The sequence below is a fragment of the Phalangium opilio genome, unplaced genomic scaffold (genome assembly GCF_054372755.1).
Source record: "Phalangium opilio isolate 3A_F unplaced genomic scaffold, DU_Popi_V2 ptg000087l_1, whole genome shotgun sequence".
NCBI lineage: Eukaryota > Metazoa > Arthropoda > Arachnida > Opiliones > Phalangiidae > Phalangium > Phalangium opilio.
The window spans coordinates 4561165-4704975 of NW_028324192.1; the positions used below are offsets into that span (position 1 = coordinate 4561165).

General features: G+C 41.9%; 9 non-coding genes and 38 pseudogenes across 9 annotated transcripts; 1 reads left to right on the forward strand and 46 right to left on the reverse strand.

The window, feature by feature from the left end:
* Positions 1–18586: 18586 nt before the first annotated feature.
* TRNAT-GGU (transfer RNA threonine (anticodon GGU)) lies at positions 18587–18659 on the forward strand. Its single transcript has one exon. It is a non-coding gene; the product is annotated as a tRNA-Thr (tRNA).
* A 35029-nt stretch (positions 18660–53688) lies between these two features.
* Positions 53689–53807, reverse strand: LOC149650407 (5S ribosomal RNA; annotated as a pseudogene).
* Positions 53808–54168: 361 nt separating this feature from the next.
* On the reverse strand, positions 54169–54287 carry LOC149650408 (5S ribosomal RNA; annotated as a pseudogene).
* A 601-nt stretch (positions 54288–54888) lies between these two features.
* LOC149650409 (5S ribosomal RNA) lies at positions 54889–55007 on the reverse strand (annotated as a pseudogene).
* Positions 55008–55370: 363 nt separating this feature from the next.
* LOC149650410 (5S ribosomal RNA) lies at positions 55371–55489 on the reverse strand (annotated as a pseudogene).
* A 361-nt stretch (positions 55490–55850) lies between these two features.
* LOC149650411 (5S ribosomal RNA) lies at positions 55851–55969 on the reverse strand (annotated as a pseudogene).
* Positions 55970–56331: 362 nt separating this feature from the next.
* Positions 56332–56450, reverse strand: LOC149650412 (5S ribosomal RNA; annotated as a pseudogene).
* Positions 56451–56812: 362 nt separating this feature from the next.
* On the reverse strand, positions 56813–56931 carry LOC149650413 (5S ribosomal RNA; annotated as a pseudogene).
* A 123-nt stretch (positions 56932–57054) lies between these two features.
* LOC149650414 (5S ribosomal RNA) lies at positions 57055–57157 on the reverse strand (annotated as a pseudogene).
* Positions 57158–57294: 137 nt separating this feature from the next.
* Positions 57295–57413, reverse strand: LOC149650415 (5S ribosomal RNA; annotated as a pseudogene).
* Positions 57414–57536: 123 nt separating this feature from the next.
* LOC149650416 (5S ribosomal RNA) lies at positions 57537–57639 on the reverse strand (annotated as a pseudogene).
* A 2562-nt stretch (positions 57640–60201) lies between these two features.
* Positions 60202–60320, reverse strand: LOC149650417 (5S ribosomal RNA; annotated as a pseudogene).
* A 360-nt stretch (positions 60321–60680) lies between these two features.
* On the reverse strand, positions 60681–60799 carry LOC149650418 (5S ribosomal RNA; annotated as a pseudogene).
* Positions 60800–61147: 348 nt separating this feature from the next.
* On the reverse strand, positions 61148–61266 carry LOC149650419 (5S ribosomal RNA; annotated as a pseudogene).
* Positions 61267–61389: 123 nt separating this feature from the next.
* LOC149650420 (5S ribosomal RNA) lies at positions 61390–61492 on the reverse strand (annotated as a pseudogene).
* A 136-nt stretch (positions 61493–61628) lies between these two features.
* On the reverse strand, positions 61629–61747 carry LOC149650421 (5S ribosomal RNA; annotated as a pseudogene).
* A 360-nt stretch (positions 61748–62107) lies between these two features.
* Positions 62108–62226, reverse strand: LOC149650422 (5S ribosomal RNA; annotated as a pseudogene).
* Positions 62227–62574: 348 nt separating this feature from the next.
* On the reverse strand, positions 62575–62693 carry LOC149650423 (5S ribosomal RNA; annotated as a pseudogene).
* Positions 62694–62816: 123 nt separating this feature from the next.
* Positions 62817–62919, reverse strand: LOC149650424 (5S ribosomal RNA; annotated as a pseudogene).
* A 136-nt stretch (positions 62920–63055) lies between these two features.
* LOC149650425 (5S ribosomal RNA) lies at positions 63056–63174 on the reverse strand (annotated as a pseudogene).
* Positions 63175–63534: 360 nt separating this feature from the next.
* On the reverse strand, positions 63535–63653 carry LOC149650426 (5S ribosomal RNA; annotated as a pseudogene).
* A 362-nt stretch (positions 63654–64015) lies between these two features.
* Positions 64016–64134, reverse strand: LOC149650427 (5S ribosomal RNA; annotated as a pseudogene).
* A 123-nt stretch (positions 64135–64257) lies between these two features.
* On the reverse strand, positions 64258–64360 carry LOC149650428 (5S ribosomal RNA; annotated as a pseudogene).
* A 137-nt stretch (positions 64361–64497) lies between these two features.
* On the reverse strand, positions 64498–64616 carry LOC149650429 (5S ribosomal RNA; annotated as a pseudogene).
* Positions 64617–64739: 123 nt separating this feature from the next.
* LOC149650430 (5S ribosomal RNA) lies at positions 64740–64842 on the reverse strand (annotated as a pseudogene).
* Positions 64843–64977: 135 nt separating this feature from the next.
* On the reverse strand, positions 64978–65096 carry LOC149650431 (5S ribosomal RNA; annotated as a pseudogene).
* Positions 65097–65456: 360 nt separating this feature from the next.
* Positions 65457–65575, reverse strand: LOC149650432 (5S ribosomal RNA; annotated as a pseudogene).
* A 366-nt stretch (positions 65576–65941) lies between these two features.
* LOC149650433 (5S ribosomal RNA) lies at positions 65942–66060 on the reverse strand (annotated as a pseudogene).
* Positions 66061–66183: 123 nt separating this feature from the next.
* Positions 66184–66286, reverse strand: LOC149650434 (5S ribosomal RNA; annotated as a pseudogene).
* Positions 66287–66423: 137 nt separating this feature from the next.
* LOC149650435 (5S ribosomal RNA) lies at positions 66424–66542 on the reverse strand (annotated as a pseudogene).
* A 123-nt stretch (positions 66543–66665) lies between these two features.
* LOC149650436 (5S ribosomal RNA) lies at positions 66666–66768 on the reverse strand (annotated as a pseudogene).
* A 136-nt stretch (positions 66769–66904) lies between these two features.
* On the reverse strand, positions 66905–67023 carry LOC149650437 (5S ribosomal RNA; annotated as a pseudogene).
* Positions 67024–67383: 360 nt separating this feature from the next.
* LOC149650438 (5S ribosomal RNA) lies at positions 67384–67502 on the reverse strand (annotated as a pseudogene).
* A 362-nt stretch (positions 67503–67864) lies between these two features.
* Positions 67865–67983, reverse strand: LOC149650439 (5S ribosomal RNA; annotated as a pseudogene).
* A 123-nt stretch (positions 67984–68106) lies between these two features.
* LOC149650440 (5S ribosomal RNA) lies at positions 68107–68209 on the reverse strand (annotated as a pseudogene).
* A 137-nt stretch (positions 68210–68346) lies between these two features.
* LOC149650441 (5S ribosomal RNA) lies at positions 68347–68465 on the reverse strand (annotated as a pseudogene).
* A 361-nt stretch (positions 68466–68826) lies between these two features.
* On the reverse strand, positions 68827–68945 carry LOC149650442 (5S ribosomal RNA; annotated as a pseudogene).
* Positions 68946–69306: 361 nt separating this feature from the next.
* LOC149650443 (5S ribosomal RNA) lies at positions 69307–69425 on the reverse strand (annotated as a pseudogene).
* A 361-nt stretch (positions 69426–69786) lies between these two features.
* Positions 69787–69905, reverse strand: LOC149650444 (5S ribosomal RNA; annotated as a pseudogene).
* A 24161-nt stretch (positions 69906–94066) lies between these two features.
* On the reverse strand, positions 94067–94139 carry TRNAT-GGU (transfer RNA threonine (anticodon GGU)). Its single transcript has one exon. It is a non-coding gene; the product is annotated as a tRNA-Thr (tRNA).
* A 1227-nt stretch (positions 94140–95366) lies between these two features.
* TRNAT-GGU (transfer RNA threonine (anticodon GGU)) lies at positions 95367–95439 on the reverse strand. Its single transcript has one exon. It is a non-coding gene; the product is annotated as a tRNA-Thr (tRNA).
* A 5330-nt stretch (positions 95440–100769) lies between these two features.
* On the reverse strand, positions 100770–100842 carry TRNAS-GCU (transfer RNA serine (anticodon GCU)). Its single transcript has one exon. It is a non-coding gene; the product is annotated as a tRNA-Ser (tRNA).
* A 17889-nt stretch (positions 100843–118731) lies between these two features.
* Positions 118732–118804, reverse strand: TRNAT-GGU (transfer RNA threonine (anticodon GGU)). The gene has a single exon. It is a non-coding gene; the product is annotated as a tRNA-Thr (tRNA).
* A 1227-nt stretch (positions 118805–120031) lies between these two features.
* On the reverse strand, positions 120032–120104 carry TRNAT-GGU (transfer RNA threonine (anticodon GGU)). The gene has a single exon. It is a non-coding gene; the product is annotated as a tRNA-Thr (tRNA).
* A 933-nt stretch (positions 120105–121037) lies between these two features.
* On the reverse strand, positions 121038–121110 carry TRNAS-GCU (transfer RNA serine (anticodon GCU)). The gene has a single exon. It is a non-coding gene; the product is annotated as a tRNA-Ser (tRNA).
* An 11083-nt stretch (positions 121111–132193) lies between these two features.
* On the reverse strand, positions 132194–132266 carry TRNAN-GUU (transfer RNA asparagine (anticodon GUU)). Its single transcript has one exon. It is a non-coding gene; the product is annotated as a tRNA-Asn (tRNA).
* A 2279-nt stretch (positions 132267–134545) lies between these two features.
* TRNAN-GUU (transfer RNA asparagine (anticodon GUU)) lies at positions 134546–134618 on the reverse strand. Its single transcript has one exon. It is a non-coding gene; the product is annotated as a tRNA-Asn (tRNA).
* Between the last annotated feature and the right edge of the window lie 9193 nt (positions 134619–143811).

Sequence of the window (143811 nt, forward strand, 5' to 3'; positions counted from 1 at the left end):
GCTTCCGTGGCTCAATGGCTAGCGCTTTCGGCTTTTAACCGAAATTTTGGTTTTTCGAGCCCATCCGGGAGCGTTTTGTGAGGTCTCAGATGTAACGTAAAAAGTCAGAGTTTTTCCACAATACATGACGACCATTTAATATTTAGGCTTCCGTGGCGCAATAATTAGCGCGTTCAGCTGTGAATCGAAAGGTTGGTGGTTCGAGCCCACCCGGGAGAGGTTTTGTGGGGTCTCAGATGTAGCGTAAAATGTCAAAACTTTTCCACAATACGTAACAACCATTTAATTTCTGAGCTTCCGTGGCTCAATGGTTAGCGCGTTCGGCTGTTAGCCAATAGGTTGGTGGTTCGAGCCCACCCGGGAGCGGTGTTGTGGGATCTCAAATGTAACGTAGAAAGCCAAAGTTTTTCCACAATACCTGACGACCATTTATTTTTTGGGATTCCTTGGCGCAATGGTTAGCGCGTTCGGCTGTTAACCGAAAGGTTGGTGGTTCGAGCCCAACCGAGAGAGGTGTTGTAGGGTCTCAGATGTAACGTAATAAGTCATAACTTATCCACAATACGTGACAACCATTTAATTTCTGAGCTTCCGTGGCTCAATGGTTAGCGCGTTCGGTTGTTAACCAATAGGTTGGTGGTTCGAGCCCACCCGGGAGCGGTGGTGTGGGATCTCAAATGTAACGTAGAAAGCCAAAGTTTTGCCACAATACCTGACGACCATTAAATTTTTGGGCTTCCTTGGCGCAATGGTTAGCGCGTTCGGCTGTTAACCGAAAGGTTGGTGGTTCGAGCCCAACCGGAATAGGTGTTGTGACGTCTCAGATGTGACGTAAAAAGCCAAGGTTTTTTCCACAATACCTGACGACCATTTAATTTTTGGGCTTCCGTGGCGCAATGGTTAGCGCGTTCGGCTTTTAACCAATAGGTTGGTGGTTCGAGCCCATCCGGGAGCGGTGTAGTGAGGTCTCAGATGTAACGTAAAATGTCAGAGTTTTTCCACAATACCTGACGAACATTTAATTTTTGGGCTTCCGTGCCGCAATGACTAGCGCGTTCAGCTGTTAATCGAAAGGTTGAAGGTTCGAGCCCACCCGGGAGAGGTGTTGTGGGGTCTCAGATGTAGCGTAAAAAGTCAAAACTTTTCCACAATACGTGACAACCATTTAATTTCTGAGCTTCCGTGGCTCAATGGTTAGCGCGTTCGGCTGTTAACCAATAGGTTGGTGGTTCGAGCCCATCCGGGAGCGGTGTTGTGACGTCTCAGATGTGACGTAAAAAGTCAAGGTTTTTCCACAATACCGGACGACCATTTAAATTTTGGGCTTCCGTGGCGCAATCGTTAGCGCGTTCGGCTGTTAACAGAAAGGTTGGTGGTTCGAGCACACCCGGGAGCGGTGCTATGAGGTCTCAGATGTTACGTAAAAAGTCAAAGTTTTTCCACAATACCGGACGACCATTTAATTTTTGGGCTTCCATGTTGCAATGGTTAGCGCGTTCAGCTGCTATTCAAAAGACTGGTGGTTTGAGCCCTCCCGGGAGCGGTGTTGTGACGTCTCAGATGTAACATAAAATGTCAGATTTTTTCCACAATACCTGACGAACATTGAAATTTTGGGCTTCCGTGGCGCAATGGTTAGCGCGTTCAGCTGTTAATCGAAAGGTTGGTGGTTCGAGCCCACCCGGGAGAGGTGTTGTGGGGTCTCAGATGTAGCGTAAAAAGTCAAAACTTTTCCACAATACGTGACAACCATTTAATTTCTGAGCTTCCGTGGCTCAATGGTTAGCGCGTTCGGCTGTTAACTAATAGGTTAGTGGTTCGAGCCCACCCGGGAGCGGCGTTGTGGGATCTCAAATGTAACGTAGAAAGCCAAAGTTTTTCCACAATACCTGACGATCATTTAATTTTTGGGCTTCCGTGTCGCAATGGTTAGGGCGTTCGGCTGTTAACCAATAGGTTGGTGGTTCGAGCACACCCGGGCGCGGTGTTGTGGGATCTCAAACGTAACGTGGAAAGCCAAAGTTTTTCCACAATACCTGACGACCATTTATTTTTTCGGATTCCTTGGCGCAATGGTTAGCGCGTTCGGCTGTTAACCGAAAGGTTGGTGGTTCGAGCCCAACCGAGAGAGGTGTTGTAGGGTCTCACATGTAACGTAATAAGTCATAACTTATCCACAATACGTGACAACCATTTAATTTCTGAGCTTCCGTGGCTCAATGGTTAGCGCGTTCGGTTGTTAACCAATAGGTTGGTGGTTCGAGCCCACCCGGGAGCGGTGGTGTGGGATCTCAAATGTAACGTAGAAAGCCAAAGTTTTGCCACAATACCTGACGACCATTAAATTTTTGGGCTTCCTTGGCGCAATGATTAGCGCGTTCGGCTGTTAACCGAAAGGTTGGTGGTTCGAGCCCAACCGGAATAGGTGTTGTGACGTCTCAGATGTGACGTAAAAAGCCAAGGTTTTTTCCACAACACCTGACGACCATTTAATTTTTGGGCTTCCGTGGCGCAATGGTTAGCGCGTTCGGCTTTTAACCAATAGGTTGGTGGTTCGAGCCCATCCGGGAGCGGTGTAGTGAGGTCTCAGATGTAACGTAAAATGTCAGAGTTTTTCCACAATACCTGACGAACATTTAATTTTTGGGCTTCCGTGCCGCAATGACTAGCGCGTTCAGCTGTTAATCGAAAGGTTGAAGGTTCGAGCCCACCCGGGAGAGGTGTTGTGGGGTCTCAGATGTAGCGTAAAAAGTCAAAACTTTTCCACAATACGTGACAACCATTTAATTTCTGAGCTTCCGTGGCTCAATGGTTAGCGCGTTCGGCTGTTAACCAATAGGTTGGTGGTTCGAGCCCATCCGGGAGCGGTGTTGTGACGTCTCAGATGTGACGTAAAAAGTCAAGGTTTTTCCACTATACCGGACGACCATTTAAATTTTGGGCTTCCGTGGCGCAATCGTTAGCGCGTTCGGCTGTTAACAGAAAGGTTGGTGGTTCGAGCACACCCGGGAGCGGTGCTATGAGGTCTCAGATGTTACGTAAAAAGTCAAAGTTTTTCCACAATACCGGACGACCATTTAATTTTTGGGCTTCCGTGGCGCAATGGTTAGCGCGTTCAGCTGCTATTCAAAAGACTGGTGGTTTGAGCCCTCCCGGGAGCGGTGTTGTGACGTCTCAGATGTAACATAAAATGTCAGAGTTTTTCCACAATACCTGACGAACATTGAAATTTTGGGCTTCCGTGGCGCAATGGTTAGCGCGTTCAGCTGTTAATCGAAAGGTTGGTGGTTCGAGCCCACCCGGGAGAGGTGTTGTGGGGTCTCAGATGTAGCGTAAAAAGTCAAAACTTTTCCACAATACGTGACAACCATTTAATTTCTGAGCTTCCGTGGCTCAATGGTTAGCGCGTTCGGCTGTTAACTAATAGGTTAGTGGTTCGAGCCCACCCGGGAGCGGCGTTGTGGGATCTCAAATGTAACGTAGAAAGCCAAAGTTTTTCCACAATACCTGACGATCATTTAATTTTTGGGCTTCCGTGTCGCAATGGTTAGGGCGTTCGGCTGTTAACCAATAGGTTGGTGGTTCGAGCCCACCCGGGCGCGGTGTTGTGGGATCTCAAACGTAACGTGGAAAGCCAAAGTTTTTCCACAATACCTGACGACCATTTAATTTTTGGGCTTCCGTGGCGCAATGATTAGCGCGTTCAGCTGTTAATCGAAAGGTTGTAGGTTCGAGCCCACCCGGGAGAGGTGTTGTGGGGTCTCAGATGTAGCGTAAAAAGTCAAAACTTTTCCACAATACGTGACAACCATTTAATTTCTGAGCTTCCGTGGCGCAATGGTTAGCGCGTTCAGCAGTTAACAAATAATTTAGTGGTTCGAGCCCACCCGGGAGCGGCGTTGTGGGATCTCAAACGTAACGTAAAATGTCAGAGTTTTTCCACAATACCTGACGAACATTGAATTTTTGGGCTTCCGTGGCGCAATTATTAGCGCGTTCAACTGTTAATCGAAAGGCTGGTGGTTCAGGCCCACCCGGAAGAGGTGTTGTGGGGTCTCAGATGTAGCGTAAAAAGTCAAAACTTATCCACAATACGTGACAACCATTTAATTTCTGAGCTTCCGTGGCTCAATGGTTAGCGCGTTCGGCTGTTAACCAATAGGTTGGTGGTTAGAGCCCATCCGGGAGCGGTGTTGTGAGGTCTCAGATGGAACGTAAAATGTCAGAGTTTTTCCACAATACCTGACGAACATTTAATTTTTGGGCTTCCGTGGCGCAATTATTAGCGCGTTCAACTGTTAATCGAAAGGCTGGTGGTTCAGGCCCACCCGGAAGAGGTGTTGTGGGGTCTCAGATGTAGCGTAAAAAGTCAAAACTTATCCACAATACGTGACAACCATTTAATTTCTGAGCTTCCGTGGCTCAATGGTTAGCGCGTTCGGCTGTTAACCAATAGGTTGGTGGTTAGAGCCCATCCGGGAGCGGTGTTGTGAGGTCTCAGATGGAACGTAAAATGTCAGAGTTTTTCCACAATACCTGACGAACATTTAATTTTTGGGCTTCCGTGGCGCAATTATTAGCGCGTTCAACTGTTAATCGAAAGGCTGGTGGTTCAGGCCCACCCGGAAGAGGTGTTGTGGGGTCTCAGATGTAGCGTAAAAAGTCAAAACTTTTCCACAAAAATGACAACCATTTAATTTCTGAGCTTCCGTGGCGCAATGGTTAGCGCGTTCAGCAGTTAACAAATAATTTAGTGGTTCGAGCCCACCCGGGAGCGGCGTTGTGGGATCTCAAACGTAACGTAGAAAGCCAAAGTTTTTCCACAATACCTGACGACCATTTAATTTTTGGGCTTCCGTGGCGCAATGGTTAGCGCGTTCGGCTGTTAACCAATAGGCTGGTGGTTAGAGCCCATCCGGGAGCGGTGTTGTGAGGTCTCAGATGTAACGTAAAATGTCAGAGTTTTTCCACAATACCTGACGAACATTGAATTTTTGGGCTTCCGTGGCGCAATTATTAGCGCGTTCAACTGTTAATCGAAAGGCTGGTGGTTCAGGCCCACCCGGAAGAGGTGTTGTGGGGTCTCAGATGTAGCGTAAAAAGTCAAAACTTATCCACAATACGTGACAACCATTTAATTTCTGAGCTTCCGTGGCTCAATGGTTAGCGCGTTCGGCTGTTAACCAATAGGTTGGTGGTTAGAGCCCATCCGGGAGCGGTGTTGTGAGGTCTCAGATGGAACGTAAAATGTCAGAGTTTTTCCACAATACCTGACGAACATTTAATTTTTGGGCTTCCGTGGCGCAATTATTAGCGCGTTCAACTGTTAATCGAAAGGCTGGTGGTTCAGGCCCACCCGGAAGAGGTGTTGTGGGGTCTCAGATGTAGCGTAAAAAGTCAAAACTTTTCCACAATACGTGACAACCATTTAATTTCTGAGCTTCCGTGGCGCAATGGTTAGCGCGTTCAGCAGTTAACAAATAATTTAGTGGTTCGAGCCCACCCGGGAGCGGCGTTGTGGGAGCTCAAACGTAACGTAGAAAGCCAAAGTTTTTCCACAATACCTGACGACCATTTAATTTTTGGGCTTCCGTGGCGCAATGGTTAGCGCGTTCGGCTGTTAACCAATAGGCTGGTGGTTAGAGCCCATCCGGGAGCGGTGTTGTGAGGTCTCAGATGTAACGTAAAATGTCAGAGTTTTTCCACAATACCTGACGAACATTGAATTTTTGGGCTTCCGTGGCGCAATTATTAGCGCGTTCAACTGTTAATCGAAAGGCTGGTGGTTCAGGCCCACCCGGAAGAGGTGTTGTGGGGTCTCAGATGTAGCGTAAAAAGTCAAAACTTATCCACAATACGTGACAACCATTTAATTTCTGAGCTTCCGTGGCTCAATGGTTAGCGCGTTCGGCTGTTAACCAATAGGTTGGTGGTTAGAGCCCATCCGGGAGCGGTGTTGTGAGGTCTCAGATGGAACGTAAAATGTCAGAGTTTTTCCACAATACCTGACGAACATTGAATTTTTGGGCTTCCGTGGCGCAATTATTAGCGCGTTCAACTGTTAATCGAAAGGCTGGTGGTTCAGGCCCACCCGGAAGAGGTGTTGTGGGGTCTCAGATGTAGCGTAAAAAGTCAAAACTTATCCACAATACGTGACAACCATTTAATTTCTGAGCTTCCGTGGCTCAATGGTTAGCGCGTTCGGCTGTTAACCAATAGGTTGGTGGTTAGAGCCCATCCGGGAGCGGTGTTGTGAGGTCTCAGATGGAACGTAAAATGTCAGAGTTTTTCCACAATACCTGACGAACATTTAATTTTTGGGCTTCCGTGGCGCAATTATTAGCGCGTTCAACTGTTAATCGAAAGGCTGGTGGTTCAGGCCCACCCGGAAGAGGTGTTGTGGGGTCTCAGATGTAGCGTAAAAAGTCAAAACTTATCCACAATACGTGACAACCATTTAATTTCTGAGCTTCCGTGGCTCAATGGTTAGCGCGTTCGGCTGTTAACCAATAGGTTGGTGGTTAGAGCCCATCCGGGAGCGGTGTTGTGAGGTCTCAGATGGAACGTAAAATGTCAGAGTTTTTCCACAATACCTGACGAACATTTAATTTTTGGGCTTCCGTGGCGCAATTATTAGCGCGTTCAACTGTTAATCGAAAGGCTGGTGGTTCAGGCCCACCCGGAAGAGGTGTTGTGGGGTCTCAGATGTAGCGTAAAAAGTCAAAACTTTTCCACAAAAATGACAACCATTTAATTTCTGAGCTTCCGTGGCGCAATGGTTAGCGCGTTCAGCAGTTAACAAATAATTTAGTGGTTCGAGCCCACCCGGGAGCGGCGTTGTGGGATCTCAAACGTAACGTAGAAAGCCAAAGTTTTTCCACAATACCTGACGACCATTTAATTTTTGGGCTTCCGTGGCGCAATGGTTAGCGCGTTCGGCTGTTAACCAATAGGCTGGTGGTTAGAGCCCATCCGGGAGCGGTGTTGTGAGGTCTCAGATGTAACGTAAAATGTCAGAGTTTTTCCACAATACCTGACGAACATTGAATTTTTGGGCTTCCGTGGCGCAATTATTAGCGCGTTCAACTGTTAATCGAAAGGCTGGTGGTTCAGGCCCACCCGGAAGAGGTGTTGTGGGGTCTCAGATGTAGCGTAAAAAGTCAAAACTTATCCACAATACGTGACAACCATTTAATTTCTGAGCTTCCGTGGCTCAATGGTTAGCGCGTTCGGCTGTTAACCAATAGGTTGGTGGTTAGAGCCCATCCGGGAGCGGTGTTGTGAGGTCTCAGATGGAACGTAAAATGTCAGAGTTTTTCCACAATACCTGACGAACATTTAATTTTTGGGCTTCCGTGGCGCAATTATTAGCGCGTTCAACTGTTAATCGAAAGGCTGGTGGTTCAGGCCCACCCGGAAGAGGTGTTGTGGGGTCTCAGATGTAGCGTAAAAAGTCAAAACTTTTCCACAATACGTGACAACCATTTAATTTCTGAGCTTCCGTGGCGCAATGGTTAGCGCGTTCAGCAGTTAACAAATAATTTAGTGGTTCGAGCCCACCCGGGAGCGGCGTTGTGGGAGCTCAAACGTAACGTAGAAAGCCAAAGTTTTTCCACAATACCTGACGACCATTTAATTTTTGGGCTTCCGTGGCGCAATGGTTAGCGCGTTCGGCTGTTAACCAATAGGCTGGTGGTTAGAGCCCATCCGGGAGCGGTGTTGTGAGGTCTCAGATGTAACGTAAAATGTCAGAGTTTTTCCACAATACCTGACGAACATTGAATTTTTGGGCTTCCGTGGCGCAATTATTAGCGCGTTCAACTGTTAATCGAAAGGCTGGTGGTTCAGGCCCACCCGGAAGAGGTGTTGTGGGGTCTCAGATGTAGCGTAAAAAGTCAAAACTTATCCACAATACGTGACAACCATTTAATTTCTGAGCTTCCGTGGCTCAATGGTTAGCGCGTTCGGCTGTTAACCAATAGGTTGGTGGTTAGAGCCCATCCGGGAGCGGTGTTGTGAGGTCTCAGATGGAACGTAAAATGTCAGAGTTTTTCCACAATACCTGACGAACATTTAATTTTTGGGCTTCCGTGGCGCAATTATTAGCGCGTTCAACTGTTAATCGAAAGGCTGGTGGTTCAGGCCCACCCGGAAGAGGTGTTGTGGGGTCTCAGATGTAGCGTAAAAAGTCAAAACTTATCCACAATACGTGACAACCATTTAATTTCTGAGCTTCCGTGGCTCAATGGTTAGCGCGTTCGGCTGTTAACCAATAGGTTGGTGGTTAGAGCCCATCCGGGAGCGGTGTTGTGAGGTCTCAGATGGAACGTAAAATGTCAGAGTTTTTCCACAATACCTGAAGAACATTTAATTTTTGGGCTTCCGTGGCGCAATTATTAGCGCGTTCAACTGTTAATCGAAAGGCTGGTGGTTCAGGCCCACCCGGAAGAGGTGTTGTGGGGTCTCAGATGTAGCGTAAAAAGTCAAAACTTATCCACAATACGTGACAACCATTTAATTTCTGAGCTTCCGTGGCACAATGGTTAGCGCGTTCGGCTGTTAACCAATAGGTTGGTGGTTCGAGCCCACCCGGGAGCGGTGGTGTGGGATCTCAAATGTAACGTAGAAAGCCAAAGTTTTGCCACAATACCTGACGACCATTAAATTTTTGGGCTTCCTTGGCGCAATGGTTAGCGCGTTCGGCTGTTAACCGAAAGGTTGGTGGTTCGAGCCCAACCGGAAGAGGTGTTGTAGGGTCACACATGTAACGTAAAAAGTCATAACTTATCCACAATACCTGACAACCATTTAATTTCTGAGCTTCCGTGGCTCAAAGGTTAGCGCGTTCGGCTGTTAACCAATAGGTGTGTGGTTCGAGCCCATCCGGGAGCGGTTTTGTGGCGTCTCAGATGTGACGTAAAAAGTCAAGGTTTTTTCCACAACACCTGACGACCATTTAATTTTTGGTCTTCCGTGGCGCAATGGTTAGCGCGTTCGGCTGTTAACCAATAGGTTGGTGGTTCGAGCCCATCCGGGAGCGGTGTTGTGAGGTCTCAGATGTAACGTAAAATGTCAGAGTTTTTCCACAATACCTGACGAACATTTAATTTTTGGGCTTCCGTGGCGCAATGATTAGCGCGTTCAGCTGTTAATCGAAAGGTTGAAGGTTCGAGCCCACCCGGGAGAGGTGTTGTAGGGTCTTAGATGTAACGTAAAAAGTCTTAACTTATCTACAATACCTGACAACCATTTAATTTCTGAGCTTCCGTGGCTCAAAGGTTAGCGCGTTCGGCTGTTAACCAATAGGTGTGTGGTTCGAGCCCATCCGGGAGCGGTGTTGTGACGTCTCAGATGTGACGTAAAAAGTCAAGGTTTTTTCCACAACACCTGACGACCATTTAAATTCTGAGCTTCCGTGGCTCAATGGTTAGCGAATTCGGCTGTTAACAAATAGGTTGGTGGTTCGAGCCCACCCGGGAGCGGTGTTTTGGGATCTCAAATGTTACGTTGAAAGCCAAAATTTTTCCACAATACCTGACGACCATTTAATTTTTGGTCTTCCGTGGCGCAATGGTTAGCGCGTTCGGCTGTTAACCAATAGGTTGGTGGTTCGAGCCCATCCGGGAGCGGTGTTGTGAGGTCTCAGATGTAACGTAAAATGTCAGAGTTTTTCCACAATACCTGACGAACATTTAATTTTTGGGCTTCCGTGGCGCAATGATTAGCGCGTTCAGCTGTTAATCGAAAGGTTGAAGGTTCGAGCCCACCCAGGAGAGGTGTTGTAGGGTCTTAGATGTAACGTAAAAAGTCTTAACTTATCTACAATACCTGACAACCATTTAATTTCTGAGCTTCCGTGGCTCAAAGGTTAGCGCGTTCGGCTGTTAACCAATAGGTGTGTGGTTCGAGCCCATCCGGGAGCGGTGTTGTGACGTCTCAGATGTGACGTAAAAAGTCAAGGTTTTTTCCACAACACCTGACGACCATTTAAAATCTGAGCTTCCGTGGCTCAATGGTTAGCGAATTCGGCTGTTAACAAATAGGTTGGTGGTTCGAGCCCACCCGGGAGCGGTGTTTTGGGATCTCAAATGTTACGTTGAAAGCCAAAATTTTTCCACAATACCTGACGACCATTTAATTTTCGGGCTTCCGTGGCGCAATGGTCAGCGCGTTCAGCTGTTAACCGAAAGGTTGGTGGTTCGAGCCCATCCGGGAGCGGTGTTGTGACGTCTCAGATGTAACGTAAAATGTCAGAGTTTTTCCACAATACCTGACGAACATTTAATTTTTGGGCTTCCGTGGCGCAATTATTAGCGCGTTCAACTGTTAATCGAAAGGCTGGTGGTTCAAGCGCACCCGGAAGAGGTGTTGTGGGGTCTCAGATGTAGCGTATAAAAGTCAAAACTTATCCACAATACGTGACAACCATTTAATTTCTGAGCTTCCGTGGCTCAATGGTTAGCGCGTTCGGCTGTTAACCAATAGGTTGGTGGTTTGAGCCCACCCGGGAGCGGTGGTGTGGGATCTCAAATGTAACGTAGAAAGCCAAAGTTCTGCCACAATACCTGACGACCATTAAATTTTTGGGCTTCCTTGGCGCAATGGTTAGCGCGTTCGGCTGTTAACCGAAAGGTTGTTGGTTCGAGCCCAACCGGAAGAGGTGTTGTAGGGTCTCAGATGTAACGTAAAAATTCATAACTTATCTACAATACCTGACAACCATTTGATTTCGGAGCTTCCGTGGCTCAAAGGTTAGCGCGTTCGGCTGATAACAAATAGGTTGGTGGTTCGAGCCCATCCGGGAGCGGTGTTGTGACGTCTCAGATGTGACGTAAAAAGTCAAGGTTTTTTCCACAACACCTGACGACCATTTAAATTCTGAGCTTCCGTGGCTCAATGGTTAGCGAATTCGGCTGTTAACAAATAGGTTGGTGGTTCGAGCCCACCCGGGAGCGGTGTTTTGGGATCTCAAATGTTACGTTGAAAGCCAAAATTTTTCCACAATACCTGACGACCATTTAATTTTCGGGCTTCCGTGGCGCAATGGTCAGCGCGTTCAGCTGTTAACCGAAAGGTTGGTGGTTCGAGCCCATCCGGGAGCGGTGTTGTGACGTCTCAGATGTAACGTAAAATGTCAGAGTTTTTCCACAATACCTGACGAACATTTAATTTTTGGGCTTCCGTGGCGCAATTATTAGCGCGTTCAACTGTTAATCGAAAGGCTGGTGGTTCAAGCGCACCCGGAAGAGGTGTTGTGGGGTCTCAGATGTAGCGTATAAAAGTCAAAACTTATCCACAATACGTGACAACCATTTAATTTCTGAGCTTCCGTGGCTCAATGGTTAGCGCGTTCGGCTGTTAACCAATAGGTTGGTGGTTCGAGCCCATCCGGGTGCGGTGTTGTGAGGTCTCAGATGTAACGTAAAATGTCAGAGTTTTTCCACAATACCTGACGAACATTTAATTTTTGGGCTTCCGTGGCGCAATGATTAGCGCGTTCAGCTGTTAATCGAAATTTTGAAGGTTCGAGCCCACCCGGGAGAGGTGTTGTGGGGTCTCATATGTAGCGTAAAAAGACAAAACTTTTCCACAATACGTGACAACCATTTATTTTCTGAGCTTTCGTGGCTCAATGGTTAGCGCGTTCAGCTGTTAACCAATAGGTTGGTGGTTCGAGCCCACCCGGGAGCGGTGTTTTTGGATCTCAAATGTAACATAAATAGCCAAAGTTTTTCCACAATACCTGACGACCATTATTTTTTTGGGCGTCCGTGGCGCAATGGTTAGCGCGTTCGGCTGTTAACCGAAAGGTTGGTGGTTCGAGCCCATCCGGGAGCGGTGTTGTGACGTCTCAGATGTTACGTAAAATGTCAGAGTTTTTCCACAATACCTGACGAACATTTAATTTTCGGGCTTCCGTGGCGCAATAATTAGCGCGTCCAGCTGTTAATCGAAAGGTTGGTGGCTCGAGCCCACCCGGGAGCGGTGTTGTGGGATCTCAAATGTAACGTAGAAAACCAAAGTTTTTCCACAATACCTGACTAACATTTAATTTTTGGGCTTCCTTGGCGCAATGGTTAGCGCGTTCGGCTGTTAACCGAAAGGATGGTGGTTCGAGCCCACCTGGGAGAAGTGTTGTAGGGTCTCAGATGTAACGTAAAAAGTCATAACTTATCCACAAAACCTAACAACCATTTAATTTCTGAGCTTCTGTGGCTCAATGGTTAGCGCGTTCGGCTGTTAACCAATTGGTTGGTGGTTCGAGCCTATCCGGGAGAAGTGTTGTGACGTCTCAGATGTAACGTAAAATGTCAGAGTTTTTCCACAATACCTGACGAACATTTAATTTTTGGGCTTGCGTGGCGCAATGGTTAGCGCGGTCAGCTGTTAATCGAAAGGTTGGTGGTTCGAGCCCACCCGGGAGAGGTGTTGTTGGGTCTCATATGTAGCGTAAAAAGACAAAACTTTTCCACAATACGTGACAACCATTTATTTTCTGAGCTTTCGTGGCTCAATGGTTAGCGCGTTCAGCTGTTAACCAATAGGTTGGTGGTTCGAGCCCACCCGGGAGCGGTGTTTTTGGATCTCAAATGTTACATAAATAGCCAAAGTTTTTCCACAATACCTGACGACCATTTAATTTTTGGGCTTCAGTGGCGCAATGGTCAGCGCGTTCAGCTGTTAACCGAAAGGTTGGTGGTTCGAGCCCTCCCGGGAGCGGTGTTGTGGCGTCTCAGATATAACGTAAAATGTCAGAGTTTTTCCACAATACCTGACGAACATTTAATTTTTGGGCGTCCGTGGCGAATGGTTAGCGCGTTCGGCTGTTAACCGAAAGGTTGGTGGTTCGAGCCCTCCCGGGAGCGGTGTTGTGACGTCTCAGATGTAACGTAAAATGTCAGAGTTTTTCCACAATACCTGACGAGCATTTAATATTTGGGCTTCCGTGGCGCAATGGTTAGCGCGTTCAGCTGTTAATCGAAAGGTTGGTGGTTTGAGCCCACCCGGGAGAGGTGTTGTGAGGTCTCAGATGTAGCGTGAAAAGTCAAACTTTTTCCATAAAACGTGATAACCATTTATTTTCTGATCTTTCGTGGCTCAATGGTTAGCGCGTTCGGCTGTTAACCAATAGCTTGGTGTTTCGAGCCCACCCGGGAGCGGTGTTTTTGGATCTCAAATGTAACGTAAATAGCCAAAGTTTTTCCACAATACCTGACGACCATTTTTTTTGGGCGTCCGTGGCGCAATGGTTAGCGCGTTCGGCTGTTAACCGAAAGGTTGGTGGTTCGAGCCCATCCGGGAGCGGTGTTGTGAGGCCTCAGATGTGAAGTAAAAAGTCAAAGTTTTACCTCAATAGCTGACGAAAATTTAATTTTTGGGCTTCAGTGGCGCAATGGTCAGCGCGTTCAGCTGTTAACCGAAAGGTTGGTGGTTCGAGCCCTCCCGGGAGCGGTGTTGTGACGTCTCAGATGTAACGTAAAATGTCAGAGTTTTTCCAAAATACCTGACGAGCATTTAATTTTTGGGCTTCCGTGGCGCAATGGTTAGCGCGTTCAGCTTTTAATCGAAAGGTTGGTGGTTCGAGCCCACCCGGAAGAGGTGTTGTGGGGTCTCAGATGTAGCGTAAAAAGTCAAAACTTTTCCACAATACGTGACAACCATTTAATTTCTGAGCTTATTTATTTATTTATTTATTTATTTATCAAACAAACACTGTTCGTGAAGCCAGCAGAGTGGCTTATGTACGAACATCGGATACAAAGTGAGATGTAAGAACAAGTTAATTAATGAATATAGGGCTAAGAAACAGTGTAGTATAATGAATGAGATTAAGTAGACTAACAGTATAAAAATAATAGGAACATAAGGGAATGGAATAAACGTTAGTATGAGGGAATAATCAGAACAAAAAAAAAAAATTAAAAAAGTAAAAATTGAACTAGTCGAGGAAAGAGCGAAAATGGTCCGAGAGTTTGCGCCGGAAAGTGGCTTTATTGGTTAGGGTAACAATGTCCTCTGGCAAAGAATTCCAATCGTTTATGACTGTGCACGTGAAATGGGATTGGCGGAAGGAAGTACGGGCTCTAGGCTTAACTAACTTTTTGGAGTGGCCCCGGGTACGCGAATCGGAATGGCGGGTGAAAAAGACAGAGAAATCCAAATCAAGTTTAAGGTGGAAGAAATCGTGAACTAAACAGAGATTATTAATACGGTGTCGCGTGGAGACAGGGTCAATGGCGAGAAGGGACAGGCGGGTAGGGGCTGGCTTTTTACAAACGTTACTAGTGAGTTTGGTGAAGGCGTTTTGAGCTTTCTGTAAGACCTGTAGGTCAGTGGAGGTTTGAAGCATCCAAATAGGGGAACAATAGTCAATTATGGGGAGCGCGAGGGAGTTATATAGGGTTGCGACCAATTTGGGAGACCGAAAGTGTAAATTGCGGCGAATTAGACCAGTCAGGCTACGGAGTCGCTTTGCAACCTTGTTAGAGTGTGCAGTAGATTTGAGGAGGGGATCAATTAGGACCCCGAGGTCTCGCTCACAATTAGTGGTGGGGATGCAGTGTCCGTTGATGGTGTAATTGAAGAGCGGGTTACGCCGGCCGAGATGCAAAACGGCACACTTCCGTGGCTCAATGGTTAGCGCGTTCGGCTGTTAATCGAAAGGTTGGTGGTTCGAGCCCATCCAGGAGCGGTGTTGTGTCGTCTCAGATGTAACGTAAAATGTCAGATTTTTTCCACAATACCTGACGAGCATTTAGTTTTTGGGCTTCCGTGGCGCAATGGTTAGCGCGTTCAGCTGTTAATCGAAAGGTTGGTGGTTCGAGCCCACCCGGGAGAGGTGTTGTGAGGTCTCAGATGTAGCGTGAAAAGTCAAACTTTTTCCATAATACGTGATAACCATTTATTTTCTAATCTTTCGTGGCTCAATGGTTAGCGCGTTCGGCTGTTAACCAATAGCTTGGTGGTTCGAGCCCACCCGGGAGCGGTGCTTTTGGATCTCAAATAAAACGTAAATAGCCAAAGTTTTTCTACAATACCTGACGACCATTTAATTTTTGGGCTTCCGTGGCGCAATGGTTAGTGCAATCAGCTGTTAACCGAAAGGTTGGTGGTTCGAGCCCAAACGAGAGAGGATTTGTGGGGTCTCAGATGTAGCGAGAAAAGTCGTAACTTTTCCACAATACCTGACGAACATTTAATTTTTGGGCTTCCGTGGCGCAGTAATTAGCGCGTCCAGCTCTTAATCGAAAGGTTGGTGGTTCGAGCCCACCCGGAAGAGGTGTTGTGGAGTCTCAGATGTTGCGTTAAAAGTCAAAACTTTTCCACAATATGTGACAACCATTTAATTTCTGATCTTCCTTGGCTCAATGGTTAGCGCGTTCGGCTGTTAACCAATAGGTTGGTGGTTCGTGCCCACCCGGGAGCGGTGTTTTTGGATCTCAAATGTAACGTAAATAGCCAAAGTTTTTCCACAATACCTGACGACCATTTAATTTTTGGGCGTCCGTGGCGAATGGTTAGCGCGTTAGGCTGTTAACCGAAAGGTTGGTGGTTCGAGCCCATCCGGGAGCGGTGTTGTGAGGTCTCAGATGTGAAGTAAAAAGTCAAGGTTTTACCTCAATACCTGACGAAAATTTAATTTTTGGGCTTCAGTGGCTCAATGGTCAGCGCGTTCAGCTGTTAACCAAAAGGTTGGTGGTTCGAGCCCTCCCGGGAGCGGTGTTGTGACGTCTCAGATGTAACGTAAAATGTCAGAGTTTTTCCACAACACCTGACGAACATTTAACTTTTGGGCTTCCGTGGCGCAATGGTTAGCGCGTTCAGCTGTTAATCGAAAGGTTGGTGGTTCGAGCCCGCCCGGAAGAGGTATTGTGTGGTCTCAGATGTAGCGTAAAAAGTCAAAACTTTTCCACAATACGTGACAACCATTTAATTTCTGAGCTTCCGTGGCTCAATGGTTAGCGCGTTCGGCTGTTAATCGAAAGGTTGGTGGTTCGAGCCCATCCGGGAGCGGTGTTGTGAGGTCTCAGATGTAGCGTGAAAAGTCAAACTTTTTCCATAATACGTGATAACCATTTATTTTCTGAGCTTCCGTGGCTCAATGGTTAGCGCGTTCGGCTGTTATCCAATAGGGTGGTGGTTCGAGCCCACCCGGGAGCGGTGTTTTGGGATCTCAAATGTAACGTAAATAGCCAAAGTTTTTCCACAATACCTGACGACCATTTAATTTTTGGGCCTCAGTGGCGCAATGGTTAGCGCGTTCAGCTGTTAACCGAAAGGTTGGTGGTTCGAGCCCAAACGAGAGAGGATTTGTGGGGTCTCAGAAGTAGCGTGAAAAGTCGTAACTTTTCAACAATACCTGACAACCATTTAATTTTTGGGCGTCCGTGGCGCAATGGTTAGCGCGTTCGGCTGTTAACCGAAAGGTTGGTGGTTCGAGCCCATCCAGGAGCGGTGTTGTGACGTCTCAGATGTGACGTAAAAAGTCAAGGTTTTTACACGATACCTGACGAGCATTTAACTTTTGGGCTTCCGTGGCGCAATGGTTAGCGCGTTCGGCTGTTAACCAATAGGTTGGTGGTTCGATCCCATCCGGGAGCGGTGTTGTGAGGTCTCAGATGTGACGTAAAAAGTCAAGGTTTTTACACAATATCTGACGAGCATCTAATTTTTGGGCTTCCGTGGCGCAATGGTTAGCGCGTTCAGCTGTTAATCGAAAGGTTGGTGGTTCGAGCCCGCCCGGGAGAGGTGTTGTGGGGTCTCAAATGTAACGTAGAAAGCCAAAGTTTTTCCACAATACCTGACAACAATTTAATTTCTGAGCTTCCGTGGCTCAATGGTTAGCGCGTTCGGCTGTTAACCAATAGGTTGGTGGTTCGAGCCCATTCGGGAGCGGTGTCGTGAGGTCTCAGATGTGACGTAAAAAGTCAAGGTTTTTACACAATACCTGACGAGCATTTAACTTTTGGGCTTCCGTGGCGCAATGGTTAGCGCGTTCGGCTGTTAACCAATAGGTTGGTGGTTCGAGCCCATCCGGGAGCGGTGTTGTGAGGTCTCAGATGTGACGTAAAAAGTCAAGGTTTTCCACAATACCTGACAACCATTTAATTTCTGAGCTTCTGTGGCTCAATGGTTAGCGCGTTCGGCTGTTAACCAATAGGTTGGTGGTTCGAGCCCACCCGGGAGCGGTGTTGTGGGATCTGAAATGTAACGTAGAAAGCCAAAGTTTTTGCACAATAAATGACGACCATTTAATTTTTGGGCTTCCGTGGCGCAATGGTTAGCGCGTTCGGCTGTTAACCAATAGGTTGGTGGTTCGACCCCATCCGGGAGCGGTGTTGTGAGGTCTCAGATGTGACGTAAAAAGTCAAGGTTTTTACATAATACCTGACGAGCATTTAACTTTTGGGCTTCCGTGTCGCAATGGTTAGCGCGTTCGGCTGTTAACCAATAGGTTGGTGGTTCGAGCCCATCCGGGAGCGGTGTTGTGAGGTCTCAGATGTGACGTAAAAAGTCAAGGTTTTTACACAATACCTAACGAGCATTTAACTTTTGGGCTTCCGTGGCACAATGGTTAGCGCGTTCAGCTGTTAATCGAAAGGTTGGTGGTTCGAGCCCACCCGGGAGAGGTGTTGTGTTGTCTCAAATGTAACGTAGAAAGCCAAAGTTTTTCCACAATACCTGACAACAATTTAATTTCTGAGCTTCCGTGGCTCAATGGTTAGCGCGTTCGGCTGTTAACCAATAGGTTGGTGGTTCGACCCCATCCGGGAGCGGTGATGTGAGGTCTCAGATGTGACGTAAAAAGTCAAGGTTTTTTCCACAACACCTGACGACCATTTAATTTTTGTGCTTCCGTGGCGCAATGGTTAGCGCGTTCGGCTGTTAACCAATGGGTTGGTGGTTCGAGCCCATCCGGGAGCGGTGTTGACAGGTCTCAGATGTAACGTAAAATGTCAGAGTTTTTCCACAATACCTGACGAACATTTAATTTTTGGGCTTCCGTGGCGCAATGGTTAGCGCGTTCGGCTGTTAACCAATAGGTTGGTGGTTCGAGCCCATCCGGGAGCGGTGTTGTGAGGTCTCAGATGTGACGTAAAAAGTCAAGGTTTTCCACAATACCTGACAACCATTTAATTTCTGAGCTTCTGTGGCTCAATGGTTAGCGCGTTCGGCTGTTAACCAATAGGTTGGTGGTTCGAGCCCACCCGGGAGCGGTGTTGTGGGATCTGAAATGTAACGTAGAAAGCCAAAGTTTTTGCACAATAAATGACGACCATTTAATTTTTGGGCTTCCGTGGCGCAATGGTTAGCGCGTTCGGCTGTTAACCAATAGGTTGGTGGTTCGACCCCATCCGGGAGCGGTGTTGTGAGGTCTCAGATGTGACGTAAAAAGTCAAGGTTTTTACATAATACCTGACGAGCATTTAACTTTTGGGCTTCCGTGGCGCAATGGTTAGCGCGTTCGGCTGTTAACCAATAGGTTGGTGGTTCGAGCCCATCCGGGAGCGGTGTTGTGAGGTCTCGGATGTGACGTAAAAAGTCAAGGTTTTTACACAATACCTAACAAGCATTTAGCTTTTGGGCTTCCGTGGTGCAATGGTTAGCGCGTTCGGCTGGTAACCAATAGGTTGGTGGTTCGAGCCCATCCGGGAGCGGTGTTGTGAGGTCTCAGATGTGACGTAAAAAGTCAAGGTTTTTACACAATACCTGACGAGCATTTAACTTTTGGGCTTCCGTGGCGCAATGGTTTGCGCGTTCGGCTGTTAACCAATAGGTTGGTGGTTCGAGCCCATCCGGGAGCGGTGTTGTGAGGTCTCAGATGTGACGTAAAAAGTCAAGGTTTTTACACAATATCTGACGAGCATCTAATTTTTGGGCTTCCGTGGCGCAATGGTTAGCGCGTTCAGCTGTTAATCGAAAGGTTGGTGGTTCGAGCCAACCCGGGAGAGGTGTTGTGGGGTCTCAAATGTAACGTAGAAAGCCAAAGTTTTTCCACAATACCTGACAACCGTTTAATTTCTGAGCTTCCGTGGCTCAATGGTTAGCGCGTTCAGCTGTTAACCAATAGGTTGGTGGTTCGAGCCCATCCGGGAGCGGTGTTGTGTGATCTCAAATGTAACGTAGAAAGCCAAAGTTTTTCCACAATACCTGACGACCATTTAATTTTTGGGCTTCCGTGGCGCAATGGTTAGCGCGTTCGGCTGTTAACCAATAGGTTGGTGGTTCGAGCCCATCCGGGAGCGGTGTTGTGAGGTCTCAGATGTGACGTAAAAAGTCAAGGTTTTTACACAATACCTGACGAGCATTTAATTTTTGGGCTTCCGTGGCACAATGGTTAGCGCGTTCAGCTGTTAATCGAAAGGTTGGTGGTTCGAGCCCACCCGGGAGAGGTGTTGTGGGGTCTCAAATGTAACGTAGAAAGCCAAAGTTTTTCCACAATACCTGACAACAATTTAATTTCTGAGCTTCTGTGGCTCAATGGTTAGCGCGTTCGGCTGTTAACCAATAGGTTGGTGGTTCGACCCCATCCGGGAGCGGTGTTGTGAGGTCTCAGATGTGACGTAAAAAGTCAAGGTTTTTACATAATACCTGACGAGCATTTAACTTTTGGGCTTCCGTGTCGCAATGGTTAGCGCGTTCGGCTGTTAACCAATAGGTTGGTGGTTCGAGCCCATCCGGGAGCGGTGTTGTGAGGTCTCAGATGTGACGTAAAAAGTCAAGGTTTTTACACAATACCTAACGAGCATTTAACTTTTGGGCTCCCGTGGCACAATGGTTAGCGCGTTCAGCTGTTAATCGAAAGGTTGGTGGTTCGAGCCCACCCGGGAGAGGTGTTGTGTTGTCTCAAATGTAACGTAGAAAGCCAAAGTTTTTCCACAATACCTGACAACAATTTAATTTCTGAGCTTCCGTGGCTCAATGGTTAGCGCGTTCGGCTGTTAACCAATAGGTTGGTGGTTCGACCCCATCCGGGAGCGGTGTTGTGAGGTCTCAGATGTGACGTAAAAAGTCAAGGTTTTTTCCACAACACCTGACGACCATTTAATTTTTGGGCTTCCGTGGCGCAATGGTTAGCGCGTTCGGCTGTTAACCAATGGGTTGGTGGTTCGAGCCCATCCGGGAGCGGTGTTGACAGGTCTCAGATGTGACGTAAAAAGTCAAGGTTTTTACACAATACCTGACGACCATTTAATTTTTGGGCTTCCGTGGCGCAATGGTTAGCGCGTTCGGCTGTTAACCAATAGGTTGGTGGTTCGAGCCCATCCGGGAGCGGTGTTGTGAGGTCTCAGATGTGACGTAAAAAGTCAAGGTTTTTACACAATACCTGACGAGCATTTAATTTTTGGGCTTCCGTGGCACAATGGTTAGCGCGTTCAGCTGTTAATCGAAAGGTTGGTGGTTCGAGCCCACCCGGGAGAGGTGTTGTGGGGTCTCATATGTAACGTAGAAAGCCAAAGTTTTTCCACAATACCTGACAACAATTTAATTTCTGAGCTTCTGTGGCTCAATGGTTAGCGCGTTCGGCTGTTAACCAATAGGTTGGTGGTTCGACCCCATCCGGGAGCGGTGTTGTGAGGTCTCAGATGTGACGTAAAAAGTCAAGGTTTTTACATAATACCTGACGAGCATTTAACTTTTGGGCTTCCGTGTCGCAATGGTTAGCGCGTTCGGCTGTTAACCAATAGGTTGGTGGTTCGAGCCCATCCGGGAGCGGTGTTGTGAGGTCTCAGATGTGACGTAAAAAGTCAAGGTTTTTACACAATACCTAACGAGCATTTAACTTTTGGGCTTCCGTGGCACAATGGTTAGCGCGTTCAGCTGTTAATCGAAAGGTTGGTGGTTCGAGCCCACCCGGGAGAGGTGTTGTGTTGTCTCAAATGTAACGTAGAAAGCCAAAGTTTTTCCACAATACCTGACAACAATTTAATTTCTGAGCTTCCGTGGCTCAATGGTTAGCGCGTTCGGCTGTTAACCAATAGGTTGGTGGTTCGACCCCATCCGGGAGCGGTGTTGTGAGGTCTCAGATGTGACGTAAAAAGTCAAGGTTTTTTCCACAACACCTGACGACCATTTAATTTTTGGGCTTCCGTGGCGCAATGGTTAGCGCGTTCGGCTGTTAACCAATGGGTTGGTGGTTCGAGCCCATCCGGGAGCGGTGTTGACAGGTCTCAGATGTAACGTAAAATGTCAGAGTTTTTCCACAATACCTGACGAACATTTAATTTTTGGGCTTCCGTGGTGCAATGATAAGCGCGTTCAGCTGTTAATCGAAAGGTTGAAGGTTCGAGCCCACCCGGGAGAGGTGTTGTGGGGTCTCAGATGTAGCGTAAAAAGTCAAAACTTTTCCACAATACGTGACAACCATTTAATTTCTGAGCTTCCGTGGCTCAATGGTTAGCGCGTTCGGCTGTTAACCAATAGGTTGGTGGTTCGATCCCATCCGGGAGCGGTGTTGTGAGGTCTCAGATGTGACGTAAAAAGTCAAGGTTTTTACACAATACCTGACGAGCATTTAACTTTGGGCTTCCGTGGCTCAATGGTTAGCGCGTTCGGCTGTTAACCAATAGGTTGGTGGTTCGAGCCCATCCGGGAGCGGTGTTGTGAGGTCTCAGATGTAACGTAAAATGTCAGAGTTTTTCCACAATACCTGACGAACATTTAATTTTTGGGTTTCCGTGACGCAATGATTAGCGCGTTCAGCTGTTAATCGAAAGGTTGAAGGTTCGAGCCCACCCGGGAGAGGTGTTGTGGGGTCTCAGATGTAGCGTAAAAAGTCAAAACTTTTCCACAATACGTGACAACCATTTAATTTCTGAGCTTCCGTGGCTCAATGGTTAGCGCGTTCGGCTGTTAACCTATAGGTTGGTGGTTCGAGCCCATCCGGGAGCGGTATTGTGACGTCTCAGATGTGACGTTAAAAGTCAAGGTTTTTCCAAAATACCTGACGACCATTTAATTTTTGGGCTTCCGTGGCGCAATGGTTAGCGCGTTCAGCTGCTATTCAAAAGACTGGTGGTTTGAGCCCTCCCGGGAGCGGTGTTGTGACGTCTCAAATGTAACATAAAATGTCAGAGTTTTTCCACAATACCTGTCGAACATTGAATTTTTGGGCTTCCGTGGCGCAATGGTTAGCGCGATCAGCTGTTAATCGAAAGGTTGGTGGTACGAGCCCACCCGGGAGAGGTGTTGTGGGGTCTCAGATGTAGCGTAAAAGGTCATAACTTTTCCATAATACGTGACAACCATTTAATTTCTGAGCTGTCGTGGCTCAATGGTTAGCGCGTTCGGCTGTTAACCAATAGGTTAGTGGTTCGAGCCCATCCGGGAACGGTGTTGTGAGGTCTCAGATGTGACGTAAAAAGTCAAGGTTTTTACACAATACCTGACGAGCATTTAATTTTTGGGCTTCCGTGGCGCAATGGTTAGCGCGTTCGGCTGTTAACCAATAGGTTGGTGGTTCGGCCCCTGTTTGTCGTAGAGCCGAGATATTAAGCAAAATGTTCGTCAACTTTGGTATCGTCTCACTTATTTTTATTATGTTACTTATGATTTTTGCACTAAACTTTGGAGGCTCATAACTCTTGTTCTACAAGAGATACTGGGATCTCCTTATCGTCGTCAACTTACTTTTTGTCTCACTTATTGTTAGAAGGTTACTTTTGATTTTTGAAAATATACTTTGCAGGCTCGTAACTCTGTTTCTACTGGAGATACGGGGATGTCCTTTGAGTATGTTATAGACCAATTTGTCCCCCATCTAGCCATACTAAGAATTAGGGCTACGACAAACAGTAGTCGAGTAATTAAGCTAATCGTATACAAACAAACCCCTCCATAGGAAATACATTAGACTAAATTCTGGAGGCTCGTAACTCTGGTTCTACCAGAGATACGGGGATGTAAATAATGTGACCTTGACACAAATGTTCGGATAATTATAAAGGTCTTTGCATGTTCCAAACAAAAAAAAAACTTCGTGGTTTCGAACTTGTGGCCTTCCGAGAGTGAGGCGGATGCGATAACCGCTACACTAAAGATATGTTATCATTTTTAATCGAAAGAACAGGGTCAAGTAATTAAGCAATACGTGAACAAACAAACCCCTCCATAGAAAATGCATTAGACTATACTTTGCAGGCTCGTAACTCTGTTTCTACTGGAGATACGGGGATGTCCTTTGAGTATGTCATAGTCCAATTTGTCCCCCATCTAACCATACTAAAAACATTGAGCTACGACAAACAGTAGTCGAGTAATTAAGCTATTCGTAAACAAACAAACCCCTCCATAGGAAATGCATTAGACTATACTTTGCAGGCCCATAACTCTGTGTCTACTAAAGATAAGGGGATGTCCTTAGGATATGCTATAGTCCAAATTGTCCCCCATCTAACCATACTAAAAATTTTGAGCTACGACAAACAAGGGCCGAGATATTAAGCAAAATGTTCGTCAACTTTGGTATCGTCTCACTTATTTTTATTATGTTACTTATGATTTTTGCACTAAACTTTGGAGGCTCATAACTCTTGTTCTACAAGAGATACTGGGATCTCCTTTGGATATGTTATAGTACTCTTTGCTCCCCATACAAGGATACTTTAAACATGAGGCTACCTCAATATCGTCGTCAACTTATTTTTTGTCTCACTTATTGTTAGAAGGTTACTTTTGATTTTTGAAAATAAACTTTGCAGGCTCGTAACTCTGGTTCTACGAGAGATACGGGGATGTAAATAATGTGACCTTGACACAAATGTTCGGATAATTATAAAGGTCTTTGCATGTTCCAAGCAAAAAAAAAACTTCGCGGTTTCGAACCTGTGGCCTACCGAGAGTGAGGCGGATGCGATAACCGCTACACTAAAGATATGTTATTATTTTTAATCGAAAGAACAGGGTCAAGTAATTAAGCAATACGTGAACAAACAAACCCCTCCATAGAAAATGCATTAGACTATACTTTGCAGGCTCGTAACTCTGTTTCTACTGGAGATACGGAGATGTCCTTTGAGTATGTTATAGTCCAATTTGTCCCCCATCTAACCATACTAAAAACATTGAGCTACGACAAACAGCAGTCGAGTAATTAAGCTAATCGTAAACAAACAAACCCCTCCATAGGAAATGCATTAGACTATACTTTGCAGGCTCGTAAATCTGTTTCTACTGGAGATACGGGGATGACCCTGTTCTTTCGATTAAAAATAATAACATATATTTAGCGTAGCGGTTATCGCATCCGCCTCACTCCCGGAAGGCCACAGGTTCGAAACCGCGAAGTTTTTTTATAATTATCCGAACATTTGTGTCAAGGTCACATTATTTACATCCCCGTATCTCTGGTAGAACCAGAGTTACGAGCCTCCAGAATTTAGTCTAATGGATTTCCTACGGAGGGGTTTGTTTGTTTACGATTAGCTTAATTACTCGACTACTGTTTGTCGTAGCTCAATGTTTTTAGTATGGTTAGATGGGGGACAAATTGGACTATAACATACTCAAAGGACATCCCCGTATCTACAGTAGAAACAGATTTACGAGCCTGCAAAATATAGTCTAATGCATTTTCTATGGAGGGGTTTGTTTGTTCACGTATTGCTTAATTACTTGACCCTGTTCTTTCGATTAAAAATAATAACATATCTTTTGTGTAGCGGTTATCGCATCCGCCTCACTCCCGGAAGGCCACAGGTTCGAAACCGCGAAGTTTTTTTTTTTTTTGCTTGGAACATGCAAAGACCTTTATAATTATCCGAACATTTGTGTCAAGGTCACATTATTTACATCCCCGTATCTCTGGTAGAACCAGAGTTACGAGCCTCCAGAATTTAGTCTAATGTATTTCCTATGGAGGGGTTTGTTTGTTTACGATTAGCTTAATTACTCGACTACTGTTTGTCGTAGCCCTAATTCTTAGTATGGCTAGATGGGGGACAAATTGGTCTATAACATACTCAAAGGACATCCCCGTATCTCCAGTAGAAACAGAGTTACGAGCCTGCAAAGTTTATTTTCAAAAATCAAAAGTAACCTTCTAACAATAAGTGAGACAAAAAGTAAGTTGACGACGATATTGAGGTAGCCTCAAGTTTAAAGTATCCTTGTATGGGGAGCAAAGAGTACTATAACATATGCAAAGGAGATCCCAGTATCTCTTGTAGAACAAGAGTTATGAGCCGCCAAAGTTTAGTGCAAAAATCATAAGTAACATAATAAAAATAAGTGAGACGATACCAAAGTTGACAAACATTTTGCTTAATATCTCGGCCCCTGTTTGTTGTAGCTCAATGTTTTTAGTATGGTTAGATGAAGGACAAATTGGACTATAACATATCCTAAGGACATCTTGGTATCTTTAGTAGACACAGAGTTATGGGCCTGCAAAGCATAGTCTAATGCATTTCCTATGGAGGGGTTTGTTTGCTCACGTATTGCTTATTTACTTGACCCTGTTCTTTCGATTAAAAATAATAACATATCTTTAGTGTAGCGGTTATCGCATCCGCCTCACTCCCGGAAGGCCACAGGTTCGAAACCGCGAAGTTTTTTTTTTTTTTGCTTGGAACATGCAAAGACCTTTATAATTATCCGAACATTTGTGTCAAGGTCACATTATTTACATCCCCGTATCTCTGGTAGAACCAGAGTTACGAGCCTCCAGAATTTAGTCTAATGTATTTCCTATGGAGGGGTTTGTTTGCTTACGATTAGCTTAATTACTCGACTACTGTTTGTCGTAGCCCTAATTCTTAGTATGGCTAGATGGGGGACAAATTGGTCTATAACATTCTCAAAGGACATCCCCGTATCTCCAGTAGAAACAGAGTTACGAGCCTGCAAAGTTTATTTTCAAAAATCAAAAGTAACCTTCTAACAATAAGTGAGACAAAAAGTAAGTTGACGACGATATTGAGGTAGCCTCAAGTTTAAAGTATCCTTGTATGGGGAGCAAAGAGTACTATAACATATCCAAAGGAGATCCCAGTATCTCTTGTAGAACAAGAGTTATGAGCCTCCAAAGTTTAGTGCAAAAATTATAAGTAACATAATAAAAATAAGTGAGACGATACCAAAATTGACGAACATTTTGCTTAATATCTTGGCCCCTGTTTGTCGTAGCTTAATGTTTTTAGTATGGTTAGATGGAAGACAATTTGGACTATAACATATCCTAGGGACATCCCCGTATCTCTAGTAGACACAGAGTTATGGGCCTGCAAAGTATAGTCTAATGCATTTCCTAAGGACGGCATGTTTGTTTACGTTTAGCTTAATTACTCGGCCCCTGTTTGTCGTAGCTCAATGTTTTTAGTATGGTTAGATGGGGGACAATTTCGACTATATCATATCCTAAGGACATCCCCGTATCTGTAGTAGACACAGAGTTATGGGCCTGCAAAGTATAAACTAATGCATTTCCTATGGACGGGTTGTTTGTTTACGTTTAGCTTAATTACTCGGCCCCTGTTTGTCGTAGCTCAATGTTTTTAGTATGGTTAGATGGGGGACAAATTGGACTATAAAATACTCAAAGGACATCCCCGTATCTCCAGTAGAAACAGAGTTACGAGCCTGCAAAGTATAGTCTAATGCATTTTCTATGGAGGGGTTTTTTTGTTCACGTATTGCTTAATTACTTGACCCTGTTCATTCGATTAATAATAATAACATATCTTTAGTGTAGCGGTTATCGCATACGCCTCACTCCCGGAAGGCCACAGGTTCGAAACCGCGAAGTTTTTTTTTTATAATTATCCGAACATTTGTGTCAAGGTCACATTATTTACATCCCCGTATCTCTGGTAGAACCAGAGTTACGAGCCTCCAGAATTTAGTCTAATGTATTTCCTATGGAGGGGTTTGTTTGTTTACGATTAGCTTTATTACTCGACTACTGTTTGTCGTAGCTCCATGTTTTTAGTATGGTTAGATGGGGGACAAATTGGACTATAACATACTCAAAGGACATCCCCGTATCTCCAGTAGAAACAGAGTTACGAGCCTGCAAAGTATAGTCTAATGCATTTTCTATGGAGGGGTTTGTTTGTTCACGTATTGCTGTTTCTACTGGAGATACGGGGATGTCCTTTGAGTATGTTATAGACCAATTTGTCCCCCATCTAGCCATACTAAGAATTAGGGCTACGAAAAACAGTAGTCGAGTAATTAAGCTAATCGTAAACAAACAAACCCCCTCCATAGGAAATACATTAGACTAAATTCTGGAGGCTCGTTACTCTGGTTCTACCAGAGATACGGGGATGTAAATAATGTGACCTTGACACAAATGTTCGGATAATTATAAAGGTCTTTGCATGTTCCAAGCAAAAATAAAAACTTCGCGGTTTCGAACCTGTGGCCTTCCGGGAGTGAGGCGTATGTGATAACCGCTACACTAAATATATGTTATTAGTTTTAATCGAAAGAACAGGGTCAAGTAATTAAGCAATACGTGAACAAACAAACCCCTCCATAGAAAATGCATTAGACTATACTTTGCAGTATCGTAATTCTGTTTCTACTGGAGATACGGGGATGTCCTTTGAGTATATTATAGTCCAATTTGTCCCCCATCTAACCATACTAAAAACATTGAGCTACGACAAACAGTAGTCGTGTAATTAAGCTAATCGTAAACAAACAAACCCCTCCATAGGAAATACATTAGACTGAATTCTGGAGGCTCGAAACTCTGGTTCTACCAGAGATACGGGGATGTAAATAATGTGACCTTGACACAAATGTTCGGATAATTATAAAAAAAAACTTCGCGGTTTCGAACCTGTGGCCTTCCGGGAGTGAGGCGGATGCGATAACCGCTACACTAAAGATATGTTATTATTTTTAATCGAAAGAACAGGGTCAAGTAATTAAGCAATACGTGAACAAACAAACCCCTCCATAGAAAATGCATTAGACTATACTTTGCAGGCCCATAACTCTGTGTCTACTAGAGATACCGGGATGTCCTTAGGATATGTTATAGTAAAAATTTGTCCTTCATCTAACCATACTAAAAACTTTGGGCTACGACAAACAGGGGCCGAGTACTTAAGCAAAACGTAAAGAAACAAACCCCCTCCATAGGAAATGAGTTAGACTATACTTTGCAGGCTCGTAACTCTGTTTCTACTGGAGATACGGGGATGTCCTTTGAGTATTTTATAGTCCAATTTGTCCCCCATCTAACCATACTAAAAACATTGAGCTATGACAAACAGGGGCCGAGTAATTAAGCTAAACGTAAACAAACAACCCGTCCATAGGAAATGCATTAGACTATAATTTGCAGGCCCATAACTCTGTGTCTACAAGAGATACGGGGATGTCCTTAGGATATGATATAGTTAAAATTGTCCCCCATCTAACCATACTGCAAACATTGAGCTACGACAAACAGGAGCCGAGATATTAAGCAAAAGGTTCGTCAACTTTGGTATCGTCTCACTTATTTTTATTATGTTACTTATGATTTTTGCACTAAACTTGGGAGGCTCATAACTCTTGTTCTACAAGAGATACTGGGATCTCCTTTGGATATGTTATAGTACTCTTTGCTCCCCATACAAGGATACTTTAAACTTTAGGCTACCTCAATATCGTCGTCAACTTACTTTTCGTCTCACTTATTGTTATAAGGTTACTTTTGATTTTTGGAAATATACTTTGCTGGCTCGTAACTCTGTTTCTACTGGAGATACGGGGATGTCCTTTGAGTATGTTATAGACCAATTTGTCCCTCATCTAGCCATACTAAGAATTAGGGCTACGACAAACAGTAGTCGAGTAATTAAGCTAATCGTATACAAACAAACCCCTCCATAGGAAATACATTAGACTAAATTCTGGAGGCTCGTAACTCTGGTTCTACCAGAGATACGGGGATGTAAATAATGTGACCTTGACACAAATGTTCGGATAATTATAAAGGTCTTTGCATGTTCCAAACAAAAAAAAAACTTCGCGGTTTCGAACCTGTGGCCTTCCGAGAGTGAGGCGGATGCGATAACCGCTACACTAAAGATATGTTATTATTTTTAATCGAAAGAACAGGGTCAAGTAATTAAGCAATACGTGAACAAACAAACCCCTCCATAGAAAATGCATTAGACTATACTTTGCAGGCTCGTAACTCTGTTTCTACTGGAGATACGGGGATGTCCTTTGAGTATGTTATAGTCCAATTTGTCCCCCATCTAACCATACTAAAAACATTGAGCTACGACAAACAGCAGTCGAGTAATTAAGCTAATCGTAAACAAACAAACCCCTCCATAGGAAATGCATTAGACTATACTTTGCAGGCCCATAACTCTGTGTCTACTAGAGATACGGAGATGTCCTTAGGATATGTTATAGTCCAAAATGTCCCCCATCTAACCATACTAAAAACTTTGGGCTACGACAAACAGGGGCCGAGATATTAAGCAAAATGTTCGTCAACTTTGGTATCGTCTCACTTATTTTTATTATGTTACTTATGATTTTTGCACTAAACTTTGGAGGCTCATAACTCTTGTTCTACAAGAGATACTGGGATCTCCTTTGGATATGTTATAGTACTCTTTGCTCCCCATACAAGGATACTTTAAACTTTAGGCTACCTCAATATCGTCGTCAACTTACTTTTCGTCTCACTTATTGTTATAAGGTTACTTTTGATTTTTGGAAATATACTTTGCTGGCTCGTAACTCTGTTTCTACTGGAGATACGGGGATGTCCTTTGAGTATGTTATAGACCAATTTGTCCCCCATCTAGCCATACTAAGAATTAGGGCTACGACAAACAGTAGTCGAGTAATTAAGCTAATCGTATACAAACAAACCCCTCCATAGGAAATACATTAGACTAAATTCTGGAGGCTCGTAACTCTGGTTCTACCAGAGATACGGGGATGTAAATAATGTGACCTTGACACAAATGTTCGGATAATTATAAAGGTCTTTGCATGTTCCAAACAAAAAAAAAACTTCGCGGTTTCGAACCTGTGGCCTTCCGAGAGTGAGGCGGATGCGATAACCGCTACACTAAAGATATGTTATTATTTTTAATCGAAAGAACAGGGTCAAGTAATTAAGCAATACGTGAACAAACAAACCCCTCCATAGAAAATGCATTAGACTATACTTTGCAGGCTCGTAACTCTGTTTCTACTGGAGATACGGGGATGTCCTTTGAGTATGTTATAGTCCAATTTGTCCCCCATCTAACCATACTAAAAACATTGAGCTACGACAAACAGCAGTCGAGTAATTAAGCTAATCGTAAACAAACAAACCCCTCCATAGGAAATGCATTAGACTATACTTTGCAGGCCCATAACTCTGTGTCTACTAGAGATACGGAGATGTCCTTAGGATATGTTATAGTCCAAATTGTCCCCCATCTAACCATACTAAAAACTTTGGGCTACGACAAACAGGGGCCGAGATATTAAGCAAAATGTTCGTCAACTTTGGTATCGTCTCACTAATTTTTATTATGTTACTTATGATTTTTGCACTAAACTTTGGAGGCTCATAACTCTTGTTCTACAAGAGATACTGGGATCTCCTTTGGATATGTTATAGTACTCTTTGCTCCCCATACAAGGATACTTTAAACTTGAGGCTACCTCAATATCGTCGTCAACTTATTTTTTGTCTCACTTATTGTTAGAAGGTTACTTTTGATTTTTGAAAATAAACTTTGCAGGCTCGTAACTCTGGTTCTCCCAGAGATACGGGGATGTAAATAATGTGACCTTGACACAAATGTTCGGATAATTATAAAGGTCTTTGCATGTTCCAAGCAAAAAAAAAACTTCGCGGTTTCGAACCTGTGGCCTTCCGGGAGTGAGGCGGATGCGATAACCGCTACACTAAAGATATGTTATTATTTTTAATCGAAAGAAAAGGGTCAAGTAATTATGCAATACGTGAATAAACAAACCCCTCCATAGAAAATGCATTAGACTATACATTGCAAGGCCCATAACTCTGTGTCTACTAGAGATACCGGGATGTCCTTAGGATATGTTATGGTCCAATTTGTCCTTCATCTAACCATACTAAAAACTTTGGGCTACGACAAACAGGGGCCGAGTACTTAAGCAAAACGTAAAGAAACAAACCCCCTCCATAGGAAATGAGTTAGACTATACTTTGCAGGCTCGTAACTCTGTTTCCACTGGAGATACGGGGATGTCCTTTGAGTATGTTATAGTCCAATTTGTCCCCCATCTAACCATACTAAAAACATTGAGCTACGACAAACTGGGGCCGAGTAATTAAGCCAAACGTAAACAAACAACCCGTCCTTAGGAAATGCATAAGACTATACTTTGCAGGCCCATAACTCTGTGTCTACTAGAGATACGGGGATGTACTTAGGATATGTTATAGTCCAAATTGTCCCCCATCTAACCATACTAAAAACATTGAACTACGACAAACAAGGGCCGAGATATTAAGCAAAATGTTCGTCATTTTTGGTATCGTCTCACTTATTTTTATTATGTTACTTATGATTTTTGCACTAAACTTTGGAGGCTCATAACTCTTGTTCTACAAGAGATACTGGGATCTCCTTTGGATATGTTATAGTACTCTTTGCTCCCCATACAAGGATACTTTAAACTTGAGGCTACCTCAATATCGTCGTCAACTTATTTTTTGTCTCACTTATTGTTAGAAGGTTACTTTTGATTTTTGAAAATAAACTTTGCAGGCTCGTAACTCTGTTTCTACTGGAGATACGGGGATGTCCTTTGAGTATGTTATAGACCAATTTGTCCCCCATCTAGCCATACTAAGAATTAGGGCTTCGACAAACAGTAGTCGAGTAATTAAGCTAATCGTAAACAAACAAACCCCTCCATAGGAAATACATTAGACTAAATTCTGGAGGCTGGTAACTCTGGTTCTACCAGAGATACGGGGATGTAAATAATGTGACCTTGACACAAATGTTCGGATAATTATAAAAAAAACTTCGCGGTTTCGAACCTGTGGCCTTCCGGGAGTGAGGCGGATGCGATAACCGCTACACTAAAGATATGTTATTATTTTTAATCGAAAGAACAGGGTCAAGTAATTAAGCAATACGTGAAAAAACAAACCCCTCCATAGAAAATGCATTAGACTATACTTTGCAGGCTCGTAACTCTGTTTCTACTGTAGATACGAGGATGTCCATTGAGTATGTTACAGTCCAATTTGTCCCCCATCTAACCATACTAAAAACATTGAGCTACGACAAACAGGGGCCGAGTAATTAAGCTAAACGTAAACAAACAACCCGTCCATAGGAAATGCATTAGACTATACTTTGCAGGCCCATAACTCTGTGTCTACTAGAGATACGTGGATGTCCTTAGGATATGATATAGTCCAAATTCTCCCCCATCTAACCATACTTAAACCTTTGGGCTACGACAAACAGGGGCCGAGTAATTATGCTAAACGTAAACAAACAACCCCTCCATAGGAAATGCATTAGACTATACTTTGCAGGCTTGTAACTCTGTTTCTACTGGAGATACGGGTATGTCCTTTGAGTATGTTTTAGTCCAATTTGTCCCCCATCTAACCATACAAAAACATTGAGCTACGACAAACAGGGGCCGAGATATTAAGCAAAATGTTCGTCAACTTTGGTATCGTCTCACTTATTTTTATTATGTTACTTATGATTTTTGCACTAAATTTTGGCGGCTCATAACTCTTGTCGTAGCTCAATGTTTTTAGTATGGTTAGATGGGGGACAAATTGGACTAAAACATATTCAAAGGACATCCCCGTATCTCCAGTAGAAACAGAGTTACGAGCCTGCAAAGTATAGTCTAATGCATTTCCTATGGAGGGGTTGTTTGTTTACGTTTAGCTTAATTACTCGGCCCCTGTTTGTCGTAGCCCAAAGTTTTTAGTATGGTTAGATGGGGGACAAATTGGTCTATAACATACTCAAAGGACATCCCCTTATCTCCAGTAGAAACAGAGTTACGAGCCTGCAAAGTTTATTTTCAAAAATCAAAAGTAACCTTCTAACAATAAGTGAGACAAAAAATAAGTTGACGACGATATTGAGGTAGCCTCAAGTTTAAAGTATCCTTGTATGGGGAGCAAAGAGTACTATAACATATCCAAAGGAGATCCCAGTATCTCTTGTAGAACAAGAGTTATGAGCCTCCAAAGTTTAGTGCAAAAATCATAAGTAACATAATAAAAATAAGTGAGACGATACCAAAGTTGACGAACATTTTGCTTAATATCTCGGCCCTTGTTTGTCGTAGCTCAATGTTTTTAGTTTGGTTAGATGGGGGACAAATTGGACTATAACATACTCAAAGGACATCCCCGTAACTCCAATAGAAACAGAGTTACGAGCCTGCAAAGTATAGTCTAATGCATTTTCTATGGAGGGGTTTGTTTGTTCACGTATTGCTTAATTACTTGACCCTGTTCTTTCGATTATAAATAATAACATATCTTTGGTGTAGCGGTTATCGCATCCGCCTCACTCCCGGAAGGCCACAGGTTCGAAACCGCGAAGTTTTTTTTTTTATTGGAACATGCAAAGATCTTTATAATTATCCGAACATTTGTGTCAAGGCCACATTATTTACATCCCCGTATCTCTGGTAGAACCAGAGTTACGAGCCTCCAGAATTTAGTCTAATGTATTTCCTATGAAGGGGTTTGTTTGTTTACGATTAGCTTAATTACTCGACTACTGTTTGTCGTAGCCCTAATTCTTAGTATGGCTAGATGTTGGACAAATTGGTCTATAACATACTCAAAGGACATCCTCGTATCTCCAGTAGAAACAGAGTTACGAACCTGCAAATTATAGTCTAACTCATTTCCTATGGAGGGGGTTTGTTTCTTTACGTTTTGCTTAAGTACTCGGCCCCTGTTTATCGTAGCCCAAAGTTTTTAGTATGGTTAGATGAAGGACAAATTGGACTATAACATACTCAAAGGACATCCCCGTATCTCCAGTAGAAACAGAGTTACGAGCCTGCAAATTATAGTCTAATGCATTTTCTGTGGAGGGGTTTGTTTGTTCACGTATTGCTTAATTACTTGAACCTGTTCTTTCGATTAAAAATAATAACATATCTTTAGTGTAGCGGTTATCGCATCCGCCTCACTCCCGGAAGGCCACAGGTTCGAAACCGCGAAGTTTTTTTTTTGCTTGGAACATGCAAAGACCTTTATAATTAATCGAACATTTGTGTCAAGGTCACATTATTTACATCCCCGTATCTCTGGTAGAACCAGAGTTACGAGCCTCCAGAATTTAGTCTAATGTATTTCCTATGGAGGGGTTTGTTTGTTTACGATTAGCTTAATTACTCGACTACTGTTTGTCGTAGCCCTAATTCTTAGTATGGCTAGATGTTGGACAAATTGGTCTATAACATACTCAAAGGACATCCCCGTATCTCCAGTAGAAACAGAGTTACGAGCCTGCAAAGTAGAGTCTAATGCATTTTCTATGGAGGGGTTTGTTTGTTCACGTATTGCTTAACTACTTGACCCTGTTCTTTCGATTAAAAATAATAACATATCTTTAGTGTAGAGGTTATCGCATCCGCCTCACTCCCGGAAGGCCACAGGTTCGAAACCGCGAAGTTTTTTTTTTGCTTGGAACATGCAAAGACCTTTATAATTATCCGAACATTTGTGTCAAGGTCACATTATTTACATCCCCGTATCTCTGGTAGAACCAGAGTTACAAGCCTCCAGAATTTAGTCTAATGTATTTCCTATGGAGGGGTTTGTTTGTTTACGATTAGCTTAATTACTCGACTACTGTTTGTCGTAGCCCTAATTCTTAGTATGGCTAGATGGGGGACAAATTGGTCTATAACATACTCAAAGGACATCCCCGTATCTCCAGTAGAAACAGAGTTACGAGCCTGCAAAGTTTATTTTCAAAAATCAAAAGTAACCTTCTAACAATAAGTGAGACAAAAAGTAAGTTGACGACGATATTGCTTTAGCCTCAAGTTTAAAGTATCCTTGTATGGGGAGCAAAGAGAACTATAACATATCCAAAGGAGATCCCAGTATCTCTTGTAGAACAAGAGTTATGAGCCTCCAAAGTTTAGTGCAAAAATCATAAGTAACATAATAAAAATAAGTGAGACGATACCAAAGTTGACGAACATTTTGCTTAATATCTCGGCCCCTGTTTGTCGTAGCTCAATGTTTTTAGTATGGTTAGATGGGGGACAAATTGGAATAAAACATACTCAAAGGACATCCCCGTATCTCCAGTAGAAACAGAGTTACGAGCCTGCAAAGTATAGTCTAATGCATTTCCTATGGAGGGGTTGTTTGTTTACGTTTAGCTTAATTACTCGACTACTGTTTGTCGTAGCTCAATGTTTTTAGTATGGTTAGATGGGGGACAAATTGGACTATAACATACTCAAAGGACATCCCCGTATCTCTAGTAGAAACAGAGTTACGAGCCTGCAAAGTATAGTCTAATGCATTTTCTATGGAGGGGTTGTTTGTTCACGTATTGCTTAATTACTTGACCCTGTTCTTTCGATTAAAAATAATAACATATCTTTAGTGTAGCGGTTATCGCATCCGCCTCACTCTCGGAAGGCCACAGATTCGAAACCACGAAGTTTTTTTTTTGCTTGGAACATGCAAAGACCTTTATAATTATCCGAACATTTGTGTCAAGGTCACATTATTTACATCCCCGTATCTCTGGTAGAACCAGAGTTACGAGCCTCCAGAATTTAGTCTAATGTATTTCCTATGGAGGGGTTTGTTTGTATACGATTAGCTTAATTACTCGACTACTGTTTGTCGTAGCCCTAATTCTTAGTATGGCTAGATGGGGGACAAATTGGTCTATAACATACTCAAAGGACATCCCCTTATCTCCAGTAGAAACAGAGTTACGAGCCTGCAAAGTTTATTTTCAAAAATCAAAAGTAACCTTCTAACAATAAGTGAGACAAAAAATAAGTTGACGACGATATTGAGGTAGCCTCAAGTTTAAAGTATCCTTGTATGGGGAGCAAAGAGTACTATAACATATCCAAAGGAGATCCCAGTATCTCTTGTAGAACAAGAGTTATGAGCCTCCAAAGTTTAGTGCAAAAATCATAAGTAACATAATAAAAATAAGTGAGACGATACCAAAGTTGACGAACATTTTGCTTAATATCTCGGCCCTTGTTTGTCGTAGCTCAATGTTTTTAGTTTGGTTAGATGGGGGACAAATTGGACTATAACATACTCAAAGGACATCCCCGTATCTCCAATAGAAACAGAGTTACGAGCCTGCAAAGTATAGTCTAATGCATTTTCTATGGAGGGGTTTGTTTGTTCACGTATTGCTTAATTACTTGACCCTGTTCTTTCGATTATAAATAATAACATATCTTTGGTGTAGCGGTTATCGCATCCGCCTCACTCCCGGAAGGCCACAGGTTCGAAACCGCGAAGTTTTTTTTTTTTATTGGAACATGCAAAGATCTTTATAATTATCCGAACATTTGTGTCAAGGCCACATTATTTACATCCCCGTATCTCTGGTAGAACCAGAGTTACGAGCCTCCAGAATTTAGTCTAATGTATTTCCTATGGAGGGGTTTGTTTGTATACGATTAGCTTAATTACTCGACTACTGTTTGTCGTAGCCCTAATTCTTAGTATGGCTAGATGGGGGACAAATTGGTCTATAACATACTCAAAGGACATCCCCTTATCTCCAGTAGAAACAGAGTTACGAGCCTGCAAAGTTTATTTTCAAAAATCAAAAGTAGCCTTCTAACAATAAGTGAGACAAAAAATAAGTTGACGACGATATTGAGGTAGCCTCAAGTTTAAAGTATCCTTGTATGGGGAGCAAAGAGTACTATAACATATCCAAAGGAGATCCCAGTATCTCTTGTAGAACAAGAGTTATGAGCCTCCAAAGTTTAGTGCAAAAATCATAAGTAACATAATAAAAATAAGTGAGACGATACCAAAGTTGACGAACATTTTGCTTAATATCTCGGCCCTTGTTTGTCGTAGCTCAATGTTTTTAGTTTGGTTAGATGGGGGACAAATTGGACTATAACATACTCAAAGGACATCCCCGTATCTCCAATAGAAACAGAGTTACGAGCCTGCAAAGTATAGTCTAATGCATTTTCTATGGAGGGGTTTGTTTGTTCACGTATTGCTTAATTACTTGACCCTGTTCTTTCGATTATAAATAATAACATATCTTTGGTGTAGCGGTTATCGCATCCGCCTCACTCCCGGAAGGCCACAGGTTCGAAACCGCGAAGTTTTTTTTATAATTATCCGAACATTTGTGTCAAGGTCACATTATTTACATCCCCGTATCTCTGGTAGAACCAGAGTTACGAGCCTCCAGAATTTAGTCTAATGTATTTCCTATGAAGGGGTTTGTTTGTTTACGATTAGCTTAATTACTCGACTACTGTTTGTCGTAGCCCTAATTCTTAGTATGGCTAGATGTTGGACAAATTGGTCTATAACATACTCAAAGGACATCCTCGTATCTCCAGTAGAAACAGAGTTACGAACCTGCAAATTATAGTCTAACTCATTTCCTATGGAGGGGGTTTGTTTCTTTACGTTTTGCTTAAGTACTCGGCCCCTGTTTATCGTAGCCCAAAGTTTTTAGTATGGTTAGATGAAGGACAAATTGGACTATAACATACTCAAAGGACATCCCCGTATCTCCAGTAGAAACAGAGTTACGAGCCTGCAAATTATAGTCTAATGCATTTTCTGTGGAGGGGTTTGTTTGTTCACGTATTGCTTAATTACTTGAACCTGTTCTTTCGATTAAAAATAATAACATATCTTTAGTGTAGCGGTTATCGCATCCGCCTCACTCCCGGAAGGCCACAGGTTCGAAACCGCGAAGTTTTTTTTTTGCTTGGAACATGCAAAGACCTTTATAATTAATCGAACATTTGTGTCAAGGTCACATTATTTACATCCCCGTATCTCTGGTAGAACCAGAGTTACGAGCCTCCAGAATTTAGTCTAATGTATTTCCTATGGAGGGGTTTGTTTGTTTACGATTAGCTTAATTACTCGACTACTGTTTGTCGTAGCCCTAATTCTTAGTATGGCTAGATGTTGGACAAATTGGTCTATAACATACTCAAAGGACATCCCCGTATCTCCAGTAGAAACAGAGTTACGAGCCTGCAAAGTAGAGTCTAATGCATTTTCTATGGAGGGGTTTGTTTGTTCACGTATTGCTTAACTACTTGACCCTGTTCTTTCGATTAAAAATAATAACATATCTTTAGTGTAGAGGTTATCGCATCCGCCTCACTCCCGGAAGGCCACAGGTTCGAAACCGCGAAGTTTTTTTTTTTGCTTGGAACATGCAAAGACCTTTATAATTATCCGAACATTTGTGTCAAGGTCACATTATTTACATCCCCGTATCTCTGGTAGAACCAGAGTTACAAGCCTCCAGAATTTAGTCTAATGTATTTCCTATGGAGGGGTTTGTTTGTTTACGATTAGCTTAATTACTCGACTACTGTTTGTCGTAGCCCTAATTCTTAGTATGGCTAGATGGGGGACAAATTGGTCTATAACATACTCAAAGGACATCCCCGTATCTCCAGTAGAAACAGAGTTACGAGCCTGCAAAGTTTATTTTCAAAAATCAAAAGTAACCTTCTAACAATAAGTGAGACAAAAAGTAAGTTGACGACGATATTGCTTTAGCCTCAAGTTTAAAGTATCCTTGTATGGGGAGCAAAGAGAACTATAACATATCCAAAGGAGATCCCAGTATCTCTTGTAGAACAAGAGTTATGAGCCTCCAAAGTTTAGTGCAAAAATCATAAGTAACATAATAAAAATAAGTGAGACGATACCAAAGTTGACGAACATTTTGCTTAATATCTCGGCCCCTGTTTGTCGTAGCTCAATGTTTTTAGTATGGTTAGATGGGGGACAAATTGGAATAAAACATACTCAAAGGACATCCCCGTATCTCCAGTAGAAACAGAGTTACGAGCCTGCAAAGTATAGTCTAATGCATTTCCTATGGAGGGGTTGTTTGTTTACGTTTAGCTTAATTACTCGGCCCCTATTTGTCGTAGCCCAAAGTTTTTAGTATGGTTAGATGGGAAACAAATTGGACTATAACATATCCTAAGGACATCCCCGTATCTCAAGTAGACACAGAGTAAAGGGCCTGCAAAGTAAAGTCTAATGCATTTCCTATGGAGGGGTTGTTTGTTTACGTTTAGCTTAATTACTCGGCCCCTGTTTGTCGTAGCTCAATGTTTTTAGTATGGTTAGATGGGGGACAAATTGGACTATAACATACTCAAAGGACATCCCCAAATCTCCTGTAGAAACAGAGTTACGAGCCTGCAAAGTATAGTCTAATGCATTTTCTATGGAGGGGTTTGTTTGTTCACGTATTGCTTAATTACTTGAACCTGTTCTTTCGATTAAAAATAATAACATATCTTTAGTGTAGCGGTTATCGCATCCGCCTCACTCCCGGAAGGCCACAGGTTCGAAACCGCGAAGTTTTTTTTTTGCTTGGAACATGCAAAGACCTTTAAAATTAATCGAACATTTGTGTCAAGGTCACATTATTTACATCCCCGTATCTCTGGTAGAACCAGAGTTACGAGCCTCCAGAATTTAGTCTAATGTATTTCCTATGGAGGGGTTTGTTTGTTTACGATTAGCTTAATTACTCGACTACTGTTTGTCGTAGCCCTAATTCTTAGTATGGCTAGATGTTGGACAAATTGGTCTATAACATACTCAAAGGACATCCCCGTATCTCCAGTAGAAACAGAGTTACGAGCCTGCAAAGTAGAGTCTAATGCATTTTCTATGGAGGGGTTTGTTTGTTCACGTATTGCTTAACTACTTGACCCTGTTCTTTCGATTAAAAATAATAACATATCTTTAGTGTAGAGGTTATCGCATCCGCCTCACTCCCGGAAGGCCACAGGTTCGAAACCGCGAAGTTTTTTTTTTGCTTGGAACATGCAAAGACCTTTATAATTATCCGAACATTTGTGTCAAGGTCACATTATTTACATCCCCGTATCTCTGGTAGAACCAGAGTTACAAGCCTCCAGAATTTAGTCTAATGTATTTCCTATGGAGGGGTTTGTTTGTTTACGATTAGCTTAATTACTCGACTACTGTTTGTCGTAGCCCTAATTCTTAGTATGGCTAGATGGGGGACAAATTGGTCTATAACATACTCAAAGGACATCCCCGTATCTCCAGTAGAAACAGAGTTACGAGCCTGCAAAGTTTATTTTCAAAAATCAAAAGTAGCCTTCTAACAATAAGTGAGACAAAAAATAAGTTGACGACGATATTGAGGTAGCCTCAAGTTTAAAGTATCCTTGTATGGGGAGCAAAGAGTACTATAACATATCCAAAGGAGATCCCAGTATCTCTTGTAGAACAAGAGTTATGAGCCTCCAAAGTTTAGTGCAAAAATCATAAGTAACATAATAAAAATAAGTGAGACGATACCAAAGTTGACGAACATTTTGCTTAATATCTCGGCCCTTGTTTGTCGTAGCTCAATGTTTTTAGTTTGGTTAGATGGGGGACAAATTGGACTATAACATACTCAAAGGACATCCCCGTATCTCCAATAGAAACAGAGTTACGAGCCTGCAAAGTATAGTCTAATGCATTTTCTATGGAGGGGTTTGTTTGTTCACGTATTGCTTAATTACTTGACCCTGTTCTTTCGATTATAAATAATAACATATCTTTGGTGTAGCGGTTATCGCATCCGCCTCACTCCCGGAAGGCCACAGGTTCGAAACCGCGAAGTTTTTTTTATAATTATCCGAACATTTGTGTCAAGGTCACATTATTTACATCCCCGTATCTCTGGTAGAACCAGAGTTACGAGCCTCCAGAATTTAGTCTAATGTATTTCCTATGAAGGGGTTTGTTTGTTTACGATTAGCTTAATTACTCGACTACTGTTTGTCGTAGCCCTAATTCTTAGTATGGCTAGATGTTGGACAAATTGGTCTATAACATACTCAAAGGACATCCTCGTATCTCCAGTAGAAACAGAGTTACGAACCTGCAAATTATAGTCTAACTCATTTCCTATGGAGGGGGTTTGTTTCTTTACGTTTTGCTTAAGTACTCGGCCCCTGTTTATCGTAGCCCAAAGTTTTTAGTATGGTTAGATGAAGGACAAATTGGACTATAACATACTCAAAGGACATCCCCGTATCTCCAGTAGAAACAGAGTTACGAGCCTGCAAATTATAGTCTAATGCATTTTCTGTGGAGGGGTTTGTTTGTTCACGTATTGCTTAATTACTTGAACCTGTTCTTTCGATTAAAAATAATAACATATCTTTAGTGTAGCGGTTATCGCATCCGCCTCACTCCCGGAAGGCCACAGGTTCGAAACCGCGAAGTTTTTTTTTTGCTTGGAACATGCAAAGACCTTTATAATTAATCGAACATTTGTGTCAAGGTCACATTATTTACATCCCCGTATCTCTGGTAGAACCAGAGTTACGAGCCTCCAGAATTTAGTCTAATGTATTTCCTATGGAGGGGTTTGTTTGTTTACGATTAGCTTAATTACTCGACTACTGTTTGTCGTAGCCCTAATTCTTAGTATGGCTAGATGTTGGACAAATTGGTCTATAACATACTCAAAGGACATCCCCGTATCTCCAGTAGAAACAGAGTTACGAGCCTGCAAAGTAGAGTCTAATGCATTTTCTATGGAGGGGTTTGTTTGTTCACGTATTGCTTAACTACTTGACCCTGTTCTTTCGATTAAAAATAATAACATATCTTTAGTGTAGAGGTTATCGCATCCGCCTCACTCCCGGAAGGCCACAGGTTCGAAACCGCGAAGTTTTTTTTTTTGCTTGGAACATGCAAAGACCTTTATAATTATCCGAACATTTGTGTCAAGGTCACATTATTTACATCCCCGTATCTCTGGTAGAACCAGAGTTACAAGCCTCCAGAATTTAGTCTAATGTATTTCCTATGGAGGGGTTTGTTTGTTTACGATTAGCTTAATTACTCGACTACTGTTTGTCGTAGCCCTAATTCTTAGTATGGCTAGATGGGGGACAAATTGGTCTATAACATACTCAAAGGACATCCCCGTATCTCCAGTAGAAACAGAGTTACGAGCCTGCAAAGTTTATTTTCAAAAATCAAAAGTAACCTTCTAACAATAAGTGAGACAAAAAGTAAGTTGACGACGATATTGCTTTAGCCTCAAGTTTAAAGTATCCTTGTATGGGGAGCAAAGAGAACTATAACATATCCAAAGGAGATCCCAGTATCTCTTGTAGAACAAGAGTTATGAGCCTCCAAAGTTTAGTGCAAAAATCATAAGTAACATAATAAAAATAAGTGAGACGATACCAAAGTTGACGAACATTTTGCTTAATATCTCGGCCCCTGTTTGTCGTAGCTCAATGTTTTTAGTATGGTTAGATGGGGGACAAATTGGAATAAAACATACTCAAAGGACATCCCCGTATCTCCAGTAGAAACAGAGTTACGAGCCTGCAAAGTATAGTCTAATGCATTTCCTATGGAGGGGTTGTTTGTTTACGTTTAGCTTAATTACTCGGCCCCTATTTGTCGTAGCCCAAAGTTTTTAGTATGGTTAGATGGGAAACAAATTGGACTATAACATATCCTAAGGACATCCCCGTATCTCAAGTAGACACAGAGTAAAGGGCCTGCAAAGTAAAGTCTAATGCATTTCCTATGGAGGGGTTGTTTGTTTACGTTTAGCTTAATTACTCGGCCCCTGTTTGTCGTAGCTCAATGTTTTTAGTATGGTTAGATGGGGGACAAATTGGACTATAACATACTCAAAGGACATCCCCAAATCTCCTGTAGAAACAGAGTTACGAGCCTGCAAAGTATAGTCTAATGCATTTTCTATGGAGGGGTTTGTTTGTTCACGTATTGCTTAATTACTTGAACCTGTTCTTTCGATTAAAAATAATAACATATCTTTAGTGTAGCGGTTATCGCATCCGCCTCACTCCCGGAAGGCCACAGGTTCGAAACCGCGAAGTTTTTTTTTTGCTTGGAACATGCAAAGACCTTTAAAATTAATCGAACATTTGTGTCAAGGTCACATTATTTACATCCCCGTATCTCTGGTAGAACCAGAGTTACGAGCCTCCAGAATTTAGTCTAATGTATTTCCTATGGAGGGGTTTGTTTGTTTACGATTAGCTTAATTACTCGACTACTGTTTGTCGTAGCCCTAATTCTTAGTATGGCTAGATGTTGGACAAATTGGTCTATAACATACTCAAAGGACATCCCCGTATCTCCAGTAGAAACAGAGTTACGAGCCTGCAAAGTAGAGTCTAATGCATTTTCTATGGAGGGGTTTGTTTGTTCACGTATTGCTTAACTACTTGACCCTGTTCTTTCGATTAAAAATAATAACATATCTTTAGTGTAGAGGTTATCGCATCCGCCTCACTCCCGGAAGGCCACAGGTTCGAAACCGCGAAGTTTTTTTTTTGCTTGGAACATGCAAAGACCTTTATAATTATCCGAACATTTGTGTCAAGGTCACATTATTTACATCCCCGTATCTCTGGTAGAACCAGAGTTACAAGCCTCCAGAATTTAGTCTAATGTATTTCCTATGGAGGGGTTTGTTTGTTTACGATTAGCTTAATTACTCGACTACTGTTTGTCGTAGCCCTAATTCTTAGTATGGCTAGATGGGGGACAAATTGGTCTATAACATACTCAAAGGACATCCCCGTATCTCCAGTAGAAACAGAGTTACGAGCCTGAAAAGTTTATTTTCAAAAATCAAAAGTAACCTTCTAACAATAAGTGAGACAAAAAGTAAGTTGACGACGATATTGCTTTAGCCTCAAGTTTAAAGTATCCTTGTATGGGGAGCAAAGAGTACTATAACATATCCAAAGGAGATCCCAGTATCTTTTGTAGAACAAGAGTTATGAGCCTCCAAAGTTTAGTGCAAAAATCATAAGTAACATAATAAAAATAAGTGAGACGATACCAAAGTTGACGAACATTTTGCTTAATATCTCGGCCCCTGTTTGTCGTAGCTCAATGTTTTTAGTATGGTTAGATGGGGGACAAATTGGAATAAAACATACTCAAAGGACATCCCCGTATCTCCAGTAGAAACAGAGTTACGAGCCTGCAAAGTATAGTCTAATGCATTTCCTATGGAGGGGTTGTTTGTTTACGTTTAGCTTAATTACTCGGCCCCTGTTTGTCGTAGCCCAAAGTTTTTAGTATGGTTAGATGGGAAACAAATTGGACTATAACATATCCTAAGGACATCCCCGTATCTCAAGTAGACACAGAGTAATGGGCCTGCAAAGTAAAGTCTAATGCATTTCCTATGGAGGGGTTGTTTGTTTACGTTTAGCTTAATTACTCGGCCCCTGTTTGTCGTAGCTCAATGTTTTTAGTATGGTTAGATGGGGGACAAATTGGACTATAACATATCCTAAGGACATCCCCGTATCTCAAGTAGACACAGAGTAATGGGCCTGCAAAGTAAAGTCTAATGCATTTCCTATGGAGGGGTTGTTTGTTTACGTTTAGCTTAATTACTCGGCCCCTGTTTGTCGTAGCTCAATGTTTTTAGTATGGTTAGATGGGGGACAAATTGGACTATAACATACTCAAAGGACATCCCCAAATCTCCTGTAGAAACAGAGTTACGAGCCTGCAAAGTATAGTCTAATGCATTTTCTATGGAGGGGTTTGTTTGTTCACGTATTGCTTAATTACTTGACCCTGTTCCTTCGATTAAAAATAATAACATATCTTTAGTGTAGCGGTTATCGCATCCGCCTCACTCCCGGAAGGCCACAGGTTCGAAACCGCGAGGTTTTTTTTTTTGCTTGGAACATGCAAAGACCTTTATAATTATCCGAACATTTGTGTCAAGGTCACATTATTTACATCCCCGTATCTCTGGTAGAACCAGAGTTACGAGCCTCCAGAATTTAGTCTAAAGTATTTCCTATGGAGGGGTTTGTTTGTTTACGATTAGCTTAATTACTCGACTACTGTTTGTCGTAGCCCTAATTCTTAGTATGGCTAGATGGGGGACAAATTGGTCTATAACATACTCAAAGGACATCCCCGTATCTCCAGTAGAAACAGAGTTACGAGCCTGCAAAGTTTATTTTCAAAAATCAAAAGTAACCTTCTAACAATAAGTGAGACAAAAAGTAAGTTGACGACGATATTGCTTTAGCCTCAAGTTTAAAGTATCCTTGTATGGGGAGCAAAGAGTACTATAACATATCCAAAGGAGATCCCAGTATCTCTTGTAGAACAAGAGTTATGAGCCTCCAAAGTTTAGTGCAAAAATCATAAGTAACATAATAAAAATAAGTGAGACGATACCAAAGTTGACGAACATTTTGCTTAATATCTCGGCCCCTGTTTGTCGTAGCTCAATGTTTTTAGTATGGTTAGATGGGGGACAAATTGGAATAAAACATACTCAAAGGACATCCCCGTATCTCCAGTAGAAACAGAGTTACGAGCCTGCAAAGTATAGTCTAATGCATTTCCTATGGAGGGGTTGTTTGTTTACGTTTAGCTTAATTACTCGGCCCCTGTTTGTCGTAGCCCAAAGTTTTTAGTATGGTTAGATGGGAAACAAATTGGACTATAACATATCCTAAGGACATCCCCGTATCTCAAGTAGACACAGAGTAATGGGCCTGCAAAGTAAAGTCTAATGCATTTCCTATGGAGGGGTTGTTTGTTTACGTTTAGCTTAATTACTCGGCCCCTGTTTGTCGTAGCTCAATGTTTTTAGTATGGTTAGATGGGGGACAAATTGGACTATAACATACTCAAAGGACATCCCCAAATCTCCTGTAGAAACAGAGTTACGAGCCTGCAAAGTATAGTCTAATGCTTTTTCTATGGAGGGGTTTGTTTGTTCACGTATTGCTTAATTACTTGACCCTGTTCCTTCGATTAAAAATAATAACATATCTTTAGTGTAGCGGTTATCGCATCCGCCTCACTCCCGGAAGGCCACAGGTTCGAAACCGCGAGGTTTTTTTTTTTGCTTGGAACATGCAAAGACCTTTATAATTATCCGAACATTTGTGTCAAGGTCACATTATTTACATCCCCGTATCTCTGGTAGAACCAGAGTTACGAGCCTCCAGAATTTAGTCTAAAGTATTTCCTATGGAGGGGTTTGTTTGTTTACGATTAGCTTAATTACTCGACTACTGTTTGTCGTAGCCCTAATTCTTAGTATGGCTAGATGGGGGACAAATTGGTCTATAACATACTCAAAGGACATCCCCGTATCTCCAGTAGAAACAGAGTTACGAGCCTGCAAAGTTTATTTTCAAAAATCAAAAGTAACCTTCTAACAATAAGTGAGACAAAAAGTAAGTTGACGACGATATTGCTTTAGCCTCAAGTTTAAAGTATCCTTGTATGGGAAGCAAAGAGTACTATAACATATCCAAAGGAGATCCCAGTATCTCTTGTAGAACAAGAGTTATGAGCCTCCAAAGTTTAGTGCAAAAATCATAAGTAACATAATAAAAATAAGTGAGACGATACCAAAGTTGACGAACATTTTGCTTAATATCTCGGCCCCTGTTTGTCGTAGCTCAATGTTTTTAGTATGGTTAGATGGGGGACAAATTGGAATAAAACATACTCAAAGGACATCCCCGTATCTCCAGTAGAAACAGAGTTACGAGCCTGCAAAGTATAGTCTAATGCATTTCCTATGGAGGGGTTGTTTGTTTACGTTTAGCTTAATTACTCGGCCCCTGTTTGTCGTAGCCCAAAGTTTTTAGTATGGTTAGATGGGAAACAAATTGGACTATAACATATCCTAAGGACATCCCCGTATCTCAAGTAGACACAGAGTAATGGGCCTGCAAAGTAAAGTCTAATGCATTTCCTATGGAGGGGTTGTTTGTTTACGTTTAGCTTAATTACTCGGCCCCTGTTTGTCGTAGCTCAATGTTTTTAGTATGGTTAGATGGGGGACAAATTGGACTATAACATATCCTAAGGACATCCCCGTATCTCAAGTAGACACAGAGTAATGGGCCTGCAAAGTAAAGTCTAATGCATTTCCTATGGAGGGGTTGTTTGTTTACGTTTAGCTTAATTACTCGGCCCCTGTTTGTCGTAGCTCAATGTTTTTAGTATGGTTAGATGGGGGACAAATTGGACTATAACATACTCAAAGGACATCCCCAAATCTCCTGTAGAAACAGAGTTACGAGCCTGCAAAGTATAGTCTAATGCATTTTCTATGGAGGGGTTTGTTTGTTCACGTATTGCTTAATTACTTGACCCTGTTCCTTCGATTAAAAATAATAACATATCTTTAGTGTAGCGGTTATCGCATCCGCCTCACTCCCGGAAGGCCACAGGTTCGAAACCGCGAGGTTTTTTTTTTTGCTTGGAACATGCAAAGACCTTTATAATTATCCGAACATTTGTGTCAAGGTCACATTATTTACATCCCCGTATCTCTGGTAGAACCAGAGTTACGAGCCTCCAGAATTTAGTCTAAAGTATTTCCTATGGAGGGGTTTGTTTGTTTACGATTAGCTTAATTACTCGACTACTGTTTGTCGTAGCCCTAATTCTTAGTATGGCTAGATGGGGGACAAATTGGTCTATAACATACTCAAAGGACATCCCCGTATCTCCAGTAGAAACAGAGTTACGAGCCTGCAAAGTTTATTTTCAAAAATCAAAAGTAACCTTCTAACAATAAGTGAGACAAAAAGTAAGTTGACGACGATATTGCTTTAGCCTCAAGTTTAAAGTATCCTTGTATGGGGAGCAAAGAGTACTATAACATATCCAAAGGAGATCCCAGTATCTCTTGTAGAACAAGAGTTATGAGCCTCCAAAGTTTAGTGCAAAAATCATAAGTAACATAATAAAAATAAGTGAGACGATACCAAAGTTGACGAACATTTTGCTTAATATCTCGGCCCCTGTTTGTCGTAGCTCAATGTTTTTAGTATGGTTAGATGGGGGACAAATTGGAATAAAACACACTCAAAGGACATCCCCGTATCTCCAGTAGAAACAGAGTTACGAGCCTGCAAAGTATAGTCTAATGCATTTCCTATGGAGGGGTTGTTTGTTTACGTTTAGCTTAATTACTCGGCCCCTGTTTGTCGTAGCCCAAAGTTTTTAGTATGGTTAGATGGGAAACAAATTGGACTATAACATATCCTAAGGACATCCCCGTATCTCAAGTAGACACAGAGTAATGGGCCTGCAAAGTAAAGTCTAATGCATTTCCTATGGAGGGGTTGTTTGTTTACGTTTAGCTTAATTACTCGGCCCCTGTTTGTCGTAGCTCAATGTTTTTAGTATGGTTAGATGGGGGACAAATTGGACTATAACATATCCTAAGGACATCCCCGTATCTCAAGTAGACACAGAGTAATGGGCCTGCAAAGTAAAGTCTAATGCATTTCCTATGGAGGGGTTGTTTGTTTACGTTTAGCTTAATTACTCGGCCCCTGTTTGTCGTAGCTCAATGTTTTTAGTATGGTTAGATGGGGGACAAATTGGACTATAACATACTCAAAGGACATCCCCAAATCTCCTGTAGAAACAGAGTTACGAGCCTGCAAAGTATAGTCTAATGCATTTTCTATGGAGGGGTTTGTTTGTTCACGTATTGCTTAATTACTTGACCCTGTTCCTTCGATTAAAAATAATAACATATCTTTAGTGTAGCGGTTATCGCATCCGCCTCACTCCCGGAAGGCCACAGGTTCGAAACCGCGAGGTTTTTTTTTTTGCTTGGAACATGCAAAGACCTTTATAATTATCCGAACATTTGTGTCAAGGTCACATTATTTACATCCCCGTATCTCTGGTAGAACCAGAGTTACGAGCCTCCAGAATTTAGTCTAAAGTATTTCCTATGGAGGGGTTTGTTTGTTTACGATTAGCTTAATTACTCGACTACTGTTTGTCGTAGCCCTAATTCTTAGTATGGCTAGATGGGGGACAAATTGGTCTATAACATACTCAAAGGACATCCCCGTATCTCCAGTAGAAACAGAGTTACGAGCCTGCAAAGTTTATTTTCAAAAATCAAAAGTAACCTTCTAACAATAAGTGAGACAAAAAGTAAGTTGACGACGATATTGCTTTAGCCTCAAGTTTAAAGTATCCTTGTATGGGGAGCAAAGAGTACTATAACATATCCAAAGGAGATCCCAGTATCTCTTGTAGAACAAGAGTTATGAGCCTCCAAAGTTTAGTGCAAAAATCATAAGTAACATAATAAAAATAAGTGAGACGATACCAAAGTTGACGAACATTTTGCTTAATATCTCGGCCCCTGTTTGTCGTAGCTCAATGTTTTTAGTATGGTTAGATGGGGGACAAATTGGAATAAAACATACTCAAAGGACATCCCCGTATCTCCAGTAGAAACAGAGTTACGAGCCTGCAAAGTATAGTCTAATGCATTTCCTATGGAGGGGTTGTTTGTTTACGTTTAGCTTAATTACTCGGCCCCTGTTTGTCGTAGCCCAAAGTTTTTAGTATGGTTAGATGGGAAACAAATTGGACTATAACATATCCTAAGGACATCCCCGTATCTCAAGTAGACACAGAGTAATGGGCCTGCAAAGTAAAGTCTAATGCATTTCCTATGGAGGGGTTGTTTGTTTACGTTTAGCTTAATTACTCGGCCCCTGTTTGTCGTAGCTCAATGTTTTTAGTATGGTTAGATGGGGGACAAATTGGACTATAACATATCCTAAGGACATCCCCGTATCTCAAGTAGACACAGAGTAATGGGCCTGCAAAGTAAAGTCTAATGCATTTCCTATGGAGGGGTTGTTTGTTTACGTTTAGCTTAATTACTCGGCCCCTGTTTGTCGTAGCTCAATGTTTTTAGTATGGTTAGATGGGGGACAAATTGGACTATAACATACTCAAAGGACATCCCCAAATCTCCTGTAGAAACAGAGTTACGAGCCTGCAAAGTATAGTCTAATGCATTTTCTATGGAGGGGTTTGTTTGTTCACGTATTGCTTAATTACTTGACCCTGTTCCTTCGATTAAAAATAATAACATATCTTTAGTGTAGCGGTTATCGCATCCGCCTCACTCCCGGAAGGCCACAGGTTCGAAACCGCGAGGTTTTTTTTTTTGCTTGGAACATGCAAAGACCTTTATAATTATCCGAACATTTGTGTCAAGGTCACATTATTTACATCCCCGTATCTCTGGTAGAACCAGAGTTACGAGCCTCCAGAATTTAGTCTAAAGTATTTCCTATGGAGGGGTTTGTTTGTTTTCGATTAGCTTAATTACTCGACTACTGTTTGTCGTAGCCCTAATTCTTAGTATGGCTAGATGGGGGACAAATTGGTCTATAACATACTCAAAGGACATCCCCGTATCTCCAGTAGAAACAGAGTTACGAGCCTGCAAAGTTTATTTTCAAAAATCAAAAGTAACCTTCTAACAATAAGTGAGACAAAAAGTAAGTTGACGACGATATTGCTTTAGCCTCAAGTTTAAAGTATCCTTGTATGGGGAGCAAAGAGTACTATAACATATCCAAAGGAGATCCCAGTATCTCTTGTAGAACAAGAGTTATGAGCCTCCAAAGTTTAGTGCAAAAATCATAAGTAACATAATAAAAATAAGTGAGACGATACCAAAGTTGACGAACATTTTGCTTAATATCTCGGCCCCTGTTTGTCGTAGCTCAATGTTTTTAGTATGGTTAGATGGGGGACAAATTGGAATAAAACATACTCAAAGGACATCCCCGTATCTCCAGTAGAAACAGAGTTACGAGCCTGCAAAGTATAGTCTAATGCATTTCCTATGGAGGGGTTGTTTGTTTACGTTTAGCTTAATTACTCGGCCCCTATTTGTCGTAGCCCAAAGTTTTTAGTATGGTTAGATGGGAAACAAATTGGACTATAACATATCCTAAGGACATCCCCGTATCTCAAGTAGACACAGAGTAAAGGGCCTGCAAAGTAAAGTCTAATGCATTTCCTATGGAGGGGTTGTTTGTTTACGTTTAGCTTAATTACTCGGCCCCTGTTTGTCGTAGCTCAATGTTTTTAGTATGGTTAGAGTGGGGACAAATTGGACTATAACATACTCAAAGGACATCCCCAAATCTCCTGTAGAAACAGAGTTACGAGCCTGCAAAGTATAGTCTAATGCATTTTCTATGGAGGGGTTTGTTTGTTCACGTATTGCTTAATTACTTGACCCTGTTCTTTCGATTAAAAATAATAACATATCTTTAGTGTAGCGGTTATCGCATCCGCCTCACTCCCGGAAGGCCACAGGTTCGAAACCGCGAAGTTTTTTTTTTGCTTGGAACATGCAAAGACCTTTAAAATTAATCGAACATTTGTGTCAAGGTCACATTATTTACATCCCCGTATCTCTGGTAGAACCAGAGTTACGAGCCTCCAGAATTTAGTCTAAAGTATTTCCTATGGAGGGGTTTGTTTGTTTACGATTAGCTTAATTACTCGACTACTGTTTGTCGTAGCCCTAATTCTTAGTATGGCTAGATGGGGGACAAATTGGTCTATAACATACTCAAAGGACATCCCCGTATCTCCAGTAGAAACAGAGTTACGAGCCTGCAAAGTTTATTTTCAAAAATCAAAAGTAACCTTCTAACAATAAGTGAGACAAAAAGTAAGTTGACGACGATATTGCTTTAGCCTCAAGTTTAAAGTATCCTTGTATGGGGAGCAAAGAGTACTATAACATATCCAAAGGAGATCCCAGTATCTCTTGTAGAACAAAAGTTATGAGCCTCCAAAGTTTAGTGCAAAAATCATAAGTAACATAATAAAAATAAGTGAGACGATACCAAAGTTGAAGAACATTTTGCTTAATATCTCGGCCCCTGTTTGTCGTAGCTCAATGTTTTTAGTATGGTTAGATGGGGGACAAATTGGAATAAAACATACTCAAAGGACATCCCCGTATCTCCAGTAGAAACAGAGTTACGAGCCTGCAAAGTATAGTCTAATGCATTTCCTATGGAGGGGCTGTTTGTTTACGTTTAGCTTAATTACTCGGCCCCTGTTTGTCGTAGCCCAAAGTTTTTAGTATGGTTAGATGGGAAACAAATTGGACTATAACATATCCTAAGGACATCCCCGTATCTCAAGTAAACACAGAGTAATGGGCCTGCAAAGTAAAGTCTAATGCATTTCCTATGGAGGGGTTGTTTGTTTACGTTTAGCTTAATTACTCGGCCCCTGTTTGTCGTAGCTCAATGTTTTTAGTATGGTTAGATGGGGGACAAATTGGACTATAACATACTCAAAGGACATCCCCAAATCTCCTGTAGAAACAGAGTTACGAGCCTGCAAAATATAGTTTAATGCATTTTCTATGTAGGGGTTTGTTTGTTCACGTATTGCTTAATTACTTGACCCTGTTCCTTCGATTAAAAATAATAACATATCTTTAGTGTAGCGGTTATCGCATCCGCCTCACTCCCGGAAGGCCACAGGTTTGAAACCGCGAAGTTTTTTTTTTTTTGCTTGGAACATGCAAAGACCTTTATAATTATCCGAACATTTGTGTCAAGGTCACATTATTTACATCCCGTATCTCTGGTAGAACCAGAGTTACGAGCCTCCAGAATTTAGTCTAATGTATTTCCTATGGAGGGGTTTGTTTGTTTACGATTAGCTTAATTACTCGACTACTGTTTGTCGTAGCCCTAATTCTTAGTATGGCTAGATGGGGGACAAATTGGTCTATAACATACTCGAAGGACATCGCCGTATCTCCAGTAGAAACAGAGTTACGAGCCTGCAAAGTTTATTTTTAAAAATCAAAAGTAACCTTCTAACAATAAGTGAGACAAAAAATAAGTTGACGACGATATTGAGGTAGCCTCAAGTTTAAAGTATCCTTGTATGGGGAGCGAAAAGTACTATAACATATCCAAAGGAGATCCCAGTATCTCTTGTAGAACAAGAGTTATGAGCCTCCAAAGTTTAGTGCAAAAATCATAAGTAACATAATAAAAATAAGTGAGACGATACCAAAGTTGACGAACATTTTGCTTAATATCTCGGCCCCTGTTTGTCGTAGCTCAATGTTTTTAGTATGGTTAGATGAGGGACAATTTGGACTATAACATATCCTAAGGACATCCCCGTATCTCTAGTAGACACAGAGTTATGGGCCTACAAAGTATAGTCTAATGCATTTCCTATGGACGGGTTGTTTGTTTACGTTTAGCTTAATTACTCGGCCCCTGTTTGTCGTAGCTCATTGTTTTTAGTATGATTAGATGGGGGACAAATTGGACTATAACATACTCAAAGGACATCGCCGTATCTCCAGTAAAAACAGAGTTACGAGCCTGCAAAGTATAGTCTAAGGCATTTTCTATGGAGGGGTTTGTTTGTTCACGTATTGCTTAACTTCGGTGATCGGACGTGAACCGGTGTATTCAGCGTGATATGGCCGTTGCCGAGAGTGCTAGTTAATAATTCGAATTTAAATTAAGTGAGACAAATTAACCTTCATCATTTTAAAACAATAACAAAAAGAAAACATGTTTGCTTTTTTCATATCTATTAAAATTTAAAAGAGGAAAAAAAAGTGAAAAAGCCAACGGCACGCAGTGTTCCTAAGTGGTCTCTCTCCCAAGTAGTGACTGCGCTCGACGCTGCTTAACTTCGGTTATCGGACGGGAATCGGTGTATTCAGCGTGATATGGCCGTTGCCGAGAGTGCTAGTTAATAATTTGAATTTAATTAACTTTCATCTTTATAAAGCAATAACAAAAAGAAGATATGTTTGCTTTTTTCATATCTGGTGGAATTTGAAAGAGGAAACAAAAGTGAAAAAGCAAACGGCACGGAGTATTCCCAAGTACTGACTGCGCTCGACGCTGCTAACGTCGGCGATCGGACGAGAACCGGTGTTCTCAGCGTGATATGGCCGTTGCCGAGAGTGCTAGATAATAATTCGAATTTAAATTAAGTGAGACAAATTAACCTTCATATTTTTCAAACAATAACAAAAAGAAAATATGTTTGCTTTTTTCATATCTATTGGAATTTAAAAGAGGAAAAAAAAGTGAAAAAGCCAACGGCACGCAGTGTTCCTAAGTGGTCGCCCTCCCAAGTACTGACTGCGCTCGACGCTGCTTAACTTCGGTTATCTGACGAGAACCGGTGTATTCAGCGTGATATGGCCGTTGCCGAGAGTGCTAGTTAATAATTTGAATTTAATTAACTTTCATCTTTATAAAACAATAACTAAAAGAAGATTTGTTTGCTTTTTTCATATCTGGTGGAATTTGAAAGAGGAAACAAGAGTGAAAAAAGCAAACGGCACGCAGTATTCCCAAGTACTGACTGCGCTCGACGCTGCTAACGTCGGCGATCGGACGAGAACCGGTGTTCTCAGCGTGATATGGCCGTTGCCGAGAGTGCTAGATAATAATTCGAATTTAAATTAAGTGAGACAAATTAACCTTCATCTTTATAAAACAATAACAAAAAGAAGATATGTTTGCTTTTTTCATATCTGGTGGAATTTAAATGAGGAAACAAAAGTGAAAAAGCAAACGGCACGCAGTATTCCCAAGTACTGTAGCGCTCGACGCTGCTTTACTTCGGTGATCGGACGTGAACCGGTGTTTTCAGCGTGATATGGCCGTTGCCGAGAGTGCTAGTTAATAATTCGAATTTAAATTAAGTGAGACAAATTAACCTTCATCATTTTAAAACAATAACAAAAAGAAAACGTGTTTGCTTTTTTCATATCTATTAAAATTTAAAAGAGGAAAAAAAAGTGAAAAAGCCAACGGCACGCAGTGTTCCTAAGTGGTCTCCCTCCCAAGTAGTAACTGCGCTCGACGCTGCTTAAGTTCGGTTATCGGACGAGAACCGGTGTATTCAGCTTGATATGGCCGTTGCCGAGAGTGCTAGTTAATAATTTAAATTTAATTAACTTTCATCTTTATAAAACAATAACAAAAAAGAAGATATGTTTGCTTTTTTCATATCTGGTGGAATTTGAAAGAGGAAACAAAAGTGAAAAAGCCAACGGCACGCAGTATTCCCAAGTACTCTATGCGCTCGACGCTGCTTAACTTCGGTGATCGGACAAGAACCGGTCTTTTCAGCGTGATATGGCCGTTGCCGAGAGTGCTAGTTAATAATTCGAATTTAAATTAAGTGAGACAAATTAACCTTCATCATTTTAAAACAATAACAAAAAGAAAACAGGTTTGCTTTTTTGTTATCTATTAAAATTTAAAAGAGGAAAAAAAAGTGAAAAAGCCAACTGCACGCAGTGTTCCTAAGTGGTCTCCCTCCCAAGTAGTGACTGCGCTCGACGCTGCTTAACTTCGTTTATCGGACGAGAACCGGTGTATTCAGCGTAATATGGCCGTTGCCGAGAGTGCTAGTTAATAATTTTAATTTAATTAACTTTCATCTTTATAAAACAATAACAAAAAGAAGATATGTTTGCTTTTTTCATATCGGGTGGAATTTAAAAGAGGAAACAAAAGTGAAAAAGCCAACGGCACGCAGTATTCCCAAGTACTGACTGCGCTCGACGCTGCTAACGTCGGCGATCGGACGAGAACCTGTGTTCTCAGCGTGATATGGCCGTTGTCGAGAGTGCTAGTTAATAATTCGAATTTAAATTAAGTGAGACAAATTAACCTTCATCATTTTAAAACAATAACAAAAAGAAAACATGTTTGCTTTTTTCATATCTATTAAAATTTAAAAGAGGAAAAAAAAGTGAAAAAGCCAACGGCACGCAGTGTTCCTAAGTGGTCTCCCTCCCAAGTAGTGACTGCGCTCGACGCTGCTTAACTTCGGTTATCGGACGAGAACCGGTGTATTCAGCGTGATATGGCCGTTGCCGAGAGTGCTAGTTAATAATTTGAATTTAATTAACTTTCATCTTTATAAAACAATAACAAAAAAGAAGATATGTTTGCTTTTTTCATATCTGGTGGAATTTGAAAGAGGAAACAAAAGTGAAAAAGCCAACGGCACGCAGTATTCCCAAGTACTGTATGCGCTCGACGCTGCTTAACTTCGTTGATCGGACGTGAACCGGTGTTTTCAGCGTGATATGGCCGTTGCCGAGAGTGCTAGTTAATAATTCGAATTTAAATTAAGTGAGACAAATTAACCTTCATCATTTTAAAACAATAACAAAAAGAAAACGTGTTTGCTTTTTTCATATCTATTGGAATTTAAAAGAGGAAAAAAAGTGAAAAAGCTTACGGCACGCAATGTTCCTAAGTGGTCGCCCTCCCAAGTACTGACTGCGCTCGACGCTGCTTAACTTCGGTTATCGGACGAGAACCGGTGAATTCAGCGTGATATGGCCGTTGCCGAGAGTGCTAGTTAATAATTTGAATTTTATTAACCTTCATCTTTATAAAACAATAACAAAAAGAAGATATGTTTGCTTTTTTCATATCTGGTGGAATTTAAAAGAGGAAACAAAAGTGAAAAAACAAACGGCACGCAGTATTCCCAAGTACTGTATGCGCTCGACGCTGCTTAACTTCGGTGATCGGACGTGAACCGGTGTTTTCAGCGTGATATGGCCGTTGCCGAGAGTGCTAGTTAATAATTCGAATTTAAATTAAGTGAGACAAATTAACCTTCATCATTTTAAAACAATAACAAAAAGAAAACATGTTTGCTTTTTTCATATCTATTAAAATTTAAATGGGGAAGAAAAATTGAAAAAGCCAACGGCACGCAGTGTTCCTAAGTGGTCTCCCTCCCAAGTAGTGACTGCGCTCGACGCTGCTTAACTTCGGTTATCGGACGAGAACCGGTGTATTCAGCGTGATATGGCCGTTGCCGAGAGTGCTAGTTAATAATTTGAATTTAATTAACTTTCATCTTTATAAAACAATAACAAAAAAGAAGATATGTTTGCTTTTTTCATATCTGGTGGAATTTGAAAGAGGAAACAAAAGTGAAAAAGCCAACGGCACGCAGTATTCCCAAGTACTGTATGCGCTCGACGCTGCTTAACTTCGGTGATCGGACGTGAACCGGTGTTTTCAGCGTGATATGGCCGTTGCCGAGAGTGCTAGTTAATAATTCGAATTTAAATTAAGTGAGACAAATTAACCTTCATCATTTTAAAACAATAACAAAAAGAAAACATGTTTGCTTTTTTCATATCTATTAAAATTTAAATGGGGAAGAAAAATTGAAAAAGCCAACGGCACGCAGTGTTCCTAAGTGGTCTCCCTCCCAAGTAGTGACTGCGCTCGACGTTGCTTAACTTCGGTTATCGGACGAGAACCGGTGTATTCAGCGTGATATGGCCGTTGCCGAGAGTGCTAGTTAATAATTTGAATTTAATTAACTTTCATCTTTATAAAACAATAACAAAAAAGAAGATATGTTTGCTTTTTTCATATCTGGTGGAATTTGAAAGAGGAAACAAAAGTGAAAAAGCCAACGGCACGCAGTATTCCCAAGTACTGTATGCGCTCGACGCTGCTTAACTTCGGTGATCGGACGTGAACCGGTGTTTTCAGCGTGATATGGCCGTTGCCGAGAGTGCTAGTTAATAATTCGAATTTAAATTAAGTCAGACAAATTAACCTTCATCATTTTAAAACAATAACAACAAGTTGGGAAAACCAAAATATTACCTCTCCGAGTCAAGACGACTACTTACAAACTTATTTACCCAGATATGGAAATGTTTCTTAAGTTAAAATTTATGAAATATTAAAGCAGTATACAAAGCATAGCAAATACACTGTAAATCAGACGACATTTTACATCCAATAATGATATACTTGTACACATTAAAATCATCCAATGGGGGAGAAACGGGAAATGAAGAGAGGGATACTACCTTTACGTGTTTGTAAAGGCCCGATTTTCTACTCCTCAACTGTATGCCCTCTATGTTCAAAGCCATATTCACAACAGGGTTGCCATATAAACACTATCCTCTCGTTTCACCTCAACGATTTTCTTAGTTTGTCAACATGACTGTTAACGTTACATAACACCAAAGCTTATTTGTGGCTACACACACTGAAAGTAAATGCGTACCATAAAAAGCATGAAAACACGAAGCTATTATCCGATTACGATCAGACCTTTCACTGGTCTGGGCTGCGTTCAGCAGAGCTCACCAAAAAAGACAGCGGATTTTGGAAATGTTTACCGGTGAGCTCTGTCGTCATAGCTCACCAAAAAAGACAGCGGATTTTGGAAATGTTTACCGGTGAGCTCTGTCGTCATAGCTTTTCTCCGGTCATCGGCGTTTTATAATTGACGCTAGCGCAATAAAGCGTGCAAGGTACCAAGGCTTAACAAAAATTGTATGATAACATATTTATAGAGATAGATAACAACTTTTATAATTAAAATTAGAAACTAGCATATCTCTCAAAATTCTCGCGTGATCAACTGGTTTCACGCCAATTAAATAGCTATAGTCCCATAGAGCTATTTGTATTAATCATCCATGGTTTTTTCGCCAAGCTGAGAACTACACGTTTTACGTCACGTTATCCAAAAAGCCGACTATTTTCTTTGAACACCGCGCTAGCTCAGCGCTAAGAACCGTGACGTCAAAATTCAAAAACAAAATCCCGTTATGTAGGACACTGCTAACAGCGCTGGGCTCTGCTGAACGCGGCCCAGATTTCCAACATGATTATAATATCTAAGCCTAGAGTGTACTTAACTTTCGGCTCACTCTGAACCGTTAATGTCTCTGCATTACAGAAACGAAATCCAAACCCAAGCGTTTACTTTTTGTTTCACTAGGCCTATTGACAAATAAATGTTCATTTGACCAACATAGTAGCGTTGTGCTTGTATTCACTTTAGAAAGGATTATGCTATAAACAGATGTAGTATAGCTTAGGTAATATATAAACATCCATTTTAAATAATAATATTAAAAAAACGTTTTGGAATATCAAAATGAAATAGAGCTTTAAAGCTACAAAAGTACTAAATGCATCATAATTACGAAAAATATTTCCACATATTCACTTTATATTAAGGATAAAGGGAATATTATGGTTCTGTAGGATTCCTGTACACATCAAAACAAAACGAACTTCTAACGCAGCACACTACTGTAACAACGGACGGACACACACAGACAAAAACATAGACTGCTTTTTAACTCTTTCCGTATTAGTTTTGAATTGAGAAACAAGATTATCTTAAATATTAAAATGAATATAATTAATATTTAATATTTTCTTCGTTAGTTATTCGCCTTATTGAACGTTACATCGTTTTAAAAAAGAACAATTAAACATTCTTGAGAGACTTGACTAATATTGGCGTTTGAAATGAAGCATACGCCGGTTGCTTCGCCTTATTCAAATAGGTAGTATATAAGGGTGTCGAACTACAGTTAAAAGCAAGAACAACCGCAATTGCGAAAACCTTTGGTGGACAACCCACCCTAGGGAGGCTAGACGTTTCTCGTAACCCTAGCTGATCGCCGCGAATGTCTTAAACCAAACGATGACGATGGAGTAGAAGCCAGGTGTGCAGACTGGTGTCCATGTGGGATGGACACAAACAAAGACCAGAAGATGGTGGTGTAGAAGCCAGGTGTACAGACTGGTGTCCATGTGGTATGGACAAAAACCAAGACCAGAAGATAGTGGTGTTAGAAGCCAGTGTGTACAGACTGGTGTCCATGTGGGATGGACAATGACCAGAAGATGGTGGTATTAGAAGCCAGTAAGTACAGACTGGTGTCCATGTGGGATGGACGAAGGCCATAAGATGGTGGTGATTAGAAGCCAGTAAGTACAGACTGGTGTCCGTGTGGGATGGATCCAAGACCAGAATATGGTGGTGTGAGAACTCAAATAGAGTAGCCATTTCCGTGACTGTGAAAGCAGTTCGGAAATGGCGAACACGTTTGCTCCGATTTGGAAACTGCGAACGCGGTCACGTGGGTGTAACAACAGACACACACACAGACACACAGACACACAGACAGACACACAGACACACACGATCGTTACAGAACCTCTCCGTGACATACGTCACTCGGAGAGGTAAAAAGAAAACGTGTTTGCTTTTTTCATATCTATTAAAATTTAAAAGAGGAAAAAAAGTGAAAAAGCCAACGGCACGCAGTGTTCCTAAGAGGTCTCCCTCCCAAGTAATGACTGCGCTCGACGCTGCTTAACTTCGGTATTCGGACGAGAATCGGTGTATACAGCGTGATATGGCCGTTGCCGAGAGTGCTAGTTAATAATTTGAATCTAATTAACTTTCATCTTTATAAAACAATTACAAAAAGAAGATATGTTTGCTCTTTTCATATCTGGTGGAATTTGAAAGAGGAAACAAAAGTGAAGAAGCAATCGGCACGCAGTATTCCCAAGTACTGACTGCGCTCGACGCTGCTAACGTCGGCGATCGGACGAGAACCGGTGTTCTCAACGTGATATGGCCGTTGCCGAGAGTGCTAGATAATAATTCGAATTTAAATTAAGTGAGACAAATTAACCTTCATCTTTTTCAAACAATAACAAAAAGAAAATATGTTTGCTTTTTTCATATCTATTGGAATTTAAAAGAGGAAAAAAAGTGAAAAAGCTTACGGCACGCAGTGTTCCTAAGTGGTCGCCCTCCCAAGTACTGACTGCGCTCGACGCTGCTTAACTGCGGTTATCGGACGAGAAACGGTGTATTCAGCGTGATACGGCCGTTGCCGAGAGTGCTAGTTAATAATTTGAATTTAATTAACGTTCATCTTTATAAAACAATAACAAAAAGAAGATATGTTTGCTTTTTTCATATCTGGGGGAACAAAAGTGAAAAAACAAACGGCACGCAGTATTTCCAAGTATTGTATGCGCTCGACGCTGCTTATTTTCGGTGATCGGACGTGAACCGGTGTTTTCAGCGTGATATGGCCGTTGCCGAGAGTGCTAGTTAATAATTCGAATTTAAATTAAGTGAGACAAATTAACCTTCATCATTTTAAAACAATAACAAAAAGAAAACATGTTTGCTTTTTTCTTATCTATTAAAATTTAAAAGAGGAAAAAAAAGTGAAAAAGCCAACGGCACGCAGTGTTCCTAAGTGGTCTCCCTCCCAAGTAGTGACTGCGCTCGACGCTGCTTAACTTCGGTTATCGGACGAGCACCGGTGTATTCAGCGTAATATGGCCGTTGCCGAGAATGCTAGTTAATAATTTGAATTTAATTAACTTTCATCTTTATAAAACAATAACAAAAAAGAAGATATGTTTGCTTTTTTCATATCTGGTGGAATTTGAAAGAGGAAACAAAAGTGAAAAAGCCAACGGCACGCAGTATTCCCAAGTACTGTATGCGCTCGACGCTGCTTAACTTCGGTGATCGGACGTGAACCGGTGTTTTCAGCGTGATATGGCCGTTGCCGAGAGTGCTAGTTAATAATTCGAATTTAAATTAAGTGAGACAAATTAACCTTCATCATTTTAAAACAATAACAAAAAGAAAACGTGTTTGCTTTTTTCATATCTATTAAAATTTAAAAGAGGAAAAAAAGTGAAAAAGCCAACGGCACGCAGTGTTCCTAAATGGTCTCCCTCCCAAGTAATGACTCCGCTCGACGCTGCTTAACTTCGGTATTCGGACGAGAATCGGTGTATACAGCGTGATATGGCCGTTGCCGAGAGTACTAGTTAATAATTTGAATTTAATTAACTTTCATCTTTATAAAACAATTACAAAAAGAAGATATGTTTGCTCTTTTCATATCTGGTGGAATTTGAAAGAGGAAACAAAAGTGAAGAAGCAATCGGCACGCAGTATTCCCAAGTACTGACTGCGCTCGACGCTGCTAACGTCGGCGATCGGACGAGAACCGGTGTTCTCAGCGTGATATGGCCGTTGCCGAGAGTGCTAGATAATAATTCGAATTTAAATTAAGTGAGACAAATTAATCTTCATCTTTTTCAAACAATAACAAAAAGAAAATATGTAGGCTTTTTTCATATCTATTGGAATTTAAAAGAGGAAAAAAAGTGAAAAAGCTTACGGCACGCAGTGTTCCTAAGTGGTCGCCCTCCCAAGTACTGACTGCGCTCGACGCTGCTTAACTTCGGTTATCGGACGAGAACCGGTGAATTCAGCGTGATATGGCCGTTGCCGAGAGTGCTAGTTAATAATTTGAATTTTATTAACCTTCATCTTTATAAAACAATAACAAAAAGAAGATATGTTTGCTTTTTTCATATCTGGTGGAACAAAAGTGAAAAAACAAACGGCACGCAGTATTTCCAAGTATTGTATGCGCTCGACGCTGCTTATTTTCGGTGATCGGACGTGAACCGGTGTTTTCAGCGTGATATGGCCGTTGCCGAGAGTGCTAGTTAATAATTCGAATTTAAATTAAGTGAGACAAATTAACCTTCATCATTTTAAAACAATAACAAAAAGAAAACATGTTTGCTTTTTTCTTATCTATTAAAATTTAAAAGAGGAAAAAAAAGTGAAAAAGCCAACGGCACGCAGTGTTCCTAAGTGGTCTCCCTCCCAAGTAGTGACTGCGCTCGACGCTGCTTAACTTCGGTTATCGGACGAGAACCGGTGTATTCAGCGTAATATGGCCGTTGCCGAGAATGCTAGTTAATAATTTGAATTTAATTAACTTTCATCTTTATAAAACAATAACAAAAAAGAAGATATGTTTGCTTTTTTCATATCTGGTGGAATTTGAAAGAGGAAACAAAAGTGAAAAAGCCAACGGCACGCAGTATTCCCAAGTACTGTATGCGCTCGACGCTGCTTAACTTCGGTGATCGGACGTGAACCGGTGTTTTCAGCGTGATATGGCCGTTGCCGAGAGTGCTAGTTAATAATTCGAATTTAAATTAAGTGAGACAAATTAACCTTCATCATTTTAAAACAATAACAAAAAGAAAACGTGTTTGCTTTTTTCATATCTATTAAAATTTAAAAGAGGAAAAAAAGTGAAAAAGCCAACGGCACGCAGTGTTCCTAAGTGGTCTCCCTCCCAAGTAATGACTGCGCTCGACGCTGCTTAACTTCGGTATTCGGACGAGAATCGGTGTATACAGCGTGATATGGCCGTTGCCGAGAGTACTAGTTAATAATTTGAATTTAATTAACTTTCATCTTTATAAAACAATTACAAAAAGAAGATATGTTTGCTCTTTTCATATCTGGTGGAATTTGAAAGAGGAAACAAAAGTGAAGAAGCAATCGGCACGCAGTATTCCCAAGTACTGACTGCGCTCGACGCTGCTAACGTCGGCGATCGGACGAGAACCGGTGTTCTCAGCGTGATATGGCCGTTGCCGAGAGTGCTAGATAATAATTCGAATTTAAATTAAGTGAGACAAATTAATCTTCATCTTTTTCAAACAATAACAAAAAGAAAATATGTTTGCTTTTTTCATATCTATTGGAATTTAAAAGAGGAAAAAAAGTGAAAAAGCTTACGGCACGCAGTGTTCCTAAGTGGTCGCCCTCCCAAGTACTGACTGCGCTCGACGCTGCTTAACTTCGGTTATCGGACGAGAACCGGTGAATTCAGCGTGATATGGCCGTTGCCGAGAGTGCTAGTTAATAATTTGAATTTTATTAACCTTCATCTTTATAAAACAATAACAAAAAGAAGATATGTTTGCTTTTTTCATATCTGGTGGAATTTAAAAGAGGAAACAAAAGTGAAAAAACAAACGGCACGCAGTATTCCCAAGTACTGTATGCGCTCGACGCTGCTTAACTTCGGTGATCGGACGTGAACCGGTGTTTTCAGCGTGATATGGCCGTTGCCGAGAGTGCTAGTTAATAATTCGAATTTAAATTAAGTGAGACAAATTAACCTTCATCATTTTAAAACAATTACAAAAAGAAAACATGTTTGCTTTTTTCATATCTATTAAAATTTAAATGGGGAAGAAAAATTGAAAAAGCCAACGGCACGCAGTGTTCCTAAGTGGTCTCCCTCCCAAGTAGTGACTGCGCTCGACGCTGCTTAACTTCGGTTATCGGACGAGAACCGGTGTATTCAGCGTGATATGGCCGTTGCCGAGAGTGCTAGTTAATAATTTGAATTTAATTAACTTTCATCTTTATAAAACAATAACAAAAAAGAAGATATGTTTGCTTTTTTCATATCTGGTGGAATTTGAAAGAGGAAACAAAAGTGAAAAAGCCAACGGCACGCAGTATTCCCAAGTACTGTATGCGCTCGACGCTGCTTAACTTCGGTGATCGGACGTGAACCGGTGTTTTCAGCGTGATATGGCCGTTGCCGAGAGTGCTAGTTAATAATTCGAATTTAAATTAAGTGAGACAAATTAACCTTCATCATTTTAAAACAATAACAAAAAGAAAACATGTTTGCTTTTTTCATATCTATTAAAATTTAAATGGGGAAGAAAAATTGAAAAAGCCAACGGCACGCAGTGTTCCTAAGTGGTCTCCCTCCCAAGTAGTGACTGCGCTCGACGTTGCTTAACTTCGGTTATCGGACGAGAACCGGTGTATTCAGCATGATATGGCCGTTGCCGAGAGTGCTAGTTAATAATTTGAATTTAATTAACTTTCATCTTTATAAAACAATAACAAAAAAGAAGATATGTTTGCTTTTTTCATATCTGGTGGAATTTGAAAGAGGAAACAAAAGTGAAAAAGCCAACGGCACGCAGAATTCCCAAGTACTGTATGCGCTCGACGCTGCTTAACTTCGGTGATCGGACGTGAACCGGTGTTTTCAGCGTGATATGGCCGTTGCCGAGAGTGCTAGTTAATTATTCGAATTTAAATTAAGTGAGACAAATTAACCTTCATCATTTAAAACAATATCAAAAAGAAAACGTGTTTGCTTTTTTCATATCTATTAAAATTTAAAAGAGGAAAAAAAGTGAAAAAGCCAACGGCACGCAGTGTTCCTAAGTGGTGTCCCTCCCAAGTAATGACTGCGCTCGACGCTGCTTAACTTCGGTATTCGGACGATAATCGGTGTATACAGCGTGATATGGCCGTTGCCGAGAGTGCTAGTTAATAATTTGAATTTAATTAACTTTCATCTTTATAAAACAATTACAAAAAGAAGATATGTTTGCTCTTTTCATATCTGGTGGAATTTGAAAGAGGAAACAAAAGTGAAGAAGCAATCGGCACGCAGTATTCCCAAGTACTGACTGCGCTCGACGCTGCTAACGTCGGCGATCGGACGAGAACCGGTGTTCTCAGCGTGATATGGCCGTTGCCGAGAGTGCTAGATAATAATTCGAATTTAAATTAAGTGAGACAAATTAACCTTCATCTTTTTCAAACAATAACAAAAAGAAAATATGTTTGCTTTTTTCATATCTATTGGAATTTAAAAGAGGAAAAAAAGTGAAAAAGCTTACGGCACGCAGTGTTCCTAAGTGGTCGCCCTCCCAAGTACTGACTGCGCTCGACGCTGCTTAACTTCGGTTATCGGACGAGAAACGGTGTATTCAGCGTGATACGGCCGTTGCCGAGAGTGCTAGTTAATAATTTGAATTTAATTAACGTTCATCTTTATAAAACAATAACAAAAAGAAGATATGTTTGCTTTTTTCATATCTGGTGGAATTTAAAAGAAGAAACAAAAGTGAAAAAACAAACGGCACGCAGTATTTCCAAGTACTGTATGCGCTCGACGCTGCTTATTTTCGGTGATCGGACGTGAACCGGTGTTTTCAGCGTGATATGGCCGTTGCCGAGAGTGCTAGTTAATAATTCGAATTTAAATTAAGTGAGACAAATTAACCTTCATCATTTTAAAACAATAAATAACAAAAAGAAAACATGTTTGCTTTTTTCTTATCTATTAAAATTTAAAAGAGGAAAAAAAAGTGAAAAAGCCAACGGCACGCAGTGTTCCTAAGTGGTCTCCCTCCCAAGTAGTGACTGCGCTCGACGCTGCTTAACTTCGGTTATCGGACGAGAACCGGTGTATTCAGCGTGATATGGCCGTTGCCGAGAGTGCTAGTTAATAATTTGAATTTAATTAACTTTCATCTTTATAAAACAATAACAAAAAAGAAGATATGTTTGCTTTTTTCATATCTGGTGGAATTTGAAAGAGGAAACAAAAGTGAAAAAGCCAACGGCACGCAGTATTCCCAAGTACTGTATGCGCTCGACGCTGCTTAACTTCGGTGATCGGACGTGAACCGGTGTTTTCAGCGTGATATGGCCGTTGCCGAGAGTGCTAGTTAATAATTCGAATTTAAATTAAGTGAGACAAATTAACCTTCATCATTTTAAAACAATAACAAAAAGAAAACATGTTTGCTTTTTTCATATCTATTAAAATTTAAATGGGGAAGAAAAATTGAAAAAGCCAACGGCACGCAGTGTTCCTAAGTGGTCTCCCTCCCAAGTAGTGACTGCGCTCGACGTTGCTTAACTTCGGTTATCGGACGAGAACCGGTGTATTCAGCGTGATATGGCCGTTGCCGAGAGTGCTAGTTAATAATTTGAATTTAATTAACTTTCATCTTTATAAAACAATAACAAAAAAGAAGATATGTTTGCTTTTTTCATATCTGGTGGAATTTGAAAGAGGAAACAAAACTGAAAAAGCCAACGGCACGCAGAATTCCCAAGTACTGTATGCGCTCGACGCTGCTTAACTTCGGTGATCGGACGTGAACCGGTGTTTTCAGCGTGATATGGCCGTTGCCGAGAGTGCTAGTTAATTATTCGAATTTAAATTAAGTGAGACAAATTAACCTTCATCATTTTAAAACAATATCAAAAAGAAAACGTGTTTGCTTTTTTCATATCTATTAAAATTTAAAAGAGGAAAAAAAGTGAAAAAGCCAACGGCACGCAGTGTTCCTAAGTGGTGTCCCTCCCAAGTAATGACTGCGCTCGACGCTGCTTAACTTCGGTATTCGGACGAGAATCGGTGTATACAGCGTGATATGGCCGTTGCCGAGAGTGCTAGTTAATAATTTGAATTTAATTAACTTTCATCTTTATAAAACAATTACAAAAAGAAGATATGTTTGCTCTTTTCATATCTGGTGGAATTTGAAAGAGGAAACAAAAGTGAAGAAGCAATCGGCACGCAGTATTCCCAAGTACTGACTGCGCTCGACGCTGCTAACGTCGGCGATCGGACGAGAACCGGTGTTCTCAGCGTGATATGGCCGTTGCCGAGAGTGCTAGATAATAATTCGAATTTAAATTAAGTGAGACAAATTAACCTTCATCTTTTTCAAACAATAACAAAAAGAAAATATGTTTGCTTTTTTCATATCTATTGGAATTTAAAAGAGGAAAAAAAGTGAAAAAGCTTACGGCACGCAGTGTTCCTAAGTGGTCGCCCTCCCAAGTACTGACTGCGCTCGACGCTGCTTAACTTCGGTTATCGGACGAGAAACGGTGTATTCAGCGTGATACGGCCGTTGCCGAGAGTGCTAGTTAATAATTTGAATTTAATTAACGTTCATCTTTATAAAACAATAACAAAAAGAAGATATGTTTGCTTTTTTCATATCTGGTGGAATTTAAAAGAAGAAACAAAAGTGAAAAAACAAACGGCACGCAGTATTTCCAAGTACTGTATGCGCTCGACGCTGCTTATTTTCGGTGATCGGACGTGAACCGGTGTTTTCAGCGTGATATGGCCGTTGCCGAGAGTGCTAGTTAATAATTCGAATTTAAATTAAGTGAGACAAATTAACCTTCATCATTTTAAAACAATAACAAAAAGAAAACATGTTTGCTTTTTTCTTATCTATTAAAATTTAAAAGAGGAAAAAAAAGTGAAAAAGCCAACGGCACGCAGTGTTCCTAAGTGGTCTCCCTCCCAAGTAGTGACTGCGCTCGACGCTGCTTAACTTCGGTTATCGGACGAGAACCGGTGTATTCAGCGTAATATGGCCGTTGCCGAGAGTGCTAGTTAATAATTTGAATTTAATTAACTTTCATCATTATAAAACAATAACAAAAAAGAAGATATGTTTGCTTTTTTCATATCTGGTGGAATTTGAAAGAGGAAACAAAAGTGAAAAAGCCAACGGCACGCAGTATTCCCAAGTACTGTATGCGCTCGACGCTGCTTAACTTCGGTGATCGGACGTGAACCGGTGTTTTCAGCGTGATATGGCCGTTGCCGAGAGTGCTAGTTAATAATTCGAATTTAAATTAAGTGAGACAAATTAACCTTCATCATTTTAAAACAATAACAAAAAGAAAACATGTTTGCTTTTTTCATATCTATTAAAATTTAAATGGGGAAGAAAAATTGAAAAAGCCAACGGCACGCAGTGTTCCTAAGTGGTCTCCCTCCCAAGTAGTGACTGCGCTCGACGCTGCTTAACTTCGGTTATCGGACGAGAACCGGTGTATTCAGCGTGATATGGCCGTTCCCGAGAGTGCTAGTTAATAATTTGAATTTAATTAACTTTCATCATTATAAAACAATAACAAAAAGAAGATATGTTTGCTTTTTTCATATCTGGTAGAATTTGAAAGAGGAAACAAAAGTGAAAAAGCAAACGGCACGCAGTATTCCCAAGTACTGACTGCGCTCGACGCTGCTTACGTCGGCGATCGGACGAGAACCGGTGTTTTCAGCGTGATATGGCCGTTGCCGAGAGTGCTAGATAATAATTCGAATTTAAATTAAGTGAGACAAATTAACCTTCATCTTTTTCAAACAATAACAAAAAGAAAATATGTTTGCTTTTTTCATATCTATTGGAATTTAAAAGAGGAAAAAATAGTGAAAAAGCTAACGGCACGCAGTGTTCCTAAGTGGTCGCCCTCCCAAGTACTGACTGCGCTCGACGCTGCTTAACTTTGGTTATCGGACGAGAACTGGTGTATTCAGCGTGATATGGCCGTTGCCGAGAGTGCTAGTTAATAATTTGAATTTAATTAACCTTCATCTTTATAAAACAATAACAAAAAGAAGATATGTTTGCTTTTTTCATATCTGGTGGAATTTAAAAGAGGAAACAAAAGTGAAAAAACAAACGGCACGCAGTATTCCCAAGTACTGTTTGCACTCGACGCTGCTTATCTTCGGTGATCGGACGTGAACCGGTCTTTTCAGCGTGATATGGCCGTTGCCGAGAGTGCTAGTTAATAATTCGAATTTAAATTAAGTGAGACAAATTAACCTTCATCATTTTAAAACAATAATAAAAAGAAAACATGTTTGCTTTTTTCATATCTATTAAAATTTAAATGGGGAAAAAAAGTGAAAAAGCCAACGGCACGCAGTGTTCCTAAGTGGTCTCCCTCCCAAGTAGTGACTGCGCTCGACGCTGCTTAACTTCGGTTATCGGACGAGAACCGCTGTATTCAGCGTGATATGGCCGTTGCCGAGAGTGCTAGTTAATAATTTGAATTTAATTAACTTTCATCATTATAAAACAATAACAAAAAGAAGATATGTTTGCTTTTTTCATATCTGGTGGAATTTGAAAGAGGAAACAAAAGTGAAAAAGCAAACGGCACGCAGTATTCCCAAGTACTGACTGCGCTCGACGCTGCTAACGTCGGCGATCGGACGAGAACCGGTGTTCTCAGCGTGATATGGCCGTTGCCGAGAGTGCTAGATAATAATTCGAATTTAAATTAAGTGAGACAAATTAACCTTCATCTTTTTCAAACAATAACAAAAAGAAAATATGTTTGCTTTTTTCATATCTATTGGAATTTAAAAGAGGAAAAAAAAGTGAAAAAGCTAACGGCACGCAGTGTTCCTAAGTGGTCGCCCTCCCAAGTACTGACTGCGCTCGACGCTGCTTAACTTTGGTTATCGGACGAGAACCGGTGAATTCAGCGTGATATGGCCGTTGCCGAGAGCTACGACATTGAGCTACGACAAACAAGGGCCGAGATATTAAGCAAAATGTTCGTCAACTTTGGTATCGTCTCACTTATTTTTATTATGTTACTTATGATTTTTGCACTAAACTTTGGAGGCTCATAACTCTTGTTCTACAAGAGATACTGGGATCTCCTTTGGAAATGTTATAGTACTCTTTGCTCCCCATACTAGGATACTTTAAACTTGAGGCTACCTCAATATCGTCGTAACTTATTTTTTGTCTCACTTATTGTTAGAAGGTTACTTTTGATTTTTTAAAATAAATTTTGCAGGCTCGTAACTCTGGTTCTACCAGAGATACGGGGATGTCCTTAGGATATGTTATAGTCCAATTTGTCATTCATCTAACCATACTAAAAACTTTGGGCTACGACAAACAGGGGCTGAGTACTTAAGCGAAACGTAAAGAAACAAACCCCCTCCATAGGAAATGAGTTAGACTATACTTTGCAGGCTCGTAGCTCTGTTTCCACTGGAGATACGGGGATGTCCTTTGAGTATGTTATAGTCCAATTTGTCCCCCATCTAACCATACTAAAAACATTGAGCTACGACAAACAGGGGCCGAGTAATTAAGCTAAACGTAAACAAACAACCCGTCCTTAGGAAATGCATTAGACTATACTTTGCAGGCCCATAACTCTGTGTCTACTAGAGATACGGGGATGTCCTTAGGATATGTTATAGGCCAAATTGTCCCCCATCTAACCATACTAAAAACATTGAGCTACGACAAACAAGGGCCGAGATATTAAGCAAAATGTTCGTCAACTTTGGTATCGTCTCACTTATTTTTATTATGTTACTTATGATTTTTGCACTAAACTTTGGAGGCTCATAACTCTTGTTCTACAAGAGATACTGGGATCTCCTTTGGAAATGTTATAGTACTCTTTGCTCCCCATACAAGGATACTTTAAACTTGAGGCTACCTCAATATCGTCGTCATCTTACTTTTTGTCTCACTTATTGTTAGAAGGTTACTTTTGATTTTTGAAAATATACTTTGCAGGCTCGTAACTCTGTTTCTACTGGAGATACGGGGATGTCCTTTGAGTATGTTATAGACCAATTTGTCCCCCATCTAGCCATACTAAGAATTAGGGCTACGACAAACACTAGTCGAGTAATTAAGCTAATCGTAAACAAACAAACCCCTCCATAGGAAATACATTAGACTAAATTCTGGAGGCTCGTAACTCTGGTTCTACCAGAGATACGGGGATGTAAATAATGTGACCTTGACACAAATGTTCGGATAATTATAAAGGTCTTTGCATGTTCCAAGCAAAAAGAAAACCTCGCGGTTTCGAACCTGTGGCCTTCCGGGAGTGAGGCGGATGCGATAACCGCTACACTAAAGATATGTTATTATTTTTAATCGAAAGAACAGGGTCAAGTAATTAAGCAATACGTGAACAAACAAACCCCTCCATAGAAAATGCATTAGACTATACTTTGCAGGCTCGTAACTCTGTTTCTACTGGAGATACGGGGATGTCCTTTGAGTATGTTATAGTCCAATTTGTCCCCCATCTAACCATACTAAAAACATTGAGCTACGACAAACAAGGGACGAGATATTAAGCAAAATGTTCGTCAACTTTGGTATCGTCTCACTTATTTTTATTATGTTACTTATGATTTTTGCACTAAACTTTGGAGGCTCATAACTCTTGTTCTACAAGAGATACTGGGATCTCCTGTGGATATGTTATAGTACTCTTTGCTCCCCATACAAGGATACTTTAAACTTGAGGCTACCTCAATATCGTCGTCAACTTATTTTTTGTCTCACTTATTGTTAGAAGGTTACTTTTGATTTTTGAAAATAAACTTTGCAGGCTCGTAACTCTGTTTCTACTGGAGATGCGGGGATGTCCTTTGAGTAAGTTATAGACCAATTTGTCCCCCATCTAGCCATACTAAGAATTAGGGCTACGACAAACACTAGTCGAGTAATTAAGCTAATCGTAAACAAACAAACCCCTCCATAGGAAATACATTAGACTAAATTCTGGAGGCTCGTAACTCTGGTTCTACCAGAGATACGGGGATGTAAATAATGTGACCTTGACACAAATGTTCGGATAATTATAAAGGTCTTTGCATGTTCCAAGCAAAAAAAAAAACCTCGCGGTTTCGAACCTGTGGCCTTCCGGGAGTGAGGCGGATGCGATAACCGCTACACCAAAGATATGTTATTATTTTTAATCGAAAGAACAGGGTAAAGTAATTAAGCAATACGTGAACAAACAAACCCCTCCATAGAAAATGCATTAGACTATACTTTGCAGGCTCGTAACTCTGTTTCTACTGGAGATACGGGGATGTCCTTTGAGTATGTTATAGTCCAATTTGTCCCCCATCTAACCATACTAAAAACATTGAGCTACTACAAACAAGGGCCGAGATATTAAGCAAAATGTTCGTCAACTTTGGTATCGTCTCACTTATTTTTATTATGTTACTTATGATTTTTGCACTAAACTTTGGAGGCTCATAACTCTTGTTCTACAAGAGATACTGGGATCTCCTGTGGATATGTTATAGTACTCTTTGCTCCCCATACAAGGATACTTTAAACTTGAGGCTACCTCAATATCGTCGTCAACTTATTTTTTGTCTCACTTATTGTTAGAAGGTTACTTTTGATTTTTGAAAATAAACTTTGCAGGCTCGTAACTCTGTTTCTACTGTAGATACCGGGATGTCCTTAGGATATGTTATAGTCCTATTTGTCCTTCATCTAACCATACTAAAAACTTTGGGCTACGACAAACAGGGGCCGAGTACTTAAGCAAAACGTAAAGAAACAAACCCCCTCCATAGGAAATGAGTTAGACTATACTTTGCAGGCTCGTAACTCTGTTTCTACTGGAGATACGGGGATGTCCTTTCAGTATTTTATAGTCCAATTTGTCCCCCATCTAACCATACTAAAAACATTGAGCTACGACAAACAGGGGCCGAGTAATTAAGCTAAACGTAAACAAACAACCCGTCCATAGGAAATGCATTAGACTATACTTTGCAGGCCCATAACTCTGTGTCTACAAGAGATACGGGGATGTCCTTAGGATATGATATAGTCCAAATTGTCCCCCATCTAACCATACTAAAAACATTGAGCTACGACAAACAGGGGCCGAGATATTAAGCAAAATGCTCGTCAACTTTGGTATCGTCTCACTTATTTTTATTATGTTACTTATGATTTTTGCACTAAACTTTGGAGGCTCATAACTCTTGTTCTACAAGAGATACTGGGATCTCCTTTGGATATGATATAGTACTCTTTGCTCCCCATACAAGGATACTTTAAACTTGAGGCTACCTCAATATCGTCGTCAACTTACTTTTTGTCTCACTTATTGTTAGAAGGTTACTTTTGATTTTTGAAAATATACTTTGCAGGCTCGTAACTCTGTTTCTACTGGAGATACGGGGATGTCCCTTGAGTATGTTATAGACCAATTTGTCCCCCATCTAGCCATACTAAGAATTAGGGCTACGACAAACAGTAGTCGAGTAATTAAGCTTATCGTATACAAACAAACCCCTCCATAGGAAATACATTAGACTAAATTCTGGAGGCTCGTAACTCTGGTTCTACCAGAGATACGAGGATGTAAATAATGTGACCTTGACACAAATGCTCGGATAATTATAAAGGTCTTTGCATGTTCCAAGCAAAAAAAAAAAACTTCGTGGTTTCGAACCTGTGGCCTTCCGAGAGTGAGGCGGATGCGATAACCGCTACACTAAAGATATGTTATTATTTTTAATAGAAAGAACAGGGTCAAGTAATTAAGCAATACGTGAACAAACAAACCCCTCCATAGAAAATGCATTAGACTATACTTTGCAGGCTCGTAACTCTGTTTCTACTGGAGATACGGGGATGTCCTTTGAGTATGTTATAGTCCAATTTGTCCCCCATCTAACCATACTAAAAACATTGAGCTACGACAAACAGGGGCCGAGTAATTAAGCTAATCGTAAACAAACAAACCCCTCCATAGGAAATGCATTAGACTATACTTTGCAGGCCCATAACTCTGTGTCTACTAGAGATACGGGGATGTCCTTAGGATGTGTTATAGTCCAAATTGTCCCCCATCTAACCATACTAAAAACTTTGGGCTACGACGAACAGGGGCCGAGTACTTAAGCAAAACGTAACGAAACAAACCCCCTCCATAGGAAATGCATTAGACTATACTTTGGAGGCTCTTAACTCTGTTTCTACTGGAGATACGGGGAAGTCCTTTGAGTATGTTATAGTCCAATTTGTCCCCCATCTAACCATACTAAAAATTTTGAGCTACGACAAACAGTGGCCGAGTAATTAAGCTAAACGTAAACAAACAACCCGTCCATAGGAAATGCATTAGACTATATTTTGCAGGCCCATAACTCTGTGTCTACTAAAGATACGGGGATGTCCTTAGGATATGCTATAGTCCAAATTGTCCCCCATCTAACCATACTAAAAACATTGAGCTACGACAAACAAGGGCCGAGATATTAAGCAAAATGTTCGTCAACTTTGGTATCGTCTCACTTATTTTTATTATGTTACTTATGATTTTTGCACTAAATTTTGGAGGCTCATAACTCTTGTTCTACAAGAGATACTGGGATCTCCTTTGGATATGTTATAGTACTCTTTGCTCCCCATACAAGGATACTTTAAACTTGAGGCTACCTCAATATCGTCGTCAACTTATTTTTTGTTTCACTTATTGTTAGAAGGTTACTTTTGATTTTTGAAAATAAACTTTGCAGGCTCGTAACTCTGGTTCTACCAGAGATACGGGGATGTAAATAATGTGACCTTGACACAAATGTTCGGATAATTATAAAGGTCTTTGCATGTTCCAAACAAAAAAAAAACTTCGCGGTTTCGAACCTGTGGCCTTCCGGGAGTGAGGCGGATGCGATAACCGCTACACTAATGATATGTTATTATTTTTAATCGAAAGAACAGGGTCAAGTAATTAAGCAATACGTGAACAAACAAACACCTCCATAGGAAATGCATTAGACTAGGCTTTGCAGGCCCATAACTCTGTGTCTACTAGAGATACCGGGATGTCCTTAGGATATGTTATAGTCCAATTTGTCCTTCATCTAACCATACTAAAAACATTGAGCTAGGACAAACAGGGGCCGAGATATTAGGCAAAATGTTCGTCAACTTTGGTATCGTCTCACTTATTTTTATTATGTTACTTATGATTTTTGCACTAAACTTTGGAGGCTCATAACTCTTGTTCTACAAGAGATACTGGGATCTCCTTTGCATATGTTATAGTACTCTTTGCTCCCCATACAAGGATACTTTAAACTTGAGGCTACCTCAATATCGTCGTCAACTTACTTTTTGTCTCACTTATTGTTAGAAGGTTACTTTTGATTTTTGAAAATATATTTTGCAGGCTCGTAACTCTGTTTCTACTGGAGATACGGGGATGTCCTTTGAGTATGTTATAGACCAATTTGTCCCCCATCTAGCCATACTAAGAATTAGGGCTACGACAAACAGTAGTCCAGTAATTAAGCTAATCGTATACAAACAAACCCCTCCATAGGAAATACATTAGACTAAATTCTGGAGGCTCGTAACTCTGGTTCTACCAGAGATACGGGGATGTAAATAATGTGACCTTGACACAAATGTTCGGATAATTATAAAGGTCTTTGCATGTTCCAAGCAAAAAAAAAAACTTCGTGGTTTCGAACCTGTGGCCTTCCGAGAGTGAGGCGGATGCGATAACCGCTACACTAAAGATATGTTATTATTTTTAATAGAAAGAACAGGGTCAAGTAATTAAGCAATACGTGAACAAACAAACCCCTCCATAGAAAATGCATTAGACTATACTTTGCAGGCTCGTAACTCTGTTTCTACTGGAGATACGGGGATGTCCTTTGAGTATGTTATAGTCCAATTTGTCCCCCATCTAACCATACTAAAAACATTGAGCTACGACAAACAGGGGCCGAGTAATTAAGCTAATCGTAAACAAACAAACCCCTCCATAGGAAATGCATTAGACTATACTTTGCAGGCCCATAACTCTGTGTCTACTAGAGATACGGGGATGTCCTTAGGATATGTTATAGTCCAAATTGTCCCCCATCTAACCATACTAAAAACTTTGGGCTACGACGAACAGGGGCCGAGTACTTAAGCAAAACGTAACGAAACAAACCCCCTCCATAGGAAATGCATTAGACTATACTTTGGAGGCTCTTAACTCTGTTTCTACTGGAGATACGGGGAAGTCCTTTGAGTATGTTATAGTCCAATTTGTCCCCCATCTAACCATACTAAAAATTTTGAGCTACGACAAACAGTGGCCGAGTAATTAAGCTAAACGTAAACAAACAACCCGTCCATAGGAAATGCATTAGACTATATTTTGCAGGCCCATAACTCTGTGTCTACTAAAGATACGGGGATGTCCTTAGGATATGCTATAGTCCAAATTGTCCCCCATCTAACCATACTAAAAACATTGAGCTACGACAAACAAGGGCCGAGATATTAAGCAAAATGTTCGTCAACTTTGGTATCGTCTCACTTATTTTTATTATGTTACTTATGATTTTTGCACTAAATTTTGGAGGCTCATAACTCTTGTTCTACAAGAGATACTGGGATCTCCTTTGGATATGTTATAGTACTCTTTGCTCCCCATACAAGGATACTTTAAACTTGAGGCTACCTCAATATCGTCGTCAACTTATTTTTTGTTTCACTTATTGTTAGAAGGTTACTTTTGATTTTTGAAAATAAACTTTGCAGGCTCGTAACTCTGGTTCTACCAGAGATACGGGGATGTAAATAATGTGACCTTGACACAAATGTTCGGATAATTATAAAGGTCTTTGCATGTTCCAAACAAAAAAAAAACTTCGCGGTTTCGAACCTGTGGCCTTCCGGGAGTGAGGCGGATGCGATAACCGCTACACTAATGATATGTTATTATTTTTAATCGAAAGAACAGGGTCAAGTAATTAAGCAATACGTGAACAAACAAACACCTCCATAGGAAATGCATTAGACTAGGCTTTGCAGGCCCATAACTCTGTGTCTACTAGAGATACCGGGATGTCCTTAGGATATGTTATAGTCCAATTTGTCCTTCATCTAACCATACTAAAAACATTGAGCTAGGACAAACAGGGGCCGAGATATTAAGCAAAATGTTCGTCAACTTTGGTATCGTCTCACTTATTTTTATTATGTTACTTATGATTTTTGCACTAAACTTTGGAGGCTCATAACTCTTGTTCTACAAGAGATACTGGGATCTCCTTTGCATATGTTATAGTACTCTTTGCTCCCCATACAAGGATACTTTAAACTTGAGGCTACCTCAATATCGTCGTCAACTTACTTTTTGTCTCACTTATTGTTAGAAGGTTACTTTTGATTTTTGAAAATATATTTTGCAGGCTCGTAACTCTGTTTCTACTGGAGATACGGGGATGTCCTTTGAGTATGTTATAGACCAATTTGTCCCCCATCTAGCCATACTAAGAATTAGGGCTACGACAAACAGTAGTCGAGTAATTAAGCTAATCGTATACAAACAAACCCCTCCATAGGAAATACATTAGACTAAATTCTGGAGGCTCGTAACTCTGGTTCTACCAGAGATACGGGGATGTAAATAATGTGACCTTGACACAAATGTTCGGATAATTATAAAGGTCTTTGCATGTTCCAAGCAAAAAAAAAAACTTCGTGGTTTCGAACCTGTGGCCTTCCGAGAGTGAGGCGGATGCGATAACCGCTACACTAAAGATATGTTATTATTTTTAATAGAAAGAACAGGGTCAAGTAATTAAGCAATACGTGAACAAACAAACCCCTCCATAGAAAATGCATTAGACTATACTTTGCAGGCTCGTAACTCTGTTTCTACTGGAGATACGGGGATGTCCTTTGAGTATGTTATAGTCCAATTTGTCCCCCATCTAACCATACTAAAAACATTGAGCTACGACAAACAGGGGCCGAGTAATTAAGCTAATCGTAAACAAACAAACCCCTCCATAGGAAATGCATTAGACTATACTTTGCAGGCCCATAACTCTGTGTCTACTAGAGATACGGGGATGTCTTTAGGATATGTTATAGTCCAAATTGTCCCCCATCTAACCATACTAAAAACTTTGGGCTACGACGAACAGGGGCCGAGTACTTAAGCAAAACGTAACGAAACAAACCCCCTCCATAGGAAATGCATTAGACTATACTTTGGAGGCTCTTAACTCTGTTTCTACTGGAGATACGGGGAAGTCCTTTGAGTATGTTATAGTCCAATTTGTCCCCCATCTAACCATACTAAAAATTTTGAGCTACGACAAACAGTGGCCGAGTAATTAAGCTAAACGTAAACAAACAACCCGTCCATAGGAAATGCATTAGACTATATTTTGCAGGCCCATAACTCTGTGTCTACTAAAGATACGGGGATGTCCTTAGGATATGCTATAGTCCAAATTGTCCCCCATCTAACCATACTAAAAACATTGAGCTACGACAAACAAGGGCCGAGATATTAAGCAAAATGTTCGTCAACTTTGGTATCGTCTCACTTATTTTTATTATGTTACTTATGATTTTTGCACTAAATTTTGGAGGCTCATAACTCTTGTTCTACAAGAGATACTGGGATCTCCTTTGGATATGTTATAGTACTCTTTGCTCCCCATACAAGGATACTTTAAACTTGAGGCTACCTCAATATCGTCGTCAACTTATTTTTTGTTTCACTTATTGTTAGAAGGTTACTTTTGATTTTTGAAAATAAACTTTGCAGGCTCGTAACTCTGGTTCTACCAGAGATACGGGGATGTAAATAATGTGACCTTGACACAAATGTTCGGATAATTATAAAGGTCTTTGCATGTTCCAAACAAAAAAAAAACTTCGCGGTTTCGAACCTGTGGCCTTCCGGGAGTGAGGCGGATGCGATAACCGCTACACTAATGATATGTTATTATTTTTAATCGAAAGAACAGGGTCAAGTAATTAAGCAATACGTGAACAAACAAACACCTCCATAGGAAATGCATTAGACTAGGCTTTGCAGGCCCATAACTCTGTGTCTACTAGAGATACCGGGATGTCCTTAGGATATGTTATAGTCCAATTTGTCCTTCATCTAACCATACTAAAAACATTGAGCTAGGACAAACAGGGGCCGAGATATTAAGCAAAATGTTCGTCAACTTTGGTATCGTCTCACTTATTTTTATTATGTTACTTATGATTTTTGCACTAAACTTTGGAGGCTCATAACTCTTGTTCTACAAGAGATACTGGGATCTCCTTTGCATATGTTATAGTACTCTTTGCTCCCCATACAAGGATACTTTAAACTTGAGGCTACCTCAATATCGTCGTCAACTTACTTTTTGTCTCACTTATTGTTAGAAGGTTACTTTTGATTTTTGAAAATATATTTTGCAGGCTCGTAACTCTGTTTCTACTGGAGATACGGGGATGTCCTTTGAGTATGTTATAGACCAATTTGTCCCCCATCTAGCCATACTAAGAATTAGGGCTACGACAAACAGTAGTCGAGTAATTAAGCTAATCGTATACAAACAAACCCCTCCATAGGAAATACATTAGACTAAATTCTGGAGGCTCGTAACTCTGGTTCTACCAGAGATACGGGGATGTAAATAATGTGACCTTGACACAAATGTTCGGATAATTATAAAGGTCTTTGCATGTTCCAAGCAAAAAAAAAAACTTCGTGGTTTCGAACCTGTGGCCTTCCGAGAGTGAGGCGGATGCGATAACCGCTACACTAAAGATATGTTATTATTTTTAATAGAAAGAACAGGGTCAAGTAATTAAGCAATACGTGAACAAACAAACCCCTCCATAGAAAATGCATTAGACTATACTTTGCAGGCTCGTAACTCTGTTTCTACTGGAGATACGGGGATGTCCTTTGAGTATGTTATAGTCCAATTTGTCCCCCATCTAACCATACTAAAAACATTGAGCTACGACAAACAGGGGCCGAGTAATTAAGCTAATCGTAAACAAACAAACCCCTCCATAGGAAATGCATTAGACTATACTTTGCAGGCCCATAACTCTGTGTCTACTAGAGATACGGGGATGTCCTTAGGATATGTTATAGTCCAAATTGTCCCCCATCTAACCATACTAAAAACTTTGGGCTACGACGAACAGGGGCCGAGTACTTAAGCAAAACGTAACGAAACAAACCCCCTCCATAGGAAATGCATTAGACTATACTTTGGAGGCTCTTAACTCTGTTTCTACTGGAGATACGGGGAAGTCCTTTGAGTATGTTATAGTCCAATTTGTCCCCCATCTAACCATACTAAAAATTTTGAGCTACGACAAACAGTGGCCGAGTAATTAAGCTAAACGTAAACAAACAACCCGTCCATAGGAAATGCATTAGACTATATTTTGCAGGCCCATAACTCTGTGTCTACTAAAGATACGGGGATATCCTTAGGATATGCTATAGTCCAAATTGTCCCCCATCTAACCATACTAAAAACATTGAGCTACGACAAACAAGGGCCGAGATATTAAGCAAAATGTTCGTCAACTTTGGTATCGTCTCACTTATTTTTATTATGTTACTTATGATTTTTGCACTAAACTTTGGAGGCTCATAACTCTCTTTCTACAAGAGATACTGGGATCTCCTTTGGATATGTTATAGTACTCTTTGCTCCCCATACAAGGATACTTTAAACTTGAGGCTACCTCAATATCGTCGTCAACTTATTTTTTGTCTCACTTATTGTTAGAAGGTTACTTTTGATTTTTGAAAATAAAGTTTGCAGGGTCGTAACTCTGGTTCTACCAGAGATACGGGGATGTCCTTTGAGTATGTTATAGACCAATTTGTCCTTCATCTAGCCATACTAAGAATTAGGGCTACGACAAACAGTAGTCGAGTAATTAAGCTAATCGTATACAAACAAACCCCTCCATAGGAAATACATTAGACTAAATTCTGGAGGCTGGTAACTCTGGTTCTACCAGAGATACGGGGATGTAAATAATGTGACCTTGACACAAATGTTCGGATAATTATAAAAAAAAACTTCGCGGTTTCGAACCTGTGGCCTTCCGGGAGTGAGGCGGATGCGATAACCGCTACACTAAAGATATGTCATTATTTTTAATCGAAAGAACAGGGTCAAGTAATTAAGCAATACGTGAACAAACAAACCCCTCCATAGAAAATGCATTAGACTATACTTTGCAGGCTCGTAACTCTGTTTCTACTGTAGATACGGGGATGTCCTTTGAGTATGTTACAGTCCAATTTGTCCCCCATCTAACCATACTAAAAACATTGAGCTACGACAAACAGGGGCCGAGTAATTCAGCTAAACGTAAACAAACAACCCGTCCATAGGAAATGCATTAGACTATACTTTGCAGGCCCATAACTCTGTGTCTACTAGAGATACGGGGATGACCTTAGGATATGATATAGTCCAAATTGTCCCCCATCTAACCATACTAAAAACTTTTGGCTACGACAAACAGGGGCCGAGTAATTAAGCTAAACGTAAACAAACAACCCCTCCATAGGAAATGCATTAGACTATACTTTGCAGGCTCCTAACTCTGTTTCTACTGGAGATACGGGGATGTCCTTTGAGTATGTTTTAGTCCAATTTGTCCCCCATCTAACCATACTAAAAACATTGAGCTACGACAAGAGTTATGAGCCGCCAAAGTTTAGTGCAAAAATCATAAGTAACATGATAAAAATAAGTGAGACGATACCAAAGTTGACGAACATTTTGCTTAATATCTCGGCCCCTGTTTGACGTAGCTCAATGTTTTTAGTATGGTTAGATGGTGGACAAATTGGACTAAAACATACTCAAAGGACATCCCCGTATCTCCAGTAGAAACAGAGTTACGAGCCTGCAAAGTATAGTCTAATGCATTTCCTATGGAGGGGTTGTTTGTTTACGTTTAGCTTAATTACTCGGCCCCTGTTTGTCGTAGCCCAAAGTTTTTAGTATAGTTAGATGGGGGACAATTTGGACTATATCATATCCTAAGGACATCGCCGTATCTCTAGTAGACACAGAGTTATGGGCCTGCAAAGTATAGTCTAATGCATTTCCTATGGACGGGTTGTTTGTTTACGTTTAGCTTAATTACTCGGCCCCTGTTTGTCGTAGCTCAATGTTTTTAGTATGGTTAGATGGGGGACAAATTGGACTGTAACATACTCAAAGGACATCCCCGTATCTACAGTAGAAACAGAGTTACGAGCCCGCAAAGTATAGAATAATGCATTTTCTATGGAGGGGTTTGTTTGTTCACGTATTGCTTAATTACTTGACCTTGTTCTTTCGATTAAAAATAATAACATATCTTTAGTGTAGCGGTTATCGCATCCGCCTCACTCCCGGAAGGCCACAGGTTCGAAACCGCGAAGTTTTTTTTTATAATTATCCGAACATTTGTGTCAAGGTCACATTATTTACATCCCCGTATCTCTGGTAGAACCAGAGTTACCAGCCTCCAGAATTTAGTCTAATGTATTTCCTATGGAGGGGTTTGTTTGTTTACGATTAGCTTAATTACTCGACTACTGTTTGTCGAAGCCCTAATTCTTAGTATGGCTAGATGGGGGTCAAATTGGTCTATAACATACTCAAAGGACATAACCGAATCTCCAGTAGAAACAGAGTTACGAGCCTGCAAAGTTTATTTTCAAAATCAAAAGTAACCTTCTAACAATAAGTGAGACAAAAAATAAGTTGACGACGATATTGAGGTAGCCTCAAGTTTAAAGTATCCTTGTATGGGGAGCAAAGAGTACTATAACATATCCAAAGGAGATCCCAGTATCTCTTGTAGAACAAGAGTTATGAGCCTCCAAAGTTTAGTGCAAAAATCATAAGTAACATAATAAAAATAAGTGAGACGATACCAAAATTGACGAACATTTTGCTTAATATCTCGGCCCCTGTTTGTCGTAGCTTAATGTTTTTAATATGGTTAGATGGGGGACAATTTGGACTATAACATATCCTAAAGACATTCCCGTATCTCTAGTAGACACAGAGTTATGGGCCTGCAAAATATAGTCTAATGCATTTCCTATGGACGGGTTGTTTGTTTACGTTTAGCTTAAATACTCGGCCCCTGTTTGTCGTAGCTCAATGTTTTTAGTATGGTTAGATGGGGGACAATTTGGACTATAACATATCCTAAGGACATCCCCGTATCTCTAGTAAACACAGAGTTATGGGCCTGCAAAGCATAGTCTAATGCATTTCCTTTGGACGGGTTGTTTGTTTACGTTTAGCTTAATTACTCGGCCCCTGTTTTTCGTAGCTCAATGTTTTTAGTATGGTTAGTAGGGGGACAAATTGGAATATAACATACTCAAAGGACATCGCCGTATCTACAGTAGAAACAGAGTTACGAGCCTGCAAAGTATAGTCTAATGCATTTTCTATGGAGGGGTTTGTTTGTTCACGTATTGCTTAATTACTTGACCCTGTTCTTTCGATTAAAAATGATGACATATCTTTAGTGTAGCGGTTATCGCATCCGCCTCACTCCCGGAAGGCCACAGGTTCGAAACCGCGAAGTTTTTTTTTATAATTATCCGAACATTTGTGTCAAGGTCACATTATTTACATCCCCGTATCTCTGGTAGAACCAGAGTTACGAGCCTCCAGAATTTAGTCTAATGTATTTCCTATGGAGGGGTTTGTTTGTATACGATTAGCTTAATTACTCGACTACTGTTTGTCGTAGCCCTAATTCTTAGTATGGCTAGATGAAGGACAAATTGGTCTATAACATACTCAAAGGACATCCCCGTATCTCTGGTAGAACCAGAGTTACGACCCTGCAAACTTTATTTTCAAAAATCAAAAGTAACCTTCTAACAATAAGTGAGACAAAAAATAAGTTGACGACGATATTGAGGTAGCCTCAAGTTTAAAGTATCCTTGTATGGGGAGCAAAGAGTACTATAACATATCCAAAGGAGATCCCAGTATCTCTTGTAGAAAGAGAGTTATGAGCCTCCAAAGTTTAGTGCAAAAATCATAAGTAACATAATAAAAATAAGTGAGACGATACCAAAGTTGACGAACATTTTGCTTAATATCTCGGCCCTTGTTTGTTGTAGCTCAAAATTTTTAGTATGGTTAGATGGGGGACAATTTGGACTATAGCATATCCTAAGGACATCCCCTTATCTTTAGTAGACACAGAGTTATGGGCCTGCAAAGTATAGTCTAATGCATTTCCTATGGAGGGGTTTGTTTGTTTATGATTAGCTTAATTACTCGACTACTGTTTGTCGTAGCTCAATGTTTTAGTATGGTTAGATGGGGGACAAATTGGACTATAACATACTCAAAGGACATCCCCGTATCTCCAGTAGAAACAGAGTTACGAGCCTGCAAAGTATAGTCTAATGCATTTTCTATGGAGGGGTTTGTTTGTTCACGTATTGCTTAATTACTTGACCCTGTTCTTTCGATTAAAAATAATGACATATCTTTAGTGTAGCGGTTATCGCATCCGCCTCACTCCCGGAAGGCGACAGGTTCGAAACCGCGAAGTTTTTTTTTATAATTATCCGAACATTTGTGTCAAGGTCACATTATTTACATCCCCGTATCTCTGGTAGCCCCCAGAGTTACGAGCCTCCAGAATTTAGTCTAATGTATTTCCTATGGAGGGGTTTGTTTGTATACGATTAGCTTAATTACTCGACTACTGTTTGTCGTAGCCCTAATTCTTAGTATGGCTAGATGAAGGACAAATTGGTCTATAACATACTCAAAGGACATCCCCGTATCTCTGGTAGAACCAGAGTTACGACCCTGCAAACTTTATTTTCAAAAATCAAAAGTAACCTTCTAACAATAAGTGAGACAAAAAATAAGTTGACGACGATATTGAGGTAGCCTCAAGTTTAAAGTATCCTTGTATGGGGAGCAAAGAGTACTATAACATATCCAAAGGAGATCCCAGTATCTCTTGTAGAAAGAGAGTTATGAGCCTCCAAAGTTTAGTGCAAAAATCATAAGTAACATAATAAAAATAAGTGAGACGATACCAAAGTTGACGAACATTTTGCTTAATATCTCGGCCCTTGTTTGTTGTAGCTCAAAATTTTTAGTATGGTTAGATGGGGGACAATTTGGACTATAACATATCCTAAGGACATCCCGGTATCTCTAGTAGACACAGAGTTATGGGCCTGCAAAGCATAGTCTAATGCATTTCCTATGGAGGCGTTTGTTTGTTCACGTATTGCTTAATTACTTGACCCTGTTCTTTCGATTAAAAATAATAACATATCTTTAGTGTAGCGGTTATCGCATCCGCCTCACTCCCGGAAGGCCACAGGTTCGAAACCGCGAAGTTTTTTTTTTGCTTGGAACATGCAAAGACCTTTATAATTATCCGAACATTTGTGTCAAGGTCACATTATTTACATCCCCGTATCTCTGGTAGAAACAGAGTTACGAGCCTGCAAAGTTTATTTTCAAAAATCAAAAGTAACCTTCTAACAATAAGTGAGACAAAAAGTAAGTTGACGACGATATTGAGGTAGCCTCAGGTTTAAAGTATCCTTGCATGGGGAGCAAAGAGTACTATAACATATCCAAAGGAGATCCCAGTATCTCTTGTAGAACAAGAGTTATGAGCCTCCAAAGTTTAGTGCAAAAATCATAAGTAACATAATAAAAATAAGTGAGACGATACCAAAGTTGACGAACATTTTGCTTAATATCTCGGCCCTTGTTTGTCGTAGCTCAATGTTTTTAGTATGGTTAGATGGGGGACAATTTGGACTATAGCATATCCTAAGGACATCCCCGTATCTTTAGTAGACACAGAATTATGGGCCTGCAAAATATAGTCTAATGCATTTCCTATGGACGGGTTGTTTGTTTACGTTTAGCTTAATTACTCGGCCCCTGTTTGTCGTAGCTCAAAATTTTTAGTATGGTTAGATGGGGGACAAATTAGACTATAACATACTCAAAGGACTTCCCCATATCTCCAGTAGAAACAGAGTTAAGAGCCTCCAAAGTATGGTCTAATGCATTTCCTATGGAGGGGGTTTGTTTCGTTACGTTTTGCTTATGTACTCGGCCCCTGTTTGTCGTAGCCCAAAGTTTTTAGTATGGTTAGATGGGGGACAATTTGGATTATAATATATCCTAAGGACATCCCCGTATCTCTAGTAGACACAGAGTTATGGGCCTGCAAAGTATAGTCTAATTCATTTCCTATGGAGGGGTTTGTTTGTTTACGATTAGCTTAATTACTCGACTACTGTTTGTCGTAGCTCAATGTTTTTAGTATGGTGGAAAAGTTTTGACTTTTTACGCTACATCTGAGAACCCACAACACCTCTTCCGGGTGGGCTCGAACCACCAACCTTTCGATTAAAAGCTGAACGCGCTAACCATTGCGCCACGGAAGCCCAAAAATTAAATGCTCGTCAGGTATTGAGGTAAAACTTTGACTTTTTACTTCACATCTGAGGCCTCACAACACCGCTCCCGGATGGGCCCGAACCACCAACCTTTCGGTTAACAGCCGAACGCGCTAACCATTGCGCCACGGACGCCCAAAAAAAATGGTTGTCAGGTATTGCGGAAAAACTTTGGCTATTTACGTTACATTTGAGATCCAAAAACACCGCTCCCGGGTGGGCTCGAAACACCAAGCTATTGGTTAAAAGCCGAACGCGCTAACCATTGAGCCACGAAAGATCAGAAAATAAATGGTTATCACGTATTATGGAAAAATTTGACTTTTCACGCTACATCTGAGACCTCACAACACCTCTCCCGGGTGGGCTCGAACCACCAACCTTTCGATTAACAGCTGAACGCGCTAACCATTCGCCACGGACGCCCAAAAATTAAATGGTCGTCAGGTATTGTGGAAAAACTTTGGCTATTTATGTTACATTTGAGATCCAAAAACACCGCTCCCGGGTGGGCTCGAACCACCAACCTATTGGTTAACAGCCGAACGCGCTAACCATTGAGCCACGAAAGCTCAGAAATTAAATGGTCGTCACGTATTGTGGAAAAGTTTTGTCTTTTTACGCTACATATGAGACCCAACAACACCTCTCCCGGGTGGGCTCGAACCAACAACCTTTCGACTAACAGCTGACCGCGCTAACCATTGCGCCACGCAAGCCCAAAAATAAAATGTTCGTCAGGTATTGTGGAAAAACTCTGACATTTTACGTTACATCTGAGACGTCACAACACTTCTCCCGGATAGGCTCGAACCACCAACCAATTGGTTAACAGCCGAACGCGCTAACCATTGAGCCACAGAAGCTCAGAAGTTAAATGGTTGTTAGGTTTTGTGGATAAGTTATGACTTTTTACGTTACATCTGGGACCCTACAACACTTCTCCCAGGTGGGCTCGAACCACCATCCTTTCGGTTAACAGCCGAACGCGCTAACCATTGCGCCAAGGAAGCCCAAAAATTAAATGGTAGTCAGGTATTGTGGAAAAACTTTGGTTTTCTACGTTACATTTGAGATCCCACAACACCGCTCCCGGGTGGGCTCGAACCACCAACCTTTCGATTAACAGCTGGACGCGCTAATTATTGCGCCACGCAAGCCCGAAAATTAAATGTTCGTCAGGTATTGTGGAAAAACTCTGACATTTTACGTAACATCTGAGACGTCACAACACCGCTCCCGGATGGGCTCGAACCACCAACCTTTCGGTTAACAGCCGAACGCGCTAACCATTGCGCCACGGACGCCAAAAAAAATGGTCGTCAGGTATTGTGGAAAAAATCTGGCTTTTTACGTTACATTAGAGATCCCACAACACCGCTCCCGGGTGGGCTCGAACCACCAACCTTTCGGTTAACAGCCGAACGCGCTAACCATTGCGCAACGGAGGCCAAATATTAAATGGTCGTCAGGTATTGAGGTAAAACTTTGACTTTTTACTTCACATCTCAGACCTCACAACACCGCTCCCGGATGGGCTCGAACCACCAACCTATTGGTTAACAGCCGAAAGCGCTAACCATTGAGCCACGGAAGCTCAGAAATTAAATGGTTGTCACGTATTGTGGAAAAGTTTTGACTTTTTACGCTACATCTGAGACCCCACAACACCTCTCCCGGGTGGGCTCGAACCTTCAAAATTTCGATTAACAGCTGAACGCGCTAATCATTGCGCCACGGAAGCCCAAAAATTAAATGTTCGTCAGGTATTGTGGAAAAACTCTGACATTTTACGTTACATCTGAGACCTCACAACACCGCTCCCGGATGGGCTCGAACCACCAACCTATTGGTTAACAGCCGAACGCGCTAACCATTGCGCCACGGAAGCCCAAAAATTAAATGGTCGTCAGGTGTTGTGGAAAAAACCTTGACTTTCTACGTCACATCTGAGACCTCACAACACCGCTCCCGGATGGGCTCGAACCACCAACCTATTTGTTATCAGCCGAACGCGCTAACCTTTGAGCCACGGAAGCTCAGAAATCAAATGGTTGTCAGGTATTGTGGATAAGTTATGACTTTTTACGTTACATCTGAGACCCTACAACACCTCTTCCGGTTGGGCTCGAACCACCAACCTTTCGGTTAACAGCCGAACGCGCTAACCATTGCGCCAAGGAAGCCCAAAAATTTAATGGTCGTCAGGTATTGTGGCAAAACTTTGGCTTTCTACGTTACATTTGAGATCCCACACCACCGCTCCCGGGTGGGCTCGAACCACCAACCTATTGGTTAGCAGCCGAACGCGCTAACCATTGAGCCACGAAAGCTCAGAAATTAAATGGTTGTCACGTATTGTGGATAAGTTTTGACTTTTTACGCTACATCTGAGACCCCACAACACCTCTTCCGGGTGCGCTTGAACCACCAGCCTTTCGATTAACAGTTGAACGCGCTAATAATTGCGCAACGGAAGCCCAAAAATTAAATGTTCGTCAGGTATTGTGGAAAAACTCTGACATTTTACGTTACATCTGAGACGTCACAACACCGCTCCCGGATGGGCTCGAACCACCAACCTTTCGGTTAACAGCTGAACGCGCTGACCATTGCGCCACGGAAGCCCAAAAATTAAATGGTCGTCAGGCATTGTGGAAACATTTTGGCTTTCAACGTTACATTTGAGATCCCAAAACACCGCTCCCGGGTGGGCTCGAACCACCAACCTATTTGTTAACAGCCGAATTCGCTAACCATTGAGCCACGGAAGCTCAGAATTTAAATGGTCGTCAGGTGTTGTGGATAAGTTATGACTTATTACGTTACATCTGAGACCCTACAACACCTCTCCCGGTTGGGCTCGAACCACCAACCTTTCGGTTAACAGCCGAACGCGCTAACCGTTGCGCCAAGGAAGCCCAAGAATTAAATGTTCGTCAGGTATTGTGGAAAAACCTTGACTTTTTACGTCACTTCTGAGACCTCACAACACCGCTCTCGGATGGGCTCGAACCACCAACCTATTGGTTAACAGCCGAACGCGCTAACCATTGCGCCAAGGAAGCCCAAAAAATAAATGGTCGTCAGGTATTCTGGAAAATCTTTGGCTTTCTACGTTACATTTGAGATCCCACAACACCGCTCCCGGGTGGGCTCGAACCACCAACCTATTGGCTAACAGCCGAACGCGCTAAGCATTGAGCCACGGAAGCTCAGAAATTAAAAGGTTGTTACGTATTGTGGAAAAACTTTGGCTTTCCACGTTACGTTTGAGATCCCACAACACCGCGCCCGGGTGGGCTCGAACCACCAACCTATTGGTTAACAGCCGAACGCCGTAACCATTGCGCCACGGAAGCCCAAAAATTAAATGATCGTCAGGTATTGTGGAAAAACTTTGGCTTTCAACGTTACATTTGAGATCCCAAAACACCGCTCCCGGGTGGGCTCGAACCACCAACCTATTTGTTAACAGCCGAATTCGCTAACCATTGAGCCACGGAAGCTCAGAATTTAAATGGTCGTCAGGTGTTGTGGATAAGTTATGACTTATTACGTTACATTTGAGACCCTACAACACCTCTCCCGGTTGGGCTCGAACCACCAACCTTTCGGTTAACAGCCGAACGCGCTAACCGTTGCGCCAAGGAAGCCCAAGAATTAAATGTTCGTCAGGTATTGTGGAAAAACCTTGACTTTTTACGTCACTTCTGAGACCTCACAACACCGCTCCCGGATGGGCTCGAACCACCAACCTATTGGTTAACAGCCGAACGCGCTAACCATTGCGCCAAGGAAGCCCAAAAAATAAATGGTCGTCAGGTATTCTGGAAAATCTTTGGCTTTCTACGTTACATTTGAGATCCCACAACACCGCTCCCGGGTGGGCTCGAACCACCAACCTATTGGCTAACAGCCGAACGCGCTAAGCATTGCGCCACGGAAGCTCAGAAATTAAATGGTTGTCACGTATTGTGGAAAAGTTTTGACTTTTTACGCTACATCTGAGACCCCACAACACCTCTCCCGGGTGGGCTCGAACCTTCAACCTTTCGATTAACAGCTGAATCATTGCGCCACGGAAGCCCAAAAATTAAATGGTCGTCAGGTATTGTGGAAAAACTTTGGCTTTCCACGTTACGTTTGAGATCCCACAACACCGCGCCCGGGTGGGCTCGAACCACCAACCTATTGGTTAACAGCCGAACGCCCTAACCATTGCGCCACGGAAGCCCAAAATTTAAATGATCGTCAGGTATTGTGGAAAAACTTTGACTTTCTATGTTACATTTGAAATCCTACAACGCCGCTCCCGGGTGGGCTCGAACCACTAACCAATTAGTTAACAGCCGAACGCGCTAACCATTGAGCCACGGAAGCTCAGAAATTAAATGGTTGTCACGTATTGTGGAAAAGTTTTGACTTTTTACGCTACATCTGAGACCCCACAACACCTCTCCCGGGTGGGCTCGAACCACCAACCTTACGATTAACAGCTGAACGCGCTAACCATTGCGCCACAGAAGCCCAAAACTTCAGTGTTCGTCAGGTATTGTGGAAAAACTCTGACATTTTATGTTACATCTGAGACGTCACAACACCGCTCCCGGGAGGGCTCAAACTACCAGTCTTTTGAATAGCAGCTGAACGCGCTAACCATTGCGCCACGGAAGCCCAAAAATTAAATGGTCGTCCGGTATTGTGGAAAAACTTTGACTTTTTACGTATCATCTGAGACCTCATAGCACCGCTCCCGGGTGTGCTCGAACCACCAACCTTTCTGTTAACAGCCGAACGCGGTAACGATTGCGCCACGGAAGCCCAAAATTTAAATGGTCGTCCGGTATTGTGGAAAAACCTTGACTTTTTACGTCACATCTGAGACGTCACAACACCGCTCCCGGATGGGCTCGAACCACCAACCTATTGGTTAACAGCCGAACGCGCTAACCATTGAGCCACGGAAGCTCAGAAATTAAATGGTTGTCACGTATTGTGGAAAAGTTTTGACTTTTTACGCTACATCTGAGACCCCACAACACCTCTCCCGGGTGGGCTCGAACCACCAACCTTTCGATTAACAGCTGAACGCGCAAACCCTTGCGCCAAGGAAGCCCAAAAATTTAATGGTCGTCAGGTATTGTGGCAAAACTTTGGCTTTCTACGTTACATTTGAGACCTCACTACACCGCTCCCGGATGGGCTCGAACCACCAACCTATTGGTTAAAAGCCGAACGCGCTAACCATTGCGCCACGGAAGCCCAAAAATTAAATGGTCGTCAGGTGTTGTGGAAAAAAACCTTGGCTTTTTACGTCACACCTGAGACGTCACAACACCTATTCCGGTTGGGCTCGAACCACCAACCTTTCGGTTAACAGCCGAACGCGCAAACCCTTGCGCCAAGGAAGCCCAAAAATTTAATGGTCGTCAGGTATTGTGGCAAAACTTTGGCTTTCTACGTTACATTTGAGATCCCACACCGCCGCTCCCGGGTGGGCTCGAACCACGAACCTATTGGCTAACAGCCGAACGCGCTAACCATTGCGCCAAGGAAGCCCAAAAAATAAATGGTCGTCAGGTATTGTGGAAAAACTTTGGCTTTCTACGTTACATTTGAGATCCCACAACACCGCTCCCGGGTGGGCTCGAACCACCAACCAATTGGCTAACAGCCGAACGCGCTAAGCATTGAGCCACGGAAGCTCAGAAATTAAAAGGTTGTTACGTATTGTGGAAAAGTTTTGACATTTTACGCTACATCTGAGACCCCACAAAACCTCTCCCGGGTGGGCTCGAACCACCAACCTTTCGATTAACAGCTGAACGCGCTAATTATTGCGCCACGGAAGCCCAAAAATTAAATGTTCGTCAGGTATTGTGGAAAAAATCTGACATTTTACGTTACATTCGAGACGTCACAACACCGCTCCCGGGAGGGCTCAAACCACCAGTCTTTTGAATAGCAGCTGAACGCGCTAACCATTGCGCCACGGAAGCCTAAATATTAAATGGTCGTCATGTATTGTGGAAAAACTCTGACTTTTTACGTTACATCTGAGACCTCACAAAACGCTCCCAGGTGTGCTCGAACCACCAAACTTTCTGTTAACAGCCAAACGCGCTAACCATTGCGCCAAGGAAGCCCAAATATTAAATATTCGTCAGGTATTGTGGAAAAACTCTGACATTTTACGTCACATCTGAGAACTCACAACACCGCTCCCGGATGGGCTCGAACTACCAAACTATTGGTTAACAGCCGAACGCGCCATGGATTAACTAACGCTAGGGATTGTTCACTAACAGTGTTTCCCACGTATTGCTATCGCCAACTACATGTTCCGAATTATTCCTTGATTCCCCTCTTCATTCCCCCAATTTATTGGACCAAAACGGATGTAGATATAGCGCCATCTCTCGGCAAAATAAATCGTTTTGCCCAATTTAGGCAGTATTTCAATTTTGACGTCATAGACCACGTGATATTTGGTCCAATTTTCTTATAACTTCCTGTTAGGGATAGTAGCTGCTGCTAGGGGGCGTTTGGAACATGCATGCGTTATCTTTTTGGGGGAACGAACTATCCCTAGGTTAGTTAATCCATGAACGCGCTAACCATTGAGCCACGGAAGCTCCGAAATTAAATGGTCGTCAGGTATTGTGGAAAAACTTTGGCTTTCTACGTTACATTTGAGATCTTACAACACCGCTCCCGGGTGGGCTCGAACCACCAACCTATTGGCTAACAGCCGAACGCGCTAAACATTGAGCCACGGAAGCTCAGAAATTAAATCGTTGTCACGTATTGTGGTAAAGTTTTGACTTTTTACGCTACATCTGAGACCCCACAACACCTCTCCCGGGTGGGCTCGAACCACCAACCTTTCGATTAACAGAAGAACGCGCTAACCATTGCGCCACGGAAGCTCAAAAATTAAATGGTCGTCAGGTATTGTGGAAAAACCTTGACTTTTTACGTCACATCTGAGACCTCACAACACCGCTCCCGAAAGGGCTCAAACCACCAGTCTTTTGAATAACAGCTGAACGCGCTAACCATTGCGCCCCGGAAGCCCAAAAATTAAATGGTCGTCAGGTATTGTGGAAAAACTTTGGCTTTCTACGTTACATTTGAGATCCCACAACACCGCTCCCGGGTGGGCTCGAACCACCAACCTATTGGCTAACAGCCGAACGCGCTAACCATTGAGCCACGAAAGCTCAGAAATAAATGGTTGTCACGTATTGTGGAAAAGTTTTGACTTTTTACGCTACATCTGAGACCCCACAACACCTCTCTCGGGTGGGCTCGAACCACCAACCTTTCGATTAACAGCTGAACGCGCTAATTATTGCGCCACGGAAGCCCAAAAATTAAATGGTCGTCAGGTATTCTGGAAAAACTTTGGCTTTCTACGTTACATTCGTGATCCCACAACACCGCTCCCGGGTGGGCTTGAACCACCAACCTTTCGATTAACAGCTGAACGCGCTAATTATTGCGCCACGGAAGCCCAAAAATTAAATGGTCGTCAGGTATTCTGGAAAAACTTTGGCTTTCTACGTTACATTCGTGATCCCACAACACCGCTCCCGGGTGGGCTTGAACCACCAACCTTTCGGTTACCAGCCGAACGCGCTAACCATTGCGCCACGGAAGCCCAAAAATTAAATGGTCGTCAGGTATTGTGGAAAAACTTTGGCTTTCTACGTTACATGTGAGATCCCACAACACCGCTCCCGGGTGGCCTCGAACCACCAACCTATTGGTTAACAGCCGAACGCGCTAACTATTGAGCCACGGAAGCCCAAAAATTAAATGGTCGTCAGGTATTGTGGAAAAACCTTGACTTTTTACGTAACATCTGAGACGTCACAACACCGCTCCCGGATGGGCTTGAACCACCAACCTTTCGGTTAACAGCCGAACGCGCTAACCATTGCGCCACGGAAGCCCAAAAATTAAATGGTCGTCAGGTATTGTGGAAAAACTTTGGCTTTCTACGTTACATTCGAGATCCCACAACACCGCTCCCGGGTATGCTTGAAGCACCAACCTATTGGCTAACAGCCGAACGCGCTAACCATTGAGCCACGGAAGCTCAGAAATTAAATGGTTGTCAGGTATTGTGGAAAAACTTTGGCTTTCTACGTTACATTTGAGACCCCACAACCACCAACCTTTCGATTAACAGCTGAACGCGCTAACCATTGAGCCACGGAAGCTCAGAAATTAAATGGTCGTCAGGTATTGTGGAAAAACTTTGGCTTTCTACGTTACATTTGAGATCCCACAACACCGCTCCCGGGTGGGCTCGAACCACCAACCTATTGGCTAACAGCCGAACGCGCTAACCATTGAGCCACGAAAGCTCAGAAATTAAATGGTTGTCACGTATTGTGGAAAAGTTTTGACTTTTTACGCTACATCTGAGACCTCACAACACCGCTCCCGAAAGGGCTCAAACCACCAGTCTATTGAATAACAGCTGAACGCGCTAACCATTGCGCCCCGGAAGCCCAAAAATTAAATGGTCGTCAGGTATTGTGGAAAAACTTTGGCTTTCTACGTTACATTTGAGATCCCACAACACCGCTCCCGGGTGGGCTCGAACCACCAACCTATTGGCAAACAGCCGAACGCGCTAACCATTGAGCCACGAAAGCTCAGAAATTAAATGGTTGTCACGTATTGTGGAAAAGTTTTGACTTTTTACGCTACATCTGAGACCCCACAACACCTCTCTCGGGTGGGCTCGAACCACCAACCTTTCGATTAACAGCTGAACGCGCTAATTATTGCGCCACGGAAGCCCAAAAATTAAATGGTCGTCAGGTATTCTGGAAAAACTTTGGCTTTCCACGTTACATTCGTGATCCCACAACACCGCTCCCGGGTGGGCTTGAACCACCAACCTTTCGGTTACCAGCCGAACGCGCTAACCATTGCGCCACGGAAGCCCAAAAATTAAATGGTCGTCAGGTATTGTGGAAAAACCTTGACTTTTTACGTAACATCTGAGACGTCACAACACCGCTCCCGGATGGGCTTGAACCACCAACCTTTCGTAAAACAGCCGAACGCGCTAACCATTGCGCCACGGAAGCCCAAAAATTAAATGGTCGTCAGGTATTGTGGAAAAACTTTGGCTTTCTACGTTACATGTGAGATCCCACAACACCGCTCCTGGGTGGCCTCGAACCACCAACCCATTGGTTAACAGCCGAACGCGCTAACTATTGAGCCACGGAAGCCCAAAAATTAAATGGTCGTCAGGTATTGTGGAAAAACCTTGACTTTTTACGTAACATCTGAGACGTCACAACACCGCTCCCGGATGGGCTTGAACCACCAACCTTTCGGTTAACAGCCGAACGCGCTAACCATTGCGCCACGGAAGCCCAAAAATTAAATGGTCGTCAGGTATTGTGGAAAAACTTTGGCTTTCTACGTTACATTCGAGATCCCACAACACCGCTCCCGGGTATGCTTGAAGCACCAACCTATTGGTTAACAGCCGAACGCGCTAACCATTGAGCCACGTAAGCTCAGAAATTAAATGGTTGTCAGGTATTGTGGAAAAACTTTGGCTTTCTACGTTACATTTGAGACCCCACAACCACCAACCTTTCGATTAACAGCTGAACGCGCTAACCATTGAGCCACGGAAGCTCAGAAATTAAATGGTCGTCAGGTATTGTGGAAAAACTTTGGCTTTCTACGTTACATTTGAGATCCCACAACACCGCTCCTGGGTGGGCTCGAACCACCAACCTATGGGTCAACAGCAGAACGCGCTAACCATTGCGCCACGGAAGCCCAAAAATTAAATGCTCGTCAGGTTTTGCGTAAAAACCTTGACTTTTTACGTCACATCTGAGACCTCACAACACCGCTCCCGGATGAGCTCGAACCACCAACCTATTGGTTAACAGCCGAACGCGCTAACCATTGAGCCACGGAAGCTCAAAAATTAAATGATTGTCACGTATTGTGGATAAGTTTTGACTTTTTACGCTACATATGAGACCCCACAACACCTCTTCCGGTTGGGCACGAACCACCAACCTTTCGGTTAACAGCCGAACGCACTAACAATTGCGCCAAGGAAGCCCAAAAATTTAATGGTCGTCAGGTATTGTGGCAAAACTTTGGCTTTCTACGTTACATTTGAGATCCCACACCACCGCTCCCGGGTGGGCTCGAACCACCAACCTATTGGTTAACAGCCGAACGCGCTAACCATTGAGCCACGGAAGCTCAGAAATTAAATGGTCGTCACGTATTGTGGAAAAACTTTGGCTTTCTACGTTACATTTGAGATCCCACAACACCGCTCCCGGGTGGGCTCGAACCACCAACCTATTGGTTAACAGCCGAACGCGTTAACCATTGCGCCACGGAAGCCCAAAAATTAAATGCTCGTCCGGTATTGTGGAAAAACTTTGGCTTTCTACGTTACGTTTGAGATCCCACAACGCCGCTCCCGGGTGGGCTCGAACCACTAACCTATTTGTTAACTGCTGAACGCGCTAACCATTGCGCCACGGAAGCTAAAAATTAAATGCTCGTCAGGTATTGTGTAAAAACCTTGACTTTTTACGTCACATCTGAGACCTCACAACACCGCTCCCGGATGGGCTCGAGCCACCAACCTATTGGTTAACAGCCGAACGCGCTAACCATTGCGCCACGGAAGCCCAAAAATTAAATGTTCGTCAGGTATTGTGGAAAAACTCTGACATTTTACGTTACATCTGAGACCTCACAACACCGCTCCCGGATGGGCTCGAACCACCAACCTATTGGTTAACAGCCGAACGCGCTAACCATTGAGCCACGGAAGCTCAGAGATTAAATGGTTGTCAGGTGTTGTGGATAAGTTATGACTTATTACGTTACATCTGAGACCCTACAACACCTCTCTCGGTTGGGCTCGAACCACCAACCTTTCGGTTAACAGCCGAACGCGCTAACCATTGCGCCAAGGAAGCCCAAAAAATAAATGGTCGTCAGGTATTGTGGAAAAACTTTGTCTTTCTACGTTACATTTGAGATCCCACAACACCGCTCCCGGGTGGGCTCGAACCACCACCCTATTGGTTAAAAGCTGAACGCGCTAACCATTCAGCCACGGAAGCTCAGAAGTTAAATGGTTGTCACGTATTGTGGAAAAACTTTGGCTTTCTACGTTACATTTGAGATCCCACAACATCGCTCCCGGGTGGGCTCGAACCACCAACCTATTTGTTAACAGCCGAACGCGTTAACCATTGCGCCACGGAAGCCCAAAAATTAAATGGTCGTCAGGTATTGTGGAAAAACTTTGGCTTTCTACGTTACGTTTGAGATCCCACAACGCCGCTCCCGGGTGGGCTCGAACCACTAACCTCTCGATTAACAGCTGAACGCGCTAACCATTGCGCCACGGAAGCCCAAAAATTCAATGGTCGTCCGGTATTGTGGAAAAACCTGGACTTTTTACGTAACATCTGAGACCTCATAGCACCGCTCCCGGGTGTGCTCGAACCACCAACCTTTCTGTTAACAGCCGAACGCGCTAACGATTGCGCCACGGAAGCCCCAAAATTAAATGGTCGTCCGGTATTGTGGAAAAACCTGGACTTTTTACGTCACATCTGAGACGTCACAACACCGCTCCCGGATGGGCTCGAACCACCAACCTATTGGTTAACAGCCGAACGCGCTAATCATTGAGCCACGGAAGCTCAGAAATTAAATGGTTTTCACGTATTGCGGAAAATTTTTGACTTTTTACGCTACATCTGAGACCCCACAACACCTCTCTCGGGTGGGCACGAACCTTCAACCTTTCGATTAACAGCTGAACGCGCTAATCATTGCGCCACGGAAGCCCAAAAATTAAATGGTCGTCAGGTATTGTGGAAAAACATTGGCTTTCTACGTTACGTTTGAGATCCCACAACGCCGCTCCCGGGTGGGCTCGAACCACCAACCTAATGGTTAACAGCCGAACGCCCTAACCATTGCGCCACGGAAGCCCAAAAATTAAATGATCGTCAGGTATTGTGGAAAAACTTTGGCTTTCTACGTTACATTTGAGATCCCACAACGCCGCTCCCGGGTGGGCTCGAACCACTAACCTATTGGTTAACAGCCGAACGCGCTAACCATTGAGCCACGGAGGCTCAGAAATTAAATGGTTGTCACGTATTGTGGAAACGTTTTGACTTTTAACGCTACATCTGAGACCCCACAACACCTCTCCCGGGTGGGCTCGAACCACCAACCTTTCGGTTAACAGCCGAACGCGCTAACCATTGCGCCATGGAAGCCCAAAAATTAAATGTTCGTCAGGTATTGTGGAAAAACCTTGACTTTTTACGTCACATCTGAGACCTCACAACACCGCTCCCGGATGGGCTCGAACCACCAACCTATTGGTTAACAGCCGAACGCGCTAACCATTGAGCCACGGAAGCTCAGAAATTAAATGGTCGTCACGTATTGTGGAAAAACTTTGGCTTTCTACGTTACATTTGAGATCCCACAACACCGCTCCCGGGTGGGCTCGAACCACCAACCTATTGGTTAACAGCCGAACGCGCCACGGAAGCCCAAATATTAAATGCTCGTCAGGTATTGTGGAAAAACCTTGACTTTTTACGTCACATCTGAGACCTCACAACACCGCTCCCGGATGGGCTCGAACCACCAACCTATTGGTTAACAGCCGAAAGCGCTAACCATTGAGCCACGGAAGCCCTAAAATTAAATGGTCGTCAGGTATTGTGGAAAAACTTTGGCTTTCTACGTCACATCTGAGACCTCACAACACCGTTCCCGGATGAGCTCGAACCACCAACCTATTGGTTAACAGCCGAACGCGCTAACCATTGAGCCACGGAAGCTCAGAAATTAAATGATTGTCACGTATTGTGGATAAGTTTTGACTTTTTACGCTACATATGAGACCCCACAACACCTCTCCCGGGTGGGCTCGAACCTTCAACCTTTCGATTAACAGCTGAACGCGCTAATCATTGCGCCACGGAAGCCCAAAAATTAAATGTTCGTCAGATATTGTGAAAAACTCTGACATTTTACGTTACATCTGAGACCTCACAACACCGCATCCCGGATGGGCTCGAACCACAAACCTATTGGTTAACAGCCGAACGCGCTAATCATTGAGCCACGGAAGCCCAGAAATTAAATGGTTGTCACGTATTGTGGAAAATTTTTGACTTTTTACGCTACATCTGAGACCCCACAACACCTCTCCCGGGTGGGCTCGTACCACCAACCTCTCGATTAACAGCTGAACGCGCTAACCATTGCGCCACGGAAGCCCAAAAATTCAATGTTCGACAGGTATTGTGGAAAAACTCTGACATTTTATGTTACATTTGAGACGTCACAACACCGCTCCCGGGAGAGCTCAAAACCACCAGTCTTTTGAATAGCAGCTGAACGCGCTAACCATTGAGCCACGGAAGCTCAGAAATTAAATGGTTGTCAGGTATTGTGGAAAACCTTGACTTTTTACGTCACATCTGAGACCTCACAACACCGCTCCCGGATGGGCTCGAACCACCAACCTATTGGTTAACAGCCGAACGTGCTAACCATTGCGCCACGGAAGCCCAAAAATTAAATGGTCGTCAGGTATTGTGGAAAAATTTTGGCTTTCTACGTTACATTTGAGATCACACAACACCGCTCCCGGGTGGGCTCGAACCACCAACCTATTGGTTAACAGCCGAACGCGCTAACCATTGCGCCAAGGAAGCCCAAAATTTAAATGCTCGTCAGGTATTGTGTAAAAACCTTGACTTTTTACGTCACATCTGAGACCTCACAACACCGCTCCCGGATGGGCTCGAACCACCAACCTATTGGTTAACAGCCGAACGCGCTAAACATTGCGCCACGGAAGCCCAAAAGTTAAATGCTCGTCAGGTATTGTGTAAAAACCTTGACTTTTTACGTCACATCTGAGACCTCACAACACCGCTCCCGGATGGGCTCGAACCACCAACCTATTGGTTAACAGCCGAACGCGCTAAACATTGCGCCACGGAAGCCCTAATGTTAAATGCTCGTCAGGTATTGTGTAAAAACCTTGACTTTTTACGTCACATCTGAGACCTCACAACACCGCTCCCGGATGGGCTCGAACCACCAACCTATTGGTTAACAGCCGAACGCGCTAACCATTGCGCCACGGAAGCCCATAAGTTAAATGCTCGTCAGGTATTGTGTAAAAACCTTGATTTTTTACGTCAAATCTGAGACCTCACAACACCGCTCCCGGATGGGGTCGAACCACCAACCTATTGGTTAGCAGCCGAACGCGCTAACCATTGCGCCACGGAAGCCCAAAAATTAAATGGTCGACAGGTATTGTGGAAAAACTTTGGCTTTCTACGTCACATCTGAGACCTCACAACACCGCTCCCGGATGAGCTCGAACCACCAACCTATTGGTTAACAGCCGAACGCGCTAACCATTGAGCCACGGAAGCTCAGAAATTAAATGATTGTCACGTATTGTGGATAAGTTTTGACTTTTTACGCTACATATGAGACCCCACAACACCTCTCCCGGGTGGGCTCGAACCTTCAAATCACTTTCAATGAGTGTTTTATAGGGAATTAAGCTGAATTCGGTCAAACATTTCTCCAGAAAAAAATACATTCAAAAGTGTACCGAAAAAATCGCATGTTTTTTTTCTTCAAGATACAAAATCCGTGACAACGATTTCTTATTTAAAATTGAATTTTAACAGTTTGTTGAATGAATATCGTTACATTTGCTTGAATTAACGCAAAAATTACAAAAATAATGGTTTCAGTGGTTATATTTGAAAACAGTGAACAAATACTCAAAATGTTTTTCTTAGGCCGAGTTACGTCGATTTTGAAAATGTTATTAAAAATCGAGGTACATTTTTATTTATTGTTCAATCGAGATGAAATCACTTTCAATGAGTGTTTTATAGCGAATTAAGCTGAATTCGGTCAAAAATTTCTCCAGAAAAAAATGCATTCAAAAAAGTACCGAAAAAATCGCATGTTTTTCTTCTTCAAGATACAAAATCCGTGACAACGATTTCTTATTGAAAAATTGAATTTTAACAGTTTTTTGAATGAATATCGTTACATTTGCTTGAATTAAAGCAAAAAGTATAAAAATAATGGTTTCAGTGAATATATTTGTAAATAGTGAACAAATACTCAAAATGTTTTTCTTAGGCCGAGTTACGTCGATTTTGAAAATGTTATTAAAAATCGAGGTACATTTTTATTTATTGTTCAATCGAGATGAAATCACTTTTATTGAGTGTTTTATAGGGAATTAAGCTGAATTCGGTCAAAAATTGCTCCAGAAAAAAATGCATTCAAAAAAGTACCGAAAAAATCGCATGTTTTTTTTCTTCAAGATACAAAATCCGTGACAACGATTTCTTATTTAAAATTGAATTTTAACAGTTTGTTGAATGAATATCGTTACATTTGCTTGAATTAAAGCAAAAAGTATAAAAATAATGGTTTCAGTGGTTATTTTTGAAAATAGTGAAGAAATACTCAAAATATGCTTCTTTGGCCGTGAAACGTCGATTTTGAAAATGTTATTAAAAATCGAGGTACATTTTTATTTATTGTTCAATCGAGATGAAATCACTTTTAATGAGTGTTTTATAGGGAATTAAGCTGAATTCGGTCAAAAATTTCTCCAGAAAAAAATTCATTCAAAAAAGTACCGAAAAAATCGCAGGTTTTTCTTCTTCAAGACACAAAATCCGTGAATACGATTTCTTACTGAAAATTGAATTTTAACAGTTTTTTGAATGAATATCGTTACATTGCTTGAATTAAAGCAAAAAGTATAAAAATAATGGTTTCAGTGAACATATTTGAAAATAGTGAAGAAATACTCAAAGTATGCTTCTTCGGCCGTGAAACGTCGATTTTGAAAATGTTATTAAAAATCGAGGTAAATTTTTAATTATTGTTCAATCAAGATGAAATTACTTTCAAAGAGTGTTTTATAGGGAATTAAGCTGAATTCGGTCAAACATTTCTCCAAAAAAAAATGCATTCAAAAGTGTACCGAAAAAATCGCATGTTTTTTTTCTTCAAGATACCATATCCGTGACAACGATTTCTTATTGAAAAATTTAATTTTAACAGTTTTTTGATTGAATATCGTTACATTTGCTTGAATTAAAGCAAAAAGTATAAAAATAATGCTTTCAGTGAACATATTTGAAAATAGTGAAGAAATACTCAAAGTATGCTTCTTTGGCCGTGAAACGTCGATTTTGAAAATGTTATTAAAAATCGAGGTACATTTTTAATTATTGTTCAATCGAGATGAAATCACTTTCAATGAGTGTTTTATAGGGAATTAAGCTGAATTCGGTCAAAAATTTCTCCAGGAAAAAATTCATTCAAAAAAGTACCGAAAAAATCGCAGGTTTTTCTTCTTCAAGACACAAAATCCGTGATTACGATTTCTTATTGAAAATTGAATTTTAACAGTTTTTTGAATGAATATCGTTACACTGCTTGAATTAAAGCAAAAAGTATAAAAATAATGGTTTCAATGAATATATTTGAAAATAGTGAAGAAATACTCAAAGTATGCTTCTTTGGCCGTGAAACGTCGATTTTGAAAATGTTATTAAAAATCGGGTTAAATTTTTAATTATTGTTCAATCGAGATGAAATCACTTTCAATGAGTGTTTTATAGGGAATTAAGCTGAATTCGGTCAAACATTTCTCCAAAAAAAAATGCATTCAAAAGTGTACCGAAAAAATCGCATGTTTTTTTTCTTCAAGATACAATATCCGTGACAACGATTTCTTATTGAAAATTGAATTTTAACAGTTTTTTGAATGAATATCGTTACATTGCTTGAATTAAAGCAAAAAGTATAAAAATAATGGTTTCAGTGGTTATATTTGAAAATAGTGAAGAAATACTCAAAATATGCTTCTTTGGCCGTGAAACGTCGATTTTGAAAATGTTATTAAAAATCGAGGTACATTTTTATTTATTGTTCAATCGAGATGAAATCACTTTTAATGAGTGTTTTATAGGGAATTAAGCTGAATTCGGTCAAAAATTTCTCCTGAAAAAAATGCATTCAAAAAAGTACCGAAAAAATCGCATGTTTTTCTTCTTCAAGATACAAAATCCGTGACAACGATTTCTTATTGAAAAATTTAATTTTAACAGTTTTTTGATTGAATATCGTTACATTTGCTTGAATTAAAGCAAAAAGTATAAAAATAATGGTTTCAGTGAACATATTTGAAAATAGTGAAGAAATACTCAAAGTAAGCTTCTTTGGCCGTGAAACGTCGATTTTGAAATGTTATTAAAAATCGAGGTACATTTTTATTTATTGTTCAATCGAGATGAAATCACTTTTATTGAGTGTTTTATAGGGAATTAAGCTGAATTCGGTCAAAAATTTCTCCAGAAAAAAATGCATTCAAAAGTGTACCGAAAAAATCGCATGTTTTTTTTCTTCAAGATACAAAATCCGTGACAACGATTTCTTATTTAAAATTGAATTTTAACAGTTTGTTGAATGAATATCGTTACATTTGCTTGAATTAACGCAAAAATTACAAAAATAATGGTTTCAGTGGTTATATTTGAAAACAGTGAACAAATACTCAAAATGTTTTTCTTAGGCCGAGTTACGTCGATTTTGAAAATGTTATTAAAAATCGAGGTACATTTTTATTTATTGTTCAATCGAGATGAAATCACTTTCAATGAGTGTTTTATAGCGAATTAAGCTGAATTCGGTCAAAAATTTCTCCAGAAAAAAATGCATTCAAAAAAGTACCGAAAAAATCGCATGTTTTTCTTCTTCAAGATACAAAATCCGTGACAACGATTTCTTATTGAAAAATTGAATTTTAACAGTTTTTTGAATGAATATCGTTACATTTGCTTGAATTAAAGCAAAAAGTATAAAAATAATGGTTTCAGTGAATATATTTGTAAATAGTGAACAAATACTCAAAATGTTTTTCTTAGGCCGAGTTACGTCGATTTTGAAAATGTTATTAAAAATCGAGGTACATTTTTATTTATTGTTCAATCGAGATGAAATCACTTTTATTGAGTGTTTTATAGGGAATTAAGCTGAATTCGGTCAAAAATTGCTCCAGAAAAAAATGCATTCAAAAAAGTACCGAAAAAATCGCATGTTTTTTTTCTTCAAGATACAAAATCCGTGACAACGATTTCTTATTTAAAATTGAATTTTAACAGTTTGTTGAATGAATATCGTTACATTTGCTTGAATTAAAGCAAAAAGTATAAAAATAATGGTTTCAGTGGTTATATTTGAAAATAGTGAAGAAATACTCAAAATATGCTTCTTTGGCCGTGAAACGTCGATTTTGAAAATGTTATTAAAAATCGAGGTACATTTTTATTTATTGTTCAATCGAGATGAAATCACTTTTAATGAGTGTTTTATAGGGAATTAAGCTGAATTCGGTCAAAAATTTCTCCAGAAAAAAATTCATTCAAAAAAGTACCGAAAAAATCGCAGGTTTTTCTTCTTCAAGACACAAAATCCGTGAATACGATTTCTTACTGAAAATTGAATTTTAACAGTTTTTTGAATGAATATCGTTACATTGCTTGAATTAAAGCAAAAAGTATAAAAATAATGGTTTCAGTGAACATATTTGAAAATAGTGAAGAAATACTCAAAGTATGCTTCTTCGGCCGTGAAACGTCGATTTTGAAAATGTTATTAAAAATCGAGGTAAATTTTTAATTATTGTTCAATCAAGATGAAATTACTTTCAAAGAGTGTTTTATAGGGAATTAAGCTGAATTCGGTCAAACATTTCTCCAAAAAAAAATGCATTCAAAAGTGTACCGAAAAAATCGCATGTTTTTTTTCTTCAAGATACCATATCCGTGACAACGATTTCTTATTGAAAAATTTAATTTTAACAGTTTTTTGATTGAATATCGTTACATTTGCTTGAATTAAAGCAAAAAGTATAAAAATAATGCTTTCAGTGAACATATTTGAAAATAGTGAAGAAATACTCAAAGTATGCTTCTTTGGCCGTGAAACGTCGATTTTGAAAATGTTATTAAAAATCGAGGTACATTTTTAATTATTGTTCAATCGAGATGAAATCACTTTCAATGAGTGTTTTATAGGGAATTAAGCTGAATTCGGTCAAAAATTTCTCCAGGAAAAAATTCATTCAAAAAAGTACCGAAAAAATCGCAGGTTTTTCTTCTTCAAGACACAAAATCCGTGATTACGATTTCTTATTGAAAATTGAATTTTAACAGTTTTTTGAATGAATATCGTTACACTGCTTGAATTAAAGCAAAAAGTATAAAAATAATGGTTTCAATGAATATATTTGAAAATAGTGAAGAAATACTCAAAGTATGCTTCTTTGGCCGTGAAACGTCGATTTTGAAAATGTTATTAAAAATCGGGGTAAATTTTTAATTATTGTTCAATCGAGATGAAATCACTTTCAATGAGTGTTTTATAGGGAATTAAGCTGAATTCGGTCAAACATTTCTCCTGAAAAAAATGCATTCAAAAAAGTACCGAAAAAATCGCATGTTTTTCTTCTTCAAGATACAAAATCCGTGACAACGATTTCTTATTGAAAAATTTAATTTTAACAGTTTTTTGATTGAATATCGTTACATTTGCTTGAATTAAAGCAAAAAGTATAAAAATAATGGTTTCAGTGAACATATTTGAAAATAGTGAAGAAATACTCAAAGTAAGCTTCTTTGGCCGTGAAACGTCGATTTTGAAAATGTTATTAAAAATCGAGGTACATTTTTATTTATTGTTCAATCGAGATGAAATCACTTTTATTGAGTGTTTTATAGGGAATTAAGCTGAATTCGGTCAAAAATTTCTCCAGAAAAAAATGCATTCAAAAGTGTACCGAAAAAATCGCATGTTTTTTTCTTCAAGATACAAAATCCGTGACAACGATTTCTTATTGAAAATTGAATTTTAACAGTTTTTTGAATGAATATCGTTACATTGCTTGAATTAAAGCAAAAAGTATAAAAATAATGGTTTCAGTGGTTATATTTGAAAATAGTGAAGAAATACTCAAAATATGCTTCTTTGGCCGTGAAACGTCGATTTTGAAAATGTTATTAAAAATCGAGGTACATTTTTATTTATTGTTCAATCGAGATGAAATCACTTTTAATGAGTGTTTTATAGGGAATTAAGCTGAATTCGGTCAAAAATTTCTCCTGAAAAAAATGCATTCAAAAAAGTACCGAAAAAATCGCATGTTTTTCTTCTTCAAGATACAAAATCCGTGACAACGATTTCTTATTGAAAAATTTAATTTTAACAGTTTTTTGATTGAATATCGTTACATTTGCTTGAATTAAAGCAAAAAGTATAAAAATAATGCTTTCAGTGAACATATTTGAAAATAGTGAAGAAATACTCAAAGTATGCTTCTTTGGCCGTGAAACGTCGATTTTGAAAATGTTATTAAAAATCGAGGTAAATTTTTAATTATTGTTCAATCGAGATGAAATCACTTTCGATGAGTGTTTTATAGGGAATTAAGCTGAATTCGGTCAAAAATTTCTACAAAAAAAAATTTATTCAAAAAAGTACCGAAAAAGTCGCAGGTTTTTCTTCTTCAAGACACAAAATCCGTGAATACGATTTCTTATTGAAAATTGAATTTTAACAGTTTTTTGAATGAATATCGTTACATTGCTTGAATTAAAGCAAAAAGTATAAAAATAATGGTTTCAATGAATATATTTGAAAATAGTGAAGAAATACTCAAAGTATGCTTCTTTGGCCGTGAAACGTCGATTTTGAAAATGTTATTAAAAATCGAGGTAAATTTTTAATTATTGTTCAATCGAGATGAAATCACTTTCAATGAGTGTTTTATAGGGAATTAAGCTGAATTCGGTCAAACATTTCTCCAGGAAAAAATGCATTCAAAAAAGTACCGAAAAAAATCGCATGTTTTTCTTCTTCAAGATACAAAATCCGTGACAACGATTTCTTATTGAAAAATTGAATTTTAACAGTTTTTTGAATGAATATCGTTACATTTGCTTGAATTAAAGCAAAAAGTATAAAAATAATGGTTTCAGTGGTTATTTTTGAAAATAGTGAAGAAATACTCAAAATATGCTTCTTTGGCCGTGAAACGTCGATTTTGAAAATGTTATTAAAAATCGAGGTACATTATTATTTATTGTTCAATCGAGATGAAATCACTTTTAATGAGTGTTTTATAGGGAATTAAGCTGAATTCGGTCAAAAATTTCTCCTGAAAAAAATGCATTCAAAAAAAACCGAAAAAATCGCATGTTTTTCTTCTTCAAGATACAAAATCCGTGACAACGATTTCTTATTGAAAAATTTTATTTTAACAGTTTTTTGATTGAATATCGTTACATTTGCTTGAATTAAAGCAAAAAGTATAAAAATAATGGTTTCAGTGAACATATTTGAAAATAGTGAAGAAATACTCAAAGTAAGCTTCTTTGGCCGTGAAACGTCGATTTTGAAAATGTTATTAAAAATCGAGGTAAATTTTTAATTATTGTTCAATCGAGATGAAATCACTTTCAATGAGTGTTTTATAGGGAATTAAGCTGAATTCGGTCAAACATTTCTCCAGAAAAAAATGCATTCAAAAGTGTACCGATAAAATCGCATGTTTTTTCTCTTCAAGATACAAAATCCGTGACAACGATTTCTTATTGAAAATTTGAATTTTAACAGTTTTTTGAATGAATATCGTTACATTTGCTTGAATTAGGTATTGTGGAAAAGCTTTGGCTTTCTACGTTACGTTTGAGATCCCACAACGCCGCTCCCGGGTGGGCTCGAACCACTAAACTATTTGTTAACTGCTGAACGCGCTAACCATTGCGCCACGGAAGCTCAGAAATTAAATGGTTGTCACGTATTGTGGAAAAGTTTTGACTTTTTACGCTACATCTGAGACCCCACAACACCTCTCCCGGGTGGGCTCGAACCTTCAACCTTTCGATTAACAGCTGAACGCGCTAATCATTGCGCCACGGAAGCCCAAAAATTAAATGGTCGTCAGGTATAGTGGAAAAACTTTGGCTTTCCACGTTACGTTTGAGATCCCACAACACCGCGCCCGGGTGGGCTCGAACCACCAACCTATTGGTTAACAGCCGAACGCCCTAACCATTGCGCCACGGAAGCCCAAAAATTAAATGATCGTCAGGTATTGTGGAAAAACTTTGGCTTTCTACGTTACATTTGAGATCCCACAACGCCGCTCCCGGGTGGGCTCGAACCACTAACCTATTAGTTAACAGCCGAACGCGCTAACCATTGAGCCACGGAAGCTCAGAAATTAAATGGTTGTCACGTATTGTGGAAAAACTTTGACTTTTTACGTAACATCTGAGACCTCATAGCACCGCTCCCGGGTGTGCTTGAACCACCAACCTTTCTCTTAACAGCCGAACGCGCTAACGATTGCGCCACGGAAGCCCAAAATTTAAATGGTCGTCCGGTATTGTGGAAAAACCTTGACTTTTTACGTCACATCTGAGACGTCACAACACCGCTCCCGGATGGGCTCGAACCACCAACCTATTGGCTAACAGCCGAACGCGCTAAACATTGAGCCACGGAATCTCAGAAATTAAATCGTTGTCACGTATTGTGGAAAAGTTTTGACTTTTTACGCTACATCTGAGACCCCACAACACCTCTCCCGGGTGGGCTCGAACCTTCAACCTTTCGATTAACAGCTGAACGCGCTAGTCATTGCGGCACGGAAGCCCAAAAATTAAATGTTCGTCAGGTATTGTGGAAAAACTCTGACATTTTACGTTACATCTGAGACCTCACTACACCGCTCCCGGATGGGCTCGAACCACCAACCTATTGGTTAAAAGCCGAACGCGCTTACCATTGCGCCACGGAAGCCCAAAAATTAAATGGTCGTCAGGTGTTGTGGAAAAAACCTTGGCTTTTTACGTCACATCTGAGACGTCACAACACCTATTCCGGTTGGGCTCGAACCACCAACCTTTCGGTTAACAGCCGAAGGCGCTAACCATTGCGCCAAGGAAGCCCAAAAATTTAAAGGTCGTCAGGTATTGTGGCAAAACTTTGGCTTTCTACGTTACATTTGAGATCCCACACCACCGCTCCCGGGTGGGCTCGAACCACCAACCTATTGGTTAACAGCCGAACGCGCTAACCATTGAGCCACGGAAGCTCAGAAATTAAATGGTTGTTACGTATTGTGGAAAAGGTTTGACATTTTACGCTACATCTGAGACCCCACAAAACCTCTCCCGGGTGGGCTCGAAACACCAACCTTTCGATTAACAGCTGAACGCGCTAATTATTGCGCCACGGAAGCCCAAAAATTAAATGTTCGTCAGGTATTGTGGAAAAACTCTGACATTTTACGTTACATTCGAGACGTCACAACACCGCTCCCGGGTGTGCTCGAACCACCAACCTTTCTGTTAACAGCCAAACGCGCTAACCATTGCGCCAAGGAAGCCCAAATATTAAATATTCGTCAGGTATTGTGGAAAAACTCTGACATTTTACGTCACATCTGAGAACTCACAACACCGCTCCAGGGTGGGCCCGAACCACCAACCTATTGGTTAACAGCCGAACACGCTAAACATTGAGCCACGGAAGCTCAGAAATTAAATCGTTGTCACGTATTGTGGAAAAGTTTTGACTTTTTACGCTACATCTGAGACCCCACAACACCTCTCCCGGGTGGAATCGAACCACCAACCTTTCGATTAACAGAAGAACGCGCTAACCATTGCGCCACGGAAGCTCAAAAATTAAATGGTCGTCAGGTATTTTGGAAAAACCTTGACATTTTACGTCACATCTGAGACCTCACAACACCGCTCCCGGATGGGCTCGAACTACCAAACTATTGGTTAACAGCCGAACGCGCTAACCATTGAGCCACGGAAGTTCAGAAATTAAATGGTCGTCAGGTATTGTGGAAAAACTTTGGCTTTCTACGTTACATTTGAGATCCCACAACACCGCTCCCGGATGAGCTCGAACCACCAACCTATTGGTTAACAGCCGAACGCGCTAACCATTGAGCCACGGAAGCTCAGAAATTAAATGATTGTCACGTATTGTGGATAAGTTTTGACTTTTTACGCTACATATGAGACACCACAACACCTCTCCCGGGTGGGCTCGAACCTTCAACCTTTCGATTAACAGCTGAACGCGCTAATCATTGCGCCACGGAAGCCCAAAAATTAAATGGTCGTCAGGTATTGTGGAAAAACCTTGACTTTTTACGTCACATCTGAGACCTCACAACACCGCTCCCGGATGGGCTCGAACTACCAAACTATTGGTTAACAGCCGAACGCGCTAACCATTGAGCCACGGATGCTCAGAAACTAAATGGTCGTCAGGTATTGTGGAAAAACTTTGGCTTTCTACGTTACATTTGAGATCCCACAACACCGCTCCCGGGTGGGCTCGAACCACCAACCTATTGGCTAACAGCCGAACGCGCTAAACATTGAGCCACGGAAGCTCAGAAATTAAATCGTTGTCACGTATTGTGGAAAAGTTTTGACTTTTTACGCTACATCTGAGACCCCACAACACCTCTCCCGGGTGGGCTCGAACCACCAACCTTTCGATTAACAGCTGAACGCGCTAACCATTGCGCCCCGGAAGCCCAAAAATTAAATGGTCGTCAGGTATTGTGGAAAAACTTTGGCTTTCTACGTTACATTTGAGACCCCACAACCACCAACCTATGGGTCAACAGCAGAACGCGCTAACCATTGCACCACGGAAGCCCAAAAATTAAATGCTCGTCAGGTTTTGCGTAAAAACCTAGACTTTTTACGTCACATCTGAGACCTCACAACACCGCTCCCGGATGAGCTCGAACCACCAACCTATTGGTTAACAGCCGAACGCGCTAACCATTGAGCCACGGAAGCTCAGAAATTAAATGATTGTCACGTATTGTGGATAAGTTTTGACTTTTTACGCTACATCTGAGACCTCACAACACCGCTCCCGGATGGGCTCGAACTACCAAACTATTGATTAACAGCCGAACGTGCTAACCATTGAGCCACGGATGCTCAGAAATTAAATGGTCGTCAGGTATTGTGGAAAAACTTTGGCTTTCTACGTTACATTTGAGATCCCACAACACCGCTCCCGGGTGGGCTCGAACCACCAACCTATTGGCTAACAGCCGAACGCGCTAAACATTGAGCCACGGAAGCTCAGAAATTAAATCGTTGTCACGTATTGTGGAAAAGTTTTGACATTTTACGCTACATCTGAGACCCCACAAAACCTCTCCCGGGTGGGCTCGAAACACCAACCTTTCGATTAACAGCTGAACGCGCTAATTATTGCGCCACGGAAGCCCAAAAATTAAATGTTCGTCAGGTATTGTGGAAAAACTCTGACATTTTACGTTACATTCGAGACGTCACAACACCGCTCCCGGGTGTGCTCGAACCACCAACCTTTCTGTTAACAGCCAAACGCGCTAACCATTGCGCCAAGGAAGCCCAAATATTAAATATTCGTCAGGTATTGTGGAAAAACTCTGACATTTTACGTCACATCTGAGAACTCACAACACCGCTCCCGGGTGGGCCCGAACCACCAACCTATTAGTTAACAGCCGAACACGCTAAACATTGAGCCACGGAAACTCAGAAATTAAATCGTTGTCACGTATTGTGGAAAAGTTTTGACTTTTTACGCTACATCTGAGACCCCACAACACCTCTCCCGGGTGGAATCGAACCACCAACCTTTCGATTAACAGAAGAACGCGCTAACCATTGCGCCACGGAAGCTCAAAAATTAAATGGTCGTCAGGTATTTTGGAAAAACCTTGACATTTTACGTCACATCTGAGACCTCACAACACCGCTCCCGGATGGGCTCGAACTACCAAACTATTGGTTAACGGCCGAACGCGCTAACCATTGAGCCACGGAAGTTCAGAAATTAAATGGTCGTCAGGTATTGTGGAAAAACTTTGGCTTTCTACGTTACATTTGAGATCCCACAACACCGCTCCCGGATGAGCTCGAACCACCAACCTATTGGTTAACAGCCGAACGCGCTAACCATTGAGCCACGGAAGCTCAGAAATTAAATGATTGTCACGTATTGTGGATAAGTTTTGACTTTTTACGCTACATATGAGACACCACAACACCTCTCCCGGGTGGGCTCGAACCTTCAACCTTTCGATTAACAGCTGAACGCGCTAATCATTGCGCCACGGAAGCCCAAAAATTAAATGGTCGTCAGGTATTGTGGAAAAACCTTGACTTTTTACGTCACATCTGAGACCTCACAACACCGCTCCCGGATGGGCTCGAACTACCAAACTATTGGTTAACAGCCGAACGCGCTAACCATTGAGCCACGGATGCTCAGAAATTAAATGGTCGTCAGGTATTGTGGAAAAACTTTGGCTTTCTACGTTACATTTGAGATCCCACAACACCGCTCCCGGGTGGGCTCGAACCACCAACCTATTGGCTAACAGCCGAACGCGCTAAACATTGAGCCACGGAAGCTCAGAAATTAAATCGTTGTCACGTATTGTGGAAAAGTTTTGACTTTTTACGCTACATCTGAGACCCCACAACACCTCTCCCGGGTGGGCTCGAACCACCAACCTTTCGATTAACAGCTGAACGCGCTAACCATTGCGCCCCGGAAGCCCAAAAATTAAATGGTCGTCAGGTATTGTGGAAAAACTTTGGCTTTCTACGTTACATTTGAGACCCCACAACCACCAACCTATGGGTCAACAGCAGAACGCGCTAACCATTGCACCACGGAAGCCCAAAAATTAAATGCTCGTCAGGTTTTGCGTAAAAACCTAGACTTTTTACGTCACATCTGAGACCTCACAACACCGCTCCCGGATGAGCTCGAACCACCAACCTATTGGTTAACAGCCGAACGCGCTAACCATTGAGCCACGGAAGCTCAGAAATTAAATGATTGTCACGTATTGTGGATAAGTTTTGACTTTTTACGCTACATCTGAGACCTCACAACACCGCTCCCGGATGGGCTCGAACTACCAAACTATTGATTAACAGCCGAACGTGCTAACCATTGAGCCACGGATGCTCAGAAATTAAATGGTCGTCAGGTATTGTGGAAAAACTTTGGCTTTCTACGTTACATTTGAGATCCCACAACACCGCTCCCGGGTGGGCTCGAACCACCAACCTATTGGCTAACAGCCGAACGCGCTAAACATTGAGCCACGGAAGCTCAGAAATTAAATCGTTGTCACGTATTGTGGAAAAGTTTTGACTTTTTACGCTACATCTGAGACCCCACAACACCTCTCCCGGGTGGGCTCGAACCACCAACCTTTCGATTAACAGCTGAACGCGCTAACCATTGCGCCACGGAAGCCCAAAAATTAAATGCTCGTCAGGTTTTGCGTAAAAACCTTGACTTTTTACGTCACATCTGAGACCTCACAACACCGCTCCCGGATGGGCTCGAACTACCAAACTATTGGTTAACAGCCGAACGCGCTAACCATTGAGCCACGGATGCTCAGAAATTAAATGGTCGTCAGGTATTGTGGAAAAACTTTGGCTTTCTACGTTCATTTGAGATCCCACAACACCGCTCCCGGGTGGGCTCGAACCTTCAACCTTTCGATAAACAGCTGAACGTGCTAATCATTGCGCCACGGAAGCCCAAAAATTAAATGGTCGTCAGGTATTGTGGAAAAACTTTGGCTTTCCACGTTACGTTTGAGATCCCACAACACCTCTCCCGGGTGGGCTCGAACCTTCAACCTTTCGATTAACAGCTGAACGCGCTAATCATTGCGCCACGGAAGCCCAAAAATTAAATGGTCGTCAGGTATTGTGGAAAAACCTTGACTTTTTACGTCACATCTGAGACCACACAACACCGCTCCCGGATGGGCTCGAACTACCAAACTATTGGTTAACAGCCGAACGCGCTAACCATTGAGCCACGGATGCTCAGAAATTAAATGGTCGTCAGGTATTGTGGAAAAACTTTGGCTTTCTACGTTACATTTGAGATCCCACAACACCGCTCCCGGGTGGGCTCGAACCACCAACCTATTGGCTAACAGCCGAACGCGCTAACCATTGAGCCACGAAAGCTCAGAAATTAAATGGTTGTCACGTATTGTGGAAAAGTTTTGACTTTTTACGCTACATCTGAGACCCCACAACACCTCTCTCGGGTGGGCTCGAACCACCAACCTTTCGATTAACAGAAGAACGCGCTAACCATTACGCCCCGGAAGCCCAAAAATTAAATGGTCGTCAGGTATTGTGGAAAAACTTTGGCTTTCTACGTTACATTTGAGATCCCACAACACCGCTCCCGGTTGGGCTCGAACCACCAACCTATTGGCTAACAGCCGAACGCGCTAACCATTGAGCCACGAAAGCTCAGAAATTAAATGGTTGTCACGTATTGTGGAAAAGTTTTGACTTTTTACGCTACATCTGAGACCCCACAACACCTCTCTCGGGTGGGCTCGAACCACCAACCTTTCGATTAACAGCTGAACGCGCTAATTATTGCGCCACGGAAGCCCAAAAATTAAATGGTCGTCAGGTATTCTGGAAAAACTTTGGCTTTCTACGTTACATTCGTGATCCCACAACACCGCTCCCGGGTGGACTTGAACCACCAACCTTTCGGTTAACAGCCGAACGCGCTAACCATTGCGCCACGGAAGCCCAAAAATTAAATGGTCGTCAGGTATTGTGGAAAAACTTTGGCTTTCTACGTTACATGTGAGATCCCACAACACCGCTCCCGGGTGGCCTCGAACCACCAACCTATTGGTTAACAGCCGAACGCGCTAACCATTGAGCCACGGAAGCCCAAAAATTAAATGGTCGTCAGGTATTGTGGAAAAACCTTGACTTTTTACGTAACATCTGAGACGTCACAACACCGCTCCCGGATGGGCTTGAACCACCAACCTTTCGGTTAACAGCCGAACGCGCTAACCATTGCGCCACGGAAGCCCAAAAATTAAATGGTCGTCAGGTATTGTGGAAAAACTTTGGCTTTCTACGTTACATTCGAGATCCCACAACACCGCTCCCGGGTATGCTTGAAGCACCAACCTATTGGCTAACAGCCGAGCGCGCTAACCATTGAGCCACGGAAGCTCAGAAATTAAATGGTTGTCAGGTATTGTGGAAAAACTTTGGCTTTCTACGTTACATTTGAGACCCCACAACCACCAACCTTTCGATTAACAGCTGAACGCGCTAACCATTGAGCCACGGAAGCTCAGAAATTAAATGGTCGTCAGGTATTGTGGAAAAACTTTGGCTTTCTACGTTACATTTGAGATCCCACAACACCGCTCCCGGGTGGGCTCGAACCACCAACCTATGGGTCAACAGCAGAACGCGCTAACCATTGCGCCACGGAAGCCCAAAAATTAAATGCTCGTCAGGTTTTGCGTAAAAACCTTGACTTTTTACGTCACATCTGAGACCTCACAACACCGCTCCCGGATGGGCTCGAACTACCAAACTATTGGTTAACAGCCGAACGCGCTAACCATTGAGCCACGGATGCTCAGAAATTAAATGGTCGTCAGGTATTGTGGAAAAACTTTGGCTTTCTACGTTTCATTTGAGATCCCACAACACCGCTCCCGGGTGGGCTCGAACCTTCAACCTTTCGATTAACAGCTGAACGTGCTAATCATTGCGCCACGGAAGCCCAAAAATTAAATGGTCGTCAGGTATTGTGGAAAAACTTTGGCTTTCCACGTTACGTTTGAGATCCCACAACACCGCGCCCGGGTGGGCTCGAACCACCAACCTATTGGTTAACAGCCGAACGCCCTAACCATTGCGCCACGGAAGCCCAAAAATTAAATGATCGTCAGGTATTGTGGAAAAACTTTGGCTTTCTACATTACATTTGAGATCCCACAACGCCGCTCCCGGGTGGGCTCGAACCACTAACCTATTAGTTAACAGCCGAACGCGCTAACCATTGAGCCACGGAAGCTCAGAAATTAAATGGTTGTCACGTATTGTGGAAAAGTTTTGACTTTTTACGCTACATCTGAGACCCCACAACACCTCTCCCGGGTGGGCTCGAACCACCAACCTTTCGATTAACAGCTGAACGCGCTAACCATTGCGCCACGGAAGCCCAAAATTTCAATGTTCGTCAGGTATTGTGGAAAAACTCTTACATTTTATGTTACATCTGAGACGTCACAACACCGCTCCCGGGAGGGCTCAAACCACCAGTCTTTTGAATAGCAGCTGAACGCGCTAACCATTGCGCCACGGAAGCCCAAAAATTAAATGGTCGTCCGGTATTGTGGAAAAACTTTGACTTTTTACGTAACATCTGAGACCTCATAGCACCGCTCCCGGGTGTGCTCGAACCACCAACCTTTCTGTTAACAGCCGAACGCGCTAACGATTGCGCCACGGAAGCCCAAAATTTAAATGGTCGTCCGGTATTGTGGAAAAACCTTGACTTTTTACGTCACATCTGAGACGTCACAACACCGCTCCCGGATGGGCTCGAACCACCAACTTATTGGTTAACAGCCGAACGCGCTAACCATTGAGCCACGGAAGCTCAGAAATTAAATGGTTGTCACGTATTGTGGAAAAGTTTTGACTTTTTACGCTACATCTGAGACCCCACAACACCTCTCCCGGGTGGGCTCGAACCTTCAACCTTTCGATTAACAGCTGAACGCGCTAGTCATTGCGGCACGGAAGCCCAAAAATTAAATGTTCGTCAGGTATTTTGGAAAAACTCTGACATTTTACGTTACATCTGAGACCTCACTACACCGCTCCCGGATGGGCTCGAACCACCAACCTATTGGTTAAAAGCCGAACGCGCTAACCATTGCGCCACGGAAGCCCAAAAATTAAATGGTCGTCAGGTGTTGTGGAAAAAACCTTGGCTTTTTACGTCACACCTGAGACGTCACAACACCTATTCCGGTTGGGCTCGAACCACCAACCTTTCGGTTAACAGCCGAACGCGCTAACCATTGCGCCAAGGAAGCCCAAAAATTTAATGGTCGTCAGGTATTGTGGCAAAACTTTGGCTTTCTACGTTACATTTGAGATCCCACACCACCGCTCCCGGGTGGGCTCGAACCACCAACCTATTGGTTAACAGCCGAACGCGCTAACCATTGAGCCACGGAAGCTCAGAAATTAAAAGGTTGTTACGTATTGTGGAAAAGTTTTGACTTTTTACGTTACATCTGAGACCTCACAAAACGCTCCCGGATGGGCTCGAAAAACCAAAATTTCGGTTAAAAGCCGAAAGCGCTAGCCATTGAGCCACGCAAGCTCTGAAATTAAATGGCCGTCCGGTATTGTGGAAAAACTTTGACTTTTTACGTCACATCTGAGACCTCACAACACCGCTCCCGGATGGGCTCGAACTACCAAACTATTGGTTAACAGCCGAACGCGCTAACCATTGAGCCACGGAAGCTCAAAAATTAAATGGTCGTCAGGTATTGTGGAAAAACTTTGGCTTTCTACGTTACATTTGAGATCCCACAACACCGCTCCCGGGTGGGCTCGAACCACCAACCTATTGGCTAACAGCCGAACGCGCTAAACATTGAGCCACGGAAGCTCAGAAATTAAATCGTTGTCACGTATTGTGGAAAAGTTTTGACTTTTTACGCTACATCTGAGACCCCACAACACCTCTCCCGGGTGGGCTCGAACCACCAACCTTTCGATTAACAGAAGAACGCGCTAACCATTGCGCCACGGAAGCTCAAAAATTAAATGGTCGTCAGGTATTGTGGAAAAACCTTGACTTTTTACGTCACATCTGAGACCTCACAACACCGCTCCCGGGTGGGCTCGAACCACCAACCTATTGGCTAACAGCCGAACGCGCTAACCATTGAGCCACGAAAGCTAAGAAATTAAATGGTTGTCACGTATTGTGGAAAAGTTTTGACTTTTTACGCTACATCTGAGACCTCACAACACCGCTCCCGAAAGGGCTCAAACCACCAGTCTTTTGAATAACAGCTGAACGCGCTAACCATTGCGCCCCGGAAGCCCAAAAATTAAATGGTCGTCAGGTATTCTGGAAAAACTTTGGCTTTCTACGTTACATTCGTGATCCCACAACACCGCTCCCGGGTGGGCTCGAACTACCAACCTTTCGGTTACCAGCCGAACGCGCTAACCATTGCGCCACGGAAGCCCAAAAATGAAATGGTCGTCAGGTATTGTGGAAAAACTTTGGCTTTCTACGTTACATGTGAGATCCCACAACACCGCTCCCGGGTGGCCTCGAACCACCAACCTATTGGTTAACAGCCGAACGCGCTAACTATTGAGCCACGGAAGCCCAAAAATTAAATGGTCGTCAGGTATTGTGGAAAAACCTTGACTTTTTACGTAACATCTGAGACGTCACAACACCGCTCCCGGATGGGCTTGAACCACCAACGTTTCGGTTAACAGCCGAACGCGCTAACCATTGCGCCACGGAAGCCCAAAAATTAAATGGTCGTCAGGTATTGTGGAAAAACTTTGGCTTTCTACGTTACATTCGAGATCCCACAACACCGCTCCCGGGTATGCTTGAAGCACCAACCTATAGGCTAACAGCCGAACGCGCTAACCATTGAGCCACGGAAGCTCAGAAATTAAATGGTTGTCAGGTATTGTGGAAAAACTTTGGCTTTCTACGTTACATTTGAGACCCCACAACCACCAACCTTTCGATTAACAGCTGAACGCGCTAACCATTGAGCCACGGAAGCTCAGAAATTAAATGGTCGTCAGGTATTGTGGAAAAACTTTGGCTTTCTACGTTACATTTGAGATCCCACAACACCGCTCCCGGGTGGGTTCGAACCACCAACCTATTGGCTAACAGCCGAACGCGCTAACCATTGAGCCACGAAAGCTCAGAAATTAAATGGTTGTCACGTATTGTGGAAAAGTTTTGACTTTTTACGCTACATCTGAGACCTCACAACACCGCTCCCGAAAGGGCTCAAACCACCTGTCTTTTGAATAACAGCTGAACGCGCTAACCATTGCGCCCCGGAAGCCCAAAAATTAAATGGTCGTCAGGTATTGTGGAAAAACTTTGGCTTTCTACGTTACATTTGAGATCCCACAACACCGCTCCCGGGTGGGCTCGAACCACCAACCTATTGGCAAACAGCCGAACGCGCTAACCATTGAGCCACGAAAGCTCAGAAATTAAATGGTTGTCACGTATTGTGGAAAAGTTTTGACTTTTTACGCTACATCTGAGACCCCACAACACCTCTCTCGGGTGGGCTCGAACCACCAACCTTTCGATTAACAGCTGAACGCGCTAATTATTGCGCCACGGAAGCCCAAAAATTAAATGGTCGTCAGGTATTCTGGAAAAACTTTGGCTTTCTACGTTACATTCGTGATCCCACAACACCGCTCCCGGGTGGGCTTGAACCACCAACCTTTCGGTTACCAGCCGAACGCGCTAGCCATTGCGCCACGGAAGCCCAAAAATTAAATGGTCGTCAGGTATTGTGGAAAAACTTTGGCTTTCTACGTTACATGTGAGATCCCACAACACCGCTCCCGGGTGGCCTCGAACCACCAACCCATTGGTTAACAGCCGAACGCGCTAACTATTGAGCCACGGAAGCCCAAAAATTAAATGGTCGTCAGGTATTGTGGAAAAACCTTGACTTTTTACGTAACATCTGAGACGTCACAACACCGCTCCCGGATGGGCTTGAACCACCAACCTTTCGGTTAACAGCCGAACGCGCTAACCATTGCGCCACGGAAGCCCAAAAATTAAATGGTCGTCAGGTATTGTGGAAAAACTTTGGCTTTCTACGTTACATTCGAGATCCCACAACACCGCTCCCGGGTATGCTTGAAGCACCAACCTATTGGCTAACAGCCGAACGCGCTAACCATTGAGCCACGGAAGCTCAGAAATTAAATGGTTGTCAGGTATTGTGGAAAAACTTTGGCTTTCTACGTTACATTTGAGACCCCACAACCACCAACCTTTCGATTAACAGCTGAACGCGCTAACCATTGAGCCACGGAAGCTCAGAAATTAAATGGTCGTCAGGTATTGTGGAAAAACTTTGGCTTTCTACGTTACATTTGAGATCCCACAACACCGCTCCCGGGTGGGCTCGAACCACCAACCTATGGGTCAACAGCAGAACGCGCTAACCATTGCGCCACGGAAGCCCAAAAATTAAATGCTCGTCAGGTTTTGCGTAAAAACCTTGACTTTTTACGTCACATCAGAGACCTCACAACACCGCTCCCGGATGGGCTCGAACCACCAACCTATTGGTTAACAGCCGAACGCGCTAACCATTGCGCCACGGAAGCCCATAAGTTAAATGCTCGTCAGGTATTGTGTAAAAACCTTGATTTTTTACGTCAAATCTGAGACCTCACAACACCGCTCCCGGATGGGGTCGAACCACCAACCTATTGGTTAGCAGCCGAACGCGCTAACCATTGCGCCACGGAAGCCCAAAAATTAAATGGTCGTCATTTATTGTGCAAAAACTTTGGCTTTCTACGTTACATTTGAGATCACACAACACCGCTCCCGGATGGGCTCGAACCACCAACCTATTGGTTAACAGCCGAACGCGCTAACCATTGAGCCACGGAAGCCCAAAAATTAAATGGTCGTCAGGTATTGTGGAAAAACTTTGGCTTTCTACGTCACATCTGAGACCTCACAACACCGCTCCCGGATGAGCTCGAACCACCAACCTATTGGTTAACAGCCGAACGCGCTATCCATTGAGCCACGGAAGCTCAGAAATTAAATGATTGTCACGTATTGTGGATAAGTTTTGACTTTTTACGCTACATATGAGACCCCACAACACCTCTCCCGGGTGGGCTCGAACCTTCAAATCACTTTCAATGAGTGTTTTATAGGGAATTAAGCTGAATTCGGTCAAACATTTCTCCAGAAAAAAATGCATTCAAAAGTGTACCGAAAAAATCGCATGTTTTTTTCTTCAAGATACAAAATGCGTGACAACGATTTCTTATTTAAAATTGAATTTTAACAGTTTGTTGAATGAATATCGTTACATTTGCTTGAATTAACGCAAAAATTACAAAAATAATGGTTTGAGTGGTTATATTTGAAAACAGTGAACAAATACTCAAAATGTTTTTCTTAGGCCGAGTTACGTCGATTTTGAAAATGTTATTAAAAATCGAGGTACATTTTTATTTATTGTTCAATCGAGATGAAATCACTTTTATTGAGTGTTTTATAGGGAATTAAGCTGAATTCGGTCAAAAATTTCTCCAGAAAAAAATGCATTCAAAAAAGTACCGAAAAAATCGCATGTTTTTTTTCTTCAAGATACAAAATCCGTGACAACGATTTCTTATTTAAAATTGAATTTTAACAGTTTGTTGAATGAATATCGTTACATTTGCTTGAATTAAAGCAAAAAGTATAAAAATAACGGTTTCAGTGGTTATTTTTGAAAATAGTGAAGAAATACTCAAAATATGCTTCTTTGGCCGAGAAACGTCGATTTTGAAAATGTTATTAAAAATCGAGGTACATTTTTATTTATTGTTCAATCGAGATGAAATCACTTTTAATGAGTGTTTTATAGGGAATTAAGCTGAATTCGGTCAAAAATTTCTCCAGAAAAAAATTCATTCAAAAAAGTACCGAAAAAATCGTAGGTTTTTCTTCTTCAAGACACAAAATCCGTGAATACGATTTCTTATTGAAAATTGAATTTTAACAGTTTTTTGAATGAATATCGTTACATTGCTTGAATTAAAGCAAAAAGTATAAAAATAATGGTTTCAGTGGTTATATTTGAAAATAGTGAAGAAATACTCAAAATATGCTTCTTTGGCCGTGAAACGTCGATTTTGAAAATGTTATTAAAAATCGAGGTATATTTTTATTTATTGTTCAATCGAGATGAAATCACTTTTAATGAGTGTTTTATAGGGAATTAAGCTGAATTCGGTCAAAAATTTCTCCTGAAAAAAATGCATTCAAAAAAGTACGAAAAAATCGCATGTTTTTCTTCTTCAAGATACAAAATCCGTGACAACGATTTCTTATTGAAAAATTTAATTTTAACAGTTTTTTGAATGAATATCGTTACATTTGCTTGAATTAAAGCAAAAAGTATAAAAATAATGCTTTCAGTGAACATATTTGAAAATAGTGAAGAAATACTCAAAGTATGCTTCTTTGACCGTGAAACGTCGATTTTGAAAATGTTATTAAAAATCGAGGTAAATTTCTAATTTTTGTTCAATCGAGATGAAATCACTTTCAGTGAGTGTTTTATAGGGAATTAAGCTGAATTCGGTCAAAAATTTCTCCAGAAAAAATTCATTCAAAAAAGTACCGAAAAAATCGCAGGTTTTTCTTCTTCAAGACACAAAACCCGTGACAACGATTTCTTATTTAAAATTGAATTTTAACAGTTTGTTGAATGAATATCGTTACATTTGCTTGAATTAACGCAAAAATTACAAAAATAATGGTTTCAGTGGTTATATTTGAAAACAGTGAACAAATACTCAAAATGTTTTTCTTAGGCCGAGTTACGTCGATTTTGAAAATGTTATTAAAAATCGAGGTACATTTTTATTTATTGTTCAATCGAGATGAAATCACTTTTATTGAGTGTTTTATAGGGAATTAAGCTGAATTCGGTCAAAAATTTCTCCAGAAAAAAATGCATTCAAAAGTGTACCGAAAAAATCGCATGTTTTTTTTCTTCAAGATACAAAATCCGTGACAACGATTTCTTATTTAAAATTGAATTTTAACAGTTTGTTGAATGAATATCGTTACATTTGCTTGAATTAAAGCAAAAAGTATAAAAATAATGGTTTCAGTGGTTATTTTTGAATATAGTGAAGAAATACTCAAAATATGCTTCTTTGGCCGTGAAACGTCGATTTTGAAAATGTTATTAAAAATAGAGGTACATTTTTATTTATTGTTCAATCGAGATGAAATCACTTTTAATGAGTGTTTTATAGGGAATTAAGCTGAATTCGTTCAAAAATTTCTCCAGAAAAAAATTCATTCAAAAAAGTACCGAAAAAATCGCAGGTTTTTCTTCTTCAAGATACAAAATCCGTGACAACGATTTCTTATTGAAAAATTTAATTTTAACAGTTTTTTGAATGAATATCGTTACATTTGCTTGAATTAAAGCAAAAAGTATAGAAATAATGGTTTCAGTGAATATATTTGTAAATAGTGAACAAATACTCAAAATGTTTTTCTTAGGCCGAGTTACGTCGATTTTGAAAATGTTATTAAAAATCGAGGTACATTTTTATTTATTGTTCAATCGAGATGAAATCACTTTTATTGAGTGTTTTATAGGGAATTAAGCTGAATTCGGTCAAAAATTTCTCCAGAAAAAAATGCATTCAAAAAAGTACCGAAAAAATCGCATGTTTTTTTTCTTCAAGATACAAAATCCGTGACAACGATTTCTTATTTAAAATTGAATTTTAACAGTTTGTTGAATGAATATCGTTACATTTGCTTGAATTAAAGCAAAAAGTATAAAAATAATGGTTTCAGTGGTTATTTTTGAAAATAGTGAAGAAATACTCAAAATATGCTTCTTTGGCCGAGAAACGTCGATTTTGAAAATGTTATTAAAAATCGAGGTACATTTTTATTTATTGTTCAATCGAGATGAAATCACTTTTAATGAGTGTTTTATAGGGAATTAAGCTGAATTCGGTCAAAAATTTCTCCAGAAAAAAATTCATTCAAAAAAGTACCGAAAAAATCGTAGGTTTTTCTTCTTCAAGACACAAAATCCTTGAATACGATTTCTTATTGAAAATTGAATTTTAACAGTTTTTTGAATGAATATCGTTACATTGCTTGAATTAAAGCAAAAAGTATAAAAATAATGGTTTCAGTGGTTATATTTGAAAATAGTGAAGAAATACTCAAAATATGCTTCTTTGGCCGTGAAACGTCGATTTTGAAAATGTTATTAAAAATCGAGGTATATTTTTATTTATTGTTCAATCGAGATGAAATCACTTTTAATGAGTGTTTTATAGGGAATTAAGCTGAATTCGGTCAAAAATTTCTCCTGAAAAAAATGCATTCAAAAAAGTACGAAAAAATCGCATGTTTTTCTTCTTCAAGATACAAAATCCGTGACAACGATTTCTTATTGAAAAATTTAATTTTAACAGTTTTTTGAATGAATATAGTTACATTTGCTTGAATTAAAGCAAAAAGTATAAAAATAATGCTTTCAGTGAACATATTTGAAAATAGTGAAGAAATACTCAAAGTATGCTTCTTTGACCGTGAAACGTCGATTTTGAAAATGTTATTAAAAATCGAGGTAAATTTCTAATTTTTGTTCAATCGAGATGAAATCACTTTCAGTGAGTGTTTTATAGGGAATTAAGCTGAATTCGGTCAAAAATTTCTCCAGAAAAAATTCATTCAAAAAAGTACCGAAAAAATCGCAGGTTTTTCTTCTTCAAGACACAAAACCCGTGACAACGATTTCTTATTTAAAATTGAATTTTAACAGTTTGTTGAATGAATATCGTTACATTTGCTTGAATTAACGCAAAAATTACAAAAATAATGGTTTCAGTGGTTATATTTGAAAACAGTGAACAAATACTCAAAATGTTTTTCTTAGGCCGAGTTACGTCGATTTTGAAAATGTTATTAAAAATCGAGGTACATTTTTATTTATTGTTCAATCGAGATGAAATCACTTTTATTGAGTGTTTTATAGGGAATTAAGCTGAATTCGGTCAAAAATTTCTCCAGAAAAAAATGCATTCAAAAGTGTACCGAAAAAATCGCATGTTTTTTTTCTTCAAGATACAAAATCCGTGACAACGATTTCTTATTTAAAATTGAATTTTAACAGTTTGTTGAATGAATATCGTTACATTTGCTTGAATTAAAGCAAAAAGTATAAAAATAATGGTTTCAGTGGTTATTTTTGAATATAGTGAAGAAATACTCAAAATATGCTTCTTTGGCCGTGAAACGTCGATTTTGAAAATGTTATTAAAAATAGAGGTACATTTTTATTTATTGTTCAATCGAGATGAAATCACTTTTAATGAGTGTTTTATAGGGAATTAAGCTGAATTCGTTCAAAAATTTCTCCAGAAAAAAATTCATTCAAAAAAGTACCGAAAAAATCGCAGGTTTTTCTTCTTCAAGATACAAAATCCGTGACAACGATTTCTTATTGAAAAATTTAATTTTAACAGTTTTTTGATTGAATATCGTTACATTTGCTTGAATTAAAGCAAAAAGTATAAAAATAATGGTTTCAGTGGTTATTTTTGAAAATAGTGAAGAAATACTCAAAATATGCTTCTTTGGCCGTGAAACGTCGATTTTGAAAATGTTATTAAAAATCGAGGTACATTATTATTTAATGTTCAATCGAGATGAAATCACTTTTAATGAGTTTTTTATAGGGAATTAAGCTGAATTCGGTCAAAAATTTCTCCTGAAAAAAATGCATTAAAAAAAAACCGAAAAAATCGCATGTTTTTCTTCTTCAAGACACAAAATCCGTGAATACGATTTCTTACTGAAAATTGAATTTTAACAGTTTTTTGAATGAATATCGCTACATTGCTTGAATTAAAGCAAAAAGTATAAAAATAATGGTTTCAGTGAACATATTTGAAAATAGTGAAGAAATACTCAAAGTATGCTTCTTTGGCCGTGAAACGTCGATTTTGAAAATGTTATTAAAAATCGAGGTAAATTTTTAATTTTTGTTCAATCAAGATGAAATCACTTTCAAAGAGTGTTTTATGGGGAATTAAGCTGAATTCGGTCAAACATTTCTCCAAAAAAAATGCATTCAAAAGTGTACCGGAAAAATCGCATGTTTTTTTTCTTCAAGATACAATATCCGTGACAACGATTTCTTATTGAAAATTGAATTTTAACAGTTTTTTGAATGAATATCGTTACATTGCTTGAATTAAAGCAAAAAGTATAAAAATAATGGTTTCAGTGGTTATATTTGAAAATAGTGAAGAAATACTCAAAATATGCTTCTTTGGCCGTGAAACGTCGATTTTGAAAATGTTATTAAAAATCGAGGTACATTATTATTTAATGTTCAATCGAGATGAAATCACTTTTAATGAGTTTTTTATAGGGAATTAAGCTGAATTCGGTCAAAAATTTCTCCTGAAAAAAATGCATTAAAAAAAACCGAAAAAATCGCATGTTTTTCTTCTTCAAGATACAAAATCCGTGACAACGATTTCTTATTGAAAAATTTAATTTTAACAGTTTTTTGATTGAATATCGTTACATTTGCTTGAATTAAAGCAAAAAGTATAAAAATAATGGTTTCAGTGAACATATTTGAAAATAGTGAAGAAATACTCAAAGTAAGCTTCTTTGGCCGTGAAACGTCGATTTTGAAAATGTTATTAAAAATCGAGGTAAATTTTTAATTATTGTTCAATCGAGATGAAATCACTTTCAATGAGTGTTTTATAGGGAATTAAGCTGAATTCGGTCAAACATTTCTCCGGAAAAAAATGCATTCAAAAGTGTACCGAAAAAATCGCATGTTTTTTTTCTTCAAGATACAAAATCCGTGACAACGATTTCTTATTGAAAAATTGAATTTTAACAGTTTTTTGAATGAATATCGTTACATTTGCTTGAATTAGGTATTGTGGAAAAACTTTGGCTTTCTACGTTACGTTTGAGATCCCACAACGCCGCTCCCGGGTCGGCTCGAACCACTAAATTATTTGTTAACTGCTGAACGCGCTAACCATTGCGCCACGGAAGCTCAGAAATTAAATGGTTGTCACGTATTGTGGAAAAGTTTTGACTTTTTACGCTACATCTGAGACCCCACAACACCTCTCCCGGGTGGGCTCGAACCTTCAACCTTTCGATTAACAGCTGAACGCGCTAGTCATTGCGGCACGGAAGCCCAAAAATTAAATGTTCGTCAGGTATTGTGGAAAAACTCTGACATTTTACGTTACATCTGAGACCTCACTACACCGCTCCCGGATGGGCTCGAACCACCAACCTATTGGTTAAAAGCCGAACGCGCTAACCATTGCGCCACGGAAGCCCAAAAATTAAATGGTCGTCAGGTGTTGTGGAAAAAACCTTGGCTTTTTACGTCACATCTGAGACGTCACAAGCCCTATTCCGGTTGGGCTCGAACCACCAACCTTTCGGTTAACAGCCGAAGGCGCTAACAATTGCGCCAAGGAAGCCCAAAAATTTAAAGGTCGTCAGGTATTGTGGCAAAACTTTGGCTTTCTACGTTACATTTGAGATCCCACACCACCGCTCCCGGGTGGGCTCGAACCACCAACCTATTGGTTAACAGCCGAACGCGCTAACCATTGAGCCACGGAAGCTCAGAAATTAAATGGTTGTCACGTATTGTGGATAAGTTATGACTTATTACGTTACATCTGAGACCCTACAACACCTCTCTCGGTTGGGCTCGAACCACCAACCTATTGGCTAACAGCCGAACGCGCTAAGCATTGAGCCACGGAAGCTCAGAAATTAAATGGTTGTTACGTATTGTGGAAAAGTTTTGACATTTTACGCTACATCTGAGACCCCACAAAACCTCTCCCGGGTGGGCTCGAAACACCAACCTTTCGATTAACAGCTGAACGCGCTAATTATTGCGCCACGGAAGCCCAAAAATTAAATGTTCGTCAGGTATTGTGGAAAAACTCTGACATTTTACGTTACATTCGAGACGTCACAACACCGCTCCTGGGTGTGCTCGAACCACCAACCTTTCTGTTAACAGCCAAACGCGCTAACCATTGCGCCAAGGAAGCCCAAATATTAAATATTCGTCAGGTATTGTGGAAAAACTCTGACATTTTACGTCACATCTGAGAACTCACAACACCGCTCCCGTCTGGGCCCGAACCACCAACCTATTGGTTAACAGCCGAACACGCTAAACATTGAGCCACGGAAGCTCAGAAATTAAATCGTTGTCACGTATTGTGGAAAAGTTTTGACTTTTTACGCTACATCTGAGACCCCACAACACCTCTCCCGGGTGGGCTCGAACCACCAACCTTTCGATTAACAGAAGAACGCGCTAACCATTGCGCCACGGAAGCTCAAAAATTAAATGGTCGTCAGGTATTGTGGAAAAACCTTGACATTTTACGTCACATCTGAGACCTCACAACACCGCTCCCGGATGGGCTCGAACTACCAAACTATTGGTTAACAGCCGAACGCGCTAACCATTGAGCCACGGAAGCTCAGAAATTAAATGGTCGTCAGGTATTGTGGAAAAACTTTGGCTTTCTACGTTACATTTGAGATCCCACAACACCGCTCCCGGGTGGGCTCGAACCACCAACCTATTGGCTAACAGCCGAACGCGCTAAACATTGAGCCACGGAATCTCAGAAATTAAATCGTTGTCACGTATTGTGGAAAAGTTTTGACTTTTTACGCTACATCTGAGACCCCACAACACCTCTCCCGGGTGGGCTCGAACCACCAACCTTTCGATTAACAGCTGAACGCGCTAACCATTGCGCCCCGGAAGCCCAAAAATTAAATGGTCGTCAGGTATTGTGGAAAAACTTTGGCTTTCTACGTTACATTTGAGATCCCACAACACCGCTCCCGGGTGGGCTCGAACCACCAACCTACTGGCTAACAGCCGAACGCGCTAACCATTGAGCCACGAAAGCTCAGAAATTAAATGGTTGTCACGTATTGTGGAAAAGTTTTGACTTTTTACGCTACATCTGAGACCCCACAACACCTCTCCCGGGTGGGCTCGAACCACCAACCTTTCGATTAACAGAAGAACGCGCTAACCATTGCGCCACGGAAGCTCAAAAATTAAATGGTCGTCAGGTATTGTGGAAAAACCTTGAATTTTTACGTCACATCTGAGACCTCACAACACCGCTCCCGAAACGGCTCAAACCACCAGTCTTTTGAATAACAGCTGAACGCGCTAACCATTGCGCCCCGGAAGCCCAAAAATTAAATGGTCGTCAGGTATTGTGGATAAACTTTGGCTTTCTACGTTACATTTGAGATCCCACAACACCGCTCCCGGGTGGGCTCGAACCACCAACCTATTGGCTAACAGCCGAACGCGCTAACCATTGAGCCACGAAAGCTCAGAAATTAAATGGTTGTCACGTATTGTGGAAAAGTTTTGACTTTTTACGCTACATCTGAGACCCCACAACACCTCTCTCGGGTGGGCTCGAACCACCAACCTTTCGATTAACAGCTGAACGCGCTAATTATTGCGCCACGGAAGCCCAAAAATTAAATGTTCGTCAGGTATTGTGGAAAAACTCTGACATTTTACGTTACATTCGAGACGTCACAACACCGCTCCTGGGTGTGCTCGAACCACCAACCTTTCTGTTAACAGCCAAACGCGCTAACCATTGCGCCAAGGAAGCCCAAATATTAAATATTCGTCAGGTATTGTGGAAAAACTCTGACATTTTACGTCACATCTGAGAACTCACAACACCGCTCCCGGGTGGGCCCGAATCACCAACCTATTGGTTAACAGCCGAACAAGCTAAACATTGAGCCACGGAAGCTCAGAAATTAAATCGTTGTCACGTATTGTGGAAAAGTTTTGACTTTTTACGCTACATCTGAGACCCCACAACACCTCTCCCGGGTGGGCTCGAACCACCAACCTTTCGATTAACAGAAGAACGCGCTAACCATTGCGCCACGGAAGCTCAAAAATTAAATGGTCGTCAGGTATTGTGGAAAAACCTTGACATTTTACGTCACATCTGAGACCTCACAACACCGCTCCCGGATGGGCTCGAACTACCAAACTATTGGTTAACAGCCGAACGCGCTAACCATTGAGCCACGGAAGCTCAGAAATTAAATGGTCGTCAGGTATTGTGGAAAAACTTTGGCTTTCTACGTTACATTTGAGATCCCACAACACCGCTCCCGGGTGGGCTCGAACCACCAACCTATTGGATAACAGCCGAACGCGCTAAACATTGAGCCACGGAAGCTCAGAAATTAAATCGTTGTCACGTATTGTGGAAAAGTTTTGACTTTTTACGCTACATCTGAGACCCCACAACACCTCTCCCGGGTGGGCTCGAACCACCAACCTTTCGATTAACAGCTGAACGCGCTAACCATTGCGCCCCAGAAGCCCAAAAATTAAATGGTCGTCAGGTATTGTGGAAAAACTTTGGCTTTCTACGTTACATTTGAGATCCCACAACACCGCTCCCGGGTGGGCTCGAACCACCAACCTACTGGCTAACAGCCGAACGCGCTAACCATTGAGCCACGAAAGCTCAGAAATTAAATGGTTGTCACGTATTGTGGAAAAGTTTTGACTTTTTACGCTACATCTGAGACCCCACAACACCTCTCCCGGGTGGGCTCGAACCACCAACCTTTCGATTAACAGAAGAACGCGCTAACCATTGCGCCACGGAAGCTCAAAAATTAAATGGTCGTCAGGTATTGTGGAAAAACCTTGACTTTTTACGTCACATCTGAGACCTCACAACACCGCTCCCGAAAGGGCTCAAACCACCAGTCTTTTGAATAACAGCTGAACGCGCTAACCATTGCGCCCCGGAAGCCCAAAAATTAAATGGTCGTCAGGTATTCTGGAAAAACTTTGGCTTTCTACGTTACATTTGAGATCCCACAACACCGCTCCCGGGTGGGCTCGAACCACCAACCTATTGGTTAACAGCCGAACGCGCTAACCATTGAGCCACGGAAGCCCAAAAATTAAATGGTCGTCAGGTATTGTGGAAAAACCTTGACTTTTTACGTAACATCTGAGACGTCACAACACCGCTCCCGGATGGGCTTGAACCACCAACCTTTCGGTTAACAGCCGAACGCGCTAACCATTGCGCCACGGAAGCCCAAAAATTAAATGGTCGTCAGGTATTGTGGAAAAACTTTGGCTTTCTACGTTACATCCGAGATCCCACAACACCGCTCCCGGGTATGCTTGAAGCACCAACCTATTGGCTAACAGCCGAACGCGCTAACCATTGAGCCACGGAAGCTCAGAAATTAAATGGTTGTCAGGTATTGTGGAAAAACTTTGGCTTTCTACGTTACATTTGAGACCCCACAACCACCAACCTTTCGATTAACAGCTGAACGCGCTAACCATTGAGCCACGGAAGCTCAGAAATTAAATGGTCGTCAGGTATTGTGGAAAAACTTTGGCTTTCTACATTATTTGAGATCCCACAACACCGCTCCCGGGTGGGCTCGAACCACCAACCTATGGGTCAAAAACAGAACGCGCTAACCATTGCGCCACGGAAGCCCAAAAATTAAATGCTCGTCAGGTTTTGCGTAATAACCTTGACTTTTTACGTCACATCTGAGACCTCACAACACCGCTCCCGGATGGGCTCGAACTACCAAACTATTGGTTAACAGCCGAACGCGCTAACCATTGAGCCACGGATGCTCAGAAATTAAATGGTCGTCAGGTATTGTGGAAAAACTTTAGCTTTCTACGTTTCATTTGAGATCCCACAACACCGCTCCCGGGTGGGCTCGAACCACCAACCTTTCGGTTAACAGCCGAACGCGCTAACCATTGCGCCACGGAAGCCCAAAAATTAAATGGTCGTCAGGTATTGTGGAAAAACTTTGGCTTTCTACGTTACATGTGAGATCCCACAACACCGCTCCCGGGTGGCCTCGAACCACCAACCTATTGGTTAACAGCCGAACGCGCTAACCATTGCGCCCCGGAAGCCCAAAAATTAAATGGTCGTCAGGTATTGTGGAAAAACTTTGGCTTTCTACGTTACATTTGAGATCCCACAACACCGCTCCCGGGTGGGCTCGAACCACCAACCTACTGGCTAACAGCCGAACGCGCTAACCATTGAGCCACGAAAGCTCAGAAATTAAATGGTTGTCACGTATTGTGGAAAAGTTTTGACTTTTTACGCTACATCTGAGACCCCACAACACCTCTCCCGGGTGGGCTCGAACCACCAACCTTTCGATTAACAGAAGAACGCGCTAACCATTGCGCGACGGAAGCTCAAAAATTAAATGGTCGTCAGGTATTGTGGAAAAACCTTGAATTTTTACGTCACATCTGAGACCTCACAACACCGCTCCCGAAACGGCTCAAACCACCAGTCTTTTGAATAACAGCTGAACGCGCTAACCATTGCGCCCCGGAAGCCCAAAAATTAAATGGTCGTCAGGTATTGTGGATAAACTTTGGCTTTCTACGTTACATTTGAGATCCCACAACACCGCTCCCGGGTGGGCTCGAACCACCAACCTATTGGCTAACAGCCGAACGCGCTAACCATTGAGCCACGAAAGCTCAGAAATTAAATGGTTGTCACGTATTGTGGAAAAGTTTTGACTTTTTACGCTACATCTGAGACCCCACAACACCTCTCTCGGGTGGGCTCGAACCACCAACCTTTCGATTAACAGCTGAACGCGCTAATTATTGCGCCACGGAAGCCCAAAAATTAAATGTTCGTCAGGTATTGTGGAAAAACTCTGACATTTTACGTTACATTCGAGACGTCACAACACCGCTCCTGGGTGTGCTCGAACCACCAACCTTTCTGTTAACAGCCAAACGCGCTAACCATTGCGCCAAGGAAGCCCAAATATTAAATATTCGTCAGGTATTGTGGAAAAACTCTGACATTTTACGTCACATCTGAGAACTCACAACACCGCTCCCGGGTGGGCCCGAATCACCAACCTATTGGTTAACAGCCGAACAAGCTAAACATTGAGCCACGGAAGCTCAGAAATTAAATCGTTGTCACGTATTGTGGAAAAGTTTTGACTTTTTACGCTACATCTGAGACCCCACAACACCTCTCCCGGGTGGGCTCGAACCACCAACCTTTCGATTAACAGAAGAACGCGCTAACCATTGCGCCACGGAAGCTCAAAAATTAAATGGTCGTCAGGTATTGTGGAAAAACCTTGACATTTTACGTCACATCTGAGACCTCACAACACCGCTCCCGGATGGGCTCGAACTACCAAACTATTGGTTAACAGCCGAACGCGCTAACCATTGAGCCACGGAAGCTCAGAAATTAAATGGTCGTCAGGTATTGTGGAAAAACTTTGGCTTTCTACGTTACATTTGAGATCCCACAACACCGCTCCCGGGTGGGCTAGAACCACCAACCTATTGGATAACAGCCGAACGCGCTAAACATTGAGCCACGGAAGCTCAGAAATTAAATCGTTGTCACGTATTGTGGAAAAGTTTTGACTTTTTACGCTACATCTGAGACCCCACAACACCTCTCCCGGGTGGGCTCGAACCACCAACCTTTCGATTAACAGCTGAACGCGCTAACCATTGCGCCCCAGAAGCCCAAAAATTAAATGGTCGTCAGGTATTGTGGAAAAACTTTGGCTTTCTACGTTACATTTGAGATCCCACAACACCGCTCCCGGGTGGGCTCGAACCACCAACCTACTGGCTAACAGCCGAACGCGCTAACCATTGAGCCACGAAAGCTCAGAAATTAAATGGTTGTCACGTATTGTGGAAAAGTTTTGACTTTTTACGCTACATCTGAGACCCCACAACACCTCTCCCGGGTGGGCTCGAACCACCAACCTTTCGATTAACAGAAGAACAAGCTAACCATTGCGCCACGGAAGCTCAAAAATTAAATGGTCGTCAGGTATTGTGGAAAAACCTTGACTTTTTACGTCACATCTGAGACCTCACAACACCGCTCCCGAAAGGGCTCAAACCACCAGTCTTTTGAATAACAGCTGAACGCGCTAACCATTGCGCCCCGGAAGCCCAAAAATTAAATGGTCGTCAGGTATTCTGGAAAAACTTTGGCTTTCTACGTTACATTTGAGATCCCACAACACCGCTCCCGGGTGGGCTCGAACCACCAACCTTTCGGTTAACAGCCGAACGCGCTAACCATTGCGCCACGGAAGCCCAAAAATTAAATGGTCGTCAGGTATTGTGGAAAAACTTTGGCTTTCTACGTTACATGTGAGATCCCACAACACCGCTCCCGGGTGGCCTCGAACCACCAACCTATTGGTTAACAGCCGAACGCGCTAACCATTGAGCCACGGAAGCCCAAAAATTAAATGGTCGTCAGGTATTGTGGAAAAACCTTGACTTTTTACGTAACATCTGAGACGTCACAACACCGCTCCCGGATGGGCTTGAACCACCAACCTTTCGGTTAACAGCCGAACGCGCTAACCATTGCGCCACGGAAGCCCAAAAATTAAATGGTCGTCAGGTATTGTGGAAAAACTTTGGCTTTCTACGTTACATTCGAGATCCCACAACACCGCTCCCGGGTATGCTTGAAGCACCAACCTATTGGCTAACAGCCGAACGCGCTAACCATTGAGCCACGGAAGCTCAGAAATTAAATGGTTGTCAGGTATTGTGGAAAAACTTTGGCTTTCTACGTTACATTTGAGACCCCACAACCACCAACCTTTCGATTAACAGCTGAACGCGCTAACCATTGAGCCACGGAAGCTCAGAAATTAAATGGTCGTCAGGTATTGTGGAAAAACTTTGGCTTTCTACATTATTTGAGATCCCACAACACCGCTCCCGGGTGGGCTCGAACCACCAACCTATGGGTCAAAAACAGAACGCGCTAACCATTGCGCCACGGAAGCCCAAAAATTAAATGCTCGTCAGGTTTTGCGTAATAACCTTGACTTTTTACGTCACATCTGAGACCTCACAACACCGCTCCCGGATGGGCTCGAACTACCAAACTATTGGTTAACAGCCGAACGCGCTAACCATTGAGCCACGGATGCTCAGAAATTAAATGGTCGTCAGGTATTGTGGAAAAACTTTGGCTTTCTACGTTACATTTGAGACCCCACAACCACCAACCTTTCGATTAACAGCTGAACGCGCTAACCATTGAGCCACGGAAGCTCAGAAATTAAATGGTCGTCATATATTGTGGAAAAACTTTGGCTTTCTACGTTACATTTGAGATCCCACAACACCGCTCCCGGGTGGGCTCGAACCACCAACCTATGGGTCAACAGCAGAACGCGCTAACCATTGCGCCACGGAAGCCCAAAAATTAAATGCTCGTCAGGTTTTGCGTAAAAACCTTGACTTTTTACGTCACATCTGAGACCTCACAACACCGCTCCCGAAAGGGCTCAAACCACCAGTCTTTTGAATAACAGCTGAACGCGCTAACCATTGCGCCCCGGAAGCCCAAAAATTAAATGGTCGTCAGGTATTGTGGATAAACTTTGGCTTTCTACGTTACATTTGAGATCCCACAACACCGCTCCCGGGTGGGCTCGAACCACCAACCTATGGGTCAACAGCAGAACGCGCTAACCATTGCGCCACGGAAGCCCAAAAATTAAATGGTCGTCAGGTATTGTGGAAAAACCTTGACTTTTTACGTAACATCTGAGTCGTCACAACACCGCTCCCGGATGGGCTTCAACCACCAACCTTTCGGTTAACAGCCGAACGCGCTAACCATTGCGCCACGGAAGCCCAAAAATTAAATGGTCGTCAGGTATTGTGGAAAAACTTTGGCTTTCTACGTTACATTCGAGATCCCACAACACCGCTCCCGGGTATGCTTGAAGCACCAACCTATTGGCTAACAGCCGAACGCGCTAACCATTGAGCCACGGAAGCTCAGAAATTAAATGGTTGTCAGGTATTGTGGAAAAACTTTGGCTTTCTACGTTACATTTGAGACCCCACAACCACCAACCTTTCGATTAACAGCTGAACGCGCTAACCATTGAGCCACGGAAGCTCAGAAATTAAATGGTCGTCAGGTGTTGTGGAAAAACTTTGGCTTTCTACGTTACATTTGAGATCCCACAACACCGCTCCCGGGTGGGCTCGAACCACCAACCTATGGGTCAACAGCAGAACGCGCTAACCATTGCGCCACGGAAGCCCAAAAATTAAATGCTCGTCAGGTTTTGCGTAAAAACCTTGACTTTTTACGTCACATCTGAGACCTCACAACACCGCTCCCGGATGGGCTCGAACTACCAAACTATTGGTTAACAGCCGAACGCGCTAACCATTGAGCCACGGATGCTCAGAAATTAAATGGTCGTCAGGTATTGTGGAAAAACTTTGGCTTTCTACGTTTCATTTGAGATCCCACAACACCGCTCCCGGGTGGGCTCGAATCACCAACCTATTGGCTAACAGCCGAACGCGCTAAACATTGAGCCACGGAAGCTCAGAAATTAAATCGTTGTCACGTATTGTGGAAAAGTTTTGACTTTTTACGCTACATCTGAGACCCCACAACACCTCTCCCGGGTGGGCTCGAACCACCAACCTTTCGATTAACAGAAGAACGCGCTAACCATTGCGCCACGGAAGCTCAAAAATTAAATGGTCGTCAGGTATTGTGGAAAAACCTTGACTTTTTACGTCACATCTGAGACCTCACAACACCGCTCCCGAAAGGGCTCAAACCACCAGTCTTTTGAATAACAGCTGAACGCGCTAACCATTGCGCCCCGGAAGCCCAAAAATTAAATGGTCGGCAGGTATTGTGGAAAAACTTTGGCTTTCTACGTTACATTTGAGATCCCACAACACCGCTCCCGGGTGGGCTCGAACCACCAACCTATTAGCTAACAGCCGAACGCGCTAACCATTGAGCCACGAAAGATCAGAAATTAAATGGTTGTCACGTATTGTGGAAAAGTTTTGACTTTTTACGCTACATCTGAGACCCCACAACACCTCTCTCGGGTGGGCTCGAACCACCAACCTTTCGATTAACAGCTGAACGCGCTAATTATTGCGCCACGGAAGCCCAAAAATTAAATGGTCGTCAGGTATTCTGGAAAAACTTTGGCTTTCTACGTTACATTCGTGATCCCACAACACCGCTCCCGGGTGGGCTTGAACCACCAACCTTTCGGTTAACAGCCGAACGCGCTAACCATTGCGCCACGGAAGCCCAAAAATTAAATGGTCGTCAGGTATTGTGGAAAAACTTTGGCTTTCTACGTTACATGTGAGATCCCACAACACCGCTCCCGGGTGGCCTCGAACCACCAACCTATTGGTTAACAGCCGAACGCGCTAACCATTGAGCCACGGAAGCCCAAAAATTAAATGGTCGTCAGGTATTGTGGAAAAACCTTGACTTTTTACGTAACATCTGAGACGTCACAACACCGCTCCCGGATGGGCTTGAACCACCAACCTTTCGGTTAACAGCCGAACGCGCTAACCATTGCGCCACGGAAGCCCAAAAATTAAATGGTCGTCAGGTATTGTGGAAAAACTTTGGCTTTCTACGTTACATTCGAGATCCCACAACACCGCTCCCGGGTATGCTTGAAGCACCAACCTATTGGCTAACAGCCGAACGCGCTAACCATTGAGCCACGGAAGCTCAGAAATTAAATGGTTGTCAGGTATTGTGGAAAAACTTTGGCTTTCTACGTTACATTTGAGACCCCACAACCACCAACCTTTCGATTAACAGCTGAACGCGCTAACCATTGAGCCACGGAAGCTCAGAAATTAAATGGTCGTCAGGTATTGTGGATAAACTTTGGCTTTCTACGTTACATTTGAGATCCCACAACACCGCTCCCGGGTGGGCTCGAACCACCAACCTATGGGTCAACAGCAGAACGCGCTAACCATTGCGCCACGGAAGCCCAAAAATTAAATGCTCGTCAGGTTTTGCGTAAAAGCCTTGACTTTTTACGTCACATCTGAGACCTCACAACACCGCTCCCGGATGAGCTCGAACAACCAACCTATTGGTTAACAGCCGAACGCGCTAACCATTGAGCCACGGAAGCTCAGAAATTAAATGATTGTCACGTATTGTGGATAAGTTTTGACTTTTTACGCTACATATGAGACCCCACAACACCTCTCCCGGGTGGGCTCGAACCTTCAACCTTTCGATTAACAGCTGAACGCGCTAATCATTCCGCCACGGAAGCCCAAAAATTAAATGTTCGTCAGGTATTGTGAAAAACTCTGACATTTTACGTTACATCTGAGACCTCACAACACCGCTCCCGGTTGGGCTCGAACCACCAACCTATTGGTTAACAGCCGAACGCGCTAATCATTGAGCCACGGAAGCCCAGAAATTAAATGGTTGTCACGTATTGTGGAAAAGTTTTGACTTTTTACGCTACATCTGAGACCCCACAACACCTCTCCCGTTTGGGCTCGTACCACCAACCTTTCGATTAACAGCTGAACGCGCTAACCATTGCGCCACGGAAGCCCAAAAATTCAATGTTCGACAGGTATTGTGGAAAAACTCTGACATTTTATGTTACATTTGAGACGTCACAACACCGCTCCCGGGAGAGCTCAAACCACCAGTCTTTTGAATAGCAGCTGAACGCGCTAACCATTGCGCCAAGGAAGCCCAAAAATTAAATGGTCGTCAGGTATTTTGGAAAAACCTTGACTTTTAACGTCACATCTGAGACGTCACAATACCGCTCCCGGATGGGCTCGAACCACCAACCTATTGGTTAACAGCCGAACGCGCTAACCATTGAGCCACGGAATGCCCAAAGTTAAATGCTCGTCAGGTATTGTGTAAAAACCTTGACTTTTTACGTCACATCTGAGACCTCACAACACCGCTCCCGGATGGGCTCGAACCACCAACCTATTGGTTAACAGCCGAACGCGCTAACCATTGAGCCACGGAAGCCCAAAGTTAAATGCTCGTCAGGTATTGTGTAAAAACCTTGACTTTTTACGTCACATCTGAGACCTCACAACACCGCTCCCGGATGGGCTCGAACCACCAACCTATTGGTTAACAGCCAAACGCGCTAACCATTGAGCCACGGAAGCTCAGAAATTAAATGGTTGTCACGTATTGTGGAAATGTTTTGACTTTTTACGCTACATCTGAGACCCCACAACACCTCTCCCGGGTGGGCTCGAACCTTCAACCTTTCGATTAACAGCTGAACGCGCTAATCATTGCGCCACGGAAGCCCAAAAATTAAATGTTCGTCAGGTATTGTGGAAAAACTCTGACATTTTACGTTACATCTGAGACGTCACAACACCCCTCCCGGATGGGCTCGAACCACACACCTATTGGTTAACAGCCGAACGCGCTAACCTTTGAGCCACGGAAGCTCAGAAATTAAATGGTTGTCACGTATTGTGGATAAGTTTTGACTTTTTACGCTACATCTGAGACCCCACAACACCTCTTCCGGGTGCGCTTGAACCACCAGCCTTTCGATTAACAGTTGAACGCGCTAATAATTGCGCCAAGGAAGCCCAAAAATTAAATGTTCGTCAGGTATTGTGGAAAAACTCTGACATTTTACGTTACATCTGAGACGTCACAACACCGCTCCCGGATGGGCTCGAACATTAACCTTTCGGTTAACAGCTGAACGCGCTGACCATTGCGCCACGGAAGCCCAAAAATTAAATGGTCGTCAGGTATTGTGGAAAAATTTTGGCTTTCAACGTTACATTTGAGATCCCAAAACACCGCTCCCGGGTGGGCTCGAACCACCAACCTATTTGTTAACAGCCGAATTCGCTAACCATTGAGCCACGGAAGCTCAGAATTTAAATAGTCGTCAGGTGTTGTGGAAAAAACCTTGACTTTTTGCTTCACATCTGATACGTCACAACACCGCTCCCGGATGGGCTCGAACCACACACCTATTGGTTAACAGCCGAACGCGCTAACCTTTGAGCCACGGAAGCTCAGAAATTAAATGGTTGTCAGGTATTGTAGATAAGTTAAGACTTTTTACGTTACATCTGAGACCCTACAACACCTCTCCCTGGTGAGCTCGAACCTTCAACCTTTCGATTAACAGCTGAACGCGCTAATCATTGCGCCACGGAAGCCCAAAAATTAAATGTTCGTCAGGTATTGTGGAAAAACTCTGACATTTTACGTTACATCTGAGACCTCACAACACCGCTCCCGGATGGGCTCGAACCACCAACCTATTGGTTAACAGCCGAACTTGCTAAACATTGCGCCACGGAAGCCCAAAATTTAAATGGTCGTCAGGTGTTGTGGAAAAAACCTTGACTTTTTACATCACATCTGAGACGTCACAACACCGCTCCCGGATGGGCTCGAACCACACACCTATTAGTTAACAGCCGAACGCGCTAACCTTTGAGCCACGGAAGCTCACAAATTGAATGGTTGTCAGGTATTGTAGATACGTTATGACTTTTTACGTTACATCTGAGACCCTACAACACCACTTCCGGTTGGGCACGAACCACCAACCTTTCGGTTAACAGCCGAACGCACTAACAATTGCGCCAAGGAAGCCCAAAAATTTAATGGTCGTCAGGTATTGTGGCAAAACTTTGGCTTTCTACGTTACATTTGAGATCCCACACCACCGCTCCCGGGTGGGCTCGAACCACCAACCTATTGGTTAACAGCCGAACGCGCTAACCATTGAGCCACGGAATCTCAGAAATTAAATGGTTGTCACGTATTGTGGATACGTTTTGACTTTTTACGCTACATCTGAGACCCCACAACACCTCTTCCGGGTGGGCTTGAACCACCAGCCTTTCGATTAACAGTTGAACGCGCTAATAATTGCGCCAAGGAAGCCCAAAAATTAAATGTTCGTCAGGTATTGTGGAAAAACTCTGACATTTTACGTTACATCTGAGACGCCACAACACCGCTCCCGGATGGGCACGAACCACCAACCTTTAGGTTAACAGCCGAACGCGCTAACCATTGAGCCACGGAAGCCCAAAAATTAAATGCTCGTCAGGTATTGTGTAAAAACCTTGACTTTTTGCGTCACATCTGAGACCTCACAACACCGCTCCCGGATGGGCTCGAACAACCAACCTATTGGTTAACAGCCGAACGCGCTAACCATTGCGCCACGGAAGCCCAAAAGTTAAATGCTCGTCAGGTATTGTGTAAAAACCTTGACTTTTTACGTCACATCTGAGACCTCACAACACCGCTCTCGGATGGGCTCGAACAACCAACCTATTGGTTAACAGCCGAACGCGCTAACCATTGCGCCACGGAAGCCCAAAAATTAAATGTTCGTCAGGTATTGTGGAAAAACTCTGACATTTTACGTGACATCTGAGACCTCACAACACCGCTCCCGGATGGGCTCGAACCACCAACCTATTGGTTAACAGCCGAACGCGCTAACCATTGAGCCACGGAAGCTCAGAGATTAAATGGTTGTCAGGTATTGTGGATAAGTTATGACTTATTACGTTACATCTGAGACCCTACAACACCTCTCACGGTTGGGCTCGAACCACCAACCTTTCGGTTAACAGCCGAACGCGCTAACCATTGCGCCAAGGAAGCCCAAAAAATAAATGGTCGTCAGGTATTGTGGAAAAACTTTGTCTTTCTACGTTACATTTGAGATCCCACAACACCGCTCCCGGGTGGGCTCGAACCACCACCCTATTGGTTAAAAGCTGAACGCGCTAACCATTCAGCCACGGAAGCTCAGAAATTAAATGGTTGTCACGTATTGTGGAAAAGTTTTGACTTTTTACGCTACATCTGAGACCCCACAACACCTCTCCCGGTTGGGCTCGAACCACCAACCTTTCGGTTAACAGCCGAACGCGCTAACCATTGCGCCATGGAAGCCCAAAAATTAAATGTTCGTCAGGTATTGTGGAAAAACCTTGACTTTTTACGTCACTTCTGAGACCTCACAACACCGCTCCCGGATGGGCTCGAACCACCAACCTATTGGTTAACAGCCGAACGCGCTAACCATTGAGCCACGGAAGCTCAGAAATTAAATGGTCGTCACGTATTGTGGAAAAACTTTGGCTTTCTACGTTACATTTGAGATCCCACAACACCGCTCCCGGGTGGGCTCGAACCACCAACCTATTGGTTAACAGCCGAACGCGTTAACCATTGCGCCACGGAAGCCCAAAAATTAAATGGTCGTCAGGTATTGTGGAAAAACTTTGGCTTTCTACGTTACGTTTGAGATCCCACAACGCCGCTCCCGGGTGGGCTCGAACCACTAACCTATTTGTTAACTGCTGAACGCGCTAACCATTGCGCCACGGAAGCTAAAAATTAAATGCTCGTCAGGTATTGTGTAAAAACCTTGACTTTTTACGTCACATCTGAGACCTCACAACACCGCTCCCGGATGGGCTCGAACCAACAACCTATTGGTTAACAGCCGAACGCGCTAACCATTGCGCCACGGAAGCCCAAAAATTAAATGTTCGTCAGGTATTGTGGAAAAACTCTGACATTTTACGTTACATCTGAGACCTCACAACACCGCTCCCGGATGGGCTCGAACCACCAACCTATTGGTTAACAGCCGAACGCGCTAACCATTGAGCCACGGAAGCTCAGAGATTAAATGGTTGTCAGGTGTTGTGGATAAGTTATGACTTATTACGTTACATCTGAGACCCTACAACACCTCTCTCGGTTGGGCTCGAACCACCAACCTTTCGGTTAACAGCCGAACGCGCTAACCATTGCGCCAAGGAAGCCCAAAAAATAAATGGTCGTCAGGTATTGTGGAAAAACTTTGGCTTTCTACGTTACATTTGAGATCCCACAACACCGCTCCCGGGTGGGCTCGAACCACCAACCTATTGGTTAACAGCCGAACGCGTTAACCATTGCGCCACGGAAGCCCAAAAATTAAATGGTCGTCAGGTATTGTGGAAAAACTTTGGCTTTCTACGTTACGTTTGAGATCCCACAACGCCGCTCCCGGGTGGGCTCGAACCACTAACCTATTTGTTAACTGCTGAACGCGCTAACCATTGCGCCACGGAAGCTAAAAATTAAATGCTCGTCAGGTATTGTGTAAAAACCTTGACTTTTTACGTCACATCTGAGACCTCACAACACCGCTCCCGGATGGGCTCGAACCACCAACCTATTGGTTAACAGCCGAACGCGCTAACCATTGCGCCACGGAAGCCCAAAAATTAAATGTTCGTCAGGTATTGTGGAAAAACTCTGACATTTTACGTTACATCTGAGACCTCACAACACCGCTCCCGGATGGGCTCGAACCACCAACCTATTGGTTAACAGCCGAACGCGCTAACCATTGAGCCACGGAAGCTCAGAGATTAAATGGTTGTCAGGTGTTGT